Source organism: Acanthaster planci, linkage group LG20 (assembly GCF_054643075.1).
Source record: "Acanthaster planci isolate LZ-2023a linkage group LG20, COTS_SCS, whole genome shotgun sequence".
NCBI lineage: Eukaryota > Metazoa > Echinodermata > Asteroidea > Valvatida > Acanthasteridae > Acanthaster > Acanthaster planci.
Window position 1 is genome coordinate 3505841 of NC_141796.1, and position 144179 is coordinate 3650019.

General features: G+C 40.5%; 5 protein-coding genes, 1 long non-coding RNA gene and 1 other non-coding gene across 9 annotated transcripts; 3 read left to right on the plus strand and 4 right to left on the minus strand.

Moving 5' to 3' along the window:
• Positions 1–1868: 1868 nt before the first annotated feature.
• LOC110975386 (uncharacterized) lies at positions 1869–22316 on the minus strand. Of its 2 annotated transcripts, none has more exons than XM_022227838.2 (7): positions 22219–22316; positions 13638–13751; positions 13005–13343; positions 12285–12620; positions 7050–7373; positions 6601–6945; positions 1869–5520 (listed from the first exon to the last, which is right to left on the minus strand). In XM_022227838.2, the coding sequence occupies exons 2-7, from the start codon at positions 13723–13725 to the stop codon at positions 5405–5407; spliced, it is 1548 nt and encodes a 515-aa protein (XP_022083530.2). In that variant the 5' UTR covers positions 13726–13751; positions 22219–22316; the 3' UTR covers positions 1869–5404. The 2 variants fall into 2 exon arrangements, with proteins under 2 accessions (XP_022083530.2, XP_086986923.1); XM_087130797.1 differs by having other exon boundaries at positions 13638–13754.
• Positions 22317–22430: 114 nt separating this feature from the next.
• On the minus strand, positions 22431–43366 carry LOC110975382 (uncharacterized). The gene is made up of 16 exons (XM_087130834.1): positions 42781–43366; positions 36737–37063; positions 33020–33355; positions 31844–32185; positions 31390–31512; positions 31157–31288; positions 30098–30288; positions 28795–29023; positions 28225–28335; positions 27086–27252; positions 26595–26708; positions 26315–26385; positions 25417–25457; positions 24220–24316; positions 23731–23836; positions 22431–23455 (listed from the first exon to the last, which is right to left on the minus strand). Exons 1-16 carry the CDS (start codon positions 43364–43366, stop codon positions 23384–23386), a joined length of 3045 nt encoding a protein of 1014 aa, XP_086986960.1. The 3' UTR covers positions 22431–23383.
• Positions 43367–50992: 7626 nt separating this feature from the next.
• LOC110975480 (uncharacterized) lies at positions 50993–58983 on the minus strand. The gene is made up of 3 exons (XM_022228015.2): positions 58543–58983; positions 55739–55900; positions 50993–52476 (listed from the first exon to the last, which is right to left on the minus strand). Exons 1-3 carry the CDS (start codon positions 58871–58873, stop codon positions 52193–52195), a joined length of 777 nt encoding a protein of 258 aa, XP_022083707.2. The 5' UTR covers positions 58874–58983; the 3' UTR covers positions 50993–52192.
• Trnay-gua (transfer RNA tyrosine (anticodon GUA)) lies at positions 57616–57726 on the plus strand. The gene is made up of 2 exons: positions 57616–57652; positions 57691–57726. It is a non-coding gene; the product is annotated as a tRNA-Tyr (tRNA).
• A 1023-nt stretch (positions 58984–60006) lies between the features above and the next one.
• nat10 (N-acetyltransferase 10) lies at positions 60007–94656 on the plus strand. 2 transcript variants are annotated; one of them, XM_022227923.2, is made up of 25 exons: positions 60007–60091; positions 61537–61659; positions 62693–62784; positions 63517–63688; positions 64879–65063; positions 66658–66772; positions 70053–70294; positions 72041–72134; positions 73123–73221; positions 73557–73693; positions 74065–74192; positions 74769–74919; positions 75773–75869; positions 76978–77094; positions 77308–77409; positions 77876–77950; positions 78476–78589; positions 79212–79345; positions 81382–81430; positions 83249–83351; positions 86902–87009; positions 87559–87728; positions 90236–90460; positions 91255–91409; positions 93298–94656. In XM_022227923.2, exons 2-25 carry the CDS (start codon positions 61552–61554, stop codon positions 93410–93412), a joined length of 3087 nt encoding a protein of 1028 aa, XP_022083615.2. In that variant the 5' UTR covers positions 60007–60091; positions 61537–61551; the 3' UTR covers positions 93413–94656. The 2 variants fall into 2 exon arrangements, with proteins under 2 accessions (XP_022083615.2, XP_022083616.2); XM_022227924.2 differs by having other exon boundaries at positions 93301–94656.
• A 785-nt stretch (positions 94657–95441) lies between these two features.
• On the minus strand, positions 95442–104998 carry gatd1 (glutamine amidotransferase like class 1 domain containing 1). The gene is made up of 8 exons (XM_022227925.2): positions 104614–104998; positions 103846–103922; positions 102639–102744; positions 101318–101425; positions 100316–100419; positions 97889–97982; positions 96921–97032; positions 95442–96292 (listed from the first exon to the last, which is right to left on the minus strand). Exons 1-8 carry the CDS (start codon positions 104663–104665, stop codon positions 96268–96270), a joined length of 678 nt encoding a protein of 225 aa, XP_022083617.1. The 5' UTR covers positions 104666–104998; the 3' UTR covers positions 95442–96267.
• Positions 104999–109440: 4442 nt separating this feature from the next.
• Positions 109441–118621, plus strand: LOC110975387 (uncharacterized). The gene is made up of 4 exons (XR_002597685.2): positions 109441–110072; positions 113900–114190; positions 114713–114825; positions 116768–118621. It is a non-coding gene; the product is annotated as an uncharacterized LOC110975387 (long non-coding RNA).
• Positions 118622–144179: the final 25558 nt, after the last annotated feature.

Here is a 144179-nt window from a genome sequence, read left to right on the forward strand (position 1 = left end):
TGTACATACTACGCATATGATTCTCTTAAACGCTGAGCGGTACAACTGAACATAATGAACACGGTGTTTATTGTTGTTGTGATAAGTAATAATCCACTCTGCACCCATATATTATATATTATATCAGATTAATTAAATACTCACAGCATGAAATTTGAATTCCATCGGCACTACAGAGTTTTGGCAAAAAATAAAGAATTCACGTTTTAATCCACTCTAAGCAGGCGTTTAATGTGCCGATGATAAACACTTATCATGTTAATTAAACACGTTCACCCACACGCACCCTTACATTGCAAGAGAGATTTAGGGAGGAAATTCTACCGCAAGCGGGCTGTGAGAGTCTTTGACTTGTTGACTTCTGCACTATTTTAACCTGTGGTGGCGTCTCGTCTATAGAGCGACACTTGTAAGAAAAGTTTGTCCAGACCAAGTAAAGTGCAGAGTTGAAACTTGTTCCAGAAGAGACTGTTTGCGAATTGAATCCAGTTCCAGTTTGTGGGATCAAGTTCCCATATTTTCAACCGTCATGCAGGCCTTGCTGTTTCGTCTCGAGCCTGGTCATTCTTATTGGACGTGGTCTTTGTGCCCGTTGCAGCTCATTCTTGCACCGTACGTCAAGGACTGAACTGTTTTTCGCCATTTATGGAACCCAGCGTACTTTACTGTAGTGCCTTGCGAAGTTGTCGCCCCTAAAAACACCTTGTTTACATGAAACATTCCTTATCATTGTAAACTAGTATCATTCTACATTTTCTTTGTTACAATTTGCTAAGTGTAACATTCTCATTAAACCATACTTGTTTATTTGTTCCTTATGCGATCTTTTTTGATTTCTTTATTGCATTGGAAAAAAGTCAAGCTAATTTAAAAGGTTGGAGATTTCGGTTCGTAACACCATGAAAAGGTTTAGAAATAAGTTCATCGGCATGTAAGTCCTCTATCACAAGACCCTCGTATAGATACTCGTAGCTATCACAGCAGAGTTTAGCAAAAAGCGTGTCTCTCCCCTCATATAGTGAGAGGGTTTAAACCATTGTTGGGTCGTCTACCTGATGGGCAGATTCGGAGTTCTCCTTGATGTAGCCTCAGGGAGTCATGTCATAGATGCTTGTATCATGCTCGCAGATTGTGTGATGACCGTGCACACAGAAGTGTGAAACCACGCTGACTGTTGAATCTGGATTTTGTAGGCAGAAGGCGGTGTTGGCTTTCATTTCCATACCAGTGTTCTAAACTCATTCTCGTCGACCACATGGGTTACCATAAAAACATGACAGCAATCTGTCAAGATCTGAGGAAAGCCCCTGCTTGGGGAAATGGAGGCAATCATTCAGCAAGTGATTCACTCCGTCCATGTTACTTCGAGATTGGGCATGTCTTTCTGGAGCGCGATGGGCATCCAAGTTGACGCAGTTTGGTTGCGTAGTTGTGAGATGAAAGACGGATAAGAGGACAGAAAACGCGATATTGCAGCGCACATTGCCTTTGCATCCTTAGGGATATTAGCCTCTTCGAGAAATGAGTCGTGGCTTGTGGTATCATGGCTTCATTGAACGACTTAATAGAGAGAATTTATGGCGCAGTTCTACTGCGCCCTCTCGTGTGCATGTGTTGTTGTCCGACTACAGGGAAAAGCTCCTTATCTTCAGTGACTGGTTGCAAAATAAGCCATGAAGATCATGCAACTTGTCATATGACTGTTTGTTTTGGCAAAGGTGGATATCAGAGAAGTCAATGAAGTGGGCACAGGTTGACTGAAAACAACAGTGGAAACGTATGGCCAATTTCCACATGGTTTACCGAAAGTGGAATTCTTGAAATTGAAAACATGAAGCATAGGATGTACCTGTGCCCTAAAAGCCTCCTAAAACATCCACACTTATTTCTTTGATTTATACCATTGTAAAATTGCAGCCACAATGATTTAAATGTAACCAGGTCCTACTTATGAATTTTCTACAAGAATAGTCAAGAATCTCCAAAACAATTCCAAGGAATCTCTCTTGAATTTAACCGATGTTCGTGATAATTCTTTTCAATTTTGGTCAACACTTTGCAGGAAGATGACTATCTGACAGCTAATCGAAATAAGCCAAAAATATCATTCCAAACAAATATCATATGGTATATGAATAACAAAATTATCTGCTGTTCAGAAATATATGATTGTCATAATTGCGTACTCACTGTTAATGTTTTCCAAAGATCATATTTTATTTTCATCACAGCTGTTGATTCAGTCAGTAGGTGTAAATTGAGCCCCGATCTGTGGACTACAGTTAGCGCACAATTTCGACAGGCAACCAGCTGCACATGTATTTCCAGGGGGCGCTGACGGAAATGAACGCTGGCTTGTGTATTTTTGTGCTTATTTCCAGATTTCAAATGGACACCATGGAGACATGGACATCCATTGGGGGTATATGCCCCCCATAGTTATCTGATTTACCTGCGGTTTGAAAATAACTGTACTTTTTTTTGTATCCTCTAACTTTACACCCAAAGCGAGCGACTAGCACAACTGCTACACAATGACATCAGATAGTCACTTGACAAAAAATTTAGTCATTCCCATGGAATAATTTGTCACATTTTTGGAATAATAAGTCACATAGTAGGAAGATTAGTCATCACGCTGGTGCAATGAGTAACAAAAATTACTCTTCAAAAATCAATTGGACTAATCTCTTGAATTATTAGTAACGCACGAAATTTAATTAGTAATCCCCCAGAATTAATTAATAATTCAGTAAAATTAATTGGTCTTTACATTTATTTATTCCTTTGTTCATCCAGCGTTGGAAGAACAGCCACAACTGGTTTTCATTAGGGCCCTGCAATAAAAAAATAAGCTAAGTAATAATAGAATTGTAAAACCTGAAAATTTTTTCCTTTAAAAATTAAGAAAACAAGTTAAGAAAAATACCTAAGATATGAGCAAAATGGCTAAGAAACATAAAATGAAAAGTATTGGTTAAAACAAACATCACCTCAGCAAACTGACATAATTTGTACATGTGAGTAGGACTTAAAAGAATTCAAATTTTACACAGGTAACTGAAACGCTCGATCTTAAAAACAGGAAAGAAGCGTACAGGCTAGACGGGTAAAGTTTTCCAGAGGTTTGCCCCGGTGACTGTAACACTTTGACTTGATGCTGTGCAAAATATGAGAAAAAATGGTCATATATTCAGGAGTACAGAATTCAGACATTCCAAAACATAAGCTTTCTTTGAAAATGGAAGCCATTTTAGTTTTGCCCAAAATTAGTCTTGCCGCTTTCACAAACAATTTGTTGAGCGTATTATATTTACAAATAGGTTATTTGGGAGACATTTTGGGGTAAATTTTTCAGCATTAGGGAGACATTGGCTTTTAGGGATACATTTCACTGTCTCCCTATTTTCAAACTACCAGAAGAGGGCCGAATTTTACCGTCCAAATTTTTAGAGATGATAGATTAGGGTCTCAAATGAAAACATACAAAGTTTGGTTCAGATCAGATCAGGAAATATTGAATTATGGGACCGTAAAGTTGGTAAAATTTTGCACGTTCTTATGACAATGTCTCCCTAATGACCCATTAGCGATAATTATTATTATAATGTCATAACTGCCTCCCCATACCGTACAGCAGTAATCCAAGGTAGGCAGTTGTAGTACTGAACAAGAGTGTACAGACTATATACTTCTTGGAATACAGTGGCAAATTCTATACTGTATACCTAGTTTAGAAGAGACTGTTTGATGGACATGCTCAACATGAGCAGATCAAGTCAAGGAGTCGTCAATAAAAACGCCAAGACACTTAAAGCTGCTGACTTTCTCAATTAAGGAGTCACTAATACAGACTTTGAAGTCGTTCGAAGCGATCTTGCGTTTTGATCCAATGGGCAGAGCCTTAGTTTTGGTAACACTGATTGTCAACTTATTTCTCACTACCCAGTCGTTTAAACTGGCCATTGCTTCATTAAGGCTGCTTTGGGTTTCTTCAAGCTTAGAAGAGCTACAAGTTATCGCAGAGTCACCTGCACACATATACAGTTTACAATCCTCGGGTATTACGTTAGTATTGCGACACAAGTAATAGCCGCACCACCAATAATTAGTCTTCTATACATTCTCAGCAATTCTATATATTCCAACAATTCACAACATCAATTAAAAATTACAAGAAATTAATATCTGCAAAGTCAGCGTACGTTGCCCACTAAAGGGGCTGTATTTATAATTAAACACTGCATAACTAACCACACCTGCCACAAATACGTCCAGTACGGTGTTCAAGTCCACTTTATAAGTTTTAAGTTTTGAAAATACACATTTCAGTCCATTGTATACAATATATACAATGGTACAGGTAGTACATATACATCCATTCATATTTTTTTCAATTCGTTACCGAAAATAACTTCACTATAAGATGTTCATTTTCCATGATTTGTCTAAACATTTAACACAAAACCCACTGTTTTGAAATAAATTGCCGTACAATGGTTTATGCACGATAATTATTCAAAAATAAATTACTACACAGTGATCAACAGGAGGCTTAGCAAGGGGTGTTTTATTCGCCTCCCAGCGCTGAAACGCAATGCATTGCAATGGGCCTGACAAAAACTTAAACATTAAGCATCCAAATTGACAGGGCTACATGACACGTAAAACCGCAGCTAGCTACTGGTCCCTAGGAAAGAGGGACAGGGACCAGTCCCAAGTACGACCAACCAATTGATGAGGAGTAGACCAACCAGCCTAGCCCCACGAACGCTACCTTGAAGTTCATGGTATGTTAGTATGGACCGTGCATGGAACTCGGAAGGTATTTAATATTGGGTGTGTTTGTTTAGCTAGGACGTTTTAAGTCAAACGTCCACGCAAGCGTTCGTTTAGCCATCACGTGATCTTCGTGCCTGCCCGGGTGTCAGCCACCACTACCCTGGCAGCCGAGCTGGTCTCCGGTGTCACGGACATCGACGGACTGTATTTTTGAGTAAACATGGCGGCGGACTTTTGCCATAATGCCTTGGGCAATTATGTGAGTCATGAAATGCATTGGGATTGAGCGGGTTTTTTTTTATTATTATTTATCTTGACACCATGTGTAATGTACAGTAAACTATATTCAATCAAGACAAAATAATGCGGAAGTTGAAAAAGGTAAACGGTTAAATTGTATCTTTACACCAACTTCAATCAGACCAATTTGTGCTCACTCAGCAGGCTGCCTATCGGTACTGTACTAGTGGGTGTAGGTAAATACATACATGCATACTGCACATTCGGCACAGTACCGCATCAGTACTAAAAAGTCTCACAGCAACATTTGTCTGAACAAAATCTCAACGAGTCATCACAGCAAATAGATTAGTATTTTAAAAAAAATGTTTTTGTGTTGTTTTCAATGTACAAATACACCGGCACCAGTTATTATTGACACTATAATGATGAGCGTTGTTGCATTTGGTCCATCAGAAGATGATGTAGGTGTGTTGTAACCGTTGCGGATCAAATCCTCTGAAAATCAAATCAAATAAAATAATCAAAACAAAATATGCTTGAAAATAATTGTTGTTTTTATAGCCTGAAAGGTATTTCGCAATGCTGCGTCATTTCGTTTAGTCGTGAACATATTTCCTACGGGGAGAAGAACAAAGTAATTGCAATAACCGAATTTGTAATTGCTGACTCACGAGTGACTACTATAAACACGATGCAAAAGAGAAATGTTTTAATAATTGTTGTGTGACGTCTTTGATCACGCACCTATAACAGATAAATCAACACATGTAAGTTGAGCGTGTATCTGTATGTGATTTATAAAATTATACTTTTTCACGTTTAGCCTCTGAGTAGGGCCTAGTCTATATCAGCCTTTTGGATTGCAGTGCAAAATAATTATTTCCGAACCCTGCGTAGAGACGACAGGGTCTAATTTGTATCATCATAATTCACTGCTATGGAAAGAAGAAGAAATTAATGTTCAGTTCTCAAGGCGTTCATGCGCGTTTGACGTGGAGCACGCTAAGTGCTCGTAACAGATTTATTCTGGAATGTGTGGGTCTTCACATGCACGCCAAACGCGTGCAAAAACCGGTTGGAAAATTTAGTTCCAGTCTGAGGGTGAACTTCAACTCAAGACAGATTGATCAGAGCTTTAGAGATTATAAGTACATTACGCACGAACAACTAATAGGACCTCGCGAACGCGCACGCGCACGTGTGATCTCAAAAGCGCATGCGCATTACTTGCAGCGTAGTAGAACATCACGTTGCCCTGTTCTTGGACAAACTTTACGTCGTGTACAAGAAGGGGCCTGAAACTGCTATGGCTTTACTGTGAGCGTTTTCGAAACGAGTGAAATTTTGGCTTAGACTTTGGTTTCGCTGGTTCCTGCCATTTTGAAGCAGAGTTAGAAACCACATGTTCAAGCTCTGACTGGAACCAGCGAAACCGAAGTCTAAGCCGAATCCACTCGTTTTGAAAACACTCTTATGATCTCAGAAATGAAGTGATTTTTTTCTCATTCATGGCATATACTGGCAGTATAGACTGGTGAGGTAACACATAAATAGGTTTATTAAAAGAATACTCACTTATGATATCAACAAAGGACTTGGTTAGCATTTCATCGTAGCTGAAGACGTGACACCAGTATCTTGCATTACCATCTTGACGACAATTTCTCAGACGGAGAGATCCATCTTGGGATATGTTGTAGCAACTGTTATTCCTCGACACCACCGTCGAACCGTTTGGAAGATTAACAATGCCAATGACCTCGGTTTCCTTATCTTCAGGTGCACCATGAGACCATATTAAGGTGGCTTTTGCCCTATTATTGTCATTTGTTAGTGCAAGGCAGGGAATTTCTACGTCCTGTTCATACGTTGCAGTATCATGTATGGCAACGATTCCATCATCAAGGGGAAACATTTCTCCTGGTTAAAAAGAAAGAATAAAATTAATGATGAAACGTATATTTGTGCGGGTATTCAAATCTGGGTGAAGCAAGAAAACAACTGCAACAGAAGGAAAAACATACCTATAACAGCAACCTTGATACTGTCATGTTTAGTTCCGGGTCCCAGGGAGCATCTGTAAGTTCCTGTGTGGTCATCATTTACCAATTCTATTGATAAAGCAAAGTCGTCCACAAGATCGAAGCCACCGTCGAACTCGACGTGATTATTCCACAGAGTATACGAGAGGAGATGACTGCCTGACGTACCATCATCTTTCATCCACGATACTTCGCAGGTTTTTTGGGAAGATGTCCAGCTTGTACACGGAAGTACTTGCTTTGTGTTCTTTAGAAGGTAGAATGATGATCGGGATGCCCGTAGAGCAAAGCCGATCTCGCTTTCGTCTAGAACAGTGGACACGATTGACGCATTAAAATAGACAAAGCAACAACATTTACAGAATGGTTTGAGATTACGAGTGGAAAGTAGCGTAGTTTACACCACTTCCTTGTGTTGTCTTTGTGTCGCGTTTCATGATGAACATATCAGTAAACAATATTCTACTTTTGTTTCAGTTTTTACATTTCACCATAATTGTGGGTTCTTGGGCTTTCATGTCTAGCATTTCATGCAATAGGGCAACCTAGAACTTTACTTCTAGAACCAGAAGGGGCAACTCCGTGGGCCTTCTACCCTAATGCAGTCCATTCAGATCGGACCAATGTTGATCAGGATGCATTTATTTCACTCAAAATTCCAGTTTCCCAATAATGTTCACCACAAGAGCCGTGAGAGCTGATCCAATTCTCTCTAAAACTTTTGACCTAGGGTTTCAACACCATGTGACTGACTATTTTGTGGAAACGCCGGAGCCTTTCACTCACCAACCCCTTATTTTCCTCACGATGACGACCCAGACACACCGTACACTTCGTATAAAACACTACGCGTGCATCGGCTTGATGCCCGACCGTTGAGCGGAATCTTGTCTTCATTACGCGACCGACTTGACGTCTTCGGACTGACATGACAGTAGTGTCCAGCTAAGGCATGCGCCGCAACCTGGATACTCAGCTGGTGGCATGAAAACGGACCAGTGGGAGTGGCGAAGCCCAAGTATGTTCATGTCCCATGACGTCAACTGTTCATTGGCGCGCCTGCTCATCTCCTTTTCAAGATTTTGTTCATCACCTCCACTACTCACTGAGTGGTACGGTACCCTGAAGTCAAAGTCGTCGGCTCAGCACGACATTTTGTGTACATTAGCATATAAATGGCACGCGTAAACATGTAAACACACAGACAGGACTGCGCTTGATCCGACTTGCCATTGCGAAGGTATTATTTCGGTCTAGAGTACAGTGCAAGGGTATCCTCAAGTTTATCAGAAAATCAACAAAGCATTAACTCCTAACTGTAAGAAGTAAATTTTGTTTGGACATGAAATAATTATAAATTACATCTGTGACGGATGGAAATGTGATCAATTGTAAGTAATTATTTTCCAAACTTCAAGAATAAATCCGAACGCATCTGCTCCAAAGTTTGGAGATTCAGTCTACTGATGGCACGAAGGTATACGTATCATAATCACTACCAAGAATTATTCTACAAGCACGCTTTTGAACTTGCTCAATTTATTAACCCAATTTGATCCTTAGACAGTCTTCCCCTTTTCAATCATCTAATTTTAGAACTTATTTCCAATAGAAATTGATCAAGCTTGGCAACAATTAGTTTTTTCAAGTGAAAAATAAAATCATTTGGGGGCTAGTTAAACCAGATTTTTCATTACATTTTCTGACACAGGCCAAAGAAAGTTTCTATTGAATTCTTTCACAGTGTCCTGGGTTGGGCGTAATGCAACTTCAGTTGTCTGAAAACCATTCAATAAAGTTTCCATTTGCTCGGTTTTGGGGCACCTCGAAAGTCCTCAAAATAGAATCCAAACTTCCCGCTGGCAAAAATTCTTTTTCAAAAAACATAAGAAAATTTGGGATCACTACATAAATTTTGGCTAATAGGAATCGAAATCTGAAGTTTCTAGTTGTCCACTTTTACTTCGTTTGATCGTTCCTGAACATCTACCGATCGGTATGGAACGCCAAAGAGCAAAAACTTGGAGGCAACACATCGATCGTTTTATTACATCGATCTATCGTTCTTCAACATGGATCAATCTATCCATTACATCGGTCGATCGGTTCCCTACGTCGATCTAGCGTTCTTTAACATCGATGGGTCGTTCTCTTTTGAAAGTGTGATGAAAAAAGAGCAGTGAAGAAAGAGCGACGGAGAAAGAGCGACAATGGAAGATCGATTGAGAGGGAGCGATGGCGAAGGTCGATGAAATTACATCGATGCGAACGGTGCACAATTTCATGTATGTGCACATGCGTATACGCACGTACTGTTTCACCTCTGCATGTTACGTTAGTTGGAGTGGAGTTGGCATGCATGAATTTTGTTTGTGTTTTCCAGATTGTTTTCTTAACAAAAAGCGTTTTTGTGGCTAAGAAAATAGCAAGGGAAACCGGTATGTGCAAGCAAAATAAGAATAATTGGTTGTTTTTCAATTTTTAAAGAGTATGCAGGATCATTCCAAGGTTCCTTATTACTCAGAAGGTTCAATTAGAGTTTCTACTTATACTCAAATTATGCATAAACGTATTGGTACTACCACCAGTGTATTAAAACTGACATCAACCAACTTTTCTCTCCATCCTGATCGCACTAACGCATTACAAAACATGCAAACATATCGGCAAGTAGAGATTATTCTTTGACCTTTGCTTGCACAAACCGGTCTCCCTTGCTGTTTTCTTAGCCACAAAAACGCTTCTTGTGGCGGCCAAACTCCACTCCAACCAACTGAACCCTCAGAGGCGAAACAATGCGTGTGTATGCGCATACGCACACACATAATATCGTGCACCGTTCGCAATCGACGTAATTTCATCGTCTTTTGCCTTTGCTCCTTCTCCATCTATCTTCCTTCATCACTCTCTCTCCCCCATCGCTCCTTGTCATCGCTCTTTTAACATCGCTCTTTCTCCGTCGCTCTTTTTCCAACAATTTTCTTCCATCGCTCCTTTTCCATTTCTCTTTTTTCATCGATCAAAAGAGAACGATCGATTGATGTTAAAGAATGATCGCCCTATGTAGTGAATCGATCTATCGATGTTGGTGAACGAGTGATCGATGTAACAGAACCATCGATGTGTTGGCGTTCCATAGATCAGTCCCCTACATCAATTGATCGTTCTTCTACATCGATCAATCGGTTTTCCATATCGATAAATGATCTCTTTTGATCGAAGAAGAAATAGCGATAAAAAAGTGCAATGAAAAAAGAGTAATGCAGAAAGAGCGATGTCGAAAGAGCGATGTCGAAAGAGCGATGAAGGAAGAGCGGGGGAGAGGGAGTGATGACAAAGATTGATGATATTACATCTGTGCTAACGGAGCACAATTCCATGTGTGCACGCATGCGTATCGGCTATGTACACAGTGTTAGTAGGGAAACGACGTAATCATACGTGTTGCCTCTTCATGAAGTGGAGCGGAATTTTCCCGCAACAATGATATTTTTTTCCAAACTGTTTTCTAAACAAGAAGCATATTTATGGCTTAGAAAATAGCAAGGGAAATAGGTCTTTGCAAGCAAAGTTTAAAGAATAATCGGTTGATATTAACCTAATATCCCCGCAGGTGAGTTGTGTGTTGACAGGTGTTACACATACACATTTGTGGTCCTGCAAGAGGCCGGAATTGACTTCCTATTTACGTATTATACTTAAGTCTAAGAAAACTTCACATGTACTTTCTTGGAAACTCAAGTATGCACATAATTTCTCAGCCACAAAAATCTTGTTAAGAAAACAATCTGGAAAACAAAAAAATCATCGCGGCAGCCAAACTCCATTCCACCCAACTTAACAGGCGACATATATGATTACCTCCATTCCCTATATCACTGTGTATACGCATGCAAACGCACATGGGACTTTGCAACGATGTAATTTCATCGACCTTTGTAACAGCTTTCTCTCCATCGCTGTTCCCTCATCGCTCTTTCGCCATCGCTCTTTTGCCATTGCTCTTTCGCCGTTGCTCTTCTTTCATCGCACTTTTTTCATCGCTCTTTTTTCGTCGATCAAAACAGATCTATCGATCGATGTAGAAGAACGATCGATCAATGTTAATTAACGATCGATTAATAGAACGATTGGTGTGTTGCCTCCCAGCTTTTGCCTCTCTGGCCTTAAATATGTATGTGCAGCTAGAGAAATAGCACACCGGATACAAGCGCCTTTCCAGATATACGTTTTCTACGTGCGTTGCGTACTCAACCTGTTCATGGTTTCACTTTACGGACACATAAATCGACTCCGTTGACATAGAACACGGGTGCGTTGCGTTCGGTGCGTCACGTAAAATTCGCCCCGGGAGCGATTAGATGTATACGCAACGCTTGGCGTATAAATGTTGATGTGCATTTAATTATGGAGGGCGCTTTAACTCAGCACGTTGACGCAACTTGCTTAGTTCTCTGGCGAGTTCTTCCGGATATCGGAGCACGCCGGTGAAAACGTATTGAAGAATCAAAACGGGATAACTGATAACTCGGATGTCGGTGTGACGTCATAATGGTCGAAGCGGATGCAAGAATTTCTGCATTTTCATTGGTCAATATATACAATGCGTCATGCATAAGAATTTCTATAACCAAACCGGTAGAGGAGTGTAGAGAAAACCATGCAAGTTTTCTTCACTAGATAATAAAGGCGCTCGTGGCTTCGCCTGTCATCCTGGTCTTTTTCGTGATACCATTGTAAGTGTCTGAGGATACCCATTAAATTTTCATGGGGGAAATGGTTCTTGAAAAATCCCCAAGAGCCAAGATTGTAGCCTTTATTCAAAGTGGGTCTTCCCAGCTTGTCCAAATATTGCATCCAGGCTGTCACGCGCACCTTGACTACAATGTCTTACATGCGCGCATTACATTGCTACGCTGCAAATCATAAAAGGAAGTGATATTCCTGCAAGTTACTCCATTCAATTTCGACTGATAACCATTTATTCGATCCTGTACCCTGGTCAACGCTGATGACCTGATGTAACTGGGCTGAATTGAAAAACACTTAGCGTTACAACCTCATAAAATGTGGTAGGGCCGGAAAGCACAAGGTTTCGTGTTTAGTTGTCACTGACAACTAAGCATTTTTTCTATATAATAATTTGAATCGTATACTCAGAAAATATGCAGTAATAAATAACGTGGCAAAAGAAGTCTTCTATTCTAGTTTATTTACCTTTTATTTGAACGTCAGTGTAGCAGTTGGCCGTTGTGCCATCAGAAAAGAATGTGTGGCACCAGAATCTCCCATCATCACTCAGAGAGTTGAACACAAGTGCAGAGCCACTGTCAGTGCCATAATTAGCTCCATACTCTGCCTGAATCTGAGTACCATCGGAGAAACGAGCACCAATGACCTTTGTAACAGTGCTGATGCCCTCTCCCGTTGACCAATATACCACAGATGATGGCGGGTTTGACAAGGCGCACTCACATGCCAGTCTGTGCCTATGACCTCGCTTAAGGGTGGTTGTGCTGGATTTGTCGCTGCTAACAGCTGGAAAGTTGTTTCCTGCAAAGGGTGATAAAGAGTATAGCAGACATCTTCTTCGATATAAAACAGGAATTTACCTCATCCTTTAGAATTTCACTCATTCCAAAGAAAGATTTTTTTTACTTGCAGTCGTGATGGACTGGAAGTGATACACGATACATTTTAAGACTTTTCCTGGTCCTTGGCAACTATGCTTTTTCTGTAGCTTACCAGTAAGCACAAGCACTCTATTTATGTGAACCTGTAAATTAATATGAATGTTGAGTAAATATTGTGATTGATCAGTTCAAGAAAAGGAATGACTGCCGTGAATAAAATACACTTTCCGAGTTCATTCAACGACGTTTTAAAATGCCGTATTTTAATCCTCTGCTGAATGTACGTTTTATCGCCTTTTCTTACCAATAACGTTTACGTAAATATCTTCCACTCTGTGCGTGGTGAAGTGCGGGATAACTTGGCAGAGGTACCGCCCTTCGTCAGCCTCGTTCACATGTTTAATGACAAGGCTAGATTCCGAAGAGAACATGTATCTGTCGCTGGTTGGGTAGACTCTACCTCTTGAGCGACTGATCAAACGAACTGTCATAGAGGTGTCATCAAGACTTAAACTCTTGTACCATAGGACGCCATCTTGCCTCTCGTGCGATCGGAACGATGGACAAGGAATCCTGTGAGTCACTCCCAGTTGTACGTTGGTTGTACCGTCCGTGGTATTAAATGCATCTTGAACGTTTTCAACTGCAAAGAAACACAGCAACAAGTATTAATAAGGTATCAGGAATTACCAATGGAAACAAATGCAAGGAACGCCCCAGGAAAAAATCATTGTCTTAAACTTTTTGGTTTCCATGGTTTACGAGGGGTCTGGTCAAGAAAACGCCATCTTTTCGTGTTTTGTATTGCCTTTTGGATGACTTAATACCAGTTGCAATATAAAATCCCCTATCAGCTTTTTGGGTGCATTTTTAGAGAAATGCGTTCTGAGATAAGCTTTGCGTTTCTGAATTTTTTTCTACATAATGTCATTCTCACTTGAAGACGATGGACATAGGTTGTACTGTGCAGTGCACACAATCGAGCTTAAAAGAAATAGCATCCACCTCAGTGATGAAACCATCATGATCCCCTGACTTCCGTACTTCTAAGCTGCTGGATAAAAAGAAGAAGTTACAAATGACTCTTACGAAGCAGTCTAGAAATTTGAATACAACTTTCTCAAGTGATTAAGGCAAATAAATGATTTAACAAAACTCAGCTCCCATTAATTCTTCAAAATGGGGCGATCAAACACGTTTATCTTAAGTTGTCGCGGCCAGTTTATTTTTGTTCATTAATACCTGTGACAGTTTTTATATTCCCGTTGGTCGAAACCTGTCATGTGACCATGTATTAACATTTGATAATGCCCGCAGATGAGAAGTTATAATGCCCGATGCGTAAAGCCTGGTTTCCATATGGTCGTTTGTAACACAGACGGAACGCAAGAACGTGAAGGCGCAGACACGAACAGAAGAGACTGTGCATGACGTCTTTTGCCCCAAAATTGAAACAAACTGGCTCACGAAACTCCGTGATTTTTAGTGGAAAATATGCTTTAGATTGACTGTACCGCTTCTTAATGCCAAACCTCTACTCCAGTCCAATGCATTTCATTGACGATCAGCTATTTAGTTGATCACTGGGGTGTAAGATTTTTCTCTTCGTCTACCTCAATTTATTACAGACGGCAGGTCTATAGAGTACCTTTGAATTTGTCACATAAAACTGCTTTGAATTTGTTACTTGCACGTGTGCCGACATTCTGTGTTTCCAGATTTTCTTACCGAAAGTATCATAGCACCGAGACGGCTCTCCTGAAGGTTCAAAATGACATACTGCTGAAAAGGAACTCTCAGTATGTCATTTTGCTTGTTCGCTTGGACTTAAGTGCTGCCTTCGATACAGTGATTTTAACTCATAAATATTCATGGTACTGTTTACATGTATTACAAAAGACCTAATTTCTAATCCTTAACTGCCTTAATCCTAAACCAGCCAAATGTATTTGTATTATATTGAGACAATGTAACTTATCTTTGGTCAAAAACGTGTAGAAATGGAATGTAATTCATCGTAAGACTGGGTGCTGCTTTCCCTCGGCCTTTCCCCCGGCGTCCTAAATCTTTCCTTATTGTATATGAATTAATATCATGATAACATTGTGGATCTTGTTACTCTGAATTTATTTTCATTGTTCATCTACCGGCAATGTTAACGAAGATGTGAAATAAACCAAACCAAACCAAACCCACATCACTAAGGCTTGTTCTGCGGCATTTTTCCACCTTCACAATTTGAGGCGCATCAGTAAATTTCTCTCTCACTCTTCGCTTTCAGTGTTAATTCACGCATTTGTGGCCAGCCGTCTGGACTATTGTAACGGTCTCTTGTATAATTTGTCAACAGCACAGATAATGAGATTATGGCGAACCAGGAATGATGCAGCTAGACTTCTTAACAAATACACCAAAGTCTCAATATATAACACCAATATAGCATCACCTTCACTTGTGACCTGTTTTGTACAAGATTAACTTCAAAATCATCCTGTTGTAACACACAAAGCCATCCATTATCTTGCTCCTAGATACTTAATGAATCTTCTCGTCATTAAGAAGGAGTCTAGATATCATCTCATCAGTTCAGCAAGCAACGGTCCTTTATTAAGTTACCCGAACGGTAAAATGCCACCCACACTTGGTGACAGGGCAAAAGCAATGGCTGCTCCTAAATTGAGGAATGCCTTACCATGGTGTATACGGTGCCAGCAGAGCCTTGCCGTTTTTAAATTTCAAGTGAAAACTTACCTTTTTAATATTGCATTTGCACAGTGATATTGCACTGCAAGATTCTTGATTTTATTAGTTTTATCTATTAGGGTTATTGTTATTTTTAATTTCAATATAGGTTTAAGCTGTGATTAGTAATTCTGGTGTCACCGTGTCTGGTATAATTAGTTGTCTTTTATCGTAGGTAGGGTTACAGGCGTCTGTCTCCGAGAAATATCGAAACATCTTTCCCCAACAGGGTCACGTTCTCCCTGTTGGCAGGGCAGACGTATCCCTGTACTGCGGTTTGGGCACTAGCGCGGTGACATTCGTTCATTTATCCTTTCATTTCTTAAATCAATTATTTTTTACGTCAACTTGTACTGCGCCGTTGATCATTTCTGTGGAAACGACGCATTATAAATTTCCAATTATTATTATTGCGTTATAGAGAAAACCTCTCCAAATTTTTAGTCATTTCTTCGCCAACTAACTGTTACGTAACAAAAATGTGTGTTTCCAGATTTGAAAATATACTGAAACGATAACACATTCCCGAAAGAGTAGAAACAGAGCAGTGTTTTACTTAAAAGGTGATTTGCAACTTGAATGAGCATGGACATTCATCGGTATAACAGACCAAATAAGCTAACAATCTAACACGTGGGCAAAATTAAGGACTTTATGCCTCAGGAAGATTAGTAGGATTTCAGTTGATTGGAAGATTAAAGCAAAATCAAACAACTGAACTCAAAGTTTGTTTCAAATGAGCGACAATACCAATTATAAAGTATTAAATTATAACGGATGATTCAATTCAATTAAAGCCTATTTTAACTGTTCCTGAGACGACACTCATTATTGAGGCAGTGTTCTGAACATGGCATCATGACTTCACAAATTATTTGTCTTTGCCCAGTGAATACGCCTCAGTAATCAAATGTTTGTTTCTTAGAAATCTGTGCATAAAGACAAACAAACAAAACAAATAATCTCAATGAAAAAAATTGAGGGCAAACACCTAAACTGAATGGTTTAAAATAAAAAAAATCAGACTAATGATGACGACATTTGACTGGGAACCGAGCATAGGCTTAGGCCCATGCATTTGCAGTCCGGATTGTCGATTACCGCGCAGCAAGACTTGCGTTTCAGACGTAAGATTCAATTTATTAAAACAAAAGTCATACCGATCGCAATAGGCCTAACCAATAATGAACAACGGAACGTGATTTTGAAAACATATCGTTTACATAGAATTCCAACAAAACCAAACAAACACTTGAGGACTGAGGCGTATTCACTCGGCAAAGATGAATAATTTGTGGAAGCCATGATGCCATGGAAAACTGCCTACAGGAGTATGTCCATGATGAGGTCGTATAAAAAATGTACAAAAAGTTTTCATTGCACATTTTTTGGTCTTTTGCATTTATTACATGCAGCCAATACTTCCGATATGTAATAAAATCTGTGAACATGTATGTTACCTTTGTTTTAACACTATAGGAAATGTACAAAAAAATCTGTGAAACGGATGGACACATTAAGGTTCTTCTGAAAGTTTCTGCTAATGCCGCAAAATCTTATTCCATACAAGGAACTTTGACTCGAGCGCTATATAACATTCTGTGTTTTTATCGAAAAAAAATATAAACAAATATTATGGGAATTTGCAGTGTCACGACATTTCACCCCAAAACTTTTAAGTACATCGGTTGAAAACGAAGCCTTCAGATCACTGCTGTACTCAATAAGGATTGCTATTTGAATTCCTGTTAACAATTCTCTCTCGCGATCTCACATCGACCAGGCCTTGTTTACAAGAATAAAATGACAACAGTAATAATAAGAAACGTGAACTAGCTTTCATATGTTGAATTTGTAAGCTTTTGCGAAGCAGTTGTACATGTTTAATGCAAAGTTCCTTATCTCCTGGCCATTTGGTCGATTGCAGTTAGAAGACGAACTATTTGTTGTGAACTTTGACTGGATTAGTTGAACAAATTGGTCAGGAACAAGTCAGTCCTTTTTCAGACTGCAAACGATGTCCTTCACAGATGCAGACTTGGATTTAACTGCAGGTTTTTATTCTACAATCGTTTGTTTTCCTTCTCCAGCTGAGCGATGCGCTCCTGAGCTTCCTTAAGTTAAGAGTCATCCTTCGACGATGACTGTATGCATGTTAAGCTATCTCAAGCTCACCAGAGCCAGATGCCTTATCGGCTGGGATAGGAAACGAGTCTTCCTTAGGAGGGCTTTCTTTCTCCTTTTTCGTTTGCGGTTGAAGTCCAAGCTCGAGACAGTAATTTGTCTGAAAAATGCTGACAGTGACAAAGAAAACAGTGAAATCACAAACTTTATTCCATGATTATGTAAACTGGAGGCTTTAAATGTTCTTGACAATTACTCATTTGTTAGTGCTTTTCTTTACTCATTATAATTAAGAAACTCAACAAAAGATCACATAAATTCCACGTTGGGCTGCCCCACCTTAGACAATGGTATTTAGTCATTCGTACTCAAGTTTTCTCCGCAGAAGTGATACAATGTAAACTTCGAGATTAATTAGTTAGAGTCTTCCAAATTATAATGGAAATAGGATTTACAGTTAGCAGAAGTCACTAGCTCAAACACTGCTAGCTTCAGCAGGGTCTGAATCACTTATCCACAACCAAAAGCTGTTCCACATCAGTTTACAAGTCTCCAGTACAGTTTACGGCTTTTCAATCAAACAGACAGAACATATAATCAACAATCACATGCATGTGTAATATAATCTTCCTAAGGTTGATAACAAAGTTAGATGAGACAAATCTACAGAGCTAGTTCTACGAAGAGTATTCTTTCAATATCTAAGCAAGTATCATTTCCATCAAATCAAACGTAAAAATCCATAGAAAAAATAGCAATACATTCATTTCATGTTAGAAATAATTATTTTTTAAGATATCGTTTAAAAACAAATTAAAAGCATGTTTCTTTACGATTTCACATTTATTTAATATTAAGATTAAAGTTCTTTCACCATAGATTTCATTTTGTGTGCAAAATGATCAAAACTGCATCATTCTATCTTGTTCTACTTTATGGCAATTTCGTCACGTTTAAGGCATATATTGAAAATACTTCTTTTCCCCTTATTTCTGGTACATATACTCAAATTCCGAAATATTTCCGTAAACAGTCTGCCGATAATTTACGTCTGCAGATAATTTATGTCATTTTGAAATTGATTTGAATTCAGTTGATTGGTCTTTAGTATTTAGATCTAATTACCCCTGTGAATCTTATAGGTTTTTTTAAATCTTTTACTTTCTTATTTGATTAAAATCTTCCACTTATTAAATTGAAAAACTACAATAGAAACTCCCAACCTAGGTCCCCCGGGGTAGCATCCGCTCTTTTAAAGTCTGTTAATCATAAAACAAGCTTTATTCTAAACTACTTCGCTCCCCCTCTTAATGCAATCGTTCTAATTATATTAGCTCATATATTAGCTCAGTATCATACCAGTTCTGCTAACGATTTTCATATTCCTTACGCCTTTCTTAATCTTTTACTTGTGTATCTTATCAGGGTCCTAAATTTTGGAATTCTTTAAGTAATAATCTTAATTAAATCAATTAATAGTTTGTTTGTCTTCGAGGCACAACTTAAGCTTTGGCGTGTGGATAAATAGACGAGCTATTTATATTATTTCCATTTCTTCGCTCTAATTGTAGTCGTTTTTATTGGACTTGCTAATCTCTCGTTATCTTTGCCGTCGGGTTTGTCCTATGTCTCTTTGTGTGTAGCATTAATTTATCAGTTATATACTCTGTATTTTTGGCCACTATAATTATGTACTTAACCGTTCGGTGGGCAATCTTTTCCACAGGGCGCCGGGTGGGTTGATTGCTCACCCCCAAATTGAGTGGTGGCGGCAGGATTTATATTTATCAGATGGGGTGCACCTTGTGGATGCCGCTTCGGAATTCCTTATTTATAACTACCATACGGCGTTACTTCAGTCTTGCGGAGTAGCTTGATTTCCTGTTACAATGCCAGCGCAAACACCACCTCCCCCTACACGCGCGATGTCACTTACCTATCATCACGCGGCCCATTTGGCGGCGGTCATAAATGATCGTATGGCAGAATTTCATTCTTATCACCGTCATGGGCCTTAGGATTATGAATCAATACAGCTATATAAAACCTATGCAATGAAGGAATTCTTACAAACATGGAATCGATAGGAAGTCTGTATAATGTTTGTGGTTTACTTTGCAGTTTATAACCCAGATGGAATGGGTAGTCTATATACGGGTACGTACAGGTGTGACGTAAATAATGTCTATTCCGCGGATTACGCTTCGACCGGGAATGATTATGCTAGTAATTACTGCTAGACCCGATGTTATGTTTCGACCGGACTTGCTTTAATAATCGATGTTACGTCTCGCGGCTTACGCTTCGACCGGGGACTATTTGCTGCATTGATTTACAATCTATTCTGTTGTCTCGTGGCTCACGCTTCGACCGGAGACTGATCATGCTTAAGTGTCTTATACTGTTGTCCCGCGGATTACGCTTCGACCGGGGACTTGCCATGTTTAATTGTGTGATACTGTTGTCCTGCGGATTACGCTTCGACCGGGGACTTGCCATGTTTAATTGTGTGATACTGTTGTCCTGCGGATTACGCTTCGACCGGGGACTTTCCATGCTTAATTGTCTTATATTGTTGTCCCGTCGATTACGCTTCGACCGGGGACTTGATAAGTGCAGCCAGTTACCGTCCGCGGATTACGCTTCGACCGGGACTTGCTTAGTTTAGCTTATTTACAATGTTGTCTCGCGGCTTACGCTTCGACCGCAGACCGGCTATGTTTAAATGTCTTATATTGTTGTCTCGCGGCTTACGCTTCGACCGGGGACTTGATAAGTGCAGCCAGTTACCGTCCGCGGATTACGCTTCGACCGGGACTTGCTTAGTTTAGCTTATTTACAATGTTGTCTCGCGGCTTACGCTTCGACCGCAGACCGGCTATGTTTAAATGTCTTATATTGTTGTCTCGCGGCTTACGCTTCGACCGGAGACTTGATAAGTGCAGCCAGTTACCGTCCGCGGATTACGCTTCGACCGGGACTTGCTTAGTTTAGCTTATTTACAATGTTATCTCGAGGTTTGCGCTTCGACCGGGATATGCTCAACTATCACTTACATAAAATTCTATTGGTTATCAATCTGGAAATAAAACTGCTCTGGCCGTACGATAACAAAAGAATTAAACTTGCGCTAATGTAAGATTTCATTCATTTTGTGTCTGACATATGCGGCAATAATCCGCACTTCTTGAGGTTCTATAAAAAGGTGCCAAAAATAGCCACAAGCAGACATTACAAGGAATCAAGTTTAAGTTTGTCAAACTTATGAATCTGACAATGTATCTGAAATCATTAATATTTAATGACTACCCAATCCTCTCAGAATTTAACGACAAGCAACATTTGCCAATTACTTTTAATTATAGGTTTTGCCCTTAAATAAACACTCTATACTCTCTGCTTTTCCGAGAGTTTATAAAAAAAATCACAAGCTCACTCGGTTGGGACTTGAACCCACGACATTCTGCTACTAGCACAGACGTCTTAACCACTCGACCACTGAGCAGACCGGGGTCGGCTGTGGCAGCGGGCACCGCAGAAGGCACTGCGAACTTACTTTTGCAGAAACTGGTTCAGTGTACATTAATTGGGTATTCACGCAATTACAAAGTTTTATATCCATGCATGCAAGCTTTCTGGGAATCTCAGTAGTTTACAGAAAATGTCGAAATTGCATGTATATTATACGCTTCAAGAGTGCAAATAATATGTTACCTTCATCGTGTCTTTGCAAAAGAAAACTCGGTTCGTGCATAATGAAGAGCAAGGGCGCATACCTTTCTTTACTAGTACTGAGTCCATCTGGGTATCACCTAGTGCATGACTTTTATATTAATCAAGAAAGATGCTGGAATGTTTTCATTACACATTACAGTCAAAGTCTTAGGCGAATCGCTGTTTGGCAAAGTTTTATTCTTGTTTTATTTGTGAAATTTGTTTGATGTTGGTTGGCTATATCGATTTTTATTTAGAATCCGCAACCGGTGTGGTTGGAATCTACAAGGTTTCTGTGGGACCAGAAATCAGAATGATTTCCCCCTCACCATTCATTCACTTGTGTGTTTTTTTTTCGCCGTTACTGGCCTTAATGATTATTGAACTGTACGCTTCAGTTATATGCATTTGCAGGAGAACTCACGACGAAAAGGGAGTTACACCACAAACCAGAACTTCGCCAGGGCTTCATTATTTGCCATTGCAAAATAATTTAAGTCTCGTATGCGTCAAATTATAAGTACAATCTTTAAACGCCGCTGCCTTAAGAACTACATTTCCAAACAGACTGAAAGAGAACATGGTATAAGCAAAGATGGGTCATAAGAAAAACGAGATTTTTCGTTTTGTTAATATGCTCAAACATTTCACAGACCTGTTGTAGCAACCTGCTCATTCGATCTGAGTGAAGAAGCACAGTTGTAGGCAGGAATCTGCTACAGGTAGAAACAGTAACAATATTTCGTTGATGGTTTTTATTATGCGACAGCACCTTAAAGGTTAAATTACATGCAAACTGCTCTGTGATGACGTTATATCACTCCCTGTTCCGATTGCTGCATAGATCAGTGTGTCAGTTTTGCTCATAAATTCTACAGCCTGTTGCATTCTGCCACATTTCATCCCCTTGGGCTACAAGAGGGGAAAATTTCACTCACCTTACGCACTGCTTTTTCTTGGAAGATCAAACAGCCTTCATGTATGACAGAGGGAAAGGTGTGTTATGGAAAGGTCTGCTGAAAAGATCCCTTCTTGTCAATGCAATTGCACCATGTGATTACACATGTCAATATTTGAAATGTGTCTACTTTGATAAAACGTAAAGATCAAAGTCAGCAAAATTCTTTTGTTAATATTTGCACTTGGGGATAGGCATGTTATTATTTAAATAACAACAGTAGGACATAAGTTCACAGGCGTTCCGTTATCACTGTTGAAGCCACAAGTTTGCACACACTTGCACCAAAGAGATTACCTACTATTATTTAAGACCCAATTATCTCCCATAATCATAACCAGCTCCTTTCAGTGTAGGTTTCATTCGAAAGAAACCTCGTTTGTCCCATAAACAGAAGACCCAAATCAGGTTCTGAAACGGCTGTATGGAGCCGTATTTAAAAATGTGCTGAAGGTTTTACATACACCTCCTTTGCACTGCAACTTTAATACAGCACTTCAGGAAATTCCCAAATAGGCCTACAACGTACCCTTTGTCTATATTATAGGTTTTAACATTTATCTCATTTTTTCCCGGAGGGCCCCGAGTAGAGCTATTTTTTCCGACGGTGGAAAGTCCCCGGGGGAATTCGCCCTTTGTGTTTGGGCGTCACGAGGAAGTTGCGCCAGTTGGGGTCACGAGTTGGGGTCATGAGGTTTCAGTGGAAAGTCCCATGCTGGCTGAGAATAGGGAAAAGGGGTGCTGGTATCCCCCGATCTCTACTATTACCCGTTATTACTGAGCAAAGTTTTTCACAACTTAATAAATCCACTCAGCAGGCAATGAAAATGGTTGTCCATTTTCGTGTTTCTATCTTCATAATAATGGAACGGTCAAAACAGTTACATCAGCATACAAGGAGCTTATGAATGATCAATTTTCTTGCTTGTACATGTACATATTCTTTTCGTCAATAGGTTTTCTTTTTTACACTAAGTATTGAAGTCAGTCTTAAAACTCAACCCTGTCCAAGAAATTGCATATATGGCTATGCTAATAATTATTTACAAGATCCTTCTTTTTTTCTTCGCATTTACACATAATTTGCTACACAACTAAGTTTGTTTCTGCTTCCAAAACGATTTCGTGATTTTTAAATGTCAACTTTAGTTTTTAATCAATTTCTTGCTGAATGGCGTTAAGATTTCAAGATGGCTCCTGGTGACGTCCATGTAAGTCTGCAAAGAATAACACCTTAGTTAACAACCAGCCGTTCAAATTTAGACGACTTTCTTGGCATGTACAAGATTATTTCTATCCAAACACACCCAAATGCACTTTGTCCTTATTTTCAAAATGGAAGGTAACACGGATACCTTTCAACGTATGCCGTTTATTTTACTTTTGTTATGGGTATTTACACGTTTACTCTTACGAAGAGCAAGTTATCTTAATGTGCGCAACCCTTCCGACTAAGTAACTGCTTCCCTTCACATTTGTGGCATAAACTCACGTGTTTGATTTCTTTATCTGCCATGTCCGACAGGATGTAAACCAGATCAGTAAAGGTTGGTCTGCTGTTAGGATCCTCCTTCCAACACGAACACATCAGGGCATAACTAAAAAAGTGAAAATTGAAACCAACACATTCTCGTTTGATTGCCTGAAGGACAACATCACTTTGACATGATTAGAGGTATCTACAGTGCCTATATCGTACTTTTTAGAATGGCAATTTGAAACCTTTGAAACTTGCACCCTCGATATACATTTACATTTGGCATTAATATAATTCTCGTATAATTATAGGACAAGAACAAGAAGATCGTTACAAGTTAAATTTTTGTTCTTGATTTTTGTTCGGTGCTCCTGGGTCAAGAAATAACTACAGAGAGGCAACATGTTCAGTTTGGCTACAGCGTCATGGTGTCGAAAAGGCCATTTGATGTAGGAAAATGCTACCACCTCGTGGAGAAAGTTCAAACAGTACAAAGCAGCATACGTTTCATCGTCACAGTTGCTTGGCTTGTGCATACGGTATCCTCGTAGTATCATCGTTGCCAATGAATCGTTATGGATTGTTGGGTAGGGGGTTCCTCCTGGACAGAAGACCAGTAAAACGTATTTATTTTCAAAATACATTTCAACATACCTGTTAAACTTTTTATTACTGTATGAGCTTTTGAGCCTACGTGATTAAGCAGTTATGAGCTTATTATTCAAGCAAATGCAAGCTTAAAGCAGTCTAGAAGGAATTCATTAGGACACATTAAGATCCCAGACAGCGGGGCTTTTTTTTAGTCTGGTGTTAGAGTGAACAACAACATTAAATTGCAGCTGATTTTAGCTGGAGCGGAAGATTAATGTATTTCTAATCATGCATAGCACTGAAGAAGTCCACGACTTGTAAGTAAATTTAAGGGGTGTATAAAAATGACATATTGAAATTTGGGGACTGTGATAAAGGGTAAGTGCTCTGCATAGTTGACATTTTCATCAGAATTCAGTGTCGACATGATATAAGTCTGATTAGCTTGTCCCAACATTGATACAGACTGTCCATGCAGAAACGAAGATGGACATTTAATTTTTGTACTTGGGTGCTAACAAAATCCACGCAAAGGGTTAACATAATTCAATCTAGACAAGTGAAACTGCACCGTTGTGTTTTATCATTAACTTCTTTCTAAATTTCTGCTTAACTGATTTAAACGGCATTTGATGCCGTTTTTGCTTTTTATGATGATGCAAATTTCCATTTTTATGATCAAATTTATGTGATATAGTTCTAGGGGAGCCTTACTACTGGATTTATAGATATGCTGTGCCATATTTCTTTGTCTTTGGTACATACAAATAAGCGAACGGGCATCTCCTTCTCAGAGATATATTAAATGAGCGAATGTTTGGTTCGCAATTTGTACATAAATAACCCATAAACAGAAGTGTCTTCCCTGAATGACATCACAGCAACAGCGCCCTCTGTTTTCTAGAATGCTATAGACAATTTTAAAATGTTGAAATAAGTGCATTTTTCAAAACGAAACCCAGAGGGATTTCAAAAACTCGTTTAATTAGGGAAGAGTATACAATAGCACAAAAAGCGCCTCCAAGAAACATTACTCACCACGGACTGATAAGTATTCTTTTTTTCAATGTCCAATACTTCATTTTAATGTAAAAAACCGAGTGATCTTACCAAGAGTAGCTATTTCCCACAAGAGAATTCCAAAAGACCACCTGATATAAAAAGGAAAAGGTTTAAACTCGAAGAATTATATAAACAGTTCAAGTCGACTCTATGCAGTATAGCTATCAGTTTGCTAATAATTATCCCTTTATCGCTTTTAGTGTTTTGGCAAGCCCGTGTTTCCAAAGCGTTTCTTCAGAGAATCTAAAATTTCCCGTACCTCACCAATAACGTTTATGTTAGCTCGGTTTGATTTGTGAGCACGCGAAAGTAAATACAGATTTTGAATAAAGAAAAACTATGAAAATGCACATCAACCCTATAAGAGCCGGGTTATTTTAGCTCACCTACAAGCTGCCAGGGATCCCCCAAGAAATCGACTGTACCTACCTCGACCTTTTAAAGACGTTTTTTTAAACTCCTTGTCATTATAAATGTTGAGTTTGAACTCAAATGAACTTATAAATTCGTTGTGGTCATTTGAATTTCAAGGCTCCTGGCATGTGCCAGGGTGCGTGCATTGAGCACCACGACGGAAAGATATACATTTTTTGGCTGATCCCTCTCGGAAATATGTGCGTTGCGCCGGAACAGTATTTCTGGTGTTCACAACATTGGTTAAAACATGACCGCAAAGAGTTAAACTAAAAAACCTTTAAATGCTCAATTTCTGCAAAAACAATGCCCTGCGGCGACATTGGGAAAATGTTGGGGGTGGATCCCGCCCCCGGCTCTTTTAGGGTTAATGGAGCATGGAGATGGTAAATGGCATCACCACGGTAACGAAAAATAGATGCATGACATTTAAAACACAGAAAACCAATCCCTACCTCCAATCTTTACCCGAAACCCCCACCAACAAAAAATTAAGTATGCCCATTTTGCAACGTTTCGTTAACCAACTTACACATCACTCTGACTACTGTACACTTGCTCTCTGACAGATTCAATGGCCAGCCATCGCATTGGTACCCGCCTCTATTACAATACAAATGTGATATGTTGATTCAAATCAAAATGCATTTCAGTAAAATAGCTTCTTCGTCTTTTTAAATACAAGTGCGATTGAAATATAATCTTCACGTATCAGCGTCAGTAATACCTATCACATTTATAAAAACAGGGATACGTTCCATTGTTTGCCTGATGTGGCTGTCGGTTCGATCTTTAAGTTTAATGATAGTTACCCTCGACGTTTGGATGTAGACATCCTCTCCTCTGGACAGTCCAAAATCAGAAACTTTAGCAATCAACTCATCTCCAAGCAGGATATTTCTTGCAGCCAAATCTCTGTGGATTACCTAAAGACGTTTAATGGTAAAAGAAAGCAATCAGACATAAATAATACAACTGGACTGTTCTAGGTATTTTCCCGATTGTACACAGGAAGACAGGCAAAACAGCTGTCATTTGATGGAACGATTCAGCGGTTGCTTCAAGTCTATTCTCCCGTTTAAAGCCTCAAGCAACGAGCACATACACTGTTGTGCGAACGTATTTTATGAAACTCTTACTATAATTTTGATGGTATGTTTGCGCGACCAATTAAATAATACTATGTAATTATTGTTCTGAACCTTATTTCCGGAGGCGCATGCGTTATATTTCTCCAAAAGGGCGCACCCGAGACGTTGTTTGTTTAGATAAATAGCACTAAAATGCACGCTAAGTGACCTACCCCTGACAAAGCAAGATGTTCCATTCCCTTGGCAACGTCTAAAGCAAATTTCACAAGTTGCCCTGACGAAAGAGCACCTTCATCTGAGTCTGACTGTGACCGAGTTTGTCGTAGGTAGCTACGCAAATCACCCCAGGGAAGATACTCCAACGCAACGTATAGAACATCTTCAACAATGACAAATGGAATTTAAGGAATAGCACCATGAAAATCCATGTACTCCATTGGATGTGGAATGTACAGATATGCTCCATCCTCCCTCCGAATTATCTGTTTTACGTTTAGTAATGAGTAAATATACACATTTGCTTGTCTTTGGGGTAAAATAAAATAATATTAAATTTAAAAATACGTTCAAGTTTCAAAAAGAAAAATGCATTCCATTTCTTCAAAAACGTGTTATAATCTTATTGACTCTAATTATTCTCCGTACAATGACACAACCGTGACAAAAAACCGCACCCACCAGAATTTGAGAGCAACATGATTTGGATTTATATAACGGGTTTTGCCCTTACCCAACGTATATATTAATAAACACTGTGTGCTCATTGCTTGTCCGAAAGCTTGCTTTTTTTTGCAAGCTCTCGGACAAGCACTGGTAATACAGTGTTTATTAATATATATGTTGGGTGAGGGCAAAACCCGTTATATAAATTAACATCTCCCCAACACAAAAATACATCTTGAAAACCTGATTTTGACCCTTGAAAATATTTCTTTTTTTTTCTTTCAATTAAAAAGTCAGGAACACGAAACTCTATGTTAATACAATGAATAAGAGAATGAAAACAGATTTTTAAAAATGCATCATGCAAACACGAAATAATCGAAATAATAAATGAAAAAACGGAAGCTTGGAAAATAGTGGGCATAATTATGACCCAGCCTTAAACAACTGACAGTTCATTGAACCACCGTTGAACCACAAAATTTAACTGTATAACTTTGGTTGTGTTATAATTAAAAGCGTCACAATGACAGTGAATATATATTTAACCGCTTGAACACGATTATGGGAACCCATTTGCATCGACTTAATCACCAAGGAACATATTAAACTGTGATTTTTTTCCACTCATGTTGTTAGATATACATGTATCTGTAATACAGAAACTATCAAACACTTCAGAAATCACCTTTATGTTGACAGGCACCCAGCAGTGAAACAACATTTGGATGGTGGCTGATACGCGTCATTGTCCAGAATTCGTCAAGGAAATCCTCCCTCTCGCTTGCCAAAGCGTAGCCTATAAAATCAACGTGGTTCGGTTATTGACCTTATCATTTTTTCACAACTGCAAGGTGGTGGAGTCCCGGCGTGGTTCTACGTGTTTTTTTAATATTAAAAACGGTCGAAAATATTTCATTCGCTGTGGCGAAAGTTAAAAGGAGACGTCACGTGCGAAGGGTCCTGCTCCTCCCCCCCCCAAAAAAAATAGCTCTAGAACAAAGCTAAGTGGAGTCAGAGGAAGAACTCAGTTGAATTCAGTTTTAAACGATGGCCCTTTTATCAACAAACCATGTTCCTGTATGAAAGGAGATCAGTTGGAGACTTCCGAGGGTCCTTAATGGAGGCAAACATGCCGGTACTGATGAGTCCATTCTTGATTGCGTCAGATCTGAGCTGATGTTTACATGCTCAAAATGACGCAACATCGCATGGGACAGGCATTTTTGCCGTCAAAGGCATCTGTTTCATTAATCACCTTTCAACATCTTAATTGCAGAATTGACTAATTCCCCGTCCTTCTTCACAGCTCCTAATCGCACTTCACCAAAATTGCCACTGCCAAGAATATGATCCTCTATTACAAGGTTCTCCCAATGAATGTTCCAGCAAGCAGCCCATGAAGGTAGGCAGATGTTTTGATACTCTGTGTTTGCTTTATCCTCTGTTGCAATTCGTGGCTCGTACTCCTGCACATTCTGCATACTCTTTTTGATAAACAAAAGTAGGAATTCGTACGTAAAAGTCTTTAGTTACTCGACTACTCTTACAAAAACACACTGAAATGCACGTTCATTGCCGTATTGAGCACTGTGCTAAATAATGAAGTACAAACTCCCGTCGAGCAATCCGCAAGCTTCTAATCAGTGTACGTTGGTAGAACGATCACGTACACCATCCAAATTGAACAGGGATTGAGTTAAGTTTTTGGAATCCCTTTCACGGGTACTGTATTAACTATTGCGAGAGTGATACCACGGAACAAGCGATAAACTCTGTGTTCAGAGAAGACGTGCCTACGAATAACAATGTCAAAAAAATCCCAAAATCTATTCTTCTGTACAAGTCACAATAATTAGTGACACGAGGTCAGCTGACCACTAGGAACAGCTTTCCGCTCCCGTTTTTGTGTTAGGTAATCACCTGAAACACACACAAACGTTGTGATGACAGGAAAAAACACGCAAGTTAAGAGGGTCCTTAATATATGTGGGTAGAATATCATATTAATATGGGTCAACCGTGGTGGCTTCCCGAATGGAGCAAGGGAATATTTTGTAGCAGGTTTATTTTGTTTTATTTGTTTTTGTTTTGCTTTGTTTTGTTTTTTTTGGGGGGGGTGGAATAGACTGAGCATTGGGTTTGTTGTACCGCCCCTGGTTGACCTGTTTCATGTTTTAAGTAGTTTGTCATCTCGGAAAGCTACCGAGCCTTATAGCCTTGTACAAGAAGGTTAACATACAAGCTTCGAGTGACTGTGCGTTGGTGTTCAATGCTGACATTGACAATGTGTACACATTCGTCAGGGGGGGCTTTGCAACGAATTTCAACACTGCAAATTTACACATTTCCAAAATGAGTAAGGGTTACTAACATGCTACAAGAATCTTTGCTTTGGTTAAATCTATTGTGATATCGCAGGGTCCATACGGAACTATTAAAGTTCATCCCTTTTCCCCTAAAATCAGTTCATATATTATGTCATTTCCTGTCATGTCGTGTCATGTCATGTCATGTTAAGTTATGTTAAGTAATCCGGTCACATTGTATCAGGTGTGTACCATTTCCATCGCTGACTGAGACTGATTGCTCTCAGATGCGTTTTGTGTTCCACGATTCATCTTAGATCTGACAACATTTAGAAATGCTCTGAAAACTGTAGCCAGCAATAAACCACTCATCCCACTGACCGCCACAATCAGACTAATATTGCTAGGAGGTGAAGAAGTCGTACTTTCTTCGCGATCCTCGGCTGAAACAAATAACAAAAGCAAAGACAAAATCGGTTATGACAGTTCGAATGTTTTTTCATTAGTATTATAATGTCGCTCTCAGTCCTCAGTCCGTACAGAGTGTCCCCAATAGAAAATTTCAAAACCTGTCCAATGCTTGCATGATATTGTCTGTTTCACAAATCCCCATCCCCTCCCTCACTTCCGGTTCAAATTTACTTCACTGCCAAAACCCGTCTAATCTGTGTTTAACAAAAGGGCTCTTGGTTTGAAAGAGAAAACGCCTGACTATTACATACTTTTTATTTCAGTCTAATTGCTTTTGGCGATATTAACTTTGGCAGAGCTTACGTGATCAAATGGAGATCCTCATTTTTCTAATTGCTTCATTAAAGAATTTTAGTGACAGCAATCAAACATCGAGTTTATGCTACTTTCTAGTTTGATCACCAGACGCGAGAAAGCGCAATTTTTCACCTTTAGGATTTGATTTCAAAGGAGATGTTGATATCATACATGCATGGACATGGTATATTGTAACTATTTTCATTTCCCCGTTGTGAAATACGTCGAGGCAGGTATGTTTTTAAAATTTGCTCTCACATATACTGACTTTAACGACAGGCATATAAAATCCGCTGGCAAAACAATTGTTTTTACGACAGAAATGGCACGACCAGATACAAGAAGCGAAATACCTGCAAAGTTGAAAGAAATAGAATGATATTATTATACTCAAGCATACAAGACACTGAATAGAGTGGTGCAAATTCGGAATCGAATTCCACACTCGCCAACTGTTAGGAGGATCTTAAAGTATCTTTTCATTGAATAGACAAGAAGAAAGATATTAAGTTTGCCCCCCCCAATAAAACTGTTCCAACTAACCTTTGCAACCGCCCTTCTTTCCATTTCCAAGATAGCCATCTCTGCACGTACAGATATAACTCCCCTGGAGGTTCGTACAATCGGCGTTGATGTCACAGTTGTTCTTGAAACCATCATCACACTCATTAATATCTGTTTAGAAAAGCACGTTGCGTTTCGTCTGCGTAAGTATCCAAATATAAATGCAATTTTCATCAACATCATGCTTTTACATTCTTTATTTAATCATTTACCTTGGCATGTTGTGCCATCTCCAAAAAAGCCACTGCTGCAAATACAGTAGAAACCCTCCTCAGTGTTCACGCATTTTGCGTTTGCATGGCAGTTACTGGCGTCATTAGCACAACCATCGGTATCTGGAAAATAATCCAGAAAACAGTTTGCTGCTTGTAACCTTGCCTGCAGGGTTTTAGACAACACTGTTTGGTAGTTTAGTCGATAATTACAGGTAAATTGTCTTCCTTCGTGATCTTAAAAAATGTACCCCTCGAGAATACAGTTTGAAGAAACCACATGGACCCTGCAAACAGACCTCTCTGTGTAGGCTGTAGTAAAGTCGACTCAAACCAGCACAAATAGTTTGAAGTTTAAAATTTTATTGCCGAATTCAAATTAAAACATCAACGAAACCAGTATCTTATGGACCCAGGGAATAGAGACAAATTAATAAAACAGTCTTATATTCACCGATAGTAAGCTCCAACGCTTTGGACAGTACTTGGTCTCCGTCACGAGAGAAACACCGGTAAACACCTTGCGATGCCACACTAACCCTGCTGATTGTCAAGTCACAAAGTTTGAAGTAGGTTCCGTTGTCATCAGGGGTGGAGCTGTCACGTGTTAAGGAAAAGGGGCATGTGGTTTTGAGCACGCTGTTAAAAAACCATTGCACCCTGATCACGTGGCCTCTTACTTCTCCAGACACCTCGCAGGTCAGCGTCAAATTTGTGCCTGTATTTGCTGAATAGTTAGATCCTTGGATGATCCGCACTGTAGGTGGTCTCATCACCTTATCGGACACATTGTAAACTGTAACAAAAAGGAATGTTACTCCTCTGAAACACATGCGGCCACTTAATTAACATACAGTTTTATGGGAAATGGCTCGGGGCCAGCTGGATTTTAAAAAGAAAATTCTGGCTAGGGGAGACCCTAACTTTAAAGTGACTAAACCAGGTTTTTCAGCATGAACAGGGTAGGATATGATGAATGGTTTTTGCATTTGGACGAAAAAAAATTTTACACCCTCATTGGCACCGGTGGCCTCTACCCAGCCAGCAACATGCGTAATATTGAGTCAAATTTCTTCGCCGGGTGATTCTTACTGTTCCCTCCTATGGGCGTTCCTTCTCTTACACTTGTTTCTCCAAAAAGAGATTTTAGAGATTTGGCTAAAGCTTAGAACGAACAGTCAAATGTAATAAAGTACATGAAGAACCGCAGTGGTTGAGTTGACTAGGCTGGGCTGAGTCGGTTTGGGGGTTGGGTTGGGTCAGGTTGAGTCAGCTTTGGAGGGTTTGGATTTAGAACTATTTCGATGATTTGATTTTTTTATACACTTAAACTCCAATATCAGGCAATTTACGTATACAATCTACCTTCATTTTCACAGTGAAAATAAATCCAAAATACACTTTATCTTTTGCATGTGGAAGACTTTTTGTTTTGTTGTAGCTCAAGGTAGGTGTCCTCAAGATTGCATGAAGCACTCAAGCACGAAAATTATATATTTTCAATTTGATCCGTCAAGGGCATATTATTCCTAATCAATATAAAGCTAAAATGAATTTCAAAAAAATTAAACTTAAAGGTTTGTAGTACCTATTGGTATGAACAAAATTCCAAATATTTTGCCACGCTTACCAAAACATGGAGTGAGAGTTACTGTGACGGCGTGTGGCTCAGTCTGAAGGCCTTGTGCTTGGCAAGTCAGGTTAAGCTCTTGTCCCTCATTCTGGGAGCTAATTACAACATGCCTGCTGCTTACATCAACCAACCCATCGGCTCTCTGCGTTTCTTGTGGGAACAAATCTTCTTCCTCTGTACCCCAAGTCAAGCTACGCACAGATCCAGGCCTGGCTCCTCTTACGATGCAGCCAAATGCCCGTTTGGTTTCTGGGGGTATGCACGCTGGTTCGTTGGTGTCGTTGATGACGTTGCCGTCCATGAGATCCGTTATTGTCAAAGTTGGAGACGGAACTATAAGGTTGGATGTACATTTTGTTGCAAAACGTTATTTTTCGAATGTCTCTTGTAGAGTTAATATAATCTCAAACCAATTTGTTTGGTACATCAAAAAATAGGCGCATTGAATTCGAACTATTGAAAAACGAATAATTGTGGTAAATTTGAAAAATGACCAGAAATGTCTTCATGGAATAATGTCTTTTAATATGTGCACTCTAGGGATTCAAATCACAGCCTTCCTGGATACAAATCGCTTCACTTATACCCATTGCAAGCCAGCTCTGAAAAGACAATTCTTCCCTTCATTATCTCGTGAAGCTAATTAGTGAATATAAATATACTTGGCCGGTCTTAAACGGGAAAAGGACGCAACTAATGCCCAAGCTGCGGGCATTATCAGCGACCAAACACATAATTAGTCACCTTCATAAATACCGTTTTCAGTCAGATAAGATTCTAAGGATTTTGTTCAAGAATTTTACTTTCATTTTCCCCGAACACGCCCGTCAATTTTACAGTGTATAACTTGTGCAAGTAGTCTCTAAAACTCCCGGGTCAGATTGACCCAGAATTGGGTCCCATTCGGCGTGACCCTTTTCCAGGTCAAATTGTGACCCAGAAAGGGTCAGTATGACCCAGAAAGGGGATCGTGTTTTGACCTAGAAAAGGGTCACGCCGAATGGGACCAAATTCCGGGTCAATCTGACCCCGAAGTTTTTAGAGTGTAGTCCTTATATAGACTTGCGCGCGTGGAGAGTTCTGCGCGCACATACTTTTGACCAGTAGGAATGGAATAAACTGCCTCGCATCTAGGAGCAATGGCGTTTGTATGCAGCCGGCATTATAAAATCGTTGCGATCAATAGGGCCTATTGAATGTCAATATACGGCCATGTTGCGCGTTGTTGAGTGGGGAAAGTGTCTTAGGTATTTATGAATATATATTTATTCAATTTATAAGAACTGCAGCATGTGAGGCAAATACCACCACTTCCCGCGATATTTTTTTTCAGCTCGCGCAAAACTTTCCCATGAAGATTCGTCATCATCATTCCTCACGCGCGGCCGCCAGGAATTGCAAAGATATCAGCGTTCCATATTGCATGTTGCATGTTGTTCCATAATGTGCATTATGCATAAAATTTCCTTATATAATACTTGCATAAATCCTCGTCATCTGATTTGTGGATCGTTGATCACGTGGAATTGAATTATTCGGCTTGCCTCGTGAAATGGGACATTTTGTCGATCACCTCATGAAATTATTGTGACCACTGTACTCATGAACATTCATTGTTATTGTATACTACTAAATCGGTAGAAAAATGCAAAGAAAAATATCCGCCTTCTCTTCGAGACGGTAAAGGCGCTCGTGGCTTCACCACTTGTAGCCTACTTGTATTGGGGGAGGTACAAGTACACAACACGCGCCTGGACTAAGGCTACATGAATACAAGCACCTGAAAAAAGCTTCGAGAAAAACTGGGCTCTAATTTTGAATTACCGTCATGAAAAAGAGGCACGACTTCAAATTACTGCTACGAAACTGATACGAAACATCAAGGCATAAAACCCACACAATGACCCCCCAATCATTCTCTTAATAACCTCTTTGGCATAGCAATTACTTTGGTGAGTGTATTATATACAATTCACTGAGTTAATAGTGATAGTAATACATGTGTACTATTTGGGATAAGTTCTTTGAAATTTGTTTCATTACAGTGAAAAATACTTAGAAACTGATACGGGTGGTATTAAATTTCAGATCCGATCGTAAAGGCCTAATGTGACGTTTTGTTGAATGTTTTTGTAAATTTGAACGAGCCCGTGGAAAATTTTTGTAACACAGCTGAAACATTGTAGTGGTTAAAATTTAGACATTCTGTCATAGTAAATTTTCCTTTTAAATCCAATAATTAAGCAAATATTTCAGATTGACAACACGTAAACTAAAGCAAAAACTGGTGTTGTGATTTAAATGTTAACCTTTTCTTCTGCTGCGATACAAGTACCGAAACCATGAAAGAACCAGCTTACCTGGGAGTTCACAGGTGAGCTAACGTGTAGTTTGTGTTGTAGCATTGTACTCGAGAAATGAAAGAATATGATTACATTACCTTTAAGATTTGTTTACTTAAACACTTTCGATATCAAACACACATCACACAGTGCTGCATATTTTACGAACACGGCTTTAATAATGGGTACTGTTATGTTTATGCGCGTGGTCTCTGTACGCGTGGCAGTTTATGTTTTAAATAAAGGGTACCGCCTACGATTCTGTGTGTGAACCGCGTTTGACCCCAGGCCACAGTGAATGAATAGTCATGATATTCTCGTCGTACGTGCGGGAAAGCTGATGATACTTCCATATATGTCCCGAGGTTTCTTGTAAGATGAAATAATGCTGAAATGTGTATTTTAAAAGAAACTTGCGTAATGAGAGAAATCTCTGGAACTGTTGGCTATTAAAAGCGGGAGAGACAGAGAGAAACACGCACCGCAAGAGAGATTTTGGAATGCAGTTCAACCGTACGCGGGCTGTGAGAAGTCTTTGACTTGTTGACTTCTGCATCATTTCTACCTGTGGTGGCTAGTTGTCTGTAACACTTTGAATTGATCCACGAGTCTTGATTGCCGTTTACGTTTGTAACCACATTATTCATAAATTGTGGTACCTTTTTTCCGTATTATTGTTTCATTCTATATTTGAGGACGTAGTTCTACCTTCGAAGAAAACTTAGGTGCGTTATTGACTTATCTTATCAGCTAATATTATTTCAAAAACTAAAAATGTCGAAGCAATTTTCGCTACGGCCATTTTACAAATCTAGCAAATATCCGACAATAGTATTGATATAAGCGGCATCTACTTGGATATAATATTTTGTGATGCTTACCTGGGATATTTCTGACATGTTACTCTCCAGGGTACCTCAATTTACCGTTTCGTTATGCATTTCGTATGTTTATGAAGATATTACGATAATACTTGTAACTTTTTGTACTTTTGATTATACAGTATGTATCATCAGAAACTTGTTTATTTCATGTAAAGAGGGATGAACATTTCAGTCCTTTTTAATTTCAACGAAAATGAAATGTTTTCGTTATGTGTGCATAAATTTGTTTTTGAGAGGCAGATGAACAATTCCTTGTGTAAGAAATTACGCAAGCATGTCTTTTCAGCAGAGCTCGGCCGTAACAATGGCATGCGTGGACAATTAGAAGTAATTTCTCTTCGTTTCAAAAAGCCAGTGATATCTCACACTTCCCAAACTGATGCGTCAGATCGAAATAAGCTAAGATGGTAGGTTAGGGAGGAGCAAATGAAACAAGAATTGGTTTTTAAAAAATTGCAAATCGAAAACAAAGTCTTGGTAATACTCACTACTAACTTCTAACTGCAAGACCTCGGTATACAACTGAAGACCGTCCAATAAATAGCAAACGTAACTTCCCTCTGATGTCACCTCAACAGAATCGATGGTAAAGCTGCACCCCTTGCCATAATTTTTGCCACGATAGAATGTATCGGTCATATTTTCGAAGGCACACCATTTTAGCAAGGTACCATTAAAGAGCCATTTTACGATCATTTGGCTTTCCTCTTCGCTGGAAACCACGCAGGTAAATGTCTCGTTCTTTCCCAAGATAGCCAAGTGATTAAGACCTGGAAGGATGTCTATTGCGTGATCGGCTGGCACCACAGATGTCCCTATAAATGAAAGCAGGATTTTTCTCAGTAAAGACGATTTGTTTTAAGTTTCTCCGTCCATTAAATGATCTAGGAGCAACAATTTCGTAATTGATAGGCTCCGATCTTCTCCTTCTGTATGACAAGCACAGTGTCATTTTGGTTCATCCAGCTGTTATCAATACGTATATACACTGCTGCTGCATTCCATCAGTATGAAGTGTTTCCAAGTATATTTTCATTGACAGGAAAGAGGTTAATTATGCCCCTGTAGAACGGTTTCAAAACTAACAACATTATTTAGCCGAGTAGATAATAAGTTTAACATCCAAACATGGAAACCAAACATCTGACTTTGTGAAGTTAAAAATTGAAGGGTGCAGTAAATTACCCTCCCGTCTGACTTATTCTGGCTCTTTGACCAACAGTTTTCAGAAAACGAATGCAACAATCAGGTTGTCGCAGAAAAGTCTCAATAATTTTAAACCATATACGAGGTCCACAGCATTAAATGGAACCAAATTAAACTTCTGGGACATTGCAATTTAATTTGGTTAGGCCCCAAATTTATATTAATCACCTTAGTCGGAGGTTTTTTCTTTATGACATAAAGCAAATGTGTGAATGAGATACGCTTATTGATTTATCACCTGGCTGCAGAAGTATTTGCCCAGTAATAGAGTAATAACACTATTGTAATAACCACTTCTCTAACTCCTCCAAACAGCAAGATGTGAGCAAAGTCATGAAGACAACACAGCCCTCCTAGCTTAGCTATACCGTATTACACTGCAAAAACACCCCGGTGTTATCAGAGGACTACACCAACACTTTTCACGGGTGTTAAAATATTTGGTGTTACTTTTAACACCCTCCCGTGCATTGTAACACTTACAGGTATGCAAAGTAACACCAGCGGTATTAAAGTTACACCCTATGGAGTGGTCATCTGATAACACTGAAAAGTGTTGATTTTAACACCAGAGTTTTTACCTTGAGACTGTATAGTACGTCATCAAAGAGAAGGATATATCCTGTGACTTACCCAGGCATGCGCACTGAAAGAGTCAACACTTTAGAAATGGTACTTGTACCTTCCATTGGCAGTAGAACTTTTAGATGAAACCAAGATAATTCTTTCTACAAAAAATCCCAAGACTCTAAAACAACATACGTCACTGTATATCTCGCAACAGTATACGCTCAAAAATATATGCAAAGAGGATGGTACTGAACTGAGCCATTTTCCAGGCTCAATCGGTTTTATTTCTTTGACAGATTTGTTACAAGTATTTTGAAAGCTTGTCTTGTTTTGAATGTGTAAACAGATCGTGTAAACATATACGGAGATTCGTAAAACAAGGACTCTTATCGGTACGGCACAGATTTCTTTGCAAAAAAAAGGAAGAGATTAATTACCTTCTAGATATCATAAAAAACGCCCCTATCGCCTGTAAAAGTGTCCTCTTGTTCACATAATTCATAGCCACGAATTGTGAATTGCTGGCAGTGTACTCTACTTATACAATATTTAGAAAGTAAAATACTGTCGTACCGTTTGAAAACTGAAGATTTAGTACCGCTATCGCAAGCGTCATCCAAGCATCCATCGCTGCATAACCCTTATGATCCTTTATAGCAAATAATTTCTGATAGTTGAAACACATGCAATACCATGAAGCCAACTGAAAGTGACTCCGTTTGGGCTGAAATATACGCTCAAGTTTTGTATATAGAAACAATCATGGAAAATAATCAGTTCCGTGTTTCGCTTGAATGCATTGTCAAAAGTTCAGTGGGTGAAATCATGACTTTTTTACATGATCATACCGATCGTGTGCACGATTGAATTAAATTTTATATTGATTTAATTTTGTCAGAACACGATTCTTTTAGCAATTATAGCATTTATTTTGTTTTCGTGCAAACGAGCGTTTGTTTAATTCGTGATATTACGTGCGACATTCAGGTATGAGACGGTACATTTTATCATACAGACACCAAAGTATTTTGTGTAGTAACCTTTGCCACGTCCGGGCACACTTACCATGCATGCGCATATACAGATACAGCTCGTGCATTACATTCAATTTGTACAAGTGCCAGAAAGAAATAAAGGCTTGAAGGTTTCCTGTTTTTTTTTTTGGAAATATAGAAATCGATGTTTGTGTAGCTAATCTGATGTCACTTTGCTAGTTTGCAGTCGTTTAGCCTTTGCCCAGCAAAGTCTTGGGTGTGTCTTTAGTTTGGCAACTGTCTTTGCGTGCAATTTATCACACATTTATCTGCGGACTTTGAAATCAAAGTCATTGTAGGGCAGACATGTTTAATTTAAGGTAACACACGGAAATACAATTGCCTCATGTACGCTGTAGATCTTGATAGTTGTCACAATTTGTGTTATATCTCAAATAACTGATAATATTAATTAGATTCTGTATTGGTTACCTCAAATACATGAAAAGCTTATTGTCATGATAGCGTATTTACATGTATTATTTTGGTCACTGGTTAATTTCAGATTGAAATGAAATGAACATTTATGGAAGAACTTTGAAATTTAAATTAACTCTTTAGAAGCCTCTTGCCAAGACTTCCGACAAAATGAATTGACGAAATGACTTAGTCAGCTTTTGTAACGATTGAACACTCAAACGAGGAAATTCAGTGACACTGTTTGATACACATATCAAGGAGCTTTCAACCAAAAGGATATTTGAAGAGACGTTTTGATGAAACTGACCAGCGGAAACGGGTGATTCGTCGAATGCAGCCTCCCGTCATCAGTTTGTGAAATCTAGTGATATCTATTCATCGTAAAAACACGTACACAGGATTCGCAGGTGGTGACAGCTTGGTAAAGGACCATGCAATGTATTGTTTTACTTTGATTATCCGTCGTTGTTCACTTCATGGAAGTAGGCCAGTGAACAAAGTTTTTCTCTTAACCTTTTTCAACCAACAAATTTTAGGTTCACAAGGGGAGACGTTGTTGACAGCAACCTTTTTGTTACTTTGTACTTATATTTTACACATACTCAGAACTGCTAGGTTAAGCACACAACTTGTAAAGAGACCATATGTCCGTTGCCAGCAGTGTCGAAGTCTCCCATTCAGAAATCCCTAAAATGGACAGTCTTCTTTATTGAGCTCACTGCAACAGCACACTCATTTGTCACTAATTTTTTAATGCTTACCACAAAATTATATTAATTAGAAATAAATTATTATATAAATTATAGAAGGGCACCTTTCAATGAGCGCAAGCATGAAGAGCATTGGCGTAAATCCCGGGGTTTGGGCTATATATCCCTCCTTTTTTGACGGGGAAATGGGCCACTGAATAATCCCCTCGCCTCTTTAAGGGGAAAAGAAAAATATTAGGCGGATTGCAAAGATTTTTTTGGACTTCCCAACAACCAAATTGTAGGCTGTTTAATTGCATTCAAAAAGAGAGTACCAAAAAGCAATGAATACTCTCTTAAATACTTTGGCCAATTTATGGGCTGAGAGATGACATCTTTCACTGTGCGTGCAGCCGATTGGCTCATACCATCCGCGCCATCAATGCTTCCCGCGCGCGGATGCTTCGATTCTTCAATCTCTGCATCTCATTGCAAAGGTAAACTAGGCTTTCGGTCCTTTTTTTCCCGGTGTGTCGTCTGTGATTTTTCACAGTTATCTTAATGCTTGGACATTCCTGAATCGGGTCAATTAGGGTCACCGTCCGGTGATTTCTCTGAGAAGCAGGGTGAGTGTTTTGATCATGTCAAATTGCATTCATCATATTCGGTTGCAATTATCAATGATAACATGACACCCCTAGCCATATCAACGTTTCATATAACGGCGTGGATTACCGCGTGTTTTTGTCCACCAGATCCGTGCTGTGTTTCAACTGCGGGGAGTTCTGCCACATCAGCCGGGCCTGCAAGAAACAAGACCCCAACCCCTTGTCCCGACCCGACAGACAGCCCTCTTATTAACTCTCCTCCCGTTTTCGTTAACGGCAAACCAGACCCCAAGCACCACTCCAAACGTTCTAAACCCTCCTCGTTACCAACTCCCGGGGGGGGGGCGACACTGCTTCTGCGACCCTGGGCTCTGGGTCTCGGTCGGGGACCTAGTGCCTCGACTGGGTCCGTTGCCCCGTCCGCGTGGGGCTCCCGCTTCCGCTCCGGCGTCTGTTAGGGCGGACGGTAGGGCCCCTCGTTCGGCGTACGCGGGGCCTGCGACGGGGGCCGCCGGCGGGACTGCCTCGGGGTCTTCTGCGGGGACCGATTTTTTTTCTTCAAGACATTTGCAACTTCAATGAACAGTTTCTTTCCTGGAACTCCTGGTCTAACTGTATCCTCCGTTTTGTAATCCCAGCACCTTGCGTGGGTGGGAAGTAACCACCCTAGTCAACAATAATACTGCCGTTCTAGAATGTACTTCTGTAGGAGACCGTGCCTTAGCAAGGGCGACCTCACTGTTTTAATTCTAAACATGAATATGCATATTGTGTAGTTGATCTACAATGTATCTGGGTTATTTGCATGTTTGTATGTTCTTTACTTGGTGACCTTTGTGCTTCCCGCGCACAAGGACTGGTTGTACTAGGTAGACTTCCACCAGGAAAATAAGTCCAAATGTTATTTTAGATAACTGACTGAATATATCAAAATTATTGTCATGTACAATAATTACCGCTTGTATTATGTGATATTTTGATGACGTGTTAATTGAAGCTCACGTTACTTGCACTATAATTTACTTGGTAAGTAACTCCTTGCGTATGAATACAAACAAAATAGTATAAGAGACTGTCAAAGATTTTGGGTTGCTCGTGGAGTTCGAGTTTTAGAGGGACGTAGAAAGCATGGGTATATTTTGATGTCAGTAGCACCCATTTCCACGTCTGTGTAGCCACAATCCATGGTGATTGTGTAGTACAGTCTACACGGAAACCCCCAGCAATGGGGATTTTTGTCACTCCAGGATCTATATTGTAAGGATGCCTGTGACAGTTGCTGGTCACCAATAAATCAAGGCTACAAATATCCTGCCGAGTCTGTCTTGATCTTTGTGCATATATCGTGCCAGTGCTCGTTCCTGCATGTATCGTGCCGGTGCTCGTTCCGTTTCACAATGGGACCGGGCCTCCTTGTGTCGTCCCACTACACTTCGATCTACGAGAGCTACATTAGTTTTACTAAAATTTCCTCTGGTGACGTCTTTTTCTATCTTGACAACGCACTTTTTCCGCAAAAGGACGACGAAGCGCTGAAAGCCATCGATGCACTTTACAAACATGGTTATTCCCTCAGCGACGGTGCCGTTATAGTCGGAAGTAACTTTAATAAATCCTCCGATCAATAGTATCCTCTTGGCTCATTCGGCTGACGATGAGAACTCCGTTTGGCGGCTCCTGCCGCGCGGGATCAGGATCGTTCGTCACCTCCTGCACCGGCACCCCGCCACCGGACGCTGGCTGAAAGTCGAAGTTCTTCGCTTCACCCCTTCGAGAATCCGTCCTCCTTTCTTCATTCTGCCTCGTCGACCTTCGACTTTGCCGTCTCTGCCTCGCTCTGCGCACCGCCTTACCGTCTCTCCTCATCCTCTCCGGACTCCCCTCTCGTTCCGTTCCTCTCCGGACTCGCCCACTCCCTTCTTCATTGCTCTAGATCTCGACAGACTCTTGCTCTTCTCCAAGACCCTCTATACATTTTCAACTGTTTCGTCATCTCTCACCCCACCTTCACTCAAACTCACTGGCACCGAATCGGCTTTTTCAGGAACCCTCACCGCTCCACGCACTGGACCCAGATCTACAAACCTCCCACATCCAAAAAAGGAGACATCCAGCTCCGTCTTCTCTACAACGCTCTTCCCTCTCTTCCGGTTCTCCATTACCTGCACTCGGACATGTCCCCCTCTTACGGATTCTCTCTTCCAGTTCTTCATTACCTGAACTCGGACATGTCCCCCTCTTGTGGATTCTCTCCTCCGGTTCTTCATTACCTGAACTCGGACATGTCCCCCTCTTGTGGATTCTCTCTTCCGGTTCTCCATTACCTGAACTCGGACATGTCCCCCTCTTGCGGATTCTCTCTTCCGGTTCTCCATTACCTGAACTCGGACATGTCCCCCTCTTGCGGATTCTCTCTTCCGGTTCTCCATTACCTGAACTCGGACATGTCCTCCTCTTGTGGATTCTCTCTTCCTGTTCTTCATTACCTCAACTCGGACATGTCCCCCTCTTGCGGATTCTCTCTTCCGGTTCTTCATTACCTGAACTCGGACATGTCCCCCTCTTGCGGATTCTCTCTTCCAGTTCTTCATTATCTGAACTCGGACATGTCCCCCTCTTGTGGATGGTGCGGAAGAAGGAGGAGGAAGGAACTGTCATTCACCTTTTCGTCCTCTGTCCTAGATTCTGCCATCCAACCCATGCTCAACATGCTGCACGCGCTGTTGTCTCATCTGCTTCCCGATCTTCGCCTAGAGTTCGACCTCTACTGGATCCTTATCCCCCGCGCCAGGAATCGTAACCTGCCTGCAGTTAAACTTGCAAACGTTCTCATCGTCAGCCCCCAAAACGTCATCTACCCGTTTTATCGCTCCACCCGTTTCCCCGATCCTCTTTTCGTCTGTTTTCACCGTTTAAAATCCAGAATCTTTGTCGAGTTTCACCATCATCGCCTCAATTCCACTCTTGATCTGTTCTACGAAAAATGGTACATCAACGACTCTCTCTTCACTGTCCTCGACAACAAGATAACTCTTCCAATCCCCTCGTCTCCCCTACCCAACCCCTCCCCACGGCAGTGGGCTGAATTGCCCGCGTCCAGAGACGCCGGCGGCCATCTCCTTCCCTCCTCCCGACCTGCGTCCGGGGGCAGCTACTGGCCTCGGCCAGACATTGATTTCCCTCCCCCTCGTGCTATTATTACACGTGTTATTACACGTGTATTGAATGGTTCCTACTGCGTGTTCTCTTTCTGCGCTTTGGGCAGCTTTCTTTTCCGATCAATTATTCATCTTAATCTTAACTTTTTCTTTCTGTTTGCTTTTTTTACTTACACTGTATGACATTCATTTTCGTTTATCTATCCTGTTTTTCATTTACTGTCTTTTTTCACTTCTGTTAACAATCTTTTTCTGTAAATAATTTAATTTTAAGTTATTGTATTTTTGTTCGTTTCAATGGAGCGAAATAAAGTTTTCATTTGAAAAGTAAAACAAGTCTTTCTTTCTTTCTTTCAACTCATGTTGGAATTTAATCCGTGTCTTCCTCAAGTAAGATTTAGGAAAAGTCACCCGAAGATGGGTAAAAAGCGAATTTTATTAACGACCTCTCACATCCGGCGATATCGTACCTAGGTCTCCTTGTTCAGGCACGTTTGTTTTAACTGCCCGTACTTTCGTGAAAACGAGATTGTACTACGTTGCACAGATTTACCTACCTGCAGTCGATGGGCTCCAGATTCAATGGAGTTCCCATCAAGCAGTTCATTGTTGTTGGGTAAAATATTAGAATCTTTCGTATAAGTACAACATTGCTTACGTTTATTACCTTATAAATTATAGAAGTATTTCAAATATTTTGATCTGTTTTTATTTCGGCTATAACTCACAGACTACCATAAAATTTCAAACCCTAAATGTGCATCTGCATACGAGACTGCCTCATTGCACTGTTTTTCATGCATTTAAGATTTTCGGCAGTGATGGGTCAGTTTTTGGCGGGATATTTTTCTTTTTAGTCAAGGGATTTTTCAGTTTCTATAAATTGATATACTCGCAAAAAAGTTTCCAAAGCCCCTTTTCTAAGTGGGATTTTTAATGAAGTAACTGAACGAAAAAAATCTCACAAATTCTAAAATCTTTGCACATTATTTTTCCTTTCCAATGCTTCCGGAAGCGCGCCATAAGCGGAACTTTCAGGCTTCATAGTCAGGTACAATCTTGCACGACACAATTGAGTGAACGGTACTTGTACATGTACTTGCCACTGCTAACTGGCCGGTTGGCGGTGGGACCACGGACGTGTATAATAAAATCTGGACTCGCAATGCCCTTAATCAGCATATAGAGATCATTGAATCCACTCGCGGCCATTGTACCGAGCCAAATACAAAGCTTTCCTGGCAATGCCAGCCTTTGTTCTTCCTGACGTCAATAGAAGGGATCCAACCCACACATTTGTATTTGGCATGGTGAAATGGCCGCTGGTTGGCTTCTTTTTCATACAAAGGCGTTGCAAGTCCAGGTTTATACCATACATCCGTGGGTGGGACGCTAACGGATCATGGCGGCCAAGTCTCCAGATCCAGACTCTGCCCGGCAGCATGGACTTCGATGATGTCTGATTTGTAATGAGGGGTTAATTACCTAAAAAAAAGTTTTCCATTAAACTGGTCAGTGTGAATGTTAAACGAGACCGACAATTTTTACCAAGTTAGACTGATATTTTGGGGGAAATATCGGATGCTAGCTCACAGTACCTGTGAACAGTGTGACAACCAAACAAGTAAAGTAGAGCAATACCAGGACACTTAAAGGAGGGATACCCTGCAGGATTCCCCTTCTACACCCAAGTTTGCCCATCCAATTCCTAAATAAAAGACCAAAGTAATAGCAGGTTTTTATACAGGTATTTCTTTATTAAAGGCTTTGGAAAATATTTAATTAGCAGGTTAAAAAAGGTGTTGTTGAATAAAAACAAACAAATAATAATTCCCTTTCCCTTTTCCCCTTATGCACGTAGAGGGCGCTGCCGGTCTTTTAGACTGGTTCCCGTCCCATACGTAGTCTCCAGACTTCTTAGGTAGGGGCCAGTAGCGGGTAATGAATCCGGCAGATTCCTGTCAAGTGTACGTTGAGGAAACGGTATCTGCTCTATGCACAAATCAAGCAAGAGCTGGCAGCATATTATGCTTCTTCTTCTTCGCTGCTGAAATTAACTTCACTGTAAATGGTTCATTTATTTAAAATTTAACACAGTAAGCACCTAATTGAAATAAATTGTCTTGAATTGATTTATCGACGATTATCACTGAAAAATAAATTACCACACGTGATCAACAGAGGCTTAGCGGGAAATAGTACTTGCATTTTATTCTGCTTGCGTGCAGAGTGCAGACATATTTCATGTTAAAGCATTGCTATTGGCCTGATAAAAACTTAAATATTCAGCATCCAGATTGACAGGGCTAATCGCACCGGTCCCTATGTAATAGGGACGGGGACCAGTCTACCGGTCTTTGTGTCTTGAGCAAGTCCTGCTTTACTAATAATGGGCAATGGCGCAGGAGGATATATGGTGGGGTGGGCGGTGGAGCATACTGTGATTGAATAGTTCGTTGACGCACCAAAGGCTGGTTGTGGTATTTATTTGTATGAAAAAGTGTATTGATATGATAAAGATTCATTAAAGGCAGAACTTCGGTTTGCGTAAGGCAGAGGTGGTTCCAAGTCATTTCACAAGTCATTTTGTTCGAACACAACAAAGTCACAAGTCTTTTTGTCGAAATACAAGTCAATTTGCGCATTATTTTATCTAGCTCTTATAAGTAAACAGGACTGGGCATCAACTTAAGACAACAGTTTTGGACAAATATACTTAACTCGCTTGATTAGTTACATACACATACACGTGTGAACTTACACTTTATAATTGTGCGAGAACAATTTCCATGTGTACTGCTACACTTGTACAGTATGTATACAGCAATACTATAACCGATCCCAAGTGAAACTCCTTCCACTGTGCCTGCAGTGAATGTCTGCTGTTTGAAAGCTGCATATTAGTTTGTCACCGTGGGCACAAATCCTAGGAGGGTGGAGATATATATGTAGCGGACCAGCGTCATTTGGACGGTGGGAGGACGGAGGAACGGTCCCCTTATTAAAGTGGACGAGCACTTGGAGAACACGTAAACAATAAATGATGTCTCACTCCAGAACTCATAAAAACGGTTGGTGTGTAATGGCTGGACGGCACCATAAATAACAATACAATAGATGGTCAAAGGCTAACACTGCTAGCTAACCAATACCACTATGAACTTTCAACACCGTGAAGATGCAGTTTTACCATTAAATCACGGTGAAATTTTTGTCAAGGCAATGTAAGCCCGTTCTCAAGGTGGAAAGTTGATCAGCTTGGGAGTGGATTAGCCTTTTCACATCAACATCTTGGTAGCTGATGGTCCTATTGTTATTCATAACGTACACCGGTCCAGCTTCCCACCGTGGAAGGTGTGAAAACAGCGGATTAACTGTTGAAGCGTAATAAAAGATTAGTGTGATAGACAGCCAGGAATTAGCGCAGCAGTTACCAACAAAAGGAGCGATTGAATACCTCTGTTTAAGTATGGAGTGTAAACTCCTCGCTCATCACGAACTCAACGGACCGTACTGTAGCAAGATCCACTGTCGCGTCAACCCTTGACACTCATGCCTCATGCGCGCTCAATCTTAACGGTGCTCTGCTGGCACGGGGCCACTAAAAAAATCATTGAGCCACTGCATTCTCCAAAATCAAAGGCCCAACCAGCAGTGGTCATTTGAGGAACACTGCCACATTTTCAAGACTTTCCTCACATTTAATGACTCGTGTTTTAAATCAGCGGCGCAGCACTTTCAAGCTCACTGTATAAGTCCACAGCCTGAACACTTGTGATTGCCTGCTTAATGTACGAGGCTCATGTGCTACATGTAAACACGTAACTAGCATGCAGCGCGACTGTTCATTGCACGGTCAACAGCTCATACTCTTGCAAATGACCCGAGTAGATGTTGGCTGGTATCATTTTCTAACAATGCCAGTTTACTTATATTCCTTCCCAGTTTATGTATATTCCTTCGCATGGTGCTACCGCAAGCCTTTCCACCTATTGCTGTCTTTCTCACCATGAATAGTCTGAAATTTCATCCAATGCCAGTTTAACGTCCTCTCTCTTGACACCAATGAAACCTTTAGCGAGGTCGTGTCGGGTTGCACCTCAGGCCAATCAAGCAACATATATGTAACCTCAAATTAAATTTGTGAACACAAAAAATACTATACTGAGCAAGAAATGAGACCAAGGGGTACCCCCCAACATGTCCAATCCTCATACACATTCCAGACTGTTGTTACTTAACACATCCCCCAAGATGTCTGAAAGGAATTCCCCAGATTCCTGCGAGACAATGACCAACACAAAGCAGGGGGGGTTCTCTCCGTCTCATACCTTGCTGCATATGAAAAATACGTACATTTTATATATCCAACTAATCAAGTTCTGGGAAGTACACGTAACTTGTACTTCCTGCGACATCATTTTTCTATGTGCAGCCACGTAGAGTTTTGTGTGTGTATACAGCGAATTGCACAACGCTATTTTAATGCATGGACTGGTTGCCGCGTTGCCATCACACCTTTTTGGCAGTAGCACGGTGCAACGGGAACCAGCGGAAACCTTGCATGAAGCAATATTGCGTGTGTGTTTTCGAAACCGTGATAGCGAAATGCAAAGGGAACTTGTGAAAACCACAAAACTTTCTTTCCACATGTTGTGAATGTAAAGCAGGTGTTTTGTGAAGACAGGATCCTGTCTTTCCTGAGAAAGACAGGATTGATTTTTCCTTTTTTGAGCTGTGAGAAGAGATGGATACACGTACAGGTACGATGGCTCAAATTTGCCGGATGCAGCTGAAAAGTTGATAAGCACATTTTGCTTATGTAGAACCATGGAGGAAGGACACAAGTTTTTTTTCAGCCCTAAAATGTGACACAATTCATAAAATTCCATGAAACTTGGTGTTAGATGTCACAACACCCCCCCCACCACATACCAGAAGACACATGAATATTTCCAACTTTTGTGGGCAAAAGGCACATTGAGTGGTGAAGTTACCACACCGAATTATGGAATTGCCAAAAGACTGTGAAACTGTATACAAAGTGGTGGAATAACAAAGCCGACAATGTACTGTAGCATCAGAGCGAGTGAGGATAGCAATGGTGTGTACATCATTGTCCAATCGAGCAAGCGCAGTGTACATATGACATCGTGCATTGACAGGATTTGCCGTTACCTTTTTCTCACTTGCCAGCCGGACCAGCAATGATGGCTTTTGACTAGTCCATAAGCAGAATTTTCACTAGTCCGCGTCTTCCCCCAAATTTCAACATTCTTTTTGGCACTAGTGTTTTCTGCTCCAACATCATGCATAACAGTGAGCACTCGGTGCTGACTGTTGTTTAATTGTGGAGGAGTAATCATAAATGGCCATGGGAATTAATTTCCAGAATATTCATGAGTATAACTCTACTCAAGCAAATTTAATATAATCACAGTGGCATATGCCAGAACATTGAAATAAATGTTTCTGTGAGGTGACATAATTTGTGGGGAGTCGTTTTGCTGAAGTCCCTACAATGTTCTCATTCAGCTACAGGCCATGATGTAGTGTATGAACAACCTGGCCGGGGTTACATGTACATTGCAAGGATGCGAACATTGTGATTGGGGTGTTCAGTGTACATGTACATGTACATTTACACCTGTCACCACCACAGTAAGAAGACAGGTAATGGTACTTTTATGAGGGATTCAGATAATAGGTCCGTAAAGCATTTAAAGGATTAGCCCCACTGCAAAGTTAATGAGGAAGGCCCCCTAGATGAGCTCACTGCATTTTCACGGTGTTTTCACTTGACCTCAAGGTGTCGGCAAGGGGTCACCACCGGGATTTTTTTCACGGTGTTTTCACCATGTGAACTGCCATGAAGTTGCAGTGAAAACACAATTTCACAGTGAAACTGCAAATTAACTGCAAATTCATGGTGCTGAAATTCACAGTGTACACTGTGGCAAGTTGTAAAACAAAAAGCAGTTACCACATTGGGCGACGTAAATCGTACAATTTCTCCGACAGAAGATCGTGTGAAGCATTTATACAATGATAAGTACTTACTAATACTAGGGGTTTCTAGCATTGACTCTCTCCCACACTTAGGAGAATGGCTTAGAAACAAAATGCAGAGAGTACGGCTCTACATTCAAGACCTCAAAGCAAAGAGACCACCTTCACACCGCGTGCCCGGGAAGCACAGGCCGTTTTCCAATACTCAATTTCAGCTCCGTCACAGGCTTCAACTGACTTTGAAGCTGTAAGCGCTCTAATTAGTTTAATAGTGCCACAAAACATGTATTAAGATACAGGAGTGCCAGAAATTACAGTAATCCAATTCGATTGAAACGCTTCAGGCCCGCAATCGGGGATTGGTTTTGGGAACGAAGCCTGAGATGGAGCCCAAGTCGAGCATTGGAAAAGGGCCCTAAAAAGTATCAACTTTATGTCAATTATACCTCCGTGACGCGTATCAGAAGGATGAGGGCGCCCTTACTCAGGTAAGGTTCCTTACATTCATGTATTATACTCCACTTTTTGAAATGCCCCTCACGTTTTCGTGTGAAAAAATATGTGACTGGCTCTGCAAAAATGGCCCTTAGGCTTATGTGTGACAAATTGATTGGAAGTGATGCCCACGGACACAGAGGCATTCTAGTAAGGATTAAATCTGTGTATTTGTGACCTCTGTCTCACATTCTATTCCTGAGACACAGTAAAATTTAAAACTGATCTCTGGCAGATGCACTGAATGGTCTGTTACCTACAGAGACATAGCCGGACTTGCAGGGCCTTTTTGCGGAGTGGGTCACATTAAGGCGGATTGTGACGAATTTTCAGACTTCAAACAACCGAAATTTATTCCACAGCACCCAAAAAGCCATGCCCTTCTGATGTAGGATTCTGCAGGAGTATAATTCTTATTCAGATGTACCCATGAACATCGCCCCCAATAGAGTGTCATATGGTGTCAGCACCCCCCCCCCAGCTTTTCAAATTTCCATGACTGGGCAAGTCGTCCCCCCACAATTGCTCACCCCCCCCCCCAAAATAAAGTCCAGCTCAAATGTAAGCCACTGTTACCAACCTCACTGGCGTACACTAATAAACTGATAAAGGTTGTCTGTGGCATTTCCAAGGCCTAATTTCCCCTTCATGCTCGGTTCCGTTGCGATGACAACATCGATCATTGAATTTAGACTGATTACATACTATTTGTAAGTGACGTCGAGAAATAACCAGAGTAGATGTATACTCCTGTTACTCTTTGGACGTAAGTGAAGGAACGTGTCCAAGAAAGTCTAATTGTGTCATACAAGCATAATGAAACATCTAACAACCGCACCTGGTCCTGGTATCCTATTCTGTAACTATAAACGTGGACAAAAAACTATAGATTGAGTTTAGTTGTCCTTTGTGCAAACAATAGAGACATCGAACCTTGACATACCAGGCTTTTTATCGATCCATAACTGCCTACCGTCTTGCCACATTTTTAATCTAGCAGCCATCAAGACGCATGCAACTTTAAATTGGCTATAACAAACTTGCTGAAAATACCCACACATACAGTCAACATCAACACGCAGTTTTTTTAAATGTCCCAGGAAGTTTATACGTCTGCAATTTCAATTTCGTATACACAATGAAATCATAACAAAGGCAGCATTAAATTGCCAATTGAAAGACAATATACATTACCAGAAATGTGTCATAAACCGTTGAATATGCGTGAAATCTTGCACTTGCCTCATGAAAATGCATGGCTTACATGATCAATTTAACTTCATTAGGAAGTAGTCCATGAATTCACAGGATCATTTCTGGGCGCGCCTCTGGAATACTAGATGGTATAAGGCTAGCCTTTTAAAATAATGAAATAGGTTGTATAATTATACTCATACCAGATTATTCAGGTTTTCATAATTCAGTATGTTTAAAAAGACAATAAACATTCCTCCTTCACCCAACAAGATAAGTTAATCAGTTACACCTGTTTTCAACCGTAAAGTTTAATCATGAAAAGTTTGTTTTTTTTGTGTAGTGACGAAACTGAAAGACTGCAAACCATTTATACAATACATGTTAATGCTATTGATGTAAAATTGAGGTTGCATGAACGTGATTATACTTTAACAATTACTAACAACAGAACCCGAGTTGTTCAAGAAGTAACAAAAACCTCGAAATACTACTTATGCAATTCTTAGATTAATTTTTCCCCTATGTATTACGATTAAAGCACACTTAAACACAATCTTCTCAGCAGTTTTGGTATATTAGCCAGTCCACAGGAGACGCCCAGCCACCTAAACCAAGGAACCAGACGGGGCTAGCCGTGGGTGTGGGTATGTTGCCGGTATCAGTCCATTCGATATACGCCTCCTCATGGTACTTTCCAAGGGCAACGCGGTTGTTGTCGAATTGGAGCCAAAAGCGTCGCATCTGTGACTCATTTACCACGTCTTCTGATGGAACAACCTTCAGATTTGTGCAGCTCCAGCAACGACGCATGACGGTGTTGACACCTCCACCATGGCCAATGACTAAGGATATCGGTTGAAAATATAAAGTTGAATATATTTTGTAAAAATTGCCAACCAATTTGGTCAAAGGATCATTCAAAATTCACTTCGAGTTGAGTTAACTTACATCAGTATCTGAGTGTCAAATAGTTTGAGCTTTTTTTTGATAATTCTGTTCATTCAAATTCAAACGATCACTTTGTTCGGTCAAATTCGTTGAAAGCCCTGGTAGAGGGGTTGGTCAACAATTCGATTCAATCAACTGATGATTAGTCTTTTCATGCTTTCATCAGAATTTGTTCCTGTGGCACGTGCTCCGCATTCGTTTTTGCATATTATAGGTGGACTTTCCAAGAAACAAAAAACAAACTGGATTTGTGAACTAATACATGGGGAAACAAAAGAAGACTTGGTTTTTGTGTTGGAACGTTATCTGCAGTTACCTGCTTCTGTTTTCTACCAAATTTTGTTAACTTCTCGCTAAAAATTGTGAACTCCGTAGGCCTACCTGCTTACCCAATGACATAGAAATATATCCTGCCTGGATTTTGTTTATGCACTCAATTCTTCGTGTTTGCCCTCAAGTTGGGACAGACTTACGCAAATAACAATATTATAATACGAAGTAATCATTCGAACGGAGATGAGTTGGATTAGATAAAGAACAAACAACAATGCCTTGTGTTCTTAAGAAAAGTATCATGTTTCCTTTAAATATATTCTAACAAACAATGTAACTTCTTTTGAGGGCTTTACTATGACCGATCTTTAAACTGTCTTACAGTGTGTTTACAAGCGGGGAAATAAGAACTTTCTTACCGTGCAACGTAAGCTGCTATTTTTAATAACAATTCAGTATATAATGGAGTCAACTTGCGGTTGCAGTACAATAATTTTAGCCCCATTGAAACAAGTGTAAAATCGACATTGTTCATGGCCCAATAACATTCAAGTAAGCTGACATCAATTTCTTTCCAATTTGGTGGGTTAGCATATCAGATTTTCAATTAATCACACAAAACAATCACCCCCGAAAAGTTATAGTTCCCCAGCCTGTAAGCAGCCATTTTTCAAATTGCATCCTTATAATATCTAAGGCATTTAGAAAAAAATTTCAAATGTAATTCATAATTCTTTCATGCAAAACTGCTTAAACGGAAGTTTCATTTCGTCAAAGACGGTCATCCGCCGTAAATGTTGATTCCAATTTCGAAAAAACACCACTAGATTTCACTTTCAGAGCATTGTAAATCACAAAAAAACGTATTCATCCCATTTGTCGTTATTTTCGTCTCACTTATTTTTTATTTATTTATTTTTGGGGTGGGTCATTCACTTTACTGATTTCATTATTCAATTTAGTCAATGATATAAATTTGTATACAAAACGTTGGCCCTTAATTGAAAGTCAAATAACAGTGAGTTATGTAACTATTATTGCTGATTTCTTTGGTCTATTCTTTCTTAGTCAATTTTGAATCACTAAAAAATCACATCCAAATAACCACTAATTCAAACCATCTAAACGATAAATTCTGTCACGAAATGAAGAAGCTTTCGTTTAAGTAATTTCAAATGAAAGAAATGCTAAATTAACCGGGAAAATCCAGAGTCAAACGATAAGATTTGCACGAACACGGACGCGTATCGATAGAAATGAACGTTAGATATTTTGTTGAAATTATACATGGAAAACCCAATGCCCTGATTCATAGGGATTGCAATCAGTGGGGTAAATCTCTCCTAGAAATTAGGGGATGGGGTTGAGGAATGGAGGGGAATGACTTGAAATGTGAAAACCGGGGGCTGCAGAATCTGAATATTCCTTCACAATTCCCCTTAACTTGTTTCCACCACGAAAGGGGTGTTCAGTAGCCTGCAACCCACCAAAAAGGGGAAGATCCCCCATCCCTCCCTATGGATTACGCCCATGATTGCAATGTCTCAATATGATGAAAGACAAAAGTACTTGGTTTCCTGTAAAGGTTACATTATCCAAATTCGTCCTTTATGGCGCTTCTAAAGGATTTTTCAGCAAAGGTCGCAGCTTTCTGAGAAAGTTTCCAGTAAAACACACAACTCGTCTCTGGATCAATTTCAAATCAATTCCAAATTTTAGGACACGTTCAACAAATCCTAACTTCTTCAAGAACTCTTCCTTACTTGAAATGGGTCTGAGGTTGTCTTATCTCAATATTGCATGCAGTAATTATCGTCGAAGGGAAAGACGAGTATTGTCCTAGAGCTGTTATTTGTAACAGTTTTGTGCTATGAAACTAGCTGCAGCAACAGGCTTGGAAAGTGTTATCATTTACAAAAAAGGTAGTTTTAATTAAAGTGAAATGTTCCAAAATCTTATGGAACGGGAAAACCTATTTGTTATTTCAAAATGGAATTTTTAAAAATAGTTGGAAGCATACATGAGTCAACTGCTCTGCAACACGTTCTTATTTTGGCTTTCTCCATATTTTCAACGACTGTTTTCGTCAAAGGGTCCAAAGAAACATAAAACAGCCTCCAAATTTCTTATTATGACCCATCTTTCTTAAGATGGGTTTGGCAAAACCAATCTTGGAACCCTTCATGGCAAAGATCAATCAAAGAGTTGGGACTCATCTTAAGCATTAAGATTAGTTTCAAGATAACATGAATTTCGTGAAATCGGCCCCAGATAGGCCTATGGTAGTTTAGCCGTTTGCACCAAAATAGCAGCACCGTACCGGGATATTATACTCCCCAGGGAGCTGAGATGGTTTCAGGAATGTTCAGATGATGTACGAGCCCAATGTGCAGGGATAGGCCTAATGATAATACAGCGCCTCGGAATGGTTTGCTAGATAGAGGGCGCTTTACAAGTGCTTGTTATTAGTATTATTCTTATTACTATTTAACAACACGATCCAGTTCGGTATTTCAAAAGCCAAGGTCTTTCGGGAACAATCGATAATCTCTATACACTGGATAGGCTGCTCAGCAGTAACTGCCTATGTGTGAATTGAAATGACCGCCATCTTAGGAGATCCAATATAATGGCCTCCAACTTCTGTCCATTCCGTAAAATGCATTCATGCACGACACAAAAGCCGGTGACTTGAGAAAATGCCACTATATTGAATAGCCTAAGATGTCCGCGCAGTCGCTTCAATTCGGGGAGCAGAGTTGCCTATCCAGTGTACAGAGATCAGTGGATAAGTGATAACCTCGTACTGGGCATGCGCTCTTGGAATACCGAACTGGTCATTAGACGAGAAAGACACTAAGTGAAAAAAACCCTAGTCCTTACCCAATTCATACTTGACACCGCCAAAGGTGCCATCTGTTGACAGACTGACAATGGCGTCGGCAGAGGTTTGTAGTGCGAAATCCAACACAATCTCCCCGTCAAATGCAGGCAATGGGAATATGTAGTTTAAAAAACCTGAAGTTCTATATGCAGTTATGCATACTGGGAAGAAAGGAAGGATTAATACCCGTAAGAGTATAGTGCAATGCACTGACAATCCTAGGAGAGATATGCACTGGATAGGCAAACTTGATGGAAGCATATTGTAATCGGATCCGACAGCTTCAGGCGGAAATCTGAATCTAAGAGCCGTAGCTCAATTCGAGTTGAAGGCCTAGGCTCAATCTGATCCAAATCCGACAAAAAAAATTTGCATCCGATTCGATACAAACAGAATCTGAACCAAGATTGCCAATACCGCTACTCACTAACTCCATTGTAAAACTAACAAATTTCATGGCACTGTTAAGGACCTATTGTCAAAGACGTTTAGGTCGTAAATTGAGACGTAACAGTTCGGTTTTTTGGGGGGTACATTTAACATTCACATTTTTCAACCTGCAACATTTATATGACCTCCGACTAACGAACAAAAGATAAATAGAAGGACAGCTCTGGATTATAGTATTGCTTAGTGTGGGGGGTACACTTATAAATACTACATAAAGACAGCGCCTTTACTGCCCGAGTAGACAATAAAAGGTAGAGGGTTCATTTCATCTTCTTGATTCAGATTAACAGAAGGAAACTGCGTTGCATACAAGATTCGTATTTCTGAAAAACAAAACCTCAAAAAATATTTCTCTTTCATGACATAGAATTAATTAATGATGATGTACATTGCGGTTAAGGGGAGACAAAAACTGGCAAGCATGGTTAGGGGAATCACTATATTGGAATCAGATCAAATAATGAGGAATATATGATTCAAGCCTTGCTCCGTTACCTGCTCAATATTTCGGAAAATCATGCTATTCAGAGACGGTACCACCAAAAAATAAATTCATACATTGAAAGAGGGAAAGGGGAGAAAAACAAGGCGTGACACCGCTTCGTTTTCGCGGGCATTACCATTTCTGATTTCGTTCACACCCCCTTTTGGAAAATTTGGGATCACGCTTCCCTTTGGGAAAATCCTGTATCCGCCCGTGGTATCACTGACTTGGGCTGGGTGTGAACGTTTGTAAGACACTGAGTTTCTTAACAACTTTGCGAGTCAAGAAATACAGACAGGAACTCCCTTAAAGTAAAAAGATCAAGACAGTGCATGGCTCATTCGATAGCTCGGTAGAGCGGTGGACTGTAGAAATCATGGCCGGCCGTAGGTAGTGCAGGCCCCTTTTAATCCATAGGTCGCTGGTTTGAATGCGGCTTGAAGGATTTAGAGGGTTTTTTCCATTTTCATGATTCATTCATTTGCTTGATTCATTCGATGCCTGTAAGACTCTTTGTTTGGGAAAAAACTCAATCATTATTTTTCTTTCAAAACGTAGCATTAATTCGAATGTGTATTTTATGGGAACGATTTAACTTGCGGATAAGAGGAGACAAGAATTGGCAAGAGTGGTTGGGGAATCGCTATATTGGAGTCAAATCTCGACACTGTTTCAGACCAGAGAGCGTTTTAAGGAGGGGAACATGACTCTTCACAAAACTGTGAAAATATGTATACAAACAAAAGATGTGATTAATTATTGCTTTTCAATTCCGAAGTTTTCATGTGCTTGATGAAAAATTTGAGATTCACAAGGGATTCAAGCCTTCCTCCATTATCTGCTCAGTATTTCGGTCAGACACTGAGTTTCTTAACAACTTTGCGAGTCAAAAAATAAAGGAACGCCACCATAGTTTGAACAAATTCGAGACACTGTATGGCTCCTTCGATAGCTCAGTTGGTAGAGCGGTGGACTGTAGGGATTAGGACCGGCTGTAGGTTGTGCAGACCCACATAAATCCATAGGTCGCTGGTTCGAATCCGGCTCGAAGGATTTAAAGCTTTTCTTTTTCATGTCCTTGATTCATTCGTTGCCCCCAAGACTCCTTTTTCTGAAAAACCTCAAACGTTATTTTTCTTTCAGAACATAAATTAACTACATGTTAAGAGCAATGTTTGGTTACCATATGCAAAGAAAAAAAAAAGAAAATGTTCAACATGGACCTCGCCCCCCCCCTCCAAAAAAAGGAAAAAAGCTAGTTTCCGGTTTCGGGTGCGCGTCGTCGACAAAATAAGAAAGTTTCTATTTTGTGTAATACGATGTCTGAAGGCTGACAAACTTGCTTGATTGACTGGAATCCTGCTACTGTATAATTTTAACGTATTTAGATGAGGGTATGGTTTAGCATTATGGACAATAAAAGAGTCCCTTTACAGTGGGCCCACATACATTTAGTCAGGCACTCTTTTTCAGATGACGTCATTCTGTATCATACATTTACATCTGGGAACAAGACAAACGAAATCACCTTATGTCCTGTGTACACCCACAAGCTAGAAATGTTTTTGATTAAACACCAAACTAGTGAGGGGGCTGTCTAGATCAAGGTTGGTATCGGGTAGACGTACGTACAAGCACATATGCTCTAGAAAAAAAAAGGGGAGGCAAAAACCAAAAAAAAAAAAAACCAAACAAACAAAGCTGCGTCGCCGCACAACTTTTGGAGCAAACCTCTGACCAGAAGCGGGAGACCTTTTTTGGGCCCTACCTCGGTCACATTTTTATGACAAATCACCAGTGATGACTGTGATTTTTGTATCTAGTAAAACGAACATCCCGCTTGATACTAATGGAAATCAAATGTCTTACCGCTTCTGCTAAAGTATTTCAGTCTGTTTTCCTTTGAAGAAACTACCGAGGCATCACTCAATTCGCACTGTCCTGTATCTCTTGTGTAACTGAAGTATCGGCAATATTCCTCCTTAAGGCATGCCGCGGCACACCTCACGTGAGAGCCCTGCCCGTTGGATCGAATCACGCGGAACTTAATCGTGCCGTCCGAGTGTAATTCAGACTTGAAATCTGAACGCATTACAGAAGTATCATCGATGGTATCGCTCCGGCGGATCACGCAGATGATGGAAAGAATTAGCCAAGTAACATGGCCGTGCCTTGGCCAACACGTAAAGAGAGAAGTCATGGCGTTTGAATTCACTTTATTTGTGTCGCAAAAAAAGCCAGCCGACAATTACATAGAATTACACGAAGGTTACAGGCATATTGCCTAAAAAAAACCGCACTGGCACCAACGTGAAAGCTTACAATTGATTATCATTACGACAATCGATTGCTAATAGGCCCCTGTACTGATGACGTCACGCTTTGTTTAGCAGGTTTCTTGACATAAAAGACTCTTGATGAAATCCCAGGCCGGATATCGCCCATGGTATTTGCTACAAAAGTAAAAGTCGATAAAGTACATTTTTACTGTACACATCTAATGCCGCGTTGATCAATTTTATATAATTAAAACACCGGAGTGGATGCTTGTATTTTCAAGCACAGTTCTGGGGTATGCTTCACTTAAATGGTGCTTTGACATTTAACGGGGGGGGGGGGGAATTCACCGTATACACCGACACCGAGGCGAAAAATTGTTTACAAACCACGCTGAGTAATTTCGACTTGAATAGAGGCTATAGTCGTGGTTTTGGGGCCTTTTTAAGGGGAAGTAAAGTCCGGCAATTAATTAAACATGGGGTGCTTCACAGGGCGTGAGGACTAGTCGCCTCTCATGGCTGGCAATAAAACCATTTTCCCCTGAGCAGTTTGTCTGAGTATTTAATGAATACTCGACGTCATGTTCGAAAGGAGTTAAAACAGGTCTTCTACCTTGCAACTCTTACTGGACAAGAGACAATGATAACGTAACACATTTCATTTCTTTATTAGTGTTTTTGCTTGTATCCATGAAGGTTTCCAAAGTCTTTGCTTGTCGAACTTATATTTCTGGTTTTTAGTGGCTATTATTCAAATCCGAAACGAGTCGCGGATGGACAGCAAAAGTCAACTTTTATTGGAAATGTTTTGTTCTTGCTACCCTGTAAACACTCAACTAAAACCCTATCTGCTGCAGGCAAGCTATATCTTATGAAAAAGTGTACAGAGACGTATTTTTCAATTGTATTGTTGGAGAGAGTATTAACAAAACTGACGGTACATATTCCCCCCCCCCCAAGTGCCGCGCAGCGGCTGATGCCCGACCAGACTTTGGCCTGACATTGCTCCATGCTATCAATTGGTGGCGCAATAATATTGTCTGTCTGGTTTTCACGTGCGCTGCGCATACGTGGGGGACAGATGCACGTGCGTACATATGACGGAGAACAGCCTAGTGCCTGCACATCTGAGCCTGTTGGTAAGGAAAGATCTCACCGTTTTAGATGGTATAATGTGAATGAAAACCTCTCTATCCCAAATACAATGGTATCCCGGGAGACCTCATGAAATTATATGGGAGAAGTCGGTGTAACGGCATAGAAATCTCATATAAACCGAAATAGATAGCACTATGAATTGATAGGCTTTTCGGTGCTACTTGTATCTGGAAAGTGAAGTACGCATGTCGGGCCACAGTACTAATATTATCAGTATAGTACCTACTTTCACCTACTCCTAAAATACCCCCAGAACTGTGGGGTCCAACATCCGCTCCTCTCCCACAAACCCCTCAGAAAATGAGCCTTTTTTGCCACAGGCTCTATATAAAGTTTAACATGGCATGAACAGGGATTCTATTCTAGTTGTGTACCCATAGAAATGCTTCATTTCCCCCAGGATTTTGTATGGTAGCTTACATCCCTTTGTTCTTAGTACCAAAAAAAGGGCCAAAACCATGCCGTTCTAAAAAAAAAAAAGATGCAAATATTTCCTGATCAGCGTCCAAGAGTCATGCAGTTCACATGTGTACATGTGAAGACAAGCCATAACCAAATGGTTGACTATGGCTGCAACTGCTACACAGAACATGGAAATTAGCTGCAGCTACTTTCTGTACATGTGTGCATAATCGTAGCCGCGATTGGACTGAATGGTTGAGCCCTGTGATTGGTCAGTGTGACCCCCAGCGTGCCGCAACCAACTGCCATTCAACCAGCACAGCTAAGAATTACACTCGGATGGGTTTGAGTCCCGCCCGAGTAAGCTTGTGAATTTTTTCTCTAGCTCTGGGAATAAAGCATTGATGTAAATATACATCGGTGTATCGGTAAGGGCAGAGCCCATAACTAAGATGTCAGATTCTTTCAGGTCATCCAGGTGATTTGGAACATGTGTACACATGACACTTAGTATGTGCACTGCTTTGAAGGTACATGTACATGTACGTGTACGTACACATGCGTGTACGGTACATGTAGACCCAAGTACACATACATGTACATGTTTTCTTACCATACACGTACATGTAGATGTTATTATTTTCTTTTTGTAGTTTTGTAGATCAAACTATTGTAAACTCAAGCATAATTCATATCGGGCACCAGACTGTTAATCTGTTGCTGCCAAGCAAGAAAATTGTTCTCTCTCCAAATCGTTTTCTTGGAAATTTGATTCAAATCTTAGTATTTTGCAGAGTTTTTACTTTCAGTGCACTGTAAGGTAGCACAGGACGTGACAGTGCACCGTAAAAGTGGCTGTTACTATTAGTGTTTGATTTTGGGTTGAGAAGAAAATCAAGCAATTCGCAGTGACAATATTTGTCTTTATTTCAAATTGTACGTTTTCCCGAGAGTAACTCTCCTTAAATTTTAATGAACTAAATTTACACGTTGATCAGGTTTAATCTTTGACACTTCTTTCCAGAATGTTCCATGAAGAATGGTCCGTAAAAAGATTGACAATCGGATTCGGGTGTTGATAGAGAATGGGGTGACTCTCGGTCGTCGATCAATGTTCGTTGTCGTTGGAGACCATGGAAAAGATCAGGTAAGATCCAACTCTTGTTACTTCTTTCAGTGTCATTCTTCACAAAATGAAAAAAATGGGACAAATTTTCATTTGTTTGCTCAACCTTTTCAAGTCATGAAAATTGACCCTGCACATATATGTACAGCAGTACATCACAGACACCAGTGCTACATTAAACTGCAGTGCAAGTTACATGCACTTGTACACGTACAGTGCATGATATTTGGAATCGGTACATGCGGAGTAGTCAATTCCACTTCCAGTAAAAGCAAGGCTTGTACTCAAACTAATCATGCTTCATACATTACTGGTTTATAAATACATTTACTTTTTGCACATTTTACAGAGTTTATTGTCTTGTGTAATGCTTGTGAGTTTTATGAGTTTCAGGCCCAAGCATTTTCACAGCAGGTATTTCCAATTAAACATGATGAGGTATTAAGGAAAACAATCATCCTGTAATCTTTGTCTACCCTGAGTCACGGACGTATACAAAAAAACCTGGACTCGCAATGCCCTTAATTAGCTTTTAGAGATCATTGAATCCACTCACGGCCATTTTACCGAGCTGAATACAAAGCTTGTCCGGCAATGCCCGCCTTTGTTCTCCCAGGCGTCAATAGAAGCAAGCCAATCCACGCATTTGTATTCGGCTCAGTAAAATGGCTGCTGGTTGGCTTCTATTTCATACAAAGGCATTGCAAGTCCAGGTTATTTTTATATACGCCTGTGCCCCCCAGTTAGGAAGATGTACATACATTGTATCTCCCATCTATCACCTCCATGCTCCGATCTACATGTAATGAACTCCAGTGATAGTGTTAATCAGATGAAAGCAGTTAACCTGAACATCACCCGAATGGTACTTGTACCACCCTTGAAAACATTTCAATGAGTGACACTTACAGCACCTGTTCATGTGTACATGTACATGTATTTGTAACTTTGTGTACAAGCATGTACATGTACATGTATCTGTGCAGTATATTCTGTTTTCAGCATTTGTGTCTCCTCTTAACTGACCACTCACACTTCTCCTGTCCAATGCCAGGTTGTCATTTTACATCACATGTTATCAAAGGCTGTTGTCAGAGCAAGACCATCAGTGTTGTGGTGCTACAAAAAGGAGCTTGGTTTCAGCAGGTGAGCCTTACTTTGCAGATGAAGCAGGGAAACATACCGACACCTGTACAAAATGTTCATGTACATCCAATGACCACATGTACCGGTGCCGGTAGTTATGTTTGTGTGAATGTACACTGTACATGTTACAGTAACAGGTTTTTTTACAATCTTTGCTAGGATTTTTATTTACCGGTACTGGGCATTCACCGGTTGATTATACTCGGACAGTGAAGGAGAACAGAAACATGTGCAAATTTTCTGCCATGTGCTTAACACTAAAATTTCTAAAAACCAAATAAAATCAATTATGGCCTCCCACAACATTCTCTTTGCAGCATGTGGCAGAGTAAAATTTGACCTTCAACACATTTCGTGTACATGAAGGTCAAATCGTATGACCCTTCCAAAAGCGGGCTTATTATTTAAAAGTGGTAATGGGTATCAATTTGTATGTGCATGTATACATGTATGTACATATGTGTCTGTACATTCTAGGAGCAGTCTTAATGCTTTTGTGTTTTCAAGATGTATTTTTGCGTTGGGGAGATGTTAATTTACAGTGATATAAATATAGTGGTTAAGACATCTGCACTAGTAAGCAGGAGGTTGTGGGTTCGAGTCCTACCCGAATAAGCTTGTGAGGTTTTTTCGCAAGCTCTCGGACAAGCACTGAGCATACAGTGCTCATTAAAATACGTTGGGTAATGGCGAAACCCATTATATAAATGTTTTTGTGCTTTCATCGTGCAGCCATCGCAAGAAGCGTATGAAGCAACTGCAGAAGAAGATAAAGAGCGGTGTCCTGGATATCAAAGAAGATGACCCCTTTGAGTTGTTCATTGCAGCAACCAACATCCGCTACTGTTACTACTCTGAAACACACAAGATCTTAGGAAACACATATGGCATGTGTGTACTGCAGGTGAGGCTTTAATCATTGTCAATTTGAAGCACAGCTGTGTTGTGTTGTGCACTGCGCCAACTGTCCCTCAGAGGAATATCGGATTGCACTTTTGTGCTGCCCAACAACTGTGCTTCACTGTTTCATGTACATCATTGTGCAGTAAACCAAATGCAGTGAAGAGGACTGCACAAAAGACCCTGGGTCATTTTGTGCTGGCAACCAACTGTGTACACACTGAACCTGTGCATGTTTGAGTTCCATATTGAAAACACATGCAAGAGAGTGACTGTGGGCACTCGTGCATATTTGTGCAGTTAAACCAAAGGAGGGTTCAAATGTATTGTAAAGAGCCACTGAATTTGGAGACTTGGGTCCAGTCAGTAGATAGCGAGGGTCAAGTCTCAAGTGTTGTTGCTCAGCCGTGTCAATGCGTTAAGCTTACATACATGTACTTAGTGTGGACTTGTGAACAAAAGATGTCCACATGATGCAGGAAAGGAAGACGTTCTGTGGACGTACACCCGTCTACAGGATGTTTCCCCTTCTCTGAAAAAGATGTTTAGAGGCATTTTGGGGTAAGGGTCATCTGTCGTAAAAGGAAGAGAAATAGTAAAGGAAACCTTGTACAAAACCAGCTGAAAATTGTGTTCCCGGTTCAAGAAAAAGGTTTATTTTCACCGAGTTTTCTTAACTGCGCGAAAAGAAAGGACTGTCCACTCTACATATACATGTAGGTAGTGCAGGTAAGGTAAGTGTGTGTGTGCTGTAGTGTGAGTCACTAGTAGTTGAATACAATCTAGACTTTAAAACAGAGAAGAACCGATCTGAAGACAGTAATTCTGTGAAGCATACATGTAATGGCCTTACATGTATTTGAGTGTGTTTTTGTGTTAACGTGAGAATGCTTCTGAGTGCATAGAGTACAGAAGTACGGGACTTGCAGTAAGTGTACTTCTAATCAGACCAGATATGCATCACCTAGATATTTTAAGACAGCAGAAATGTAAACTTTGGACCATTTTCTACACTCAGAGTATCAAGTTTGAGACTCAAATGAGCCCACATGCTGTGTACTGTCAAGGGAATGGAATACCCAGCTTTTTACAGAGCTTTTATTTGTAAAGACATTTCTCGTTGTGCATTTTCTAGCACAATCTGAATCCTGTAATGGAATTTTGCATTTCTGTTTGTTGGTTTTGTGTTTGTAGGACTTTGAGGCTATGACCCCCAACCTCTTGGCCCGCACCGTTGAGACCGTAGAGGGTGGCGGTATTATAGTGATACTGCTTCGCACAATGGCATCCCTGAAGCAGCTGTACACACTCTCCATGGATGTTCATTCGCGGTATCGCACAGAGTCACACCAAGATGTCGTAGGCAGATTTAATGAAAGGTTTGGTCTTGTTTTCACCCAAGTAAATGTCAGCTTAGTACTCATCATGTACACTAGACGGCTGCGACGTTTTTATTTTTAAATAAATGATAAATAATAAAACACACTGCCGGTGCTCTGCTGTCCCCTCCTGTCCTCCGCGGACAATACCAGCATTGCTGGAAACCGCATTGTTGATGGCATCTTCCGTCCCCGGACAATACCAGCATTGCTGGAAGTCGCATTGTTGATGGCATCTGAACTTGGTTGAAGGCAAAACCGCTTCAGTGTTGCTGAAGTCGTTGACAAGATTATTCTCATCATAAGATTGGGAAAAACCGATCGATCACTAGCGTCGCTGTCAGAAAACACAACGACGCTGAGACCAGTAGGCTTGGAGCCCTACATTATTGTGCACATGCTAAAGGAGCAAACAGTCATAGGTACTCCGACTCCCACGTACTGCATGACACTTGTATGGAATGGAAAAATATAACTCAGACTTTTTTTTTTCTTTTGAGTCTGCCAGACCCCCTAAACAACAAACTTTTCTCACATCGAGTTTTAATTGCACAGTTTAAAAGGTGAGACCTTGTCTCTGTGGGTATCTATGGGTATACTCTACCATCTGAGACATACATGTATTGCAGAAAAATGTCATCCAGTGTTGAGCTACATCTTTTAAGTGTCCATGCTTCCAAATTCATAAGTGACTACATTTATACTTGTCCGGTCTTAAACCCCTTCGTGCCGGGAGACGGTAAGAGTGGCACCGTAAAAATTGAGATCCTCAGCCCGCTTTTCAGCTATTATTCTCGGCCCACGCTGGAGCGAACACGGTGAAAGAAGGCAGACCCTGGCTCTTGTATATATGGTGATTGGCCTTTGTGTGTTGCCAAGAAATTAAAAGGCCGAATTTGCATCATAATCACCAGTTTCACAATAGTCCCCACTTTGAAAAGAGGCAACGGGAATGTGGAAGCGTGAGTAGAGCCGCATGCCACCAAACAATGAGCCTTTTCACTGTGTAATTCAAAGCGTGCAGAGCACACAGGGCCACAAACTGAGAATTTGCAGTTTTGCAGGTGGCCTTCGTGGCCAAGCGAGGCTGGAATTCTTGGAATCGGCTTTCGGAAAAAAATTCCCGTCGTCAATGGGTTAAACTTGCATTTAAGACCAAACAGGCTTATTTTAGTCCTATTCATGAATATGTGTACCATTTTAGTCAGAGTGAAAAGAAGTCAATATATGATAAATTTCCAAGGATTTTGTTCAAGAATTTTACATTCATTTTCTCAAACAATCCATTTAATGGCAAATTCCATGTGTGTGGGAAGTTCTGATTGCCACGGCGCACATAGACTCTTGACCAATAGGCATGGATTAAAACTGTCTTGATCCAGGTGCCAGCGCTTTTTTTCACACAGTGGGCATTATCAAACGTTAATTCACGGTTGCGTTGCACATTTTTGCATAGGGAAACTGAGGCATTTATGAATAAGAGTTAAACTGTTCTATCTTCCACTGGTGTGGTAATGCAGGCTGCACGTTCATTTGTTTTAGTCCAGGGATGTAAAATCTTTGACATAGAATGTTATTCTTATTGATGTTGCAGGTTTCTCTTATCCCTTGCAACATGTAAACGTTGTATGGTCATCGATGATAAGCTCAACATTCTACCCCTGTCCTCTCATATCCTGTCCATTCAACCGGTACCTCCAAAGACCATGGTAAGTCCTCATCGGAAGTTCATCCTCAAATGTAGATCATGTGGAGATTTGGTACTTGTGTCTGCATGGTAACCAGATTTTGAATTTGAGTCATTACTGTAATGATTACGAGTGTTTATTGTATTGATTTGAATCCGAGTGGATTTGAATAGATAAACTTTGAAGCTTTGCATGGTGAGAAATAGACTAAAGAGAGGGCTTGAGGTGACACCATGTGGATAGTTCTGGTCTCTTTTGGAAGAGTTGTAGTTCTCACAAGAACTGATGAATGCGTACATGTACTTAACGTTTCGACCAGTGTGCTCTGTTGTTCTTCAGGAGGGTGACTCCATCGGTGTTCACCATCGGTTCTTCTCAGAACAACACACTCATTAAAAGAGATATTTTCTTGTACATGGTGCAACCGAAAGCCTAACCTAATTTAGCACTTCATCCATGCATAGCTTCAAGTCTTAACGTTCCACCTGTCACAATTACTGCAAACATGAAAGATTGGTTTTATGCAGCACACGTAGAAATTCTCTTTTTATAGAGGCAGTGATTTATCTTTCTGAGATGTAAAATCCTGACATAGAGTTGCCTCACTTTTGATCAGTGAAGGTTTCAGTGGGCACTCACATTGCAGATTGCCTCAATTGTTTCACAGCACATTCAGTTCATTTCTTTTATGGCCACTGGCAATTAAAGGCCGAGTGGGAATTCTGTATTTTGCCTTGTCAGTACGTACCCATGTGCTTGCCTGGGTGTGTGATTGTACACGTACATGTTGCAAACCTGGGAATTAAAGAAGTCAACATAACACAGGTTATGAAGATGTTGTGTGGATTTGTCAGCGTCCACAAAAGGTTGAACCCACTGAATAAAAGGTTTAAGGGCATTTGGGGGTAAAGGATATCTGTTGCAAAAGAAGAACTATCCACAAAACTAAGAATGAATATCCTGCTTAAAAGGGTCTTCATAAAATTAGAGGATTGTCACCAAGATTTCATACCTAGTGAAAACAAGGGAATATTCACACTACAGGGACATGGGTCATTCCATGAGGTAGGGGCACAATTTGTGACAGTGTCCTTGTTACATGGGTAACTTTTACCACCTGGCATGACCTGTTGAGTAGGGCATTTACTCTGCAAAAGTAACACACACCTCTGTATTCAGCCTTGCAAGATGTATAATTTGGCATCCACATGCAGGGAAATACATGTAGCTGTTCATTTATACAGAACTCACCATCACAAATTGTGCCCCAACCTCATGGAAAGACCCACATCAGAGTATGCAACACTCACATGCTATATTAGAATGCCTGTAAGCAGTTACTTTTCTCAGCTTACAAAGGATCTGACAAGTACAGGTACATGTATACTTCAAACTCGGTACGTAAGCGAGTTAGTCTTGATCTCCAGCAGAAGCTCTTAATTTTTAGGCCCCTTACATGTACATGTAGGTCAAAAGTCCAAGTCCTAAGGTAGAAAAATGTTTGTCTAACATAACCAAAGAATAACTTTGGATATGACATGTTCTACAAAATATAAGCCATTTGATAACAATGAACTTCAGGGGCGGGGGAGGATTTTTCCAGAAGATACATGCAACAACAACGCATTAAGTCACAATGTCTGATGAACTGAGGGGAGTCATGGCTGATATCTGGAACACTGATGACTGTTCCCATCTTGCAACTAATCAGAGCTGATTAATATTTCAATATGTCAAACATCAGCATCTTGGACAGACATGAACAACCTGTAAATCCTAGTCGTATGAAAATAATCGGACGTAATTATTCCCAAGGTAATTTTTAAACAGATGTGAAAGTGCTAAATGATGATAATATTTACCTATATTAAAAACATGTTTCACAAATTATTGGGTCTCAAAGTCGGCAGTTGCAAATGTCATTGGATTCCATCAAAAATATCAACCGTAAAAAAACAGCGAGAAAATTAAAAATGATATACAGCGTGCGGTGTTATATAACTTTCTTTGCTTCATGAAACTGGCACAGTGCGCTGCTGACCTCTTTTCAGTAGGGCCAGATTAGTGTGCAGCGGTGCTGTGTGGCTCATCGCTGCGGTGGTGGAAAGCTTTTGTCCCCGGTGGTAATCTGCTCACACTAAATGCCCCAAACCGTGGTATACTGTTTCAAAATAAGGTTGGATTAACTCCACTATTGAGAGTGAAAAAATGTCGGTAACGCCCGGCAACCTGATCTTTTGTTCCGAGTACAGTCTTTTGTTACAAGGCCCAGTTCACTTTGTCCGATTTCAGAGACCCTGGCCATGCGTATACATGTAAACACATGGTAACCGAAACCGGAATCCCCGCAGGAAGTGGTTAATTTGCACTCAGTGGGTATCCACAAAACGTACACAGTCTGCTGAATTATTCTAAAAGGATCATTTAAATAAGGCCCAAAGGCATAAATTTGTGTTTCAAATAACCACAGTCACTCTTTTAGAAGTTTTGGAAACTTACATAAGGAGATTTTGGTGGCAGATCTTGTATCAACTGACAAAGTATCAAAAATTGACTTTTACTGATCCATATGGGGAAAGTACACATCTAAAAATTGTTTTTGTTAGATAAAGAAATGTTTGTGAATTGTTTGTGAATTATGTTTGTGATTATGTTTATCTCTTCTAAAGAATTGTTTGTTATTCTTAGCATGCACACATTAGGTCAAGTGTCTCAAAGTCTCCCGCTAGAAGGGGATGATGGCTTAGGATTTCCCCATTACTTTTTTATCACTGGCCATCCAGACCAGTGCAAACATTTCTTGACTGCTCTGTCGCAGTTTGAACTGGTCAGCGCAAATTCTGCTCACAGTTTTATGCATTAGAATTTTTTTAAAAGGTGTGCACTGTACCAGGCGAAGTGATGGACACATGGACAATGACACTTCTCGGATCACTGCTATATGTAAGACGAGGATATTGACTTGAAAACTGATACTGGAAAATGAAATACGGAAAAGAGTATTCCTAATTGTGGCTTCAGCCCTTTTGAGCTTGTTATAGTTGAGCTCTGAAGGCAAACGACACTGCGTTCGATTTGGATGCTTCCATATTGATTTGACCAGATAAGATAAGAGAAAGCATGTTTTCCTTTGAGTTGCTCTTTAACTTTTTACTACAAGTGTCCAGTATAATCCTGCTTGTGCTGTATTTAAAAGCTACAGGGAAACCTAATAACATCCTATTGAACCTAGCACAGTAAAGATTTGATTAGTGCTGACTGTACTTGAACTTGTACACTTTTCTTTTACATGGGATGACAGGATGACACTTTGAGTCCAAGTGAAACAGAATTGAAAGACTTGAAAGCATCATTGCAAGACACACAGCCAGTGGGGGTGCTTGTCAACCGTACCAAGACACTGGACCAAGCCAAAGCATTGCTAAAGTTTGTAGAGGCTATCTCAGAGAAGACTCTGCGTAGCACTGTTTGCATGACGGCAGCAAGAGGGAGAGGCAAGTCTGCGGCTCTGGGCTTGGCTATGGCTACTGCTGTGGCATTTGGGTAGGTACTTGTACATGGAACATGTAGACACAGCGTTTTATGGCTCTGGATACGTGTAGTTAGAACTAGGCTTCTTCGTAATTCATTCTGATAAGCCTGTTTGGTATTTATTTCTTTTCATATCGCGATATCCGATATTATCGTGGTGACATCAAAACACGACTTAACTCACCATGTCTCGGGGCCACGTAAAAAAAAAAAAAAGATGTACAGGCCTTTTTACATGTGTTTTATCTCTACATTTAAAACTCTTATATGCTGGTGAAAAGCAAATATCAACATGGAAATTGTGGACATTAAATTATCATATGTCATATCATGGCACCGTACGGAAAAGGCCATTTCCCCCATTGGCAGTAAAGTTCGCTCAATAAGGCAACCCCCAAAATGTACAGAGCACATGCGTGGGGAGCTACTGGTATTGATGCCCTCACCTCATTTCTATAAGTCATCATTTGTTTCTCATAAATTGGCATGTTTTGCTTGGTACCTTTTCTACAAGACCACAAAAAAATCCTTCTTGTAAGTCGGCATTAAAAATATCGCACTTTGGTTTTGGTTGCCTTCGCTGCAATAGCCTAAAAGCGTCAGGCAACAATCCCCACACTGCCCAACTGATGGATGCATGTAGTCTTGTACATCAATACCAGGGACCCCTCTCGGGCAACACGCATGTGCTCTGACCATTTTAAAGGTCACCTTATTGAACAAACTTAACATGTAGGCCTTTTTCCAATACTCGACTTTGTCCCCGCTCAGGCTTCAACCGTTTTTACTACCTGACTTTGAAGTTGTAAGCACAATAGCAAGTTTTATAGTGGCACAAAACATCAAGTAAGATGCAAAAGAGCCAAACATTACAGTTCTATAATTTAATTGAAACACATCAGGCCCACAGTCGGGAGTCGGTTTTGGAGACAAAGCCTGAGATGGAGACGAAGTTGAGTATTGGGAAACGGCCGTGTACAGCGTGTAGGCACAGTAATATATTTATGACGATCTTGAGTCCCGAGAGAGAGAACCAACTTAGCTGGAGTAAAATACATTACATGTACAGTCTGTTGTTTGGTTCTGCCCCCTAATACTTTCAAGACCCTTGCAACTTCTTGGGGCCAACTGTGACTTTGTGCTTTGAGGTTTTCAGTGGTAGTTTTTGGGGAGTATTTGTGTGGCCTAAAAGTAATGCATTCAGGGCTCAACACGTGGTGCATTTGACTTCCTCATGTACATGTTCAGTACATCGTTTGGAGCTTATCACGATAATTTTTGGCATATCGATTTGCACATTATTCCGATATGTGTTTTTGCAAATGATGTTATATATGCGATATCAACATCATATCAAAGTATCATGAAATTTCGTCATATCGAACAGGCTTAGTATGTAAGGAATCAGCAGTATATGTACATACTATACATAAGTGTGAAAACAGCAAGTGTGATAACAGAAAGTAAAACCAGCCCTTGTAGTTGTGTAGGTTTCATGAGCTGTTCTCTGACATACCAGTATAATTCTCTGTTCAAAGTTGAAGCCTCTCAGATGTATGTTCCCAAGAACTTTGGGCTGCTTTACTGAAAGTTACAAGCTGAAATGTCCTCAGCAGAGAAAAAAAAGTATCAATGGGCTTTGGATACCAATATTCCATACTGATTCATGAGCATCACAGCTGTTAACGAACCTGCTGTTTTGTCCAGTTTGGTACCCTTTTACAGCAGCAGTTGTTCTGTTTTAATTTAACTGAACAGGTATTCCAACATTTTTGTGACTGCTCCCAGCCCTGAGAATCTACGAACACTCTTTGAGTTTGTCTTCAAAGGGTTTGATGCGCTAGATTATCAGGTCGGTGATTGGATGTTTTGGATCATTGTGCGTTTTTACAAGGAAACTTCCTGAATCTTCCAAAGCCCATTACATGTCCTGTGCAGGAAACAAGTAATATTTGACCCACCATCCCAAACCAAACAGAAGTCGGTATTTGTGATGTTGGACAATTCCTCTCCTTCAGCTTTTTCTACACTTCAAAGTGATCCATGTCAAATCTAAATTCTGTCTGCAGAAAGCCTCGTACGGGTACTGATGGCTGTAAAGCTCCCATGAAAATCTGAACCGTGGAAGTTCCACTATTTTAGGGTTATGAAGTTACCTACTTCAGCCTGGTTTGGGGACGGTTGGTCACATACCATGCTTATTATCAGTAGTTAAACTAAACAGGCAATTATGCCTTATACATTATAACAGTCACTCTTACTTAATCTTCCAAAATCTCCTCATGGAAGTGTTAAGGGGTTTTTTTTTTTTTGAGCGTTTGTGTTAAATGACAGTCTGAAGTCTTGTTAACACTAATCTTTGAGAGTGGGGCATACAGTGACCTTTGACCTGCTGCATCTTAATAATAATAATATCAAAGCATTTATAAGGTGACCAGTATCTGCAATTCAAGGGTGCCAATATATTATTATCCTTGCACATTGCTCACATCATCTGAACATTCCTGAAACCACCTCAGCTCCTTGTGGAGTATACTAGCCTGATGCTGCCATTGCAAACAAGGTGCAAACGGCTAAACATAACTGACAGCCTTTATTGTTATCGTGTAGTATCCAATAGTACAGCAAGTATTAATCCTGGTAAATCCGAGGAATTTATCACATAGAAATGCTCCATTTAGTAACAAATACTGTAGGGGGGTCATCATAATCAGAGCATTGAATGAAGTTTATCAAAGGTTTGGATTTTGGGTTAATGTGTACATAGCAACTTGCAGTTTGACTTGACCTGTGAAGTGATTGGCATAAAGTTATTTCATGGCATTTTTATTTGTTTGTAGGAACATCTTGACTATGAGTTGGTCCAGTCGACAAACCCTGAATTCAACAAAGCCATCATAAGAGTCAACATTTACAGAGAACACAGGCAAACAATACAGGTTAACAATTGACCATGTTTGATCTGCTCAAATGAAATAGTTTTCCCTTCAAAAATTCTTGTACATGTACACTGTTTTCCAGAATTGTACTAAACGCCATCTATGACAAGTTGGTACTTCGTACATTTACGAATGCATGTTTAATTCTGCTGCGTAATCTTTGCTCTCTCGGAGAAAAAAACTGCAATATTGTCCCATGTGCCATCAACCTAACAGCAATTTTAACTCATGTTTGATGGTTGTAGTGCATGTAGGTATGCCCCAGAACATGTAGCAATGCCATCCTAAAAACCCTTGGTTTTAATGGCATTGTATTGTTCATGTTTTGTTCACAGTACATTCATCCTGGTGATGCAGTCAAGCTAGGACAAGCAGAGCTGGTAGTGATAGATGAAGCTGCAGCAATCCCACTGCCTCTGGTCAAGGAACTACTAGGACCATACCTTGTGTTCATGTCTTCAACCGTTAATGGGTAGATTGATTATTAGAATATGCAGCATGATAAACTGCTTTGTTCGTGTTATTATTTGAGAATGAAGTATGATAAAAGATTTTTATGAAGCCAGTTTTTTAGAACCCATGCAAGTACTGTGTACAGATAGGGATTTTAGTCAGGCAAGATTTAGATGTACAGTCAAGCAGAAATCAACAACCCAGATTATTGAGACATGTATGCTTCATTGACTGATAAATGCTCTTTTAAAACTCGACACAAAATATAGAAGACGAGGAACGTTTTCATGAGAAGGCCATGAAGCACTGTGGAACCTTTTTTGAGGCACACAGTACAGTTGGTTAATTTTTGTTTCCTCTCCATTTGATTGGATAATTTATTTTGTATAGGTATGAAGGAACAGGCCGCTCTCTCTCCTTGAAATTGATTCAGCAACTCAGACAGCAGAATGCAACAGGTGGTTCCAGTAGTAAGACAGAAGCGAGGAGTAGCTCAGAGGCTGGGTCATCAGCCACAGGTAACATGGTCAACATTCATTTTGACAAAGCAGGAATGCTGTAATCACTAGATTCCTGAAACGCAATTAAAGACATGAGTTTTAAAGTCTTAAGATCACTTACAGTAGACTAGAAATGGAGTATTCATCAAGTTGTGAGAATTTGAAAAATTGAAATGAAAAATTAACTGAATAGAAATGATGAAACAGGTTTCTTTGAAATGTTAAAAACAGGCTGCACTTATCACTGGATATTTTCTTGTTAAAAGTTGTATTTGATGTTCAGAATTGTGAAGTAATAAACTGGAAGTTAGCAGTGACACTATTGTGTAAAATATATCTTCTTGCAATGCTGAAAATGTCAAAGGTTAATGTGAGGGAAGTTTTGGGTCATCTTTAGGTGAAGTTAACAGTCCTATGAGAACGACCTTATCATCACTGAAAATGAATATTTATCTCATACATTACTGTGACTTTCTAGATGTTTGGATGCATCATGTTATGAAAGAGGAATTTCTCATTTTCAAAACATGGTTCTTGTGTAAATGATATCTATCATAATACATGATTGACAATCATGTTCATTTGTTCACTTAGGTCGTGTTCTTCATGAAGTTAGTCTAGATGAGTCAATCCGATACAGTGTTGGAGATGATGTAGAGCAATGGTTGAATGGTATGCTATGCCTAGATGTGGCAAACGTACCAAGGATATCATCGGGATGCCCACTACCTCAAGACTGTGACTTATATCCTGTAACTTTATGTATCCCAGTGTATGCATTCTGGGGCCAATCCAAGAGCTGCTTAAGCGCTAAATTTGCTTAAACGGGAAAAAAACTTGGCTTAATAAACAAAGGTTACCTGCTCAAACTCTATCTGATTGTCATGCTAACCAAAAAACAGCTAAATACAATCCCAAAAGAATATACATCACATGGAATTTTGGCCAGTTACCTGACTTATCAAGTAAGGTTATTTTCGCGCTTAAGCAAATTTTGTGCTTAAGCAGCTCGATGAAATTGGCCCCTGCGTCTTAGTTCTGAATGAAACCCTTTTCACTGTTTACAGGTTTGGCTAACAGAATATTGAGTGAGTGGTACATGCGCATCAAAGGATGGGATAATCATGAGTGATGTGTAAACCATTCTAAGTCATGGATATATGACCATGAAAGTCTCACTGACAACCCAGTGTCTAGTGTTTGGACTTGCTGGCAGCAGGTTATGTTTTTTCTTTGAAGGAGCAGAATTTGCAGAATGCAAATTTATATTAATGTCCTTGCTTTTTCACCTGACATGGCCCTAAGTCATTTTGAAATATTTTGCCTTTTATTTTCTACTGCCAGTGGCAGGCAATCGTTTATTTACACTCCCAATAAAGGGTTTTTGGAATGTTCTAACTCAGTAATTGGAATGTCTGACTCAAATCAATTGATAGTGTTATTTCAGCTGTAATGCTACTCAGGATTGCATTGCTTGTATACCTAAGGGTAATTTCCTACTTTGGGTTGCTATGTATGTGGCTGTCTTTGCCGAAAAAAAAAGTGTATTTTTAACATTATTAAAGTTAAAGCACTTGTTTTTCTTGACGAATCCACACATACTACATCAACCGAGATACATTGTTCAGTTTCCACAAAGCCTCTGAGGTATTTCTTCAACGTCTGATGTCTATCTATGTAGCAGCACACTATAAGGTATAGTAGAACCATCAGGATAGCTCCCTCTGTTGTTGACTGTCAGTCTCTTGGTAGTTCCTTGCATTGTGTTTTACCATAAAGCTATATATAATTACTGGAACACCATGTCACTGTGCAAAGTGAAGCCTCCTAGGTACGTGGACATGTGTAGGAACTTGCTGGGAAAACTTGCAGAAATTTGCACAGCTTTTGTGTGGCTAGTTGCATATCTGTGGTTATATTCTAAAATGATGTGCCAACAAAGCTGGTGAGTCAAAAACCTAAATGCACAATCAGGAAAGAGTGTTTAGTACAGGTCACCCTAAACAATGAAAATGCATCCATATTAAATGACAAATTGAATGACAGAAAACAGGATATATGCTATTTTCTAATGTACTTGCTCGTATTTCAAATACATTCTTTTTTTTCTGTCCTATTTCTTTTTGTTTTCATGACGTTCTACAAATATGCGCTTGAGTTCAAAATATCCAAGCCCAGCAGGCACCATTGTTTCTCCATGCTAGGAATAACGAATTAGTGCTCCATTAATTTAATATTTACATGTATGTGTTCTGGTGATGTTAGGCTGTGACTTTATTGACATTTAACCTTAATTCTCGGAAAATTTGTGCTTGAAAGTTTTCTGAATTCTTACATTTGACATCGTATGGTAAACCAATTTCACAGTCTTTCTTATGAGAAACGGGACATGAAGGCTAGTGTTGCATGTACTTCGTCACAGAATATCCATGGACTTGTATTTAAGCTGCAGTTTGCCGTAGTTGTATTGTACTTTGAACAGATACGGCATTGTGACCTGGAGTCTCCTGATTAATTTACAGCTTGCTGTTACTTTAAGTGTAAATTTGAGATAAATTACAAGTGGTACTTGAAAGTTGATCAAGGATAATGATATTCATGTGCATGTAACTTTCACAAGAGAAGTTTAACTTTATATACACATGTATGATACAGATGATGCAGAAACCTCAGTCAGATGTTAATGGCAAATTGCTTTTACTACATGCCAATAGGTGTGCACAGCCTTATTGCAAAGATGAATGAATTTCCGGTACCCTTGTATACCTTCAATCCATGATATTGTTGGTTTTTCTGTTGTTAGAACACACCCAATGATTTACAGCTTCTATCAGATGCACCAGCTCATCACATCTTCTGCCTTCTGGGACCAGTGGATCCTACACAGAATGCACTGCCTGAAATACTCTGTGTGCTTCAGGTGAGTGTTACATGTACACCAGTCGTCCATGTCTCAGTGAAAGGTCAAATTCTTCTCGGTATGAAACTGGAGTATACTGCATTTATTTAGGGTTACAATGTGAGCAAAAACTGGTACATTTGGCCATAACTACTAGACGTAACCCCCACAGTCATAGAAAGTAGCATTGTCGTTTTTTTTTGTCTGAATTTAATGTGTGATTTTGTGTACAAGGTGTGCTTGGAAGGCCAAATCTCCAAGCAAAGTATCATGTCCAGCTTATCCCGAGGCAAGCGAGCTTCAGGAGACCTGATTCCATGGACCATCCAACAACAGGTAAACATCTGTCAAAGAGAGAAAGTGTTAAAGCATGGTTTCGTGAAACAAAGTCTTTGATCTCATAACAGAACCCAGTTTGTACCTTTGAAACATTGTGTCTTGAAACTTTCATGTGAGTTCGCAAAAGTTGAAAAAAAACGAAAAAAAAAACCCAAATGAAATAAATAAGAACTTGGCAACATCTCATCTTGCACAGTCTTGGCCCAAGAAAGGGGTTTAGGCATTAGCAATTACCTTCTGTAAACTTGAAATAAAAGACCCGGCAAATTAGCTTTTTCAGTAATAAAATACTCAAAATGTTCCCCTCTTCACAGAAGGAAATGTCCATAATGACCCTGAGGCAGCGCCAGGAGAATTCACTCAAATGAAGAAAATCAAGAAAATGATGGCATTGACTTAACCAACGGCAGAGATATTTGATTTTTTTGGATGTCATTCACTTCCTTAAAATTTTATCTTTCAGTTTCAAGACAATGATTTTCCCACTTTATCGGGTGCTCGAGTGGTACGCATAGCCACACACCCTGACTACCAAGGGGTAAGTGCATGATATGTTCCATCTGGCTTAACCAAGTAATCTGATTGACTATGTTGCTTCATGCTATTCAGCTAGAGTAAACGGTCCATTTTCAGTGTGAAGGAAGAAGAGAGATTAAGTACTTATGTGAACCATATCCATATTTAGACCATCGTGTAGTCGCATTACACCTGTCATATTGTGGTGTGTCATTTGCATTCTTTCAAAAGCATTATGACATCAATCTTGCTCCACTTGTTATACCAACAGTGCTGAAATCTCATGCCATCAATGCAGGACTTGTTTAAAAGTGACCCGTTGAAAGTCACTTTTCAAAGTAAAAATCAGAAATGCATTCTACATTTTTGTTAAAGATGTAATGACATAATCTTCATAAACAGATTTTGATTGCATTTTTCAAGTTGCAAGTAACCATGGGGATGCACATATTCAGGTTGATGTCATGGTGCATTTCATTAAGCTAATTGACCATCGTGATTGTGACTAGTCATGTCAATGTTCATGATAGACTGTCATTGTGTGTAGATGGGTTATGGATCCAGGGCCTTGAAGCTTCTGCAGAGGTACTATGAGGGTCAGTTTCCCAGTCTAGGGGAGAATTCTTCAGCACCCACAGAGTTAAATACTGTACAGAGTGAGGTACGTTTCTCTCTTCACCCTAGGTCAATTAAGTTTAGCATATTGGATTTCTTTAGCTAAAATTACTGTGTATTCTGTCTGTCTATCCGTCCGTCCGTCTGTCTGTCTGTTTTTTCTCACACATTTAGTAAAGGATGCTAAAACTAACTACATATTATGCACAAGTATCAATTATACCTGGGCATTATACAACTTACAGGTGTGGGAGGAGTTTATCAACGATATCAAGGTGTGTCATGTGACTTTCGATAATGCCATCTCATCCTAGCTTTTATTGCTTTTGTTCAGGAGCTATGTGGAAAATGCTTTTAAAATAAGAAAAAAGGAAAACTTCTCAGAAGGTCACATGAGAAGCTGCTGATCGTCCGTGCCCAACCCATCAAATGCCCCAACCACTTTTTTTTCCAAGAATGCACATGGTCAAGATTGTAAATGGCATACAGTATGTGTATAAACTTTGATTTGGAAGCATCTTCAGCCACGTGGAAGTCTGTGATTGCACAGAATAGCTGCGTGACTCATATGTGACCAAAACCTTATTCAGTTTGTTCCTTTTTTATTGAAATGTTTGAAAATTAAGTGCCAAATTGTAGGAAACACAGAGCTAATTTTTATTTCTCAGGAGGTTGATTTGTTAGAAGAGGTGATTGGACCGAGGAAAAACCTTCCTCCATTGCTGTCCAAGCTGAGTGAACGTCCTGCAGAGAAGTTGGATTACCTGGGGGTATCGTTTGGTATTACATCAGAGCTACTGAGGTAAATATAGCACAAAATATCAGGAGATCCTTACCATGCATAATCTGTGAGTGTTGGATATGATAGTGTGTGAAAACGCAGACCCAATTGTAGCCCCCTTGCAGGAAGTCCAATTGCTGACTCGGCAGCGGCCATGTGACTGCAAAAGGAATGGCCATGTGACCCCACATAGGAAAACCTAAGTGGAAAAGAGATGACCGTGTGCAGGGCATTTGCTGTAAACGCAACAGATTTTTGATCTTATTCCCCAAATCTGTTTGATATATTGCAAACTGTCGATTAGGATCTCACCAGACTGTTTTATTCTTCCGTGCGTTTCAAACCTCCCTTTCAATAACGTTCTTAATCTGGTGATGTACAATTCTATGTGTTCAATTATGGATTTGAAATTATTCATTAGAGTAGAAAGGAGGAAGGTTGCCATGAAATCTCATTTTATTGCTTCACTTGTACTAACAACATTCCAAAATGAAGAGTTAACCTTGCTTTCAAATTCAATATGGCCAGCCCCATGAATAAAGTCCATAGACTAAGCCTTACGAAAGTTTAGCCACACAAAGGCACTGCAATTAAGTGGTTTATTTCAATAGAAAAGAAATATTAAGGACTTCTGGAATTTTTAATTCATTTCCCCGAGGTTTGTATTTTCAAGACTTTATTATGTAAATACTTCATTGTGGCCTTTCAACAGCAGATAAAGTGTGCTTTTAAAGAAAAATTATCTTTTTTGGACAAATTTCTATTTTTATTTCTGTTATTTGAATGAAGAAACCTTTTCTCCTTTTATGGCAGGCCAAAAACCACAGAGAAAAGAAATCTTCAACTCTGCATTGCTTTTGTGAACTAAACATCCTTCCTACATTTTTGTTCAATTGTCATCCACAGTTCTGCTGAATCACTGAGGAAGTTAATTTTGCTTGAATTTGAAAACAATTTTGATACTAAAAGTGATAATGACTACAGCATCCAACTTTATTGGTATCAAAAACTGAACTAGTTCTCCAGCTCTTTCGTGTATACATGTTTTTAGTACATTCAGTGTGTTGGTTACCATATAATGATAAAAGGCTGGTGAACTGCACAGTTTGTGCTTGATTGCTACATTCCGCAGTACTGCTGCTGTGTTCCACTGGTCCCATAATAAAGTCTTTATAGGCTGACAGGGTTTGTAAGTTACAGTCATGAAAGTGTACATGGCCACCTCATTAAGATTGAAATTCTTTCGGCCTGGGTTTTACAGGTTTGTTATTACAATGAGCGAGTTGTGTGACGAAACCAGCTCCGTCGATCTCTGAATCGCAGTTTCAACCGCAGGATCAGGTTTTTCAGGGGCACAGTGATTTTTCAGTATTTCTGCCCTTCACTAATAAAGTTCACGTATATTTTCACATTTTCGTCTACCCAGCCTAAATAAATGGAACCAGGTTTTGATATCGACGGGCGGGTACCCGAGTACTTGGGTACCCGGCACAGGCCTACTTGCACAACCATTTAATGTTGTAAATGATGGCTTTTTAACCTGAGATATCAGAAATGGCCTTGTGCAATAAAAGCATTAAATGTCCAGATTACTGTAGTTGAAGTGAGTTTCTAGGCCTGTTGCCGGGTCCTAATAACTCATTTTTCACATTAAAGTTGATAATGAATCCAATGCTAATTTAAGCTTTAGCTCATTAAAAGTGTTGCATCCAGCAACTATTTACACATCCCAACATTATTTGACAACCTGCTTAGTGACACTCAATCTGAAGCGAACACTTTTAAATTTCCAGATATTAGATGGAATAGTGTCAGAAGATGTTTTGTTCCATTCCTTTTTGTTATTACAGTGAGCAAGGTGTGTGACAAAAGTAGCTCTGTTGCTATAAGGACCTTAAACAATAACCCCAGCATTTGATTATTTTGAAAAAGGTAACCTATTATGGGATGACTGTCTCCCAATAATGTTCAACTGAGTTAAGACTTGGTTCTTGATGGCCATTCTAACGTGCATGTTTAATACCAGCAATAATATAGTTACTTATTTTCCTTTACAGGTTTTGGAAGAAAGCTGGCTTTGTACCTGTTTATCTTAGGCAGACACCCGTAAGTTCTGTTTATTAAACCCTAAAACTATGATCATTAGTAGAAATTGTCATTGTTCTTCCGCATGTTGCTTGTACGGAATACTTTTCAATGGAGCACAAGCATGAAAACATTGATACATTGTCTCCAGTAGGAATCGTTACCATTGAACAATCAAAGTAATCAGCTATTGGGTTTAAGGCAAGGGTACACAGCTTGATACTGGATAAGATGTAGATAAAAGAATATAAAAGTTAATTAAGAGTGGGCGGTAGTTGACTCAGAGAGCTGGTCAGTTGTGGACCTTTGGTCAGTCTGATAAAAAACAAAATGCCGAAATAATTGCAGGTGTTAAATGAAACTGACATTTTACAATGTTTGCTTTAGAGTTTATCCATATTAAACCATTTGTCCATATTTCACCTTTGAAATTACACTAAGAATGAACCAGCCTCGATGCTCTCTGTTATTGCTTATAACAATTTATCAGGGACCTGTTCACTATTTCAACCAAGAAACCAAAAACATCCGTTTGACACAATTATGGGAAACATGGTGTCAATACAGTAGAAAAATTGGTTTGTTTCCACAGCACTTAACATGTGCCCACAATCAACCATAATTCGCACAGATACAAAGTACTTTGAGCAGCGTTTGAACTTAAAACAAACTAACTTTTCATAGTTTTACTTTGTCTAGTTGAAAGTTTGATTGAAATCCTAGATGGAATAAAATTTTGAAGGATAGCGGATGTCACCAAAGTGACAGAAATGCCATCTTCTGCAGACTAGTTGGATCCGCTGTAGAAAAACTTACATCACCATAATTTGCCCATGTACTGCAAACTATAATTTATGGGGTATCAGCAGAGCCATACTTCAGAAAAATCCACTAGGTGGTTTCTTTTAAAGAAGGAACAAGTTTTTTGTTCATAAGTTTGGTGTGGAGATTCAGTCAGAGAAAAATATACACTGAGACATACATTTTCAGTCATTCAAATGAACATAATTGGCCTTCATTTGAGTAATTGATGTATGTACATGTACTATAAACAATACTTCTCTTCCTACTTGTATTTCTGGGGGAAAAAGCTACGAAAAAGGGTTCTAAGGTCGGCTCTGGAAATCTCAAAATAGAAGGTGTGCCATATTTTTCTGGCTCTGAATTTTTGAATTTTTTTGCCTCCATAGTTAGTAAAAGTCAATCAAAGTTGTTATTTTTTATCATTATCAGATCAGGAGGGCGCTGTGATCATTCATCAGTTCTTTAGACAATTTAAAACCATTTTCTCTTTCGTATATTACTCCGTAAAGTAAAACGTTTAGCTCTGCGGAATTTTTTTTTCAAATTTTCACTGCAAAAAATGTTTCATTCACACATAGCTGCAAAGAGAAAAAGCCGATGTGATGATCAGTCATTGACGGTAATAAATGTCTGGGCATAATTTCCTTTGAAGAGATCATAACGAGAAGGTTAGATGTGTAAATTTAGGGTACTCTAAAATACATAATTTGTATGAATTCTGCTTTGGCATATGAATGATGCTAATGATTGTGGCATCTCAACTTAATAGATATATCTTTCATTTACGAAGCACTGTGACACTGTCCTCTGTTAAATCTTTGGAAGCAGAAATTTCAAACCAAAGCCTAACATTTTGCACTTGTCACAAGTTATTTGTACATCTGTGGGCAGCATTCATGGATACACAGTTGGCATGTGAGCTTTGACACCAATGATTGTCTGTAGAGCATATACGTTGTCATCAAACGTGCGTTTAGCAGATGCTTCCGAGTCTTGTGCTTGATAAGTGACCCCGCATTCTTCCATCGATTACAGAATGAGCTAACTGGCGAACATTCCTGCATTATGCTGAAGATCATAAATGAAGATATGTCTCCTCAACCAGATACTGAATCATGGCTAATGGCTTTTTCCAAAGGTTGGTGGAAGAAATAGTTTGCTGAAATTGACATTTAGAACATGCATACAGATATGTAGGACACATAATATGAGTTTAATATAATACTATTAACACATAATACTAGTTTAGTATAATACTATTAACACATAATACTAATTTAATATAATACTATTAACACATAATACTAGTTTAATATAATACTATTAAAACACATAATACTAGTTTGTCTTTAATGCCTATCTGTTTGTTTTATTAAATAGTAGACGACTTCAGCGTGATCAAGCACATGTCCACTCTCGCCAATATTCCACTCCACCCATCCCGTCTACATGTACTTCCCCTAATGCTTGTCATCTACATCTTTTATATCCTGACCTATCTACCATCCCCTTCCAATTACTTCTATAACGACTGCTTTCCTCCCTTGCCATCTTCATCATATTTTTTCTGTCTTCTGGTATCATCTACATGTACTTTTATTTGTTTGCTTTCCCTCAAAATATTTGTAGAGTGTTAATTACAAGTTACGTCTTCATAAATAATATTTGTTTGCTTGTGTTACGAATCATTTGCATATTATTAGTGTGTAAATTGATATGTTTCCTCAAATATTAAAAATATGTCTGGTTTTGAATGTGTTGCTAATGAAATATTGTTCATTATACAATACCTGAATAAATGCCATCATCTGATTTTTTTGATTGGCCATCACACCTCAAGTGGTGATTATTGTGACTATATTAGTTACCTCACGAGTGGAATGCAGAATAATGTGTACTACATGTATACTACTCCGAGTCGTGTATGACTGGACACAGACGCATTACTTTCTTTTGTGTTATACTAGTGTGAGCATAATAATGAATTTATCTTCAATCAAACTTGACGCATGGGAAGGCTTATGTACACAAACGCGCCACCTTTGAATTTACAGTTAATTTTGCAGCTGTGCATTTTGCTTTTAGCGAAAAAATAACGCAGTGTGCAGAGTTAGATAAGAACCATGCAAGACAATTATATTTCATCGTAGTCATCAAAACTCACTTTGTATTATTGCTCTACATAAAACGGTCTGATTTACCCTTTAAAAAATGGAATATCCCCACATTGACATGAATGCAAATGAGCCCCTGCCTCAGCCCAATAAATATGCTCAAATCCCACTGGAGCGTGTCTTTGTTTTATGTGGTACGGTCTGAAACAGTTGCATGTAGTCCACGATCCACTCTCCATACATTGTATATACATTCATGATGCCAATGTTGCCTAGTAAGAAAGTGAAGCAGTTCACGGCCAAAATGACATCAGTTCTTGAGGACAAATCAACCTCAAGTGCTTTTCATGGTGGAGATTCCAGCCCTCTAGATGTTGCTGTGTCGACTTCGACCTAACCGTACGTGTTTGTGCTTCCTGCTGCCATAGCAGTGGCTTCCCTTTCAACAACAGCCACTGGCAACCCACCCAACAGCTACTCCCGTTAGTCCTGCAGCCCAATGGCCTCTACCAAGTCCGGTACCCTTGGACATGAACGAGCAAGCCCAATCCGACACTGTTGAGTTGGATTCAGCAGAGTCAACAATGACTCCTGCATCCCGCAAAGTCAAGAGGGCTTTCACATCCCACACAACAAGTCAGTTGGTACTCCAGTTACTGACAAAGTCTTGTCATGGTGGGAAGTGCTTCAGTCAAATAAACTGGGTCACAAGAAAATGAAGGATGAATTGGCCGACGATCTCATACCAGCTGAGCAAGAGAAGTTCTTCAAGGCACCTGAAATTCCCCTGCCAGGTGACATCAACCTTGAAAGAAGCTCGTTCTTCCTTGGTTGCACAAGATGACCGACTGAAAGATGCCCGTGGTCATCTCCTGAAATCGGCACTGCCTTTAGTTCATCTTTTTGATGCCCTTGTTGATTCATCCTGCCCCGATAAGGCTGACAGGGCTATGGTTAAAGACCATGTCACCTCAGCTTTGATTCTCTTGGGTTCTAGAAGTCAGAGCCTCACTTTCGCTCATCAGTGTGCCTTTGATGATTTTGTTGACGGACGATTTGAGTCACTGAAGAAGAAAGTACCTTCCATGGAGTTTTCTATGGATTAAATCTTGTGAAAGACATAGACAAGGCTGAGAGAGCCAGTAAGTTGGCAACTAAGGTCACAAAAGGGGCTTCTTTATCAAGTCTTTCTTCCACGGGGAAAGGTTTTCCCCATACTACTCAGCAGTTAACAGATGATTCCCAGGGTAACGCTCTTTTTGCAGTGGGCACTCAGGTGGTGATCCGTCCAGCTTTAGGAATTTCAACCAGCCTGCGTTGTCTGCTCCAAGCAAGCCTAAGACCACCTCACCAGTGAAAAAAGTCGTAGATAGTAGTCATAGAAAGTAGATTGTTTGGCTCAGAAAGGTTGTCTCATGTTTTTTGTTCATCACTGGTAAACTTTCACTCAAGACAGTTGGGTTCTTCAGACTGTTCAAGGCCACAGAATAGATTTTTCTTCAGTTACTGGAAAGAGTACCGGTCACTCATTTAGTTTCTTCAACACAAGAGGAGATTGTTCACACGCAAGCTTAGAAGTTGTTACAGAAAGATGCTGTTACACTGGAAGCACCAGTGGATGGCCAGTGCATTTCTTCCCTATGTATAATCCCCAAGAAATCAGGAGAACTCTGACCTATAATAAACCTACCTCCTCTGAATGCGTTCATAGCTTACCAGCACTTCAGGGTGGAGGGAATAAAATTGGTAAAGGATCTGTTACATCAAGGGGGTTTTCTGGGGTCAATAGGACCAAAGGATGCATGTATACTTCATGATACCAATTCACAAGGATCACTGCAGGTGTCTACGTTGCATTTGGGAAAAAAATCAGATGTTCCAGTTTGCTTGCCTTGCAGTTGGCTTTTCTAGTACTCCCCGAGGATTCACAAAAATCCTGAAGCCAGTTGCTGCACACCTTCATCGGATGGGAATTCAGTTCAGTTCAAGCATCTTTAGCTAATGTCCTGGCTTCGGCTCTGCTTTGAAGCATATAAAGTGAGTCTTGATGTCTGCGGCGAAAATTTCCAATTATGTAAAGATACATGTACTCACCTGCCATACAATTGGAATTATACATGTATGAGACCTAAGGAGGAGAGACTCATTGTCTCTCCGTATGGTCTCAGAGATTTCTCTCTTGTACCCACCCATTTGAGCTTGCCTCAGCTAGTTCCAGTTTACTTCTCACCATATCACTACAAAGAGGCCCACTTCAGTGAGCTTTGGCGTATTTATTGGGCTGAAGGTGGGGCTCATATTCCATTTTTCTTAAAGGGTGGATCAGATCGTATTATATAGGGCAATAATACAAAGTGTGTCTCAAATTAAAAATATTCATTTGTTCAGATGAATTTCTTTGTGATGGATTGAATGGAATAGCACATTCAGTGTGTCACCTCATAAAATTATTCTTGCCATTAAACTTATTAATATTCATTAAATGTATATTACCTCAATTTAGCTTGAAGGTTCTGATAGTGGCCCATTGACAACATGCAGAATTATGACAGTAACATGTTGTTGTTTTATCAGATTTCCGAAGACGTTTTGTGTCGTTGTGCTCCTATCAATTCCGCAACTTTCCACCCTCCATGGCCTTGAGTATATTGCACCACAAAGATTACAAGCCAGAGATGCAATGTAAGCATTGATAATATCCATCTCTGGAGTCTCTTGCACTGAATCCTGTGATGTATTATTGGACTGGGATTTCAGTGGCACCATTTATAGCAGTTACAGTCAGAGGAATATTTTGTAGATTACCTGTGTGCCAAATTTGATTTTATTCTCCCTATTTCTGTAAAGTTCTGTAGTTCTTCACCATTCTTTCCTTATTTAGCTCAACTCAGAAAACAATGTTTTGTTGTCCGATAAGCTCAGGCTTCAATTTTCTTGCATTTAAAAAATCAAAATTTTCTTTGATTCTCATCATAGCCGAACTGAAGTTACCCATTTTGTCAGAGTGAAAAACTGTCAATGTTTCTGACATAAACTTAACGGATATCTAACAAGTGATTTTTCTGGCAGAGCAGCCAAACAGTTTTGAGAGAAATTATTGCAGAAGATATGCTGTAAATGAAGCCAAGAAGTACAGACCAGAAAAATCTTGGTGAATTTGAGTGACTGTATGATGAAGGAAAAAGAAAAAAACACTGACTCTTTGGTATTCAAATGCTTTTATGACAATAGCACTTCAAGCAGATGAGCTGGAATCTTACTGCAGTAAGTACGATCTGCAACGTCTTGAGCTGTACTCACGTAACATGGCAGATTATCACCTGATTATGGATTTAGTGCCTACTGTTGCTAAGCTGCACTGTCTGGGTAGGATACGGGCTCATCTTTCTGCAGTACAGTCAGTAAGTAGTCAATTCCTTTCTGTTAGAGTCGCTAATAATAATAATAATAAAATTCATATTGCGCTTTCTCCAGGACACGCTTGTTTGTAAGCGCATTGCATAAAGTAGTAACTATAATTTATTAAAAAGGCCAGCACACAATAAGCCAAAAATTGAGAAAAAAAATAAGCATGCAATATGATTAAAACAGTGGTTTCAGCCTGAGTGGCAGAACGATTGGGACTCTGAATTTCAGCACAACCTCAGGATATTGATTGTGATGTCATTGAGCAACACATATTTTGACACAATAACCTCAGCTTCAACTCTGTGTTCAGCTTCAGTTTCATGGATTGAGTCACAAGGGACAAGATTCTCCTCTTCAATTCAGTTTTATTTTCTGCCACAGAAAGATAATAATTATGCAAAAGTGGTAGTTGTGAGCATTTGTAAATGATTGTGGAACCTTGTGACAAAACCAGGAAAAAAGATGTGATTTCAAACGTACTGTACATTGCTTCACTGCGTAGCAGAGTGAATGCCCATGATGCTGAATAGTAGCGTTGTGGTCGAGACCAGACACAAGACCAGACACAAGACCATGTACAAGACCAGTCTCAGTTAACTGGGTGAAAAATGACAAAGGAATGTTTTTGTTTCAGTTTATTTGAATGGCTTGTGACTTGAATTCAGACTGGAGGTCCTGTGCTGGTCTTGTGAAGGTCATAAGTGGTCTTGACTACAACACTACTGAATAGTAACATAGTAACAGTACGACAATAGTAACACTAATAACAATGAATAGTAACAGTATGACAGTTCCTAAGGGTAGGCACTTAAAAATATATTTTTTTACAATTTTTTTTTCTGCAACTTCATACACTTCCTCAGTGTGTGAAAAATATCTGACACCACGTCAGCTTAAGTGCGTTGAAACGTACAGTCTTATACATCTGTGCTTTCCTGGACAACTGAGGGTGCTGTTGATGTCATCCAGTGAATATGTGTGGTAGAGAATATAGGTTTTTCTTTTCAAATTGAGAACTCAGAATTTACTCTCTGAAATAATTTCTGAGCAGATGTTGCTTGCTTATTGCTATGTGCATATGCAACAAGTAATCACCAAATACAAGATTTAGGCCAGGAGTTTAAGGCAGGAGTTAAAGTAGAAAAAACCTTGACTGCCCAGCACATCACACTGTAAACACGACTATTATAAAAGATTTGCCACACGAACTTAGTGTAGTTCACTGGTTAATTTCAATAGGAAATAAAAGCATGTATTTACATGTAGGACATCTGGAATGTTTGATCCATTTCCCAGAGGTCTGAGTTTTCTAGATTTTACTGTCTTAGTACTCCAACCAGTATACATTCGACTGGCTGACTACATTATGACCTTTCAACAGCAGAAAATGCTTGCTCTTTAAAAAAAATGATTCCCTCTTTTTTCGAACAAATTTCTCTCTGTTATTTGAATGAAGAAACCTTTTCTCCTTAATGGCAGGCTGAATACCTGTGAAAAGAAATGCTTAATTCTAAATTGCTTTTGTGAACAAAACATCCTTCCTACGTGTACATCTGTCTGAATTGCTGAGGAATTTGATTTTGCTTTAATTTAAATGCAATTTCGATACTCAAAGTGACCACTATGGCAAATTTTATTGGTATAAAAAACTAAACTGGTTCTCTAGCTCTTTTGTGTATACATATTTTTAATACATTCAGTGCATTGGTTACCATACAATAAAAGGCCGATCAACTGCACCATTAGTGCATGGTCGCTAGTTGCCACATGTGTCACAGAACTGCTGCTGTGCTGTGCAGGTCCCCTCTCGCTCTGTCGACGATACCGACATAAAATAATCCTCATTTACATTGTTTTATTGTTTCATTTTTTAATAAAAATACTCCGAACTCATATCGCTTAGCACTACCACTTCAGCACAAATGTCAATTATAGGCCACCAAGGTTTATAAGTTAGTCATGTAAGTGTACATCAGCAGCACAGCCATCTCATGAAGAGGAAAATCCTTCGGCCTGTTGATCACAGGTGTGGTATTACAATAGGTGGGGTGTGAGATGAAAGCAGCTCCGTTAATCTCTGAACCACCGTTATGAATGCGGGCCTTGGTTTTTGTCAGGGGCGTGATGATTTCTTGGCAATTCTGCCCTTCACCCTTAAAATTCATATACATTTTATTCAAGGAAGTTTTTTTAGTTGGTACCCATCCTGAGAAAATAGGAAAGGGTTTTGGCATCGATGGGTGAGTACCGGTACCTACATGTAGGTACCCTGTACAGGCCTTCTTTCACATCCGTTTAACCTTGGAGATTATGGCTTTTTAACCTGTGACATCACAAAAGGCATTTTGCAGTAAAAGCATTAAGTGGACAGATTACTGTAGTTGATTTTTTAAATTTCCGCATTCATTTTCATGTACCCCTATCTTGGAGATGCGTACACTCCAGCAATCAGCTTTTGAATGGGGTATTGACTTTCTGCTGTATTTTTTTCCTGTTTAAGGCAATCTTTGTAGGGTTAGGACTCCAGCACAAGACTGTAGACTGCTTAGCTAAAGATTTGGACCTACCAGCTAGTCAGATCCTTGCACTCTTCAATCGAACCATCAGAAAAGTCGTCCAGGAGTTCAGTGGGATATTAGAGAAGGAGGTTGAGGGCAAGATCATGACAGCATCAGCCAAGGAGGTCGTAATGGAGCCAGTTAAGCAAACACTGGCTCAGGATTTGGTAAGGCTGTGCCAAGTTTAGGAACTAAGTAAACAATTTATATTGATGATCTATGACCTGATGCCACATGATAATGTACCCTAAGTTGATGGTTGATTTGGTGATTTTTGTGCAGTGACTCTCAATTTCTTTATACATGTAAATTTGACAGTGATGGACTTAACCACTTAGTGCAGGAGAATGTGTCAGAAGGTTCTGGCAGTCTGTACTTGCAGGGGCCAGCTGGTGGGTTATACTGCCAAATATCTCCAGAGTCTGATACCTGATGTCCTACAGATTTGGACACACAAGATGCCCTAGAAGTCTGTGGAGGCAGACTATGTGTTGTACTTGAACTTGACAACTGTACACGGACAGTTGCAACTGATACCACTCTGTGATATCAGCTGCAGTAAGAAATGTGAAAAGACAATTCAGTGATGCTCACGAGTCAGTATTGGTAGTGTTTGGCTGTATTTGGAAAGTTGGCCGCTATATTTTGACTTTTTGAAAATCAGGCCTTGCAGCTACCCAAAAAAAGAGATCTTTCATGGGAAAATTTGAGTCAAGTGAACACGAGGGATATAGTATAATATTCACCAAGCTGAAACTTCAACGGGCAGACATGTACCATCTGATGGTATCAGCCTAAATAATTTACAGAGGTGTAGTAATTGCTATAATTTTTACTTGTAATTGTAACTTTAATTATCACTTGGTTTTCTAAATTGCCTTTTCCAGTTTTACATGCTTTGTGTATTTCTGATGTAGTCTTTTTTTAGCGGTTTTACATTGGAGAATATTTTATTTTATAGGAAGAAGCAGCCAGTGAGATCAAAGCTAAACAGAAGAAGGAATTGGAAAGACTGAAACTGCTGGATATGAGTCAATATACCATTAAAGGACAGGAAGATGAATGGAACAAGGCACTCCAGTCTGGCAAAGCGAAGAATATGGTCAGCATTCCAAGGTAGGCATGTGTGTTGTTACATTACATGCAGACATGACTTATGCCAGCCTGCATATCATTGCTTCAAATAAGGGTACCCCACATGATTTACCTCCTCAAGTAGCAAACTGTGTGCATATAAAGGGTGGACCTCTGTACAAAAGAAGTCCACATAATGTAGGGTATAATGGCATTGTGTGGACTCGCACGTCTACACCGTTTTCCCCTCTGTGATTAACAGTTTCAGAGGCATTTTGGGGTCAAGGTTATCTGTGGCAAAATGAAGAGGAACAGTCCAGGAAAACATCATCAAAAATCCAGCTCGGAGTTTCTCCCACAAGTGTGGTTATTTTTTAGTTTTTTTGACAAAAAGAAAATTCAATTTCTGTCTCCTCTGACCCTGAATAATTATGTTAATTGTAGGGGAAAATGGAACTTAAGCAGTTTATTTTTTCCTCTGCCCTCCAATCCTGCACAATTTCATGCTACTAGTAAGTTTGTAATCCAACAGATAAAAATATGCTGGCCTGACAAGGACACGAGGAACAGGCACAATAAAAGCTACCAATAGGTAGTGTTCTACCGCATAGTGTTCTACCGCATTCTTCCCGCTACTCTATGGAAAATGGTTGTAGGTTTACACATCTTATGGTACAGAGTCATTAACCACTTGCTGCTGTGTGTAATTTGAAGGTGCATGACGTAAAACCGGGTGATTTTCAAGATTTTCCATTTTCAAAGTTCTTTAAAAAACCATAGCTTTACTGGACATTTACACCACGGACGTATATAAAAAAAACCTGGACTTGCAACGCCTTTGTATGAAAAAGAAGCCAACCAGCGGCCATTTTACCAAGCCGAATACAAAGGCGTGGGTTGGCTCCCTACTATTGACGTCAGGAAGAACAAAGGCGGGCATTACCAGGAAAGCTTTGTATTCGGCTCGGTAAAATGGCTGCGAGTGGATTCAATGACTCTGTAAGCTGATTAAGGGCATTGCGAGTCCAGATTTTGTTATACACGTCCGTGATTTACACCCACATGAATAACTGTCTGGTGGCTACTCTAATCTGACAGACCACATCTATTGACGCTCAAGTATTTCAACCAGCCCAAGTATTTCATCAAGGCCTGCTGCCTTGTAAAAAGAGCCCACATTGTGCGGTGTTATGTAACTTTCTTTTGTGCCCGAAATTGGCACAGTGCGCTACTGGCGTCTTTTCAATAAGGGCCAGATTAACGTGCAGCGGTATTGTGTCGCTCACCACTGGAGCGCTAGAGCGCTTTTGTCCCCAGTGGTAATCAGCTTGCACTGAGTGCCACAGACAGTGGTATAATCTTTCAAAACAATGACTGATTTCCTCTGCCATTGACAATTGAAAAAATGTTGGCAATTCCCAGCATCTGGGTCTTTGTTCCGAGTACGGTCTTTTTGTGACAAGGCCCAGCTCTTTTGTCCAATTTCAGGCTCCCCGACTATGCGTATAAAGAACACGTACCCAAAATCGGTCTCCCTGGCATCATATAGTTAAAGCTCAGTCACATTTCCTTACCATATCAATGCTTTCTCAACAATTACTAGCCTGTTTCATCGTAACTGTTACAAAAAAATTTCACTCACATTCACAAGAAAAGGACAGCTGGTAAGCACAAGTTTGGTTTGAGAATTATTCAGAATGGAAATTGCATCACAGAAGGCAGCAAACAGAAATAGCACTATGACTAAAGTGTGTATATGCAATTGCTGTCACTGAAATTTAAATTAAATTGCTTAACCTGTATTGTCCACAGCCCAGCACACACCAGCTTGTGAGTTCAGATCAGACATCATCTTGCGCTACTGCAGTCATAACAGAAATCCCAAACAACTTTTTCCTTTACATCTTCAGAGGTTTTTTTTTTGTTTCAGCAGTGACAAAGAAGGTCCACAGAGAAAGAGACACAAAGTGGCTGACCAGGAAATGGAGTCGCCAAAAGGAAATCGAAAGAAGAAAGTCAAGCTAGCCAAGTCAGCTAAGAACTAATTATGGAAATCTTTACTGAAGACGTGTCCCCCAGAAATAATATAGAGATTATTCTCTACAGTATGAATCAGTTTTGTTCAATGAATTGAGAAAGGAACTTGTACATACGTGTACACCTGTACAATTATGGACATGAAACAGGACATTCCTTTAATTTTACTCCAATATATTTTGCTTTTGTGATGTTTCCCTCAATACACTTTGTAGAATAAATGCAATGCCAAGGTGCACCATGCATTACTAAATCATTTTTATTTCATTGACAAGCAAAATTTGCAAGATTTGAGGGACATTCATACTGTACATGTATATGGCTCATATACTACTCTGACTAGGTAATCACATTCTAAACAGATTACAAATTCTGTTCAGATTTAACAAAAATACATCAAACTTAGTGGACTGTAAATGAGAAAAAATTGTCCTCTCACATTGCTTTCACACCAGAACCATATGTAATCCAATTCCTCTTCACTTTGGTCTTCGGTGGCTAGAGCTACATGTACAATTGTCAAAGTAGAACACCAGCATGACATTGTCTGATAGTAATTCAAAATCATTAGTAAGAAGATTGGAACATATCGTCATAGCTTGACGACTTGTCCGTTCCAGTGAAGTCCTGCAAGTCAACTTCAAGTAAAATCCTGCACCTTAGGTCTATTTATGTGAAAGGGTAATCTAGGTCTCATCTACAGATTAAACAGTGAAATATTTGTCATTCAATCAAATGCACTGCATGAGTAAATTATTCTATGTAGACAGCAGGTCTAGAATTCAAAGGGGGGTGCTACATGTATATTGAGTTTCAACCTGAACATAGTTTTTTTTTTCAATCTGGGAAAAAATTTATGTCCGTATCAAATAACCAGCTGAGAACAAGAAACAGGAAAAATACCGTACCAGGTGTTCCTCTTAATGTTAACAGTGAGAAAAATAACGTAAAAATATGTGCCAGCTTCAAGTGTAATTCTAACAGAGAAAAAACACTGCAGTGACCGGGCATGCAACTTTTCCTCGGATCAGCTGATTTCTTCATTTATCACTTCACATTCACGCCATTGAAAATAGACAAACATGGCATAAAGTTTTGTAAAGAGGAATAAAGGAATTTTTTTCGTTATTTTTCAAAGCACAAGTTGCATGTCCGAGTAACAGTTCAGTACTTCTAGCTGCCAATGAACGAAATTTCCCACATAAAGAGTTTGAGATTGTACACAAAATGGTTGGTTCAACCGGGCAATGTAGGAGCAATTAATTTGGGTGAAAACCTTACCATCTTAGTTTCTGTAAAAATCCTGTATGATTCTTTGGAATGGACTTGTATTTAGCATGAATGTACTTGGTGCCTGGTCAAACTGGTGCAGAGATAGAAATAATGAACCCAAGCCTATTCAACCAACTGGACAGAGGTGATTTCTGCAGTGGTCTCACGCTTGCCTCTTTGGCCACCAGGGTGCTCGGAACCAACAGTTCACACACATGCACATACTGCAGTGTAGCACAGGTATGCATGTGGTCCATCAGTAACATTGATGCACAATGTAATGTCTAATGGCTGAGCTTATCACTGGAAATAACAGGGATAAACCATAGGATAAGCAAAGTCATTGGTGTGACTTCATGCGTTAGGTCTGTCTGTTGTACTTGAATGATGGGAAATAGGCCATGTACATTTTAAAACTAATTAGAGAAGCCTGTTTTGAGTGGCACCTCCGTAATTCAACCAAGGTAAAAGCATTAACCTTTAAATTTCTTTTTAAGCTGTCCACCTTTAGCAGCAGCACCCGGGTTGAAAAAATAACTTTGTTGGTGCAGTGTTCATTTTGTTGATAGCCACACCATGACATGTACATTTCACAGTCGTTTGTGAACCAGCAGAGTCAAGTTCCCACCAAAGGGGCCTCCATTGCTAGGAAAATTGCACCTTCACTTAATCCTGCTTGGGGTAGATATTTGGTTTGCTCAGGATATGAGTTGTAAAAAAAAGATAGAGAGCAAAAGATAACAAACTCAGTAGAAATGTCGACACAAATCTCAGTACTTTTTATTCAAAACAGCATATGTAGGAGAGGCAGTAAGCATTATCTTGGTACCACGGTGTTATTGAGATCGCCAAACAAAAGAGTTGTATACAGATTTCATCAGACAACAAAGGATTGTTGGTTATTATCTGAATCAATTCTTCTGTAACCAGGAATTCAAATGCTTCCTGAAATTAAATTACTCTTAACATAATAGAAAATAAAAAGACCTTAAACTTTGTAAAATGAGCTTCTTTTAAACGTTTGAAGAAATTTTGGAACAGATTTAAACTTTTTATGTATACTTCAAAATATAAAGGTCACACTCTACACTATACATGTACCTCTGGATGTCTCAAGGTTTTGATGATATGGTAAAAGTGAAAAGTTATGCAGTAGGCATTACAACTGAAAGATTTCATAAACCTTGTGAAAAGATGTGTGCTTTACTTAAAAAACTACAATCTGCCTGGGTTCCAGTCTTTTTCCTCGAGCATTACGCCTTTGGTAACCTATACACACGTACAAATGTACTTCAGATTTATAAATAGTGGTTCTGTGAGGCCTATGTTTCGGCTTCTTATTTTGGGAAGCAGCAGTAACTTTGGGTTTTTTCTACAGTTATGACATCACCAAGGCTTGTTTCATGAATTCATAATACAGTAGGCCCCACGCATTCAGAAGGCTGAAGAATGTGTGCTGTTGTATTTCTCTATCTTGCTGCTCTTCCACATATGAGATACTCCTTGGAAGCTTACTTGGTCATGCATTTAACTGGCTCACTTGTCTGCCTTTCATCATCTTGGCAATGGCATGAAAGGTCTTCATTCCTGCTTACTTCAGTGCTCCCTTGCTAGATCTGAACAGAAAGACACAAACCTTATTACCTCATGTTTTGGGCTTGTACAGTTGTATTTCAACTACATTTTTACGATAACGGTCTAGCTACAGACCTGGTCCATGACACATTTTCCTTTGTAGTCGCTTGTCACTCCACACATTCCGAAGTTTGTATCCTTGTGGAGACATGGCTTTGGTCTCTAGTACTAACTCCGTCGCATGTGAAACGATGTTTTCAGAATTCTTCCACTTCAACATGAATCACTCCACACGTTCTGAAATTTGTATCCTTGTGGAGACATGGCTTTGGTCTCTAGTACTAACTCCGTCGCATGTGAAACGATGTTTTCAGAATTCTTCCACTTCAACATGAATCACTCTCCTGGACTGAAATTTCGACTGAATGTCCCTTATATGAAACAATTCAATTTGTGACAGCTTCTTGCAAATTAAAAATTTCTCCTTTTTGAGCAATTTCAAAAAATCAGTTGTGTGAAGTCCTTTTGGAGACCTATTCACCTTTAGAAATTCCTTGTGGACACCTATTCAACCCATTCTCCTGGGTCTCCACAAAGCACCATATTTCAAAACACTTCCACTAACCATGGAAGTACAGGTCTCATTTTGTGATGGAAATTGCAACTTACTTGGCATTGCACAGTAAGATGAGGTTCTGTACAGCTGTTAGGGTGGATGCTTCATTTTGGCCGGTAATCAAGTGCCTGTCCACCACTACATGAACAGCATCAACCTCACTAGCTGAAAAACAACACAGACACAAAAAGCATGCCAGTCGCTGAATTCCACAAAATAACTAATCCTCGATCTTAACCTGAAAAATATGTCGCTCTAACATTGCATCACCACAGCCTGAACATCGCCTATGTAGCTTTATGGGCTAATGGTCCAAGAACTACAGAGAGTGTATGTGTGTGAGGCTTATGCAGGAAGGTGTCATATATAGAGGAAATATCTTAAACGTGTAAATTCACATTACATGAACTCACAGACATGATATAAGCTTGGATGGAATTTCAGGCAATTCATGGTGAAAGACAGCAACAAACAGGTGGAAAGGCTTGCGGTAGCACCATGCAAAGGAATATATCTCTTTTAATATGAGTATGTGTGGTTCTGAAAAGAACTACTCAATGTTTCGGACTGCATGCTCAGTCCGTCGTCAGGAGACGACGACGTACTACTCAATGTTTCGGACTGCATGCTCAGTCCGTCGTCAGGAGACGACGACGTACTCCCGGTTCTTTTCAGAACCACACATACTCATAAGAGATATATTCCTTCGCACGGTGCTACCGCAAGCCTTTCCACCTATTAATGATATAAGCTTCCCTCCACTGTTACTATTTATGTAGTTCGTACCGTATTTACTGTTACTGTGATTCAACAAGCTGACTGAACAGCTTGGCCAATATTGTGTACATGTCATTTGGGTCCCAAAGTTTTTTCTTAATATTTATTTCAAATGTTACTACTAGTACCATTTGACCATCTTTTGTGAACACAACCTGATGGTTTGATCACAGACATATGCATGTACCTGTATGATATTTTAAGTATACATGCATTGTATGGATCAAAGAAACTTGATAGTTACCACTGTATGTAGCTCCATTGTCTTTGATAAAGTCTTCTGGAATGATGGGTAAACTTGAGAAGGTTGGGGATCGGGCAAGCTCATACACAGAAGGCTGCAGAGAAAGCATCGATACTTGTACAGGGTAGATCAGAAAAAAACGGAATCCCAAGATATTATCACTAATTGTTACAGAAATAGGGGGCACATGAATCAGAAAAAAACGGAATCCCAAGATATTATCACTAATTGTTACAGAAATAGGGGGCACATGAATCAAAGGAAGGTATTGTCTGTTGGATTTGAATCTCCTCCGAGCAGTGACCAATTTTATAAAAGGGTCCATTTAGGGAATTGCACCACTTTTTCACTGGCATTCAATGGCCTTAACCGTAACATCGTGTTTTAAAATTAATAAGTGGATGAGGAAAAACTTGCAGTGAAGTTAACAGTTGGGTGAGATGAGACTTGTAAAATTAACAGGTGGGTGAAGGGAACTTTGAAGTGGGGAGAAGCTTGAAATTTCTTGAAACACATGCAGGCGTACATGGGAATGCAGATTACAAAAGCATTTTGAGTATTTGTTGCTTGGAAGTGATTGCAGATGATGAGCCTTGAGGAATTGGCAGATGCTTGTCTAGAATGTCCTCTAGCCAAGGCAACGATTTGGCACGCAAGTACCAGCATCAAGGAACGAGCTCAAACCTATCTTTTACTCTGTGACAAAATTGACACCACAAAAAAACCACAAACGAGAAGTGACTGAATTCCCTAAAGAGACCAACTGGGAATGTCTCGATATGGTCAAGGTGTCATTTTAAAGAGGAGATTCAACCCCAACATATGATTCCTCCCTTTGATTCACATGAGCCCGGCTTTAGTTACAATTAGCAATAATATCTCAGTTTGGTTTTTTTAATCCACCCTGTAAAACAAGATAAAATATGACCTTAATTCAGCCAGTATTAAAGTTAACATCAGGAATTAGCTCTCTAAAAGGAATAGAGGTAAGGGGCCATTCCAAATTTTTGATGTTTTAAATTTCTACTTTTTTCCCAAAATTGCTTTGACCCGACCACCCCTAGTTTTGATTTTGAAAATGATTTTTTCTTTTCCATTCGGTACTGTATAGCATGCATGGCATATGAAGCAAGATATGAGATGCTTTGTGAGTTATGAGATGTGTGGAAATTGCATTGGCCGCCTCTGTGTTCCCTGTTTTTGCCATCGTTCTAAACTTCTGGCTACCACTTTTGACAGTTTTGTTTTCTTGCCTTATTATAACAGACAAAAACAGAACAGTCAAATACATTTTATATTTGTAGGGGTCTGGGAATTCCCCAGTTACGTCAACAAATTCTAGTGTGACCTTTGAACCTTGTGCACATCTTCAAGGCACGATTATGGCAGGGCACCAGATACAGAGTAAGACTGTTCGTTTTAGATGTCATCGGCTGAAGTACCCAAGTCTGGTGCCTGCCGTGCTGTTTTTGTCTGAGCCTCCAGATCCTCCTTCATTTGCAGACAGTCCCCTCTGCCGAACCTTGGCAGGGGACTGGGCCATTACGTATTGAAGAGTTAATTTTTCATCATCCTTTTAAACGACACAAACTCCATAAAAGGGTAGGATATAAAAACAGCAGCATGATGTTAACTTTTGTCGTTAAGTGTACATGAAGATTTAAAGTTGTTACGAATTTTTGTTTTTCCCAAGAACTTTGCAGAGCTAAATAAATTATCATCAGAAATATGGCAGGCATTGCCGTCTTTAAGTCATCACTTCAAAATATCAATGCTTGAAGACCAGTCTAATTTTGTAAACTATCATTTCATATTTTAGGTTTGCCGAAGTTGTTGCTGAGATCACTGACTCCTGGCCATTTGGTGTCGTTTCTCCTGCAGGTCTATGTTCTCAATATTTCTACCAGTATTTCTACCAGTATTTCTACCAGTATTTCTACCAGTATTTCTACCAGTATTTCTACCAGTATTTCTACCAGTATTTCTACCAGTATTTCTACCAGTATGAGCCATGCTTCCACCACATAATTACTTCCATGATGGAAGTTGCTTTACGTTTGCATGAAAGCCTACAGAGTTTGCAAATTACCAGTCATGACAGGTGTTTTACATTTGATTCTATGCAGTCTCATCTACACACGTGACTTAGTGAGCGCAATCGGTCTATTGAACTTCTTAAAGACTCTACTAAAAACTCTTCCAAACCACACATTGATAGATGACCAAAGAATTCCCTCAACGGTGGCCCAATAAATTGACAAAAAGACATGCACATGCATACGCCAATGAACTTGCCAATGGGACATCTGTGAGACTACAGAAACTGCTACGGGTTTTGTTACAAGTTTTAAATATTAATTATTCAGAAATTAACTCCATGAAATGCTTCTGCTCTTGATAAGACAAAGGCTGGCCTATAAATCATACCGCTGTCAATGAGTAGCCACAGTAGGCCCACTTGGCACCAGGTTGACTGGACTCTCTGTCAGAAATCAATGCAGCCACGCCCATACCAATGGCACACACAGGCTCTGACAAAAATAAAAATATGTGAGCATGCAGTATGTTCCTGTACATAGACAAATCCAATAGATAAGGGTATTGAGGAATCTGAGATAATACGCATCACCATGTAAATTGCCACAAATACCGTAGAGTGATCGTGACCTTCACAATGATATCTGTCATCTCAAAAGATAACAGAACATGTTGTCTTGTGATGGGCTGGACTATAACACTGCTGTTTAGCTTTAGTGAATATGCCATGCAGGCCTTGAAATAGTACTAGCCCAGCATACAAATTCTAGCTAAAAATGCTCCGGGCTACCTAAACTTGGTTCCTTGGTTGCCCAGTGGGCTTGTGAAAAATTCATAATAAGCCTACCTGTTAAAGCTTGGATCAAAATAAATACAGGTATTCAATATAAATCAATCTATCAATATCAGAAAGTAAGCAAAAAGTGGCAATATTTGCCTAACATAAGCGACCCAAATGAGGGGAAAGATGGAGCAAAGAGGTGATTTTGTTCCCGACTCTGTTACCAGTGACTCAAGCGATGTGTAACTAACATACATGCCTCTTTATTTATACCCTCAGCCTTTTATTTTCCAAAACGTCAAATTCTTTATTGGTGAGCTGATAGCAAATTTGGGGTTTTTGTAAATTTTTTATATACGGGCTAGTAAAACTCTAAACAGGCTAGTACAATATCCAGTTAACTAGCCCAGTGGGTTAGCCAGGAAAAAAAGTTAGCACAAGGCCTGCCATACAACATGAATGGTATTTGTAGATGCAAATAGGTGGTGATTCCAGCAAATTAGTCCCCATCAAAAATTGTCTACTATTGACCTTTCATCCAACATGGTCACAGAATGGATCCATAGAGGATTCCTCAACCTGCATAAACGTTCATTCAATTAACGACCTACTTGCTTCTGCTTTGAAGTGACGTAGGATCTGTGCAAGATCCTGATCATGAGCCAGGTCATGCAACGCACCGGGAGAATCCACCAGCAGGAGCGCCGAGTATCGAGATGCTGTGCACACATACACACATACAAAAAGGGTTCATCCAATCAATGTACACAAAATGAGATGCATGTACTTGTAAACTCTTGAGACATGTTAGGGCTTTCCAGTTGGAACAGAAAAAACACCGATCTCTATACCTATATTAACTACAATCCTGGCCTGAATTGTTGGGATACGTCAACAGTCATACCCTTTCCGGGTCCTCCAGTCCATGTTGTCATCTTGATGAGCCGGAGCTGGAACATTGAAAGGGGCGGGGCCCAGGAATGGGGAGGCCCAACAAGAGTTGGTCAGGATTGTCTGAATTGGTTCATAGTGGGGTATGTATGTCGTTTGGAGTGTGCTTCCTGGCATTGTTCTTGGGAAACATAAAATGGCAGCCAGTGGTTGAATAGAAGAAGGTACATTTTGATCAAGCTGTACAAGTAACTAAAAAGGAAGATTTAGAGATCAATTTTGTATTGTGTGTGTACAATCAAAACTTTTTTGTAGGAGTTCATCATATGCGATGCACCATGGCATTTCGGCCCATAACTGTCCAAAATTGATGTGTTTCTGAATTTGATATATATTCAAAAACAACTTGGTTAGGATGGTAGTTAATGCACATTCCCATACCATGGACAAATAACCCAAACAGTCCTCAATCCTTCACCTGTTGGAGGACTGAGGACTGTTAGAGATACATAAGGTCACAACTCAATTTATTGGCCTATGTTATATGGGGCACCCATGCATACCAGAACAGTGTGTGTACATGTTTGTAATGAATACTGTACATGTAGTTTTTAGCTGTATCAAGTGATAATTAAATACATGTAAATTGTGAGAAATACAACTGTAAAACCCTAACATAAATATAAAAACTGGGTTGATCTGAAATGGTCTGTAACAGTCATAATATGACAGGCCACAGTGACTAAAATCCCAACTGTCTTGGTCAGTCTCCATCAAAGGCATCATTAGCAGGAGAAATCTATGCCTCAATCAACAGACGGCATCTAAATACGCATAAATGTACATACATGTACACCGTACAGGTACACCTAGTGGCTGCTAGCACCGGCATGTCATGATATTGAACTGCTATCCAGTAAGTACTATGCACACAGCTATGTTGAAATTGGTGAACAAAAGGATCAGTTAAGTCATCTGATATGTCTGCGACAGGGTAATCAAATTTGAACATTAAAATGGAGCATTTCATTGGAATCTTACCATCTATGGTGTCTAACCTGACAGGTGTAGAGAAGGGCTTAGTTTTGAACTCATTCAGCCATCGTTTGCTACTTTCATCTTGCTCAATGAAATCTAGTGGCTTCCTCTGCAACGATCCATAAGGAAATCAAGACACATGATTCATAAACCAATTAAATATTTCACCACATTCAAAGGACTCTTTAAAATATCATTTTACATGAGCAACTTCAGCCTTATTTGAGGTACCAGGGGTCAATATATGTATCGACGACTCCACATGATTTGGTCTGCATCTCAGCAGTTTGTTAATCCTTACATGATGAACATTTACAATCATTTTTATGTTCAGTGTCACTTGCTTCCTACTGTTTCTTCTAAACAAGAAACTATTGAGGCTTTTTGGTTTTGCTGACCAGTATACAAACTTAGTTTCACAAACTGATTTTTGAAAACATACATATATACATCAAAGCAACTGACTCCATTAACCAAATACACGTAAGTATAGATCTGTACATTTCTCTTCAAGCAAACTTGAATTCTCAATTCTGATAGATCGATCTATGGCAACAAAGACTATGATACATATTGCATCGTTTGTAACCCTGCATGATGTGCTACATTTTGTTCACACAAAAAGCAAAGTGCACAGCTGCAAAATTTTGTGCAAAGTTTACGGTAAATTCAAACCTGACGCATTTGCGTGTATAGATGTAGGCCCCATTACATCTTTACTGCACTTCAAGTTTACTTGAAGATAAATTCATTATCACACTCTCTGATGTATTGTGTCTTTGGCCTAGTGGTATACAGGACACAGAGACACAACACCATTCTGTGTTCACTCCCACTCGTGCATGTCAAGCGGTGACTTGCAGCCTAGCCCCACAAATACATGTAGGGCTGTAGTGGCTCCCTTTTACAATCTGTCTCTTATCTGTCGCCACCACTGATAAGAGACAGATTGTAAAAGAGAGCCACTACAGCCCTATTTGTGGGGCTACTTGCAGCCCCTCCATTTCATGGGTACTTTAACCATGTTTACATTATATGACTTCACAGCCCAGGCTTGGCCTATAGTGCAGAGCTGCCTGTTTGTGAATAGAGGAGGCACATGCATGGGGAGAGACTGAGGGGTGTAGACCATTTGTGGGACATCATAGTAACTTCCCCTGCCTTTATGCCTGCAAGGCCAAAACCTGGATAAGCATATACATGTACGTACATCTGGTGATGCTAGCTGCAGATTGAATGCTGAGTGGCACAGTGTAAAAGCATGAATGAACGACTGTGCTGGAATACCTGTTCAAGAAATGGAAGTATAGGATGTAAATATTATGAATGCTATAAGGTGGTGGTTATAAGTACATGTACTGTAAATAAACAGGCCGTGTACAATCCATGTAGCTGCACATTTACACAAATTTTTATCTTCAGGCCGCAAACTTGAATTCACAATTCTGATTGATCCATCCACAGCAACAGTCTGACGTACATGTACATTGTATGTACATGTAACTGTGTTGTACGTTAAATGTTACACCCTGCCCCTAGAACTGCGGGGCGGACGTTGGACCCCACAGCTCTGCAGTTCTGGGAGTAGTCAAACCCCACGTGATACACTGTTCTACATGTCACTCAATGTTCTGTGCTATTTTTACACTAAAAGCAAAATGCACAACTACAAAATTTACTGTAAATGCAAAGGTGGCCCATGAGTAGAGTGTGCTAGGCCTCTGTAATACCTTCACTACACATCAAGTTTACTTGAAGATCACGCTCATTGCTCATGGAACTACAGACACATGACCTAGCTGTGTTCCACCATGGTCAGATAGTAGAATTTGGGAAGCGAGTTATTGCCGATACCCCCCCCCCCCAAAAAAATAAACCTGTGGGGTCCAACATCCACTCCAAGGACACGTACCCCACACAGTTCCGGGGGTAGCCTAACTGGCGATTTTGCCAGAGTTCTTGTCTGTTTTGTACTGACCTTCTTTTGAGCTAACAACCAACAAGCAACTAGACTTCCCTGGGGCTGCCATAGTAGCCGTACATATACACCAGCAGTCCACGAAACAGCAGGCCCGTTGTATTTTTACTAGGGGGCCTAGTACTAGTAGTACGTACGTTTCTGCCTGCAGGCTGCGGTCTGAAATACCGCAGCCGTCTACACCACAGACCGGTTTTCGAGGGAGAAAGGTTTTTCTTTAATATGAAAAAAAATACCAACAAATCCAAGATATCAAGTGATGTCCTAATCACTTTCCTTAAGTTACATACAATTTGAAAAACGATAAAAACTTGATGACCTTCACACAACTCATCAAGCTCAAAGGTGTGTTATTTCCGATCAATCTCATGAAAGAACGAGCGCCCTCCACTGCCCGTCGCTGACCACGACCTATTTTCCCAGGGATGCACAGAGGTACGGTGCAATAGTGAAGCCATGCATCAGTGCTCTATGCACATGTCATTGTCGGACTCTGGAGCTGAATATTTATTTTCAAAATGTAATTTTTCCATGATTGTGCGACTGTATTTTAACAAGCTCATTCTCAAGATCAGTCTTGCCAAGATTATAAGCCTTTCGTTAGAGTGCCACGACTGAACTTGACCATTGCCTCTTGTCATATTTTGTGGTCTTTTTATTAATTCAAAGAAGACGAGAAAAAAAACGCGTCAACGCACCACTTTTAGACCAAGCCCATAACCAGAAATCGGAGTCTTTTTTTGGCCCAAGACACAATGACTGTAATGCATATTAATTACCCCCACAATATGTAGAATGTTTTTATAACATGTATAATTGGGGGGCTAAATCTACGCAGTCCTATTTCTACGCACTCACCTTTCATTGAACGTTTTGCTTACGTGCGCGCAATTGAACAGCGAACAATCACTTATTTATACATTTGCTCTTGTTCAAAAGTTTTGCAAGACCCCAAAATGTTGGAAGTTAATCCTGTAATATAAGTTTATAAGTAAAAGAAATAAAAGACCCTTCAGAGGTCTTCCGGTCATCTAACAGTTCTCCCTCTATTGCCTAATACGTACTTTTAACGTGTCGCGTGATATCATTAAAATTTACCGACTCAGTGAAGCGCTTTAGGGTGCAAATAGGACCTTTTCCCGCTTATATTTGAAGTTTCAAGCCTTTAAGTTTTTGCTTATGTTGTCAAGTGAGTGAATATGAATAAACATTAGTGGTGGATCCATTTAAGTGTGCTTTTCTCATTTTTCCCAAATGAGAGCTAGATGTACTGCTTGGGTTGACACTGGGCTGCCATATTCATGAATAAAGGTAATCAGTAGTGGAATAGGATACAAAAATATAACATTTAATCAGTGCTATAATTGCTGAGCTATCAGTAACACGGTGCCTTCGTCAGGGCAAGCAGATTTCAGTTCTCACTAAACGCAGAAAAAGCCACGTTCATTGCCCCCAGCGTTCCAAGTTCGAAAATGACGCGCTGCTCCAGTTCCTTACGCTGTACATCGGATGACGCTCCGCGGGATGCAGACGCTTACGTCACCGAGCGTATGTGGCGGCGCTCAAAAGTGCTGCACCGTGCAGCAACTGACAACTGAGTGAAGTATGAGTGGAAAGGCTGCGTAGCCCTGTGATCAGAATATTGACAAGAATATGATATATAATCAGTGCTCTGAAATATGTAATTGCCGAGCTTTTGGTAACTGAGTGCCTTCTTCAGGGCAAGCACTGGCAGATTCAGTTCTGGATGAACGCAGAAAAATTCCTCCTGGATGCAGCTTTCCAAGTTCCAAAAATGACGCACTGCTCCAGTTCCTTACGCTGCACATCGGATGACGCTTTCCGCGCGAAATACAGACGCTTACGTCACCGAGAGTATGTGGCGGCGCGCAAAAGTGCTGCTTAACAGGTATGGTATCAGCCGCTGGCCACTTGATGAACTGCCTAACCCTTCGAGCAAGACTTGTCGAAACTTCAAAAACAATTCTAGAGACGGAACTTTGTGAAATATTTACAGTATCTCCGACAGTTCTCTGAAATGTTCCACAAGCATAAAACTGGAGTGCCGTTAAGACTTTTAATTCTGGTGATATTGCATGACTTCGCTCGGTCAGTGAGGTAATTTCGTCCCTAATAAGATCAGTTAGGAATAATATTCCGTCTCTGTCAAATCTATACCTTGTGAGTAGTTCACCGTCTGTATATTCATCCAAAGGGTTTCCTCTATCACGAAAAAATCTCTCCCTTCGTATCGCTCTTTCATTAACTTCTCTAAAACGAGCGGCACGAATAAAAGCCGCCATGACACCTAAGTGCCCCGCTTATTTGACTTAAGACACGTCCGACCACACTTAGATTTAAGTTATGAAAATAAGTAGGGCACTTAGTGCAAATGTTTTGTGAATACTACTTAAGTTGCGACACTCGTCTAAGCTGTATACTTAAGTGGGGTGCTTAAATTTTCATGACTTAAATTGTTTTGTGAATACGGGCCCAGGTGTTTGTTGGCGCGGGATTGAAGATGTGTTTGAGCGTAGCCAAACCACTTGCGTGGGCAATGGATGTGTAAAGCGATTTCATCCACGGTGAAAAGAAAGTTCGATGAACTGGGAACTCACTTCATCGAACACTGAGACGTAGAGTGTGGTTACATGCATGTACAAGTATGATGTAGTACCCTTGACATAGCTAGCTGGGGAGCGAACGGAGGTGTACAGCATGTCGTCAAGGAATTTGGATATCAATTCAGTAGGACAACTTTACAAGCAGACATAATGTAGCGCGTGACAGAAAAACTCATCAGAGAAATTTGCCACTGCCGAATCTCTTCTCTTGAACACATCGGACGCATAGAGTCACACACACGATCACCATCATTCGTTCTGCATGTATCACAACGCAAAAGGGTGACGATTTGTTGTCTATATATGATGATGATGATGAGGAGGATGATATCGATGATGATGCTGATGGTTCAATCCCCGTGAAGAAACTTAACATCTGATCACTAAACTGATTTGAACTAAACTTAATGAGCGATAGAGTTAAAGCTGTGCATCATTTAAATTGGAAAAAGGGCAAATTCCCTTATTCAACTTCGAACTTGAAGCTGCAGTATGAGCTGACGTGACGAATGACAAAGTGTAGTATAACACTATACGTGAGAATATGAATACGAGCCACCGTAGATTACTTGTTCACGCTGCTTTATTGCTAACTGTTGTGCTGCTTTGTGTTTTTGCTTTCCGTTATGACTATTTCCATTACTATTTTTCTTTTACAGCTCCATAGGCACCGGGTCTATCTCCTCTATTACTAAAATTCAACTAAATGAACCCCATTTTTCTTTTCCACTGCAATCTCCCAGTATGACGCTATGAAAGGGGGAAACTACTGGCAAACTCGTCCACAGTTTGCAGTATCACGAAGACATATCACCTCGTGCTGTAAAGCTAACGCTCAGCTACTCGACCGCTCGCCAAACGCCAAGAAAAATGAGGATTTAACGCCCCTTTTAGAACTCTTTCTCTCATATTACTCCCAATCCTCTCGGCAAGAACGTTTCGTTCAAACAGCAGCAGCAGATATCTCAACAGAATGAAAAACAAAAGACTAATGAAAGCCATCTAAAGATGTTCCTGAAGATGATCCGAATAAAGAACGAAATATTGAATCAACATGATTTTCATCAGTCTTTCTGGATTCTCATATTGAGTTGCCCTGTGGAATCAACAGAGTATACCTAGTCTGCAAAGGTTCAGTTCCGTCATACAATACACTGTCCAGTTCAAAAAATTGAAAGCGCTCGCAGGCATACATTTTCGGGGAGCCGAGTTTTCAATATCGTTGCCTTAAAGCCAATTTAATAAGTGTGCACTACTCTATTCCGTTTCGCTGCGACTTCCACCAGGCAGTTTGCAAATTTTCCCCACTGCACTGTTCTTCCTTTTTCCTTACTATTGCCATGGAGGTAGAATCACATTCTACCTCCATGCTATTGCTGACTTCACGTTTTAATATTTGGGTGCTTGATAAACCCAGCCACCGCCTTGAAGGTCAGTGCAGTGGCAAATCACGAAACCACATGCTGTCACAGCGCTCGTAAAACCCTGTGGTCATCCCGCTGTTTATGTGCTTGTAATTCGGGGTCTTGAAGGCCACTGTGGGCGTGGAGCAAGGTGAGCATGTGCACTCTTATTGGCTACGTTCTGGCAGTACAGAGCCATGGCCGCTGTTTCTTTATTGGTCCATTCTGGTTTGTACACGTACCGATGGTCCGTGTGCAATCAATTTAATGTCGCTTCTATCAAGAGAGTCCGAGTAATGAGAAAACCTGCCAAAACTGAATTATAATATTGATCAGGTCTATGGAGGGTCTGACATACTTATTACTAGGGTCAAAGGGAGATTTCATATTCGCAAATCACATGTTGGTCAAATATCCACCAAAGGGTTCTGCATATACATGTACAATATATGTACTTGAATTGAGTTCAGTTCACCAAACTTATTTAGCTAGACGGAAGGCAATCTAACTTTACAGAATGCTGACTGAAAGCGGACAAACGAAACGTATGAGCATTTATTAATGAAAGAACACAAAAAATGGGGGTTGCCCACTAGCTAGCTATGCTAGCTCCATCTACTTGTCCACTGACCGGCACACAAGTACGAACCATATGGCTTCGCCCTTGGCAGGAAATTACAACGGCTCAAATTTCTTCATCGGAATAAGTGGTCGGACATTTCAACAAGGAAAAAACTGGCCTCCTCTCAGGCAAGAACCATTTTCTCGAAGGTAAGTAGTACGCGTGGTCCATATCATAATGACCTCACGACCGTGCGGCGATTTCGCGCGTCCCAAGACTGTACACGTTGCCTCGTGCAACGCACCATATTACACCATGATGTGATTCTACCTCCGCTCCATGATCACACCAACATGTGATACAACACCATGTTACACAGTAAGCCAGCTCTTAAGACGGCGAGGCTACGTACTGGGTTCGCTTTGTGGCGCAGTCTTGGAAGGCTCGTTGAAAAATGCGACACACGTTGAAAATGCGATGCCCGTCGAAAAATGCGACGTCCGTCGAAAAATGCGACTGGCACATATGGAACACTATACGTACCTAAGCTGGCTCATCTCCGACAGTACAACCACGTGTCCTCATTGCAACAGATCTGTCTGCCGAGCAAGGATCGGACTTTTTCATCTTCGCTCTCACAACACCCAGCGATCACGATGGTACCGGTACAAGTCGTGGTCCTCTTCGCGAGCGAACATCAAGCGCCACTGCAAGTTTCCAGCCTCATCTCGTGTAGCCTGACCTTCATATACAAATACGCAAAATGCGAGGGCAGTGGGCATGGTGGAGAAGATTTGAACATTGAAACAGTCTTGTCGGGACAACAGCCACATCCTAGTTAGGCCTACGTGTACAGTACATGTTGAGAATGTGAGTAAAATAATCACACGTCTTTCAAGTGGACCTTATAATTACCCCTAGAATTCTTGCATTCGGTGAATGATGAACCCAGAGTTGAAGTCAGACCTTTGGCAACATCCTGAACAGTAAGGCACTACTTCATGTTCCTAGCTCTATGGCAGGCCTCAATGGGTCCATCTTTAATTACTCCCAGAACTGTGGGGCCTAATGCCTGCTATGGCATTTTGAGACATGAGAAGTGCCCTGCAATCATACGGGAGAAACCCTCAGTTTGCAGTGGTTGCACTTTCTGAAGCAAATTTTCCTCTTAATTAAGGGGTTAAAACCCTATAGCTAACTATAGTATATGGAACTATCATGACTATGGCTGAGGCACAATCACAAGTACCATGAGTAGGTCTACCCCGAAAACTGTAGAGTCCAATGTCTGCTCCTCTCCCATGAGGGGAGAGGAGACTTGTCGGACCCCAGTTCTGGGGGAAGGGCACAAGTGTATTTTGTAGCATTTAACCTATATTATTGGCAAAAATTGAGGTTTTTCTATTATCCTCACTTGTCATCCTACCTTCAGAACTGTGGGGTCCACCCTGACAAGTTCCGTCTGCCCCGATGTCTGCCCTGCTGAGAAAACATGGGACCCCACAGTTCTGGGGATTCTACCATACCTCAATGATCTGCACACATCTGCATTCTCTGTGGCCGTACTTTACCCCCAGAACTGTGGGGTCCGACGTCCACCCACTTCCACAGCAGGGCGTACCCCCAGAACTGTGGGGTCCGACGTCCGTCCTGCTCATAGGAGCGGAACAGATGTCGGACTGCGCAGTTCTGGGGGTAAGCAGGGTGGACATTGAACCCCATGCACAGTTCTGGGGGTAGTCGTATGATGGCGTACATGTAGGTCATGTGACAACAGGTGCAGCGTATTCACGCAATGAATGTCTATGTTGATTTGGATACCAGTCCCCATATTTCCGACCACTCTCCTTCAGATGATGTATAGAGACAGGTTTATCTGTGTAATTAGTAATTTGATTTAAAATACCAAAAACACCTAAAGGAACCAGGAAATGAATATTTCTTAGAATCACGTTTTTTGGATCTCTGTACTCTTCTTCCATGTACATGTATGAAGACTGCTTGACATCTCTTTTGAGTTACATGTATGTGAACTGAATGGTGTACTTTTTGAAACATTAAAAATTAACCAAGCATTTCTTGACAAGTGAGGGCGCTTTTGCTTTGATGCCAATCCAGGAAGACATGGTTCAGGTTGCATATTTTCGTGTTCAAATTGTGAACCCCAAATTTGCTATCTGGGAACATTTCTGTGAAAAGGATTTTTGCTGGAGTATTGCCAAATGCTTACACAGCAATAAATTGTTAAAGAAAATGAAATCTGCCATAACAGTGGCTAAAAAATCTAGACAACAGTAGTTAATTTAGAGACATTGAGATTAACATTGAGATTCAGCTCCTTGGACGACATCATAGTTCTGCTCATGAATATGCAAATATGCATTATCATAAAACCAAACAAACATCAAAGTATGGGTTATAATTGCAAAACAAACATTTTAAATGATGTTAATTGAAACCCATAGGTGCAATTTCGAGGGTTTTTAGTTAAATGAATAAAAATATTTCTTATTTGCTGATTCCTTTAAACATTGCCTACCGGTAAGCCGAGGTGAAATATTGCTAGGTGTACACGTACATGTATGCAACACAGCATGTACATGTACAATGTGCTTTTGTACATGTACAGTACATAGAGTTCCTCTACGCTTGACGTGCAGGTACCAAGGGTAATATGCATAAACTTATGAACATATTGTACCAGTTTAAAAGTGAACTCAAAGTTTTGAAAAAAGACCCTCAAAGTTCACTGGAGTGGAACTTTTTATGGAAAATGCATGTACAAGTGGAAACTACCGCATTTAAATCAAGTTGATTAAATCAGTCAACCATGCTGAAGTGCCGAAACTTTCTTGATTGGTTGCATTATTTGCCGACATGACAAAAAGAACCAATTGAACGAGAGTCACAACATGGACCCTTGATGTCCTGTCAAGGAAATTAATCTTGCAATACCAGTACATTATGGAACAGCATCGCAAAAAGTGCTGGGCTTAACTTAATATTTTGTAACCCCACCAAACCCATGTGCTTTTTGTTATCCAGCTTGGCCCAAAGGTAATCTAAGCTAGCCCCAACCAAAGAATCCTACCTCCCCCCCAGCCACCCACACATCTGTGGTGGCTCTCTGTTACTACCAGAATTAGAAGCCATGCTGGTGGCTCAAAGCTCGGGTTGCATGCACCATTGACCTACATGTATACAGTATCATATGATTTGCCAAATACTCTATGCATAAATTTGCGCGTGCCATGCTCAAACTTAAGACCATGAACATGTGTGTGAGGGCTACTCCTTGGATACGTTTACAGATACGAGTACGAGAGATATCGTAGTGCCTGGTCGGCTTCATCTCTTGTAAAGGATCATAGAGAGAGGAAAAGAGGTTGGAGGTGGGAATTAACGTCCAATGTACGGTACCATTTCATTGGTTAAATTTCATGTGTTTTTATTAGGCCCTAGACATCTGGACATGGGTATTTGTGGCAAGTGTCCTGGCACTAATTAATTATGAAAGAGATTTTGTCACAAGAAAATAGTATCAGCCGTGTCTGCCACTGTACATGCATTTTTGCTTTTACATTTACTGAGTTGAAAAAGTCAGCCAGCTCCCCGTCTTTTGCCACCAGTGGATCCATCAAAGTGCAGTTCCCACCAAAGGAACCTCAGTTGCTGGAAAAGTTGCACCCTCTTTTGGTGTAGCTCAGGGCTCTTGAACTGAATTGCAGGAGAAATGTTGTGAATCCTTTGAAATTGTACAAACACTTTCCTATACACATGCATTGTAACTTAGTAGGATTATCCACCCCCAGTTGGAACTCTAACCAGCACACCAGCACAAGAGAGATGGGCTGGAAGGAAGTTCCCAACCTGTTTGTGTACCCGTTGACAAGCTCAGAATGTCCCATACTAAATGTGCATAAAACTTGCATGCACAAGATGACTCCTCACTGAAGGATTATTGTTACAACACCCCATGCTCCTGCTCATAACAGATTCCCCCAAATTTGGAAGAAACTGGAATGCTCAAATGGATTTATGATTCATGTGTTACTCCAATATAGCAAAGGTCAAATGTCAGTTTGCAATGGATTTATAATACAGACAATTTTACAATAGTGCACCCCCAAGAGTTTGCAGCGCATTGGCCAATCGCAACACGCGAAATCTGTCGACCCTTTCCAAACGCGCATTGGCCAACGTATTGCAAACTCTTGGAGGAGCACTATTGTGAATCGTCCGTATTGTTCACATACATGTACATGTATAAATGTGTTGCTTGAATATTTTCAGTGATTTGCTTATGCCACAGAAATACATGTACTTGTAGTTTATACAGTAGCTAGCATGTACATGACCTACATGTACATGACCAGTAGTTGGTGTGAGGTGTCCAGAAGTTAGCAAGAACATGGACAGACATGTCCTCAAGTGGAGTCTACATGCATTGACTACTCAGAATGTTTGAAATATGACATCCCAGTATTGTTTGCTCATATTTCAGTTATGCCTCCTTGAAGTTGAAATTGTATTTTGCATTCAGAAAAGTGACATCCTGGAATAAACTTGAATTCCAGGGAGTTTAAAAACAAACCAAAACTGAAAAGCCAGGCCCATGTGAAGTGTGGCAGTTTCACTTGTCAGTAGATTTACTAAACTTTATGTAATGTATGCATTTTACCATATTGTTCTTGCAGCATGACTGATGACAATGGCAACCTGACACCGTATGTGTATGTACTGTGTGTAAGGCAACTGTTCGCAGACATACATGTATAGTGCACTCTAGGAATTAATCCAGGCTGCAGTCAGCACCACAGCCAGTTACCCAGTAACTGATCATCAGGAGAAAGCCTGGTAGACTCGGATCTTGGTGTGTTCAGTCTCCTACAACCTCTGAGTCAGTTTAGCCATGATGGCGATGGACTTCCTCTGCTGCCTGTCAAGTTCGACGTGGAAGGAAAGGTCATGCTTATTGGCAATCGCAGGTGAGTGAAATCATCTACGGGACAATGTCAGTTGTGATGGACGGGGTACAGTACTGATGTCTTATGCTCTGACATTTATTTTCTTCAGGCTTATAGTGAGCTCAAATTGCTTGAAAATGTCAGCAAAGTGATCTCTCACTCTCTAGTTTTGGAGGCCATCGATCTCCTTGCATTTGGTTGCCCCTTTTTTGTCATATGCACGATGTCCAGTCATAAACACAGGATCTGCATTACCAGTACATGTAGCAATATCCTTTTCATTACAGACACCTGTTTGTCATTGCAATATTTCAATAAAAAATCTGTTTCACATTCAATTCTTTGCATAGTATTGCCTTCAATTTGTAAATGAAAAAATCCCAGCCCATGTGCATGGAACTTGAAAGATCCAACTCTGTCCAGTGTAGACATCAACATTATGTTTGTACATGTGTGTGTTGGCACACGTACATGTACTGTTCATATACATGTACCTGTGCATGGTAATAATAACTTTTTCCTTTCTTTTTTGTTCATTTTCAGTACAGTTGAGGTAACTTTTCCAACACACTAGATGATCCTGATGGCTCTGTGTGAACAACCTTACATGTACTGATGTCCTCAGTTTCAAAACTCATTGTGTATTCATAGAGCACGTAAGTTGCCCACCTATCTTCTCCATCCAGGGATAGTGTTGGTCTCTGGATGCATAAGCTTACATGTCATAATTCTTGAAAGGACTGCTAGCAGTTTTTAAATACACGTACATGTACGTGGCACAAAATGGATTATTGTTTTGAAATTTCAGTTTTGCAATACAAATGTAAGAATCACTGTACGATTATTTTCAAAATGCACAGTTTGTGTTATCCAGGAAATTGATCCACCCATTGTGTGCATTACAATTGGACAGTGAAAGAAGTTGCAAAATTGGGCAAAATGCAGAGTCTAAATATGTGTCATTATCTTTGTTTAATGTGGGCCAAACTCCATGGTGGTCACAGCACACCCAGTGGTCTAGCAATGCTGCACCCATGAACACCAACTGAGCTGCATTCATTAGATGTAATAAGTAAACCCCAAAATGGGAATATCACAATTGGGATATGTATGTACAAAACTTAACACCCAAGCATCCTTAGAAACAAACATATTGTACTCAAACTGTTGTTCATGCAAAGTGTGCAACACTTTCATGTATTATGAACATGCTTTGTCCAAAGGAGTCATTCACAGATTTCAAAGTCAGACTGTTGCTAATAAGCCATTTGCGAGTACTTAACCTTTGAACAAAATGTGGTACACTGTGCTATCTTATTTCACATAAACATAACAATTCCGATTCCCCAGACTAAAGGCACTGTTGCTGTACCTCGTGATTCGGGACAAGCTTTTGCTTACATGTAGTTACATAAGAGACGCCTGGCATCAATACACTGTTCTCAATGGACGAGAAGGGCACAAAGGAACCAGTCCATTCCAGAGATGGTGGTTGCTATGCAAAAGCTTGCCCCGAATCACGAGGTATAGCAACAGGGTCTTTAGTCTGGAGACTTTGAATTGTTATGTTTATGTGAAATAAGATAGCACATGGAACTAGATTTGGCTCAAAGGTTACTCACTAATGGCTTATTAGAAATATACTTGAGGCTGAGTCAAGTTTGGCTTTCTTACTTTGTTTATGTTTCTAGATACTTTTGTCAAACCTAATTTGAGGACCTTTTGGGAAGTTCAAGCCTTAGCTTTCCTCCATCCAGCTTATTTTTTTAGTGTTCATTGTCGCATGTTTTCACAGTACTCTCTGCATTCCTTAGGTCATTCTCCAATACTGGACTTTGTCTATGTCTTAGGCTTCATACCAAAATCAGTCCCCAGTTGTAACCCTATATCATTCAAATTAAATTCAGACACTTCAGTATTTTGCTCTGTTGCATCCCTTTTGATATTCCTGTGGCATTATTACTTTTGTGCTGACAACTTCAAAGTCAGGTGGTAAACAAAAGAGATGAAGCCTGAGAAAGAGACTAATATGAGTATTGGAAAACAACTTCAGAGATCTTGCAGTGTCTGCCAACTCTGCTGAACATTGGTACAGTCTTAGGCCGTGTCCCAAACAGGCTTCCAGAGCTACGGCTAGGTCTATTGTCTTGTGCGTCTCCACGTACTTTCAATGGAGTGAAGACCTAGACCTAGCTCTAGACAACAGATTCGGATGCAGCCTACGTGTAGATATTATTGCAAAAACTTTACACAGAGAGACAGGAAGGGCCAATAACCACTGTTGCAATCCTTCCACAGTAGAGCCAAACCTGGCCTTTTTATTCTTTTTTTTAAGAAATATCAAAGCCACTCATAAATATGCACTGTGATTTGGAGTTAAGTACGTGGGAAATCAGAAAATGTGAGTTTGAATGTAATCTGACACTGTGGGCTCATCGTTACCTAAGTCCTCTAAGACCCAAATTTCATTACATGGCTGTCCAAATTACTTAGGAAGTGCCTGCAGCCATTGTCACATTCACTTGCATAATTCCAGCCTGGGGCCAGGTAATTTTGGCATAGCTTATATTGAAAATTTTCTTATTACTCAATTACTAGGGTGGAGTGAGTTCGCTGCTGAGGTGCTTTAGGACAAGGTGGACCCAGGACAAGTGTGGCTCCTTACAGAGAGAGCCTATGTGTCTGGTAAGATTGTTGCCATCTTACCATATCCAGGTTGGAGTCTTTACCAAAGAAAGAGAAGCAAAGGATGATGGGAGGCATGGCAACTGAAGACAGGTTCACAGCTGCAGTATAGAAGTGTTTGTAAATACACATGCATGTGATGGAATTCTGGGCATTGCATTTCCAAGTACAAAATGTTTCAAAATTTGAATAAGAACATGTCCAGTGTTATCATTATTAGGATTGTGTGTGTAATAAATATTTACAGCAATCTGGTGAGCCGTTGGCAGGAATGACACATTATTGCTATATTTGGTACTGGCATCCATGTACACACATGTACCGGTACCATTGCATGTATTACTGGCAAAGCTTAATATTTCTGGTATTGAGTTTTCATTGGGCTTCATCATAGCCATGATTTACCTCAAGTAACATCAAGTCGTGTGTCATGGTTATCATATTCGTAAAACATGTAAAATGTGGAATGATGGAACACTATCGGTTCTGCGAAAGATATTAACCTTTTTGTCTAAGTCTACCACAAAGCAGTGTGTTATAAGGATAAAAAAGAAAACTCAACAGAAATCTGAAGAAATGAACAATATTCGTCATCGGGTCAGTGCTATAGGTCATTACAGTAAAAGTACACTTTTAGAAAATACTTGCGGGGCCTGACTCTGAACAAGCAGGAAATGCATTGAATTAGTTCCCCGGGGCCAGTAGATTTAGATTTCAATACATTTTCTTGCCTGATTTCATGTTTAAAGTAGTATTTTTCAATAAGGACCTGTTAATGCAATTTTTTCAGAAAGGATGTTTTTAGCAAGCACTGACACAACGTCACGAGCCCTTTAAGACTGCCAAATACCTCATCATCTAAGTAGTGGTATTCATACGGTAAACTGATGATTATTGGGCCAAGACTGCTCGCTGGTACTCTTAAACAAGCGCACTCCATCAACGTTTCAGTGGACAGACATACACATGCGTTATCTTTGTCAGCAATGGCAAGGAAATCAGAACTAGATGCCCAGGAAGACTTCACACCTTTCTATATATGCTGAACTGATAACAATTCCCTCCAGAAATGTCTTTTAATTGTATTGGGGCCGTACAAGTAAAGATCAAAGTCCAAGATTCCTTTTGTAAATTTAGGATGTGTGGTTTGAGTATCGCCAGTCGGAAACAAACATACATGTAGCACGAGGGGATGTTGCTGTTCACTGCCCATTCTCTTACCAGTAGCTTAAACTTTGTTTCACCTTTGGTACTGGCCTCTCTATCTTCATTTCCCAACTCAAAATCACTATGAACATTGTTTAAAGTTGGGTGGTGTACACCATACTTTACACACAACGGAAATGCAGAGCTCATATGTTACTTGCTAGCTGCACTAATGGCAAGTGTTGGCGTTTGTTCTATATAGTATGATATATACGTGTGTGTTAATAAAAATAGAGAGTGGCTCTGGCTTTACAGTGTCAGCAAGCTGACATGGCCTGGCTCAAGGATTGCCCTTTAGAAATGCATACTCAGCACATCCCCTTTTCTTTAATTAATGTTTTGAAGAGATCGTTGCTATAAACAAAGTTCCTTGCATAATACATCAATCCCAAAGAATCCAAAGGACATGTTGAGATTGAGAACGCATTTGGATCATTTCATGAAGGATAGTAGTCAGATTATAGAGTTCATGAGAAATGTTAGGAAATTTTGAAATAATACAGTTCAGTGCATTCATTCAAATAAAACAAGTACCAAGAGCTGGGACGCATTCATTCCAAATCTGTGCGAAACATTCCCACTGTTTCTGTAGACTGCATGAATAAATGTTTGGTATTTATTCATTGGTTATTATTATTGTTATAAAATATGCCTCCATAGCTTGGCTAGTAAACGTCAATTTAACACAATACACTTTGGCCACTACAGTGTCTATTCTACTGAAGTATTGCTCACTACAGGGTAACTATTGTGATTTAAGTAAAACCATAGTATTGGGGCTTTTGGACTTTCCGTCCATATCTTGTGCTGTAATTATCTTTGGATTTCTCAACACTCTGTGTCACCTTAGTCTGTGGATGTGTGTTGGAAACTGAGCTATCTAGACTTTCTGCATAGTCATCGTAGTCATCTAACTGAATATGATTTGTGGTACATTGTCCGGTTTGAGATGTCGTCTGTTCCTAGTGAATATTTGTCCATTCATGTCTTGTACGATGCACGATCAAGGGTTATCACTTTTACGAATCACTTTTCCTCTTTTCCACTTTTCATGTTTTCGCAGCCGTATGTGTTGTCCTACGTGAAGTGGCTGCAACTCTTTTGTGCCTTTGTCAAAGTGCTGTTTTTGTTTATGGTTATGATAAGTAATTTTCTCCGCTACTTTAGAGACTGGCTTAAGTAGCTCTTGCATTGTGGGAAGGAGAGTCTTTGTTCCTCCACTGAAGAGTAGTTGAGTAGAGGATTTGTTGGTATTTTGCATTGGTGTGTTTCGGTAGTTAAGGATAGCAAGTTGGATGTCTTGTTTATCCACTGCTGCTTTTGTAGTAACTGTTTGGCTATCCCAACCATTTTTTTCGGCTGCGTGATGTCAGTGATACTCTGGTATGCTTAAACTGCCATTCTTTAGTGAACTGTTAGAATTCCTGACCAGCATGGACCGTTCTCTGACACTATTTCATCTGGTATTCCGTGTCTGGCAAAATGTCTTTTGCATAATTTCACAATCGTTTTGCTCGTGGCTGATTGTATCTGATCGATCTCAAAGTAACTGGAGTAGAAGTCTTCAAGCAGAAAATACTGCTTTCTGTTTAATTCAAAGAGATCGGTACCTACTTTTTCCATGGCCTTTTTGGTACTTCATGACTCAACAGCGGTTCTCGCTTGTTTATTGAACTCTGTTCAGCGCAAGTTTGACGTTTTTCTACAACTTCTGTAATCTGAGCAGACATTCCAGACCAAACAGAATGTCGCGTGCCAATCGGTTGGACTTTTCAATGCCTTGGTGGCTCTGGTGTATTTTCTCAAGGATCAATTTCCGCGTTGATTTTGGAATGACGACACGGTTTTTCTTTAATATATGATCATCTTCCAGTGTCAAGTCATCTCTATACTGCCAATACTCCTTGACTGAATCATCTACTTTTTTGTTTTCGGGCCATACCATTTGTATGATTCCTTTGAGGGTCTGAAATTGCTTGTCACTTTGCATTTCTCTCTCTAACTCTTCCCTAACCAGGGAGGAATGATGGGAAGGCAGTAGACCACGCTGATTGGTACTGTTGTGTCATTGGAATCATCTTCTGTTTCGTCTAGGAACTTTCCTCTGAGACAGTCAGCTACAAGTAGATCAGTACTGCATACATAGTTTACATCAACGTCGTATTTCTGTAGTTTTAGTAGCATTTTCTGGAGTCCCATGGGAGTTTGGGGAAGCGGCTTCTTGAAAATCGATTCTAGTCGCTTGTGGTCAGTTTGCACTATTCCAAAGATATATGTGTGAAATTTAGCACAGCCAAACCTAATTGCTGCAAGCTCCTTTTCTATTTGAGCCCATCGTTGCTGTGTTTCAGTGAAAGCTTTGGATGCCAAGGCTACAGGGGACATTTGTGATTGATTGTCATGTGCAGGCTGCAGTAAAACTGCTCCTGTGCCTCTATCAACACTTAGTACAAGTGGTTTTGTTGCATCATGATATGTTAACACTGGTGCTTCAGTCAGCAACTGTTTGAGGTGATCGAAACTTTTGTCGCGTTCCTCACTCCAGTTCCACATGGTTTTCTTCTCAGTTAGCTGCCTCAGGGGTGCTGTTATGCACCTATTAACATATCCCTCAATCCCCCCCCCCCACAATGTGAGTCAATGTGGGTCAATGGTCAGTGAGGTGGTGACGGAACAGGTGCATCGATGTGGTTTTTTGGTGCCTCGCACATGCAACCAGGGGTGGGTCATGGTGCGTCATGGTTTGTCAATACATTTCCATGTCCAAAAACATTGCATGTGTAGGGTTTGGTGTATAATTGGTTGATTTGGGCTCAATGAATTACCGGAAAGACCGTAACAAAGAAAAGAAAAATCCAGAAGGCACCCTACGTTATTTTTTTTAAAAGAAACTTGTACGGGCCCACAAACAAAGACGCACTGGACAAGTATTTATATAGAAAACAAAATACAATGGATTTAATGCAAGTGGAAATACTTGTCCTAAATGACCGCCGAATCAAAATATCTGGTTACTAATTTTTGGTCACAATATGAACACAGTGTGCATTATATCTCACAACCAGCCCGAAGTTTACATTAACAGCGATCCAGAATACAAGGCATGTGAAGGGGGCACAAACGTGTAACACTACAATTTCAACTTACAAAGAAAATCCTGGACGGTAAAAGGAATGGTTTCTCAATCAGACTATAACAATTTCATTTTTTACGGGATCAAGGTAGACTACGCCACATAATAATCACACGAAGGCAAATGCCAAGATATGAAGTTTGAACACAAAAAAAAACTAAATGAAAGTTAACACAAAGGAATTAATGTCAAGATCAAAACAAAAAGGAACTTAGTCCAATTCGCTGTGGTCCTCCCAAGAATGTTCGTTAATCGAATCCGATCCGGCGAGTGAGCAGTCAGCGAGAAAAGTGACGAAACGCGATGTATTGAAGTTCCGACGTTTCCGCAACAGACAAGCAAGGTGGTGACCAGGAACAGCGTCACTCAGCAGGAATCAGGGTTATCATGGGGGGTACATCCAGCATACGGTGGGGTCCAGCACTATACGAAAACAGCTACATGAAAACGACGACGACTCGGGCCAGCAATACACCAAAACAGGAACGAGGAGTGGCGAAACTTGACACTCAGCAACTGCTCCCACCATGGTGGAAATGCATACATGGCACCGTGCTGGTCACAGGGGGTGAAACAATGGTCAGCGGTCCATGCTCAAAAAATCCTCTCTAAATTTTCGGACGTGCAAGAAAAAATTCACCTCCAAAAGGAACTCCGGTGGCTTGACATGTAAGGCAGAAGACGTACATGTAGAAAAGCAAACAGTCTCCCAGAATGTAAAAAAAATAAGCGAAATTTGTGGGTAAAAATCGGCACAATGCACAAGCGGATCACCGATCGTGGGTGAGGTGAAGCCTGAGAGAGAGCAAGTAATTCGATCGGCCGGAGAGGGCCTAGTGCGGAGGAAAAGCGCGTGTGTAAATAATGGACTAACAATTCGGAAGCCGATTGGATAGACAAAGGGTTGCTTTTTACATATGCATGAACAAGTAAATAATTATAATAAAAGGTCGGCTCCCGGGTCAAGATAGGAATGCGGCTACAAGGTTACACTAATGTACATGTATACAAAGTACCGTGTGGCTGCTACACATGCATGCACTGATGACCCTTGCACACATGTACAAATGTACATATATAGGCCTATTTTATTGGTTAATAGAGCTCATAATATCTAGTCCGAGTGTGGAGGAAGGAAAAAACAAAATAAAACCATGAAACATGGTTTGCAATGCTCTGCAGTTTTGAGACGGGGATTCTTTTTTTTTTTGTGAAGCGCAGCGGTCCAATTGTGCGAGCAGAATACCTGCATGTCCGGCGGGTAGTCCAACGAAAAATCACGCTCCACTGGACCACTGAAAACTTGATATGGGTACTAAAGCCACCTTCATAGTACACACAAGCAGGATATACATGTACCTATCCATTAACAGGAATCTACTGCCATGAACTAACTCATTCGCTGAAGTATTTAAGAAGTTTTGATCGTGTGTGATGTTTTCAGTGTCGAAGTTTGGAAATAGAAATCTCTATTAAAATAGACTGGCTTCCGAACATCTTATGCTATTTTTGGCAGCGGGAATCAATTGCCAAACACAATGTTAACTAAGATTTTAATAATCTTCTAAAATATTCAAATTTCCTGAGATTTTAGAAGCATAAAATTATTAAGTATTACATAAATGTGACAAATTAAAGATTACCCCTTTAATGCGTGATTTGCACACTCCAAAATCTCATACCATGGTGTTTCAGTCAATGTACAGTAAATGCATGCATTCGCCCCTTAATTTGTGGTGTTGGTCATTTTCTGGCGAATGTGTTTGCATGCATCATTAAGGAGTTGAACGGCTGGGCATTTGCTGTCTGTGTTGCTGTCCTGAAACTCAGGAAATTGGAGTCTTGCTTGATGAAAAATAGCCTGTATTATGCTGTCGTCAAGCTTGGGAATATTCAGGATATTCTTAGATAGGGGATCTCTCGTTTTACCGGTAACATTTTTACAAGCAAGTTCACCTTCCGAAAACTCCTTTTTCAAGAGCAATGAACACAGCATTCACCCCATTGTTTCAGGCTTTGATGCTGCTCGGGATGCCACTCGACTGAGAGCTATTTTATAGTTGTCAACATCCCGCACAAGATCATCTACACCGCCCAAAACATATTTGCTTGGATCTTTGGCTGGAACGTATTTTGGGACGACGGCTGGTGTAGGACGCTTTGGTGTACTGCTGTGTGTTGAGGATGAAGAAGTGAGAGGGGTTAATGCTGGCACAGAAGAATTTGCTGAAGCCTCTTGTATCTTTTTCGGCATCACAGAGTACAAATGCTTTTGATTTGTTGCTTGGATTTACAATCGAAACAACTTTGTCCAGGTCACTGTTAATTTAACTGGTGGGACAAGGGATTCTGTCATTCTGCTTTTCTTCTCGCTATCTGGGAGGCTCTTGTCTTTCAGAAGCTGCCATGCCAGTCATTGCCAATGATCAAAGCCCAGTTCACCGGTTGGTGTGGGTGACTTCCTTGAGAACAGTCTCAGACTACGGCAGGACCGGCTGTATGCCTTATCATTGCCAATGATCAAAGCCCAGTTCACCGGTTGGTATGGGTGACTTCCTTGAGAACAGTCTCAGACTACGGCAGGACCGGCTGTATGCCTTATCATTGCCAATGATCAAAGCCCAGTTCACCGGTTGGTATGGCTGACTTCCTTGAGAACAGTCTCAGACTACGGCAGGACCGGCTGTATGCCTTATCATTGCCAATGATCAAAGCCCAGTTCACCGGTTGGTATGGGTGACTTCCTTGAGAACAGTCTCAGACTACGGCAGGACCGGCTGTATGCCTTATCATTGCCAATGATCAAAGCCCAGTTCACCGGTTGGTATGGGTGACTTCCTTGAGAACAGTCTCAGACTACGGCAGGACCGGCTGTATGCCTTATCATTGCCAATGATCAAAGCCCAGTTCACCGGTTGGTATGGGTGACTTCCTTGAGAACAGTCTCAGACTACGGCAGGACCGGCTGTATGCCTTATCATTGCCAATGATCAAAGCCCAGTTCACCGGTTGGTATGGGTGACTTCCTTGAGAACAGTCTCAGACTACGGCAGGACCGGCTGTATGCCTTATCATTGCCAATGATCAAAGCCCAGTTCACCGGTTGGTATGGGTGACTTCCTTGAGAACAGTCTCAGACTACGGCAGGACCGGCTGTATGCCTTATCATTGCCAATGATCAAAGCCCAGTTCACCGGTTGGTATGGGTGACTTCCTTGAGAACAGTCTCAGACTACGGCAGGACCGGCTGTATGCCTTATCATTGCCAATGATCAAAGCCCAGTTCACCGGTTGGTATGGGTGACTTCCTTGAGAACAGTCTCAGACTACGGCAGGACCGGCTGTATGCCTTATCATTGCCAATGATCAAAGCCCAGTTCACCGGTTGGTATGGCTGACTTACGGGAGAACAGTCTCAGACTACGGCAGGACCGGCTGTATGCCTTATCATTGCCAATTATCAAAGCCCAGTTCACCGGTTGGTATGGCTGACTTCCTTGAGAACAGTCTCAGACTACGGCAGGACCGGCTGTATGCCTTATCATTGCCAATGATCAAAGCCCAGTTCACCGGTTGGTATGGCTGACTTACGGGAGAACAGTCTCAGACTACGGCAGGACCGGCTGTATGCCTTATCATTGCCAATGATCAAAGCCCAGTTCACCGGTTGGTATGGCTGACTTCCTTGAGAACAGTCTCAGACTACGGCAGGACCGGCTGTATGCCTTATCATTGACATGTACAACAGGCTTGCTACTGGCATCTTCATGTTTGGTGTCGTCATCGGAACTTCAGGTCATCTATGGTTTGACAGTACGTTACCGGATAAAAATTAATTAATGGCCTCCTGAAATTCCATTGTGGTTAATTGATACAAGTTCACAACAATATTATATATAACATTAACCGGGTGAGATTAAAACAGAGGAAAACATGAAGGAATGTACCCACAACAGAATTAAAAGCACAGCAATAATGCAAGTAGCAAAAGATACAAGATGGCAACAACGAATTACACAAGACAATCCAATCAGTGCAAAAATCATCATCCAAATGACAAAGCAGCACTTACAAGCATGACCTCATCATGGGGCATGAAAATAAATTCAACACGTTCAGGGCATATATCCAGGACAACAATCATAAAGTCAATACATGTATTTAGAACCAACAAAATGTGCTTCTGTCAAGGGGATTATTAAATATCTCTCTGCAATTAAACGGCAATTGAAATTAGCTGGGAAAATGGAAGGAACAACAGAAAGAGGGGACAAATTCAAAGTGAGCAGAATTCAGGCGATGCCTCCTTTATTATGTCACAGGTTTGTTCTCTATACCATGGTCAAGACCTGTGCTGGTTGGATAAATTGTTTTTCAAGGAAGTCTGCTCGAAATAATCCAAACAGAAAGCTTCTTATGTTGATTTTTAAAGAATTGCAAGAATTATGTCCAAAATACAATCACAAAGTAAATGTACGTACCAATGCACAAGAAAATAAACCAACAATTAATGGATGGACATGCAACTTAGGAAATACATTTGAATTGGAACAAAGGGATACAAAGCATTTCCAAATAATAACTTGGAAGGAATTAAATTATTTATACTGAAAAATGCAATTCATTATACAACCAAGATAAAAGAAAATCAGGCTTAGCTGCAATCTTGAACTTGTGTGACCAAGCTTGACCAGTAGACTCAGGTGAAGCTCAAAGTCCTTAGTAATCCTCGGCTTGGTCAGTAGATTCACAGATCCAGCAGGAGGATCTCAAACACTCCCTTATTTTTCAAATGTAAATCTTGTACCATTTTGTTCTGAGCGAGGTCTTTTGGGAATGTGTCATGTGACTTGCGTAATTTACTAACTGATACAAATTAGGAACTCAACTGGTTTCACCTCTGAAAAGTTCAAACACATTTTTTACTACATTGTACACCTATAAATCAGTGGTGTGGCCATAGGATTTTAGGGGGGGCACAAAGGGGGCACCAGCTTTCAGTGGTGTGGTTTTTGGGGGCAAGTATTTGTGAGCCTTGTTCACTATCCATTCATCCTTTTTTCAGTGGGGGGGTGCCTGGTGGCACCTGGAATTTGTGGGTGCTCGTTTTTTATATGTCTGTCATCTTTATCCAATTATTTGGGTTTGAATTGGATACACTGTACAGTGGCATACATGTAGATCCGTGTATAGAAACTCTGTAACAACACAGTTGTGATACAAGGCATGACAGGAAATTTGCTACAGTTGCAACTGTTTGGGTAGGCATTCCCTAACAGACTGTCCCAGTCCCTCATGACTTTGAAAAAGGAGTCGCTGGTGGCAGAAATGAATCTGTCCTACACTTGTTAGTTGCCTAGGGTTTGGCTGGGTGGCTCAAATGGTTGTGAACTGATCTTGCAGGGCGGTTGTCTGGTCTGTTAACTATTTGACCGCCTGATTTTACCTCTTTTGAGGGTCCTTGATCATGAGTGGACATTGACTGCACTATACCCTGGCTTGAGTCATTGCCTCATGCAGTCTGTGGATGAGCCTTGATAAAGTAATTAGCTCTTAAATAAGAAAGCAGTCCTCTTATGATGAAGGGCTCCATTCTTTCCTGTGGCAACTTCTTCAGTTGTATGTTGATAGCACAGCTTCTTGATGCCTACCAGGTACTTCTTGACTGTTTCGTTCATCAACTGCTTTCTGTCGGCAAGCTCCGATAATCTTACCCATCGCTTGCGGCATGCCTTCATGGGGATGAAATGGTTTCTTTTTGAGAAATGCCTGTTTGATTGTTGTCAAGGTGGTCTTACATGTATGTTCCCTGGGAAAATGTCTGTCCCTCAGTATCAGTAGCTGGCAGCAATTGATACCATGCAAAGGTTTCCCGCACCCATAAAAAACACATGTGCTGTCAATTTTCAAATGAAGCATACAGATTAAATCAGGCAAACAACTTCAATGTTTACAATAACTTGTATTATTTTATATAAATTCACCTACATGTACGCTGGGAAAATTTGGAGTTTGGAGTCCCTTGAAAAATGATGTTAAATCTTCTGTGTCCACAAAGTCTATTTAAAAATCCAATATGGCGGCGCCCATGTAACGGAAAAGACACGTTGAGTGAATTAGTGATTCAGTACCACGTACATGTATACACCACACCAGCATCAATGACCTCTTGGCATCATCGGCCCATGGACTCCAATACTGGTAAATTCGCTAGGATTTGAGGGTCCAAGCCATTCCAAATCCGCTGGAGAATTTCGAAGAGCTGGTCTTGATTTCGAGGGTGAACTTCATGATGGAGTTTTAGCGGATTCAGATCTGGGCTCTAGGCGGGCCATTCCATCATCTGGAAGTCCCAACTACCCCCCATCTCCCGGACAAAAGCTGAGGTTTGATTGGCAAGATATACCTGTGTAATCCTAGTGGTATGCGGTGCAGCATTATCCTGCTGAAACAGGAATTACATGCCAATCAAATGGTGGGCAGAAGGGAGCAGATGATTGTCAAGCACATTGATGTAGCCCGCCTCGTCCATGTTCCCTACGACCCGCACCAGGTCACCGACACCGACAGAGCTCATGCTACCCCAAACCATAATTCCTGTGCCTCTTTGTTTCACTGATGGGACAACACAATTCTCTGCAAATTCTTCACGCATTGTCGAACATAGACACGCCCATCAGACTGGACGAGCTGGAATTGGCTTTCATCAGACCAGAGAACCTTCAACCAGTCGTCAGGGCTCCAGGCGAGGTGCGCACAGCCTTCGGGCCTTATGGTCTGCAGTAAGGCATAGCTTATGCCTTGCAACTCGTCCATGAAACCCGGCTGCTACTAGGCGACAAGAAATGGTTGTGCGGTGAACTGTCACTCCTGTGGCGTTGGCAACTTCCTCCTCGAGCTCAGGGGCGGTCATAAATCTATTATTTTTATTGCATGTCCTGATGAGATGCCATTGAGCCCATGCATTTAGAGCCTTTGGCCGGCCATAATGTGGAAGAGTATCCATGGAATTATTCTTTGCCCCTTCCTTATAATGTGTCTTCCTTCTTTCCCATATTTCCCTCGTTTGTTTAGTTACATCATCAGCAATTTTTTACCACATTCTCTCTCTTTTCTTCACTCAGTGCATTTCTCCATTCACTCAGTGCGTTTCTCCATTCACTCAGTGCGTTTCTCCATTCACTCAGTGCGTTTCTCCATTCACTCAGTGCGTTTCTCCATTCACTCAGTGCGTTTCTCCATTCACTCAGTGCGTTTCTCCATTCACTCAGTGCGTTTCTCCATTCACTCAGTGCGTTTCTCCATTCACTCAGTGCGTTTCTCCATTCACTCAGTGCGTTTCTCCATTCACTCAGTGCGTTTCTCCATTCACTCAGTGCGTTTCTCCATTCACTCAGTGCGTTTCTCCATTCACTCAGTGCGTTTCTCCATTCACTCAGTGCGTTTCTCCATTCACTCAGTGCGTTTCTCCATTCACTCAGTGCGTTTCTCCATTCACTCAGTGCGTTTCTCCATTCACTCAGTGCGTTTCTCCATTCACTCAGTGCGTTTCTCCATTCACTCAGTGCGTTTCTCCATTCACTCAGTGCGTTTCTCCATTCACTCAGTGCGTTTCTCCATTCACTCAGTGCGTTTCTCCATTCACTCAGTGCGTTTCTCCATTCACTCAGTGCGTTTCTCCATTCACTCAGTGCGTTTCTCCATTCACTCAGTGCGTTTCTCCATTCACTCAGTGCGTTTCTCCATTCACTCAGTGCGTTTCTCCATTCACTCAGTGCGTTTCTCCATTCACTCAGTGCGTTTCTCCATTCACTCAGTGCGTTTCTCCATTCACTCAGTGCGTTTCTCCATTCACTCAGTGCGTTTCTCCATTCACTCAGTGCGTTTCTCCATTCACTCAGTGCGTTTCTCCATTCACTCAGTGCGTTTCTCCATTCACTCAGTGCGTTTCTCCATTCACTCAGTGCGTTTCTCCATTCACTCAGTGCGTTTCTCCATTCACTCAGTGCGTTTCTCCATTCACTCAGTGCGTTTCTCCATTCACTCAGTGCGTTTCTCCATTCACTCAGTGCGTTTCTCCATTCACTCAGTGCATTTCTCCATTCACTCAGTGCATTTCTCCATTCACTCAGTGCGTTTCTCCATTCACTCAGTGCGTTTCTCCATTCACTCAGTGCGTTTCTCCATTCACTCAGTGCGTTTCTCCATTCACTCAGTGCGTTTCTCCATTCACTCAGTGCGTTTCTCCATTCACTCAGTGCGTTTCTCCATTCACTCAGTGCGTTTCTCCATTCACTCAGTGCGTTTCTCCATTCACTCAGTGCGTTTCTCCATTCACTCAGTGCGTTTCTCCATTCACTCAGTGCGTTTCTCCATTCACTCAGTGCGTTTCTCCATTCACTCAGTGCGTTTCTCCATTCACTCAGTGCGTTTCTCCATTCACTCAGTGCGTTTCTCCATTCACTCAGTGCGTTTCTCCATTCACTCAGTGCGTTTCTCCATTCACTCAGTGCGTTTCTCCATTCACTCAGTGCGTTTCTCCATTCACTCAGTGCGTTTCTCCATTCACTCAGTGCGTTTCTCCATTCACTCAGTGCGTTTCTCCATTCACTCAGTGCGTTTCTCCATTCACTCAGTGCGTTTCTCCATTCACTCAGTGCGTTTCTCCATTCACTCAGTGCGTTTCTCCATTCACTCAGTGCGTTTCTCCATTCACTCAGTGCGTTTCTCCATTCACTCAGTGCGTTTCTCCATTCACTCAGTGCGTTTCTCCATTCACTCAGTGCGTTTCTCCATTCACTCAGTGCGTTTCTCCATTCACTCAGTGCGTTTCTCCATTCACTCAGTGCCTTTCTCCATTCACTCAGTGCCTTTCTCCATTCACTCAGTGCCTTTCTCCATTCACTCAGTGCCTTTCTCCATTCACTCAGTGCCTTTCTCCATTCACTCAGTGCCTTTCTCCATTCACTCAGTGCGTTTCTCCATTCACTCAGTGCGTTTCTCCATTCACTCAGTGCATTTCTCCATTCACTCATTCTGTTTCTGGCACACACAATTAAACTTTTTAGAGCAGGCACTGTCACATTTCAGTTTTTCTCTCGTCAATCTGTCAAAAATGCCGAAGTGTCTCTCTGCATCTATGTAAGTCCTAGGCATACTCTGTCTCATCTATCATGTCAACATACTAGTAGCAAATTCACCTCCAGCTAAATGACCCTAACATCCTTTTGCCCAGCTTATAAAACACACCAAACATGTCCTGCAGCAATTCCTGGCAGGTCCTGTCATCTCTCATGGAGTCATCAAGCAGTCACATACCTCATCTACATGTACAGTATTTCTCCTCTCCAATCTCTAAACATCCTCATGTCTCCTGATCCTTCACCGCACACAACTTCACTTGCATCTTTGTTCCACTGCTCAAAGCACTCAATCATTCTCTGATACCGTTCATTCATTTTGAATACATGTACTTTCACTTTTAGCACTTTCCATAATGGATCAGTCACAGTTTTATCTGTTACGATACTTTATCCTTTGCAAGATGAAATCACTGGATTTTTCATTGATTCACAGCTACATACGTTCTTCTTAGCCAAGTATGTTTATTTCTACTGCCAAGCATGAAGTTGTGAAACTTATGAAGTCAATATCTGTAAGTCTCAATCTCTAAGTCTTCCCTTCCCATCTATTCCTCCTTTTGACATGCTTCCACATCTGTCTTTAGTCTATTTCCAAGAAAATAATTACGACTACGCTAGCTTCCTGGTGTGGTCAATCTTAATGACTTATTCCTGGAGATTTTAGCCTTCGTGACCTTCATGGACTATTTAAAGTTACAACCTCTCCTTAGATGCCAGTGGTATCTTTTAATAGTACTTCCACAGAAGTTCATCATGACGCCATCACAACCAAAGCTCTTAATCCTGTCTTTTACTCTTAAACCTTCAGATCTGCATACATCAAACTCATAAGGTTGTTCTCATTCTTTGTATACTCAAAAAAGTTCAACAAATGAGGATGAAGGAAGTCCAACCCTGCACAATTATTGAACAAAATATTAAAGCGGTTGCCCTGAAATGGTGCAAGGGGTATTTCCGTCATCCCAAATTAAGTCTTCCAAAGACACTCTGAATTGTACGGCTTTCCCTGACTTCTCACTCGCTCTTGTCTGTGCACTGTTATGTACACACTGTCACTGGCAGTCCATCCCACGTGCTCTCAGGCCCAGGCTAGCCGACGACGATTATGATCGTCCAAAAGTCGGGGCTTATGCCTGGCAACCCTGCCATGAAGCCCAGCTGTAGCCAATCGCCTTGATACCGTTCTGCAATGAACTTCAACCCCCTATCCGGTATATTGGCAAGCTCATGCATCGCTAATTCTGGGGCGGTCAGGAAGCGGTTGCACCGCGATGACGAGCTGCCGGTCATCCCGCTTAGTTTTCAATCTCGGTCGGCCGGTGCGAGGTTGGTTCCATTGACCCATTTAAACTCCTTCAATTTCCGAAGATTCATCCGAACAGCATACTCACTGATTCCCAGCCTTCTAGTGATTTCCCACTTGGAAATTCCCTCCCGATTCCAAGCGTCAACCATCCTATAGCTGACTATTGCTGTAGACTAATGCTTGTGTGACCGCACAATATTCTTTTCCAGTGGTAATTATGATGGTATATTTATTCCAAACAATGATAGCAAGGATATATATATAAAAAAAAGGGTTGGATACAGTAGCTAAACAAAGAAAGAAAAAAGAAGAAACAAACAAACATTAAGTAAATTCTACATGTCAAGTAAAAACAAAATAATGCAACTAAGCGATCAAAACGCAATGCAAAAGCTGAAATCCACTGAGACAAAAATATATCGGTGGGGTTTCTTAAAAGCAATAAAATAAGTCTCTCCTCTACTGAACTTAAGCCTGTAAAAACAATTAGATTCTCTCCACCCTCATGGTCCAAAACCACAAACCACTGGGGCCTGGGTCAACGACACTGGGTGCAATAAACAACTCATATGGTCCACTGAACTGCTGCCTGTGCAGTAGAAAACACCAATGCATACATAATGAGTAGGTCAACAGAGTCCAGTACTAAATCACAAATCACTCAAGCCAAACTGAAACTTATAATGTCCCACCCAGGGCTAGTGATGGTGCAGTTGCAATATATCAATTGTCTGTACAGTACCAATACACACTGCACCGAGCATTTAACTCCACCATATCAATACAAAGTCTCTCGAGCAACAAAACAAAAGCGAAGACTAGAATTAAGAAACTAAATAGGCTACAATTATAAAATACATGAGTTTTCTGAATTTGAATCTTCCGGCAAGCAAATTGTTTATAGCACAAATCAGTTCCTTTAGTAGTTTATAAAACACTAATTCAAAAGAATAATAAGAATAAAAGATGACTTTGAATACTCTCATGAATCAATACAAATCTCTATAATTACAACACAAACTTTATCACGGCTGTCAGCAAAGTAGATTGACCACAAATGCATTTTCAAGAAGAAAGAGCACAATTTTGTATCCATCATGAAACAACTCAATATGAAATGCAGCCAAACAGCAAAAGTCAATTCAGTAATCAAAAATCCAATTGCATGTATAAGTCTTCCAGAACACAAGAAGTTTGCTTTCTCTCTGAAAGATTGACCGAATCACGTGAAATGCATAAACCAACTATTAAGAAGAAAACTACAAATTCAATTAAAAAAATAGCCCTCAAAAGAAATATGGACTTGGTATTAAATAAACTCCTCAGAGCAATACTTGAATCCTAGGCTCCTTAAGATAGAATAGTTCATAAGATGCAAATCTAAAAATAGGAACAACAATATATCAAGATGCAAAAACTTACCCCCAAAATCTGCTAGTGCGCTTCAACGATGGGCTTATAATGGGCAGGAGCAAAGATGTATAAGTGTAGTGGTCTTGAACTAGGCAAGAAGCAGAATGATGATGTGGCAGCTGGACCGCATGGTCAGCAAGAGGGTGCCACAGGAAGTAGCCTGTGGTTTATCTTATTACTTATTCGTAAACTTCTTGGAAAAACTCTGTGTCAGTGAAATACAAACTACATGCTACAAAGGGGGATAACTTTAAAGGTGCATGTATAATATGAAAAACTTCCAAAAAATCCTGTTACAATTCTCCACTGCTTGGGCGTTGGGTCCCACACCAACTACGTATATGTCCCAAGGTCACATAATTTTGCATTTTGGAGATACGGCAAAGCCACAGTACAAAGAAAAAAAATTCAAGATCTATACTTATATGGACTGCCCACGCAGAGCTGTAGTGTCCAAATGATGGCGCTAAGTGTCTTTACATTTCTTTGACAATGTCATCATAGCGACGCGGTTGAAATGCAGACCAACCTGCCTGCAGTATTTCTCCAAGACTCTCAGCGAGCATCTCCCCCAGGCCAACAATGGCTCGGCTGAACTGAATAAACTCTGATGGAGAGGACGTTACATCTGCCACTACGTGGTTGCTCGTAATGCGAACTGCTGACTCTGGTAGGTGATGCAGATTGGAGTGCTGTCTGCAAGGCACTGGGGTGCTGAGGAACTCTCGAGCTCCACTGCTTCGTCAGAAGCATGGGGCTCACCTGAAGGAGACTCAGCTGCAGAGGGGCATTCGGGCTCAGGACCGTCTGAAGGAGACTTAAGCGCTGAGAGGCTCTCGGGCTCCACTGCTTCGTCAGAAGCATGGGGCTCACCTGAAGGAGAACTCTGCAGTGGGATACTACTCAGCTTGGGATCATCCTCCTTCAGCAAGACCATCACATCCTGCGTGCGTAAACTCCCTTTCATCACCTCGGTTGGGTTGAGGCTCACTCTCTTCAGGGGCTGTCACTGAGATGGAGTCTTTCTTTCGACTCTCAGCAGGGGGCTCTTCCACTGGGCCTCTGGGTGTAGTGTTATCATCTGGGACTGCGGTTGGGGATGACTCCTCTGGCACAGCCTCTCCAGTATCCAACAGCTCCGTCCTTGTCACTCACTTCCTGGGTGGACATCAGGCATTGCAGTAGAATGAGTGACGCTTTGAAGTGTTTCCTCTGGGTGGGTCTCCTGCCGACTGAGGGCATCTGCATTAGCGTTCGACCTTCCAGACCGATACTTCATCTCGAAGTCAAACTGCGCCAGTTGGCTAGCCCATCGCATCTCCGTAGCACCCAGCTTTGCGGTCTTCGTCTGGCTGGAGGGTGAGGTTTTGGATGAGGGCGGCAAACTGGTCCGAGTTCTTGACGTGGTGTTCGGTGTTCCCCACCAAGGGGCGGAGGATTTTGGCAAGGTGCTTGGCTGTGTCGTATGTGGGACCTCCTCTGGACGCTACAATGGGGCGTAGCGGGACTTCTTCCTTGTGAATCTTTGGTTGTCCGAAGAACCTAGGGCACATGGAATTGGATGGCCGGAGCTGTCTGTAAAGGGGCTGGGTGATGTTGCCGGAGCGGTGGAGAGAGAGAAGCTTTTGTTGCAGCCTCCTCTCGATGGATTGTGTAGGATCCTTTTGGAGTTCACGGTAGGAGGTCGAGTTGAGGATGTCCGCCACCTTGCGGTCATACTCCGTCGTGTCCATGACGACGGTGGCGTTGCCCTTATCTGCGCGGAGGATGTGGATGGTCTTGTCTAGACGCAGCGACTTGATGGCTGCCTGTTCTTGTTTGGAGATGTTAGGCTTGGCTGGCTTGTGTTTCCGAAGGGCTTGATGGACCTGCAGGCGGATTTCATCGGCTGTAGGTTTGTCAAGGTGTCGAAGGACCGGTTCCGTGTGTTGAATGATGTTCTCAACCGGCGATGATTGGGGAACCAAGGCAAAGTTCATGCCTCGCGACAGAACTTTGGTCTCGTCCGCGGAGAGGGTGCGCTGACTCATGTTAACCACGGTGTGTCTATGGAAGGATTCCTCGGAACGGAGATGAGGCTTCGTTTGGTATCGGTTGGAGGTTACAGAACATCTCATAGGGCTGGAGGGTTGGGGGCGTAGGGATATAGAAGATCCCATGGGCGAGGTCAAGGGTTGTTGGCGTAGGGATATAGGCGATCCCATTGCCGGGATGCGGGTGGGGCTGGAACTGCTGCGGGCCTTGGGCTTGGAGATCTTGAGAAATTTCTTGATTTGCTTGTTGCGGGATACATTGAAAGCATGGTCGCTGGCGGCTGTGGTGAGCTCTTGAACCTTGCAGTAGTCGGATGTAGAAATGCTGGATTGGAGCTGGTCGTGGGTGGCGGATATCTGCTTGTCCAGTGAGGCAAGGGTGGACCTAGTGGTACTGATGCGGTGGCGAAGAAGGGCCAGGCGGGCATTGTGGAGGATGGATCGGGACTTGCTGCTGCGGATAGGATCATGGAGTCTGAGGCCGAGAGGAATGATGTTAGAATCTCTGCATCTTTTTAGGAAGGTCAGATTGTTGATGTGCTTGGAGCGCTTGATGGAGTTGCGCTCGTATGACTTGACCTTGGCGGTGGTAAGCTCCCCGTAGAGCGTTGACATATAAGACTTAAAGGTTTTCATGCTGAAAGAAACTAGATCTATAGTAAAGATTGCGGTAACACCATGTATTTATCTCTTCTTTGAGTATGTGTGGTTCTGAGAAGAACCGGGGAATAACTCGACGTTTCGAACAGTGTACTCTGTCCGTCTTCAGCAGACTGCAGGATTCTAACTGCAGTCCTGCAGTCTCCTGAAGACGGACAGAGTACACTGTTCGAAACGTCGAGTTATTCCCCGGTTCTTCTCAGAACCACACATACTCAAAGAAGAGATAAATACATGGTGTTACCGCAATCTTTACTATAGATCTAGTTTCTTTCACCATGAAAACCTTTAAGTCTTATAAGACCCACTCCATTGAAAAGTCTTCCACACTTTGGGCATTGGTTGGAGTCAACTGAATCATTGCCGTTGTCCTCACTTGTGTGGGGCGAACTGTGGCTCCTACCAGGGCGATCCTCAGGCTGGGTAGTAGGACGATTACCGTCCGGCCAGTGGCTGCAGCCGGGTCGTTCCTCGGGCGGGGTAGCGGGGCGATCCTCGGACGGGGTAGCAGGCCGATTGCCGTCCGGCCAGTGGCTGCAACCGGGGCGATCCTCGGGCGGGCAAGATGCAGAAGTTGGGTGGTTGCTCGATGCTGATCCATCCAAGGGTGGTTTGGATACTGAAGTAACACTACCCTCATGATGATCCTTGGGAAGATTAGTGCTGGCTTGGTAGTGTGCTTGGTGCGGGATGTGACGTTTCAAGTTGTCCACCCGCTTATAGGCAGCACCGCAGCAAACCTTGTACTTAAAAGATAAATTTTCAAATTTAAAAGTCATTCCGCAATAATTGGTTACAACAGAAATATGCCAACAGTTTCATGAGAAATAACCAGGACACTACAGAGGAACAATTCGCATAGCGCAACTTCATGTCAGACGAGGGATTTTCAAAATAGTTCAAGAAATGAAAAAATAAATGGTAGATGTGCAGGCTGTCTGGGAACCGAGTTTTGAATATACCTACTTTAGACAGTACCGTACTTACCTTGCGTTTATAATGAAAGGGATTTTGAAATGTGAAACATAAGCGTCTCTCCGGCAACGGCAATTAACAGCCTTTTTCAAGAAATTGTTTGTTATCACTTCACCTCTTATGTCTGCCATTCTGTTCCTTGCAACTTTACCCTACATGTAATTAACTACCTGTGTAAAACTCTTCTAAAATTTGAGGATTTGAGACTGTTGGGGTCAAAGAGATTCTGTCACTATTGCATATTGCAAGTTGAGTGGGACTAGGAGTTGGAGTTGGTGGGCTACAAGTGCACACCCCGATCCTCATCTTTCCCAAATCTTGCTTCACAAAGCAACCTTCAGGGATGGCATCCAACTGCACACAGGCTTCTCCTTCAATCCCATCACAAACTGGAAAATGTGATGAAGTTTAAGTACTTCCCTGTCAGGGTCTCCATCCTTCCTTAATGGTCCAGCTACAGAGAAGAGAAGGGAAAGTACAAATTGATGACTTTAATAACTGCATGCATATCTCTTGTCGGTACCAGTCATTCAGGAAGAAGATGACTGTTGTCTATAAGCCCCAGCTGTTCTTGGTCTTTCATTTACCTTCCATTTTTTGAGCATATTGGACAAAGAGACCCATCATTGTTTCCTCCTCGCCCCTAATACCTGTTGCAATCCACTCTCAGAGAGGATTGGTTTAAAGGAGATGACAGTTACTCAAGTGAGCACTGGCTGTGGGGCAGTGTTGTGCAGAAGACAACAGCACTGTGGAAGAGTCCTCATAAGCAGTACAGAGTATTGTAAAAAGATGCACATGCAACTTTTGTCAAATATTAATTACCAAAGTCCACGTGCAACATAATTTATGCTAAAAGGCACATTGACAGCTGGTACCACAAAGGAGGAATCAGTGTGCAAATTATAAATCAACTCAACTTACAACGTGTGAATAAGATATCATGTTACATACAAAGCAAGACATTATTCTCCACAAAAAAAATAAATTGGGCGATTGGAGCATGTACATACTACAACACTGAATACCGAAGAAGCTCAATCATCCCATATTCACATTTGTGAATAAAATGTAAAAATGGAAGCGACATCCTGTAATGATTAAACAGTTTCCTTGAGATATAAAAATCGGCTCTCACACCCCCAAACTAGAAGTAAAAGATAATTACACTCAGAACACCAGTCTTGAGATGGCCATCAGACAGTTGTTTCTTGCATGCATCCGTCGTATTTCCTTCCATCAGTCTGTCTATGAGAGTCAAAGACAAAAAGTGAGGAACTGGGACAAAGATATCAAAGTACTTCAACCTGAAAACTCACTAGAACACGCCGATATTGATTCCTGCAACATATTGTACACGTAATACACCTTATTCTCAAGATAATGGTTGGCCTGACTACGATCAAGTTCTCTTGACATGTCAGACCCTGTGGGTACCTGATCCACTATTTCCTCCTGGCACAAGCACAAGAATTCCCTCCAGGGTCATCCTAGCTCTTGCCCCATCTCCCCCATGAAGGTTACTTTCAGGGGTAGGCAGGAGGTTCAAGGTTGGAATGGACAGCTCGTCCAACAAACATGTACTACCAAATTGTCAAACCTTGACACCATAATATCATAGGTCTAGCCTTCCTGGAAACTGTCTGTGATTCCAGGTCTAGGACCACTTTCACAAAAAGTGGTCACAGTGTCAGCGACTGACGTCTAAATCGTCACTGACATAAATAAATAAATCAAAGACCGCAAACCGTTACCTCAACTGATCTTTATTCTCATGAACCAACAAGCTGTTCAAGGGCTGCCACAAAGGTACATATACCAGTATGTCCTGTGTGTGCAAGCCACACATTCGCAAAAGCTTTTAAGAGCATGTTGAAAATGCTCCAAATTACGCAAGACATAAAAATGATACAAGGAGCACTTTACAAGCTGTCCTGTAGAAGATGAAGGATTTCTCTATGGTGTTAGGGATGAATCCTTCAGAAATCCCTTTGACATTCATTAATTAGCAAAAGCCATTAATCATCACACGCAACAAAAATAAAGGAAGGTGCATTGCTACTACTGAGTTGTATTCCTAGTAATAAAACTCATCTACAGTGTCTTAACAATTAAATCAAGCAGTGGTGACACAACAATCTTTCTTGCAAACAAAAGTAAAACAATACTCAAGGCGGGCTTTAAGTTATAAAACTTAGCTGTAATGCTGCGCACAGTCTTGAGTTCATGTGTCCATGTCCTTGGTGAGGTCAGGGAAGTTCCAGGGTCCCTGGATGAAAATTATGCAGACAGTCTAGATCTTCATCATCGAATCGTGGAAGAATTGCACTAACCACCAACTTTGACTGCGGGAATATCTCCCGCACACAGCAAATGAGCCTTTTCAGTTAATTCACTCACATTGCTGTGGAGAAAGCCCCACTCTAAGTCATTAGTGCCAATATGTAAAGTTCTCAAGCGGACCTCACTGGTTACTGCATGGCGTTCACTTGTCTGTTCTCAAATCTTGCAGAAGAAAATCCTTCTCTTCGACTCAGTCATCTCAACTTTTATAGTCGGTGAAAGTCCCGTTACATACGGATTATTGTAAAGACTAAAATAATAAGGACTTACATAAAGAATAAAACAAAGGCTCATAATACAAAGTGCTGTGAGCACAAGTTACACAAGGACACAGCCTTATGTAAAAAGGAAAAGTTGCTGTGTTTGCAAGGCCTCTGTCCAAAGAGCCATGCTTGGACATTGAAGACCAAACTATAAGTATAAAGGCTGCTTCACAATAACTCCTCTTTACTGAACTGATTTCCTCTTTACTAAACTTATTCATTAACCATTCCTTGTAACAATGGTCCATCAGGAATGGTTGTCCCTGTTGTATATTACACAAACTATTAATCAGCTTTAATCAAATGACAATAAGTTGAATGGTACATGTATAATAGGCATTTTTTTTTTCAAAGAGAAGCGCTGTATAAGAATCTTTAATTACTGCTGTTGGTGGGACATCTGCGTAAAAGTTATTTACTTTGAGCACCAAACTTGTAAATACAGCCCGTTTTGTAAACAGATATATAGCGTACTAACCATGCCTGATGGCCCAATGCCTTCAGAACCTAGAGAGAATGGCTCACGATCAAAGCTTATCAAAGAATCACTGGCTTTGATGGGTCGCTATGCTCCGGGTGGCTCCTGAACGGGGGGGGGATATCCTGGTCTTGGAGGTGCTGTTGGCTTTGCGTGGGTTCTTTGGTGTGAAGGGGTTCCGGGTTTGGGGAAATTTCATGTGATCCGAAGGGCTCTTGTGCTCAGAAGGGTGCCTGTTCCAGTAACAAAAGTAAGCTGTGGAATATTGTTGAATTCCAAACTGTCTTAAACTTGTGCAAGGGATATGATAGATCTAAGTGTGTAAAATGTCATATGACGATTGCATGCTGTTTGTCATGTCACAAAAGATTATTCAATACGAAAAACAGATGACAATTGCAGCCCAAAATAGACAGATGGATTGCTGTGATGCATTTGTGCTCTGTATACTGAAATATCTATACAAGTGAATGTACGGGCAAGGGGTACATGTACATATTGTAACGGCAACCAAACAGGCCCAACCGCCAGTAAGGGGGACTAACTATATTTCTGTTAAGTTAAAAACTCAATAAGAATACAAGAAAGGAAATTCAAGTTATACCTTCAAACAATTGAATTTATTAATTTAATAGGCGCTTCTTCACCTATGACAAAAGCACCAGGGGAGGGCGAGTTACAAACTGAAACAGTCTGAAACTGTGTAAAATACTAGCAGATGTAGGCCGACTACGATGAAACACCATAGTCTGGGTGTGGCAGGGGGAACGGGCACAAGGTAAAACTACTTAGGAAAATAAATTAGAACATACAGAAAGACTGCGCAAACCGTTGAACCCTTTCCAGAAAAATCTATTGTAGTGGTGGTGCAAAGTAATAGCAAAAAGATATTTCATTCAACTAAGGATCCTGCAGCAGGAACTAAAATGGAAATAAGGGAACAAAATAACACACCACCATCCACCACCATGCCCAGCCGTAAGTCCATACCTACTAGCCTAACAGGCTGCTTTTATAAGCATACAGAGAAAGTTATGTAAGAAATGTTGCACCACTGCTAATAGAAACAAGAAAAGGAATTGTTAAGACTGCAATGAACAAACCAAATTAGCATTACTGAGGAACACAGAGCCAGGCCAGGGCTCCACGGTCAAGTAAATCAACAAAAGATTAATGAACAATAAGGGCCTGCAGTACTGTGGCCAGACCACTAACATTTTAAAGGAACTTACTCCTTAACTTAAAAAAACGAAAAGACCCAAATTTTGTTACAATATGTTTCGTAGGACCAAACCTCATTTAGTCTGGTCTCTCATTCAGTATAATTTTGTGTGCAGAGGTACATGTAGCTTTATGTGTTAACACTGGAAGATTAATCTCATTTTAAAGTTTAAAACTAGGAAACATGGTCGAGAGTAGAGAAAGCTCCTTACATTTGATCATAAAGGATCTAAAAATCAACTAGATCTGCATTTGTACTGTCATCTGAAAGTGCACATGGTCCTCTATCAAGTTATGTAAGTTTCATTTCCATATTTTCTTTAGTTAGGGAAATATCTGCAAAAGAAAGCACGAGTTGGTGTTTAACTGCTTCATATTTTTGCTTATTTTTGATTTAGTGTCCAGTAAACCAGTCCTGTTTTCGAGTAAAGAACGCTCCTTACATTCGATCGTAATTGTTCTTAATAGGGGCCTTTTTAGGTTTTTGCTTTTCATTTTTGCTTCTCTCAATGTAAAGGCACATTGATCATGTAATTCATTGTCATAAATTGTAGTTTGAAGAATGTATAATGACATACACGTACGCTGTAACAGACAAAGTGAATTTCTTTTACATTATCAGCTTTTGTTATATCTTGTGATGGCTGTGCTTGTGCTTTTTTGCCGAATGTCTCTTCCTGTATACATGTCACTCTAGGTTTTTTTGTAGCAGTTTCTTCGGCATCTGCCACACCGTGCATTGATTGACTTCTTCCTACCGGTAAGTCGCCGAGTTGTTCATGGGGTGACGTACATTTCTTGAGTAAGTGTTTTCAATGGCCTCAGGCTTTGTGCTGTGACTTCCATCATCAGTCATTTTCTTAGTCTGGTTCTTCAGCAGCTAAACATTGAACTAAAATTTGCCTGACTGATGGCAGGGGATAGCGCTCTCTTGAAATGTGAAGGATCTAGTTGCTGCACTGTTTCAGAACCAGTTCTTTTCCTCATCTGTGTACTCAAGCCTGCTGCCAGACATCGGTCAGTGTCAGTGGTCAGGTGACACTGTTGACCAGTCAGGAATCCTCACATTGCAAAAGGTTTCCAGCACACCATAGTCCCCCTCCTCTCTCCTGTTGAAGTGACAGGGGCGTGTGTTTGTCTCTCCTGTTGAAGTGACAGGGGCGTGTGTTTGTCTCTCCTGTTGAAGTGACAGGGGCGTGTGTTTGTCTCTCCTGTTGAAGTGACAGGGGCGTGTGTTTGTGCATCTTGTGTGGTTAGGGCACTTTCTTTGTTGTCTTTTGACTTGCCTTATTTCTTGGCTTTTCTTTTGCAGTTTGTTTTCATGACTGTACATGAGGACGTATTTTGAAAATGTCACATATTTGCACAAGAGCGCATGAGATTGAACAGCCTATTGGTAAACATTGATCATATTGTGAAATGAAATGTGTGTACACTTGTAATGAGCAGTAGTTACATGCACAGTCACTGATGACTAAAGTGCAGATACACTGTAACAATCTTGACTTCTTAACCTGTCACAAGATGTATTTAGTAGCGCTGAATTATGAGTCTTAGTAACCAAACTTGAATCAATCATCCTGACCCAAGTGCACGAACAATTCAGACTTGGAAGAAGTGTTCGTTGACAAGAGAAGTTGGTCAGGAATACGAGTTTCTTTTATTTTCAAAACTTCGCCTCCTGTAAAGCTTCTCACAGTCAAACAGGGGCTGGTGAGGAAAATCTTCCTGTTTGCTAACAAGTACACTGTATGTCACCGCAGCAAAATACTTCGCAAAACAAGTATTTTCTTAACATGAAAACACTTCACAGGCTTAAACTATTAAAACTGGTCCCATCAGGCAAAGTTTCAACTCGAATTCTCAACACATTTTCAGGCTTTTTATACTCTACAAATCTACTATATCAACATGATTACTGAATATAAGTCATAAGTAAATTATGCAGTAAAGTTACATCACCCTGCTCTAAGTTAATGACCAATTCCATTGACCAATCAGAATGAAACCAAATGATGTAGACCCATGACTAATATCAATTTCTTATAAAAGTTCCACCCCTTCATTTCAAAGAAATATTAATCCATGAAAAAAGGGCAAGTTGTGAATCAACTGGCCTCAGCTCCCACATTAGTAACTAGCCAAGTTTTATCAATGGGTCAACTGGCCTTGGTGAACATCTGGTGTTTGACTCATTGACCTCTGCACTTTTCTGGAAACTTAAAAGGTGCATCCTGTTTTCCACCTGTTCACCAAATCTCAACATTGTTACCTACATGTAGACCAGGTATGTAGTAAGATACACTGGGTGTCTGGGTGTGGCAATACCCTGCCCATGCCTATAACCCAGAGTAGGATACACCATGTGTCTTACCTTACTTCGAAGCACAGGTTCAACTACCTGTAGATTTTTGTTTTCATCAAAATTAAAATTTTTGATGTCATGTCACCAAAACAATTTTTTTATTTTTTTTTGCTGTTAGAATGTATTTTTCAAGGTAATTGGTGAAAATTTACTTGTTATTACTTGTGATTTTTACTTGTTATAATAAATAATTTTAGTAAGATGTCCCATCATCTTTGCTTTCAGGCTATCAATTTATAATGGATTAAAATGTGTAATTTTTCAAATACATTTTCATAATTAGTGCAAAAGTAAACAGGTGAAATTTGTAGCAAATTAATATTTTGTACTTGGACTGATGATGTTTCAAAGTATTTTTGTCCAGTTGAAAGATTTCAACAAGAATCTGTCATTACAGAGATCTTTGTAAATACACACATGGAGATTTTTTTAACTTAAAACTAATAATTAAATATCGAAATTAAAATGAGGTTCAGTACATGTTTGAAGGATGGTATTTGGAAAATGTGCCATTTCCAATATAACTGAACTATTTCTGATTCTGTTGTTTTTAGTTTTGTATTCTTTAATTTGCATTTCCAGCAGGATTCAGTGATACATGTAGCAAGATATGTGTAGTAGTTAACCATTTGAGTCCTAATTGATGCAGAATTTATTTTTGAAACATATATATTTGGGAAAATATGCATACAGACTTGAAAAGTTAATAATCACTGGTCACATTGGATTCAATTGTGATCATATAGTATTGGAAATGCATTGAATTTTTATCCCCTACAAAAATGA

Coding starts and splice junctions, on each gene's coding strand:
- LOC110975386 (XM_022227838.2), bottom strand. CDS start 13,725: ATGATGGTTTCATCACTGAGGTGGATGCTATTTCTTTTAAGCTCGATT. Junction 13,344..13,637: donor CCTATGTCCATCGTCTTCAA/GTGAGAATGACA, acceptor GTTTCTTTGCAG/TTGAAAACGTTCAAGATGCA. Junction 7,374..12,284: donor CACTGACGTTCAAATAAAAG/GTAAATAAACTA, acceptor CCACTGTTCTAG/ACGAAAGCGAGATCGGCTTT.
- LOC110975382 (XM_087130834.1), bottom strand. CDS start 43,366: ATGAAGAACTGGAAGAGAGAATCCGCAAGAGGGGGACATGTCCGAGTT. Junction 32,186..33,019: donor AACTCTCACTCCATGTTTTG/GTAAGCGTGGCA, acceptor TTTTTGTTACAG/TTTACAATGTGTCCGATAAG. Junction 30,289..31,156: donor AAAGAAGGGCGGTTGCAAAG/GTTAGTTGGAAC, acceptor TATTTGTTTCAG/CCGAGGATCGCGAAGAAAGT.
- LOC110975480 (XM_022228015.2), bottom strand. CDS start 58,873: ATGACTTCTCTCTTTACGTGTTGGCCAAGGCACGGCCATGTTACTTGG. Junction 55,901..58,542: donor GAAATACTTTAGCAGAAGCG/GTAAGACATTTG, acceptor CTTTCTTCCCAG/TATGCATAACTGCATATAGA. Junction 52,477..55,738: donor CGGTGTCAAGTATGAATTGG/GTAAGGACTAGG, acceptor CGATATCCTTAG/TCATTGGCCATGGTGGAGGT.
- nat10 (XM_022227923.2), top strand. CDS start 61,552: ATGGTCCGTAAAAAGATTGACAATCGGATTCGGGTGTTGATAGAGAAT. Junction 73,222..73,556: donor AACACAGGCAAACAATACAG/GTTAACAATTGA, acceptor TTTTGTTCACAG/TACATTCATCCTGGTGATGC. Junction 75,870..76,977: donor ATGTAGCAGCACACTATAAG/GTATAGTAGAAC, acceptor TTCTGTTGTTAG/AACACACCCAATGATTTACA.
- gatd1 (XM_022227925.2), bottom strand. CDS start 104,665: ATGGCAGCCCCAGGGAAGTCTAGTTGCTTGTTGGTTGTTAGCTCAAAA. Junction 103,923..104,613: donor GGTTGTTAGCTCAAAAGAAG/GTCAGTACAAAA, acceptor TTTCTTGAACAG/GTATTCCAGCACAGTCGTTC. Junction 97,983..100,315: donor GTGGCTACTCATTGACAGCG/GTATGATTTATA, acceptor CTTTCTCTGCAG/CCTTCTGTGTATGAGCTTGC.